This window comes from Necator americanus, chromosome III (assembly GCF_031761385.1).
Source record: "Necator americanus strain Aroian chromosome III, whole genome shotgun sequence".
Lineage (NCBI taxonomy): Eukaryota > Metazoa > Nematoda > Chromadorea > Rhabditida > Ancylostomatidae > Necator > Necator americanus.
In genome coordinates, this window is record NC_087373.1 from 8,170,375 (window position 1) to 8,311,854 (window position 141,480).

Sequence of the window (141,480 nt, forward strand, 5' to 3'; positions counted from 1 at the left end):
ACGAAACATGAAACCTTTTTTCTGAATCTACTTAGATGGAATTTGGAGGAAAATTGTTTTTTCAAACTTTTATCTAAACATTTTAACTTGTTTCTGGTTTCTACACCTTCAGAGAACAAAAAGAAACCTAGAAAATATTCTAAAATGGGAATCTCATCTCTAAGTCCCATGACTTTTCCGTGGTAAAATATCATCATTTTAATTATTTTAGCTTCTGCAATGTTCTTCTGTATGGACTGAATGAGTTAATTTCGGGATATTTCAGAGCTTCAAGAGTCCTGTAAGAAATAGTATATTACGAACTTATTCCAGAAATCGTGACTCTTAGAAAGAATGGATTTCAATAAATCAAATACTAGTCACACTTAAAATCTAAACCCATTACCTTGTCACCAATTAATGAGTCAATGGCAAACGACTGCATTGCGATCTGGATCTCGTTAGGATTGACGATGAAGAGAATAGAGTGTGGAGGCGGCAAGAATGACGAGTTCTTAGTAGCGCAGAGCGTGATACGGTAATAGCCACGCCCATTTTCGCATTAGACCAATCAGCACCGGACTCATTGCAGATAATTGGCGTGAAAAGCGTGACTGCGACCCGTGTGATCGACAACGCGACAAGGGCACGGACGTCGAGGACGTCATCTACTCGAATGATTCGCGCATATTTCGGAATGTGTTAGGCTAGCGCATAAGAAGAATTCACAAAAAAGGTTCCTACAACTACCATGAAAAGCTTTCCTACTCACTTGCTAAACGCTGATTTTCGTAATTTTGATGCGTGTTGGTAAAAGGGGAAAGGCTATGAGAAATAGACATTCTTCCATATTTTTAGGACGAATATGTGTTTTTAAGAATTCACACCAGAAAATGGTATGGAACTCTGCATTGATTTGCTTGCGAGTCCATATTTTCACAAAGAAGTCGAAACGGAAACAAATTCGTTTCCCGTATGTCTAAAGCATTAACGGATTTTTTTACAAGCTGCTTACATTGGTCAGGAATTAGTTGATTGGTTTGTTTATATGCTTATATCTTTTATAAATTATCTCAATGATAATAATGTTCAACACATTATCCGCTCCAAAGAGGACAGCTTTCTTTTCTGGTGCACCATTAGTGTATGTAAATAAATAAATAAAAGTAATCTCAGCTTTCTGGTATCTCATGTGAGAATCAAATATCAATCATCTACATTTATTACGCTATGTAAAGTTTCACAAACTCTTTTGATGAGTAATTTCATAAAAAAAAAGCTCTAAAACTTGGGACTTCTAATAATTAATACTCTTCAACGTTAGAGCTCACCCTTGGGAAAGAATTTTAGTTGAAAAGGCGCAGCTATAAATAAAGAATAGACCTTTGTTTTCTTATGACGTAACAAAATATGTAACAAAATTTCTTATCATGTGTGATATCTCAAACAAAACATCTTTGTTTTTTTTGAGTAGCATATTTTCAAATTTCTGGTAGGTTTCAGCTCTCAGAATGCTATCCATATTTCCTTCGATTAAGGAAACAGGGCGCAGATGCAGACTCTTCGTATGGATTTGTATAGTAGAAAAATGGACAATTATCTCTGATGCATGTCGTCCTTGCTCTACGCTTCATTATCACACGGATTCGTCGCCGTTTACGACTTTTGCATGTCTTTATTTGCAACAACCGCAGGTGCGGCACTTCCGTCGATTTACGACCACCAACTACAAACATTTGCTCATATCGATTCTTATCGAGTCGAGACAATACTGGAATGTATTTATCGATATCACAAGTTATTTGAACGGACGTGTTCATCCGAAAGATTGCATCCGGATGAAAAGGGGAAATGCACTTAGCAGATAATTGGAGAAGAAAGATGGAAACCTAGGGACCGCCCTTCATTTTACCTTTATACAAAATTTTTTCTAGATATGAGAAAAAAAGAATTGACAATAAAAGGATTGTTTTTGAGGAACGTACGTAGATGTTTCAGGAGTGTCTATGAGAATTAATTGCTCATCACGTCTATTAACTCATTCATTATCATATTATTAAAAATACCATTAAATCATTCACTACAATATTAAAAAGTACGATTAATTCATTCATTAAATTAAAAAAAATTTAAAAATCAAAAAATAAAACACAATTGTTGTTTTTCCTACTCTCTCTAGTACAAATATGAAAACAGAATCATTTCTGATGCAAACCCACCACACTGTTCAACGCTCTGTTCCTCTATACACAGTTTTTCTATTATAACTTATGAAAATAAATACGAATAGTTAGCAATAACGTTAGTAGTGTTAATAGTGATAATAATGGAAAATGTTCACGTAATATGACCATTCTTATTCACAGAACGACCCAAAAAAACAACATTTCTTGAAGTCGCTAAGAAAAAAATCGTCTCAGGCTCAGTTTCTCCGTCGACTTAGTGGTCGTGTGGCTTACACGGTAGTTAATCATTTCTTGAGTTGGTGAATAAACGATGGTATCCGTGACTAAGCGATCAAGTTCTTTCTTCTTCATGACCCCGTTGGACCGGCTCGTAAACCCTGATGCGTAATGAAATCGCTATCTTTGCAATGTTTTTACTCCAAGAATCACTCGTTGAATGTCTACGTATAGCATCCGAACCATGCCCCCGATCCTTAGGAAGTAATAATTCTACAAGATTTGACCGGACGCAAGCCAACTTCTCATTGCAGATAAAGGAGCACCGCAGAGAGAAGTAAAGAAGAGCAGCGAGTTGATTGAGGAGATGGAAAATATTGGAATACCCCTGTTTTAACCAGTTTTACTGTGACAACTTTGTTTTTGTTTTCTCTTAAACCAAATTTGAATTAAATCAAATTGAAACAATTACTTAATAATGACATAATTGAATTTAAAGATTTTCTAAAACAAGTATCGCTCAGGTACTTCACTTAATTTGACTTGTAATTTACTTTCTTCATTGATATCACATGCCGTTGTTTTCCATAGCGGTCTGAAATATTTTTTAAAATTTATTGTAGATATTCCTCCACTATATATTTGTTAGGACCCACGGATCTCCCTCACTAGAGGGATCACAGCCGGTTAGCCGCGAGGTTACGTGGTGTGTCCCCGGATGGCGGATAGGGGGCTAATCGCGGACCAACCGACTTTGTGCCCCTCGAGAGACGCGGGTGGACCAGGGAATGGACTCCTTGTTTCTGCTGAGCCAGGAGCAATCAAGTGACTGGGAGATGCAAGGGAGGCGGTTTGGAGTCGACTCCAACAAATAAGCTCCAAACGTCCACTCCGGGAGAACGAAAATTCTCCCAAAAGCTCATGGGACTAGAGGCTTGCAATCTATCCATGGGTTTGAAATTTTTTTGCCTGTCACAGTAATAGAAAAGTGTCTCCTGATTCCGGAGGAAAGCCTGGTACGGTAGCGCCAGGAAGGACGGGGTTGCGGGAGTCATATAGGCTACCGAAACGGAAAAGGACTAGGATGACTATCTATACTTATAACGCACGTACGCTTGCATCAGAAGCGGTCATCAAAGATCTGATACAAGCCAGAAAGATCAAGTACGACGTCATCAGACTGATCGAGACGAGACGACGACACCCTCTCAACGCCGTATATAAAACTGGAGAACACCTGTTTTTAGGAACATGCGACAGTAGAGATGCTGATGGAGTTGGCGTCCTCGTCAACACGAGTATGGCAAAGAACGTCGACTCTTTCGAACAACTTACGCCGGACGGACGTCTGCGTATGAGAAGATGTGGCCCAACACCAGCTTTGACTATCTTCGTCGCTTACGCTCCAACATCAAGCTACGAAGAAGAAGTCGAAGCTTTCTATACGGACTTGGAGAAGTTCTACCGAAGAGATCATGCCTTCTACAAGGTCATAATTGGCGATTTCAACGCCAAAGTTGGCCCAAGAAGAACGCCGGAGGAATTTCACATCGGGGCCCACGGCCTACAATGGAATGACCAGGGGGAGAGGCTCTCCGAGTTCATCATGACGACTAAGACCATCCATGGGAACTCGCAATTCCAGAAGCCCTCCTCTCTACGCTGGATGTGGAAGTCACCCGCTGAATTGTACCGTAATGAAATAGACCACATCATCGTGCACCTCTCTGCAAAGCTCGCAAGGCTTTGCAGAGAGGTGATAAAGGAAGACCTTAAAAAGAGAAGAGCAGAAGTGCTGGCTGAAGCTGCAGAGGCGGATAAAAGCATCCGCTATGTCCATCGAGACTTCTCCAATCGCAAGGCGAGGATGACTGCTCTCCATAATCCGAAGGGAACCACCATTGCATCGAGAAGGGCATGGAAAAAATCATCTTCGACATCTACTCTGATCTCTTCGACAGCCATGTCCACTTCCCTCCTCACCATCAGAAGGAAGACGGACATTTTATTCCAGAGGTCCTCCCCTCCGAAGTACGACAGGCTATCATTTGGGTAAGAAAGCGCACGGCATCCGGTTCCGACAGACCAGAACACCTGAACCTTCCGCCAGTACTCACCAACACCCTGACGAGGCTCTTTACAGGTTTCTTTTGGGAATGCAGTGGAAGACCACCAAAACCGTGTTGTTGTATAAAAACGGAGATCTACATGACATCGACAACTATCGCCCAATCTGCTTACTGTCCGTTATGTACAAGCTCTTTACAAGAGTGATCCTTAATGGGATTGAAAAAGTCTTGGATGAAGGACAGCCATGCGAGCAAGCAGGGTTTCGAAAAGGATTCAGCACGATTGACCACATTCACACTGTTTCGAAACTCATCGAGGTATCAGGAGAGTACAAGGTGCCGCTCTGTCTCACCTTCATCGACTTAAAGAAGGCCTTCGACTCAGTTGAGACGGAAGCGGTCGTGGAAGCCTTGGACAACCAAGGCGTCCCTACTCAGTACATAACGGTATTTGAGGTAAGAGAGTTGTACAGTAACTTCACAACCGGAATTTCACAATTCTACAAGAATATCATCATTGACGTGAAGAAAGGGATCCGACAGGGTTATACAATCTCACCCAAAATATTCACAGCCACCCTCGAGAACGCAATGCGAAAGTTGGAATGGGACGACATGGGAGTGAAAAACGACGGTCGGCAGCTAAACCATTTGTGCTTCGCTGATGACATCGTACTGATAACACCTAGCATCAGCCATGCGGAACCAATGCTTACCGAAGTCGACGAAACATGTGGATGCATCGGTCTTCAGCTGAATCTGCAAAAGACGATGTTCATGCGCAACGGATGGGTCTCGGATGCCCCAATCACGCTCACCGGAACGAACATATCCGAATGCACCAGCTACATTTATTTGGGTCGGGAATTGAACATGATGAACGACTTGACCCTCGAGCTGGGCAGGAGGAAACGAGCGGCTTGGGAAGCGTACAAGCGCATCGAAGATGTAGTGAAGACCAGGAACCCCAGACTCCGTGCTCACCTCTTCAACGCCACCGTACTTCCTGCCTTGACCTGTGCTTCGGAACCCTGAGCATTTCGCAAGCAGGAAGAAAAGGCGGTGAGCATCATTGAACGCGCATTTGAAAGAGTGATGCTAGGAGTATCCCGTTTTACGCAAGTGAAGGACGGGATTCGAAGTTCTCTCCTACGTCAGTTATCAAAGATTAGAGACGCTGCCACGTTTGCCAAGGAAAGTAAAATAAGGTGGTCCGGACACGTGATGAGCTTTAACGAGAACCGTTTTACCAGAGCCGTGAGTCTCCTCGCGATATTAAGCGCACTACGGGAAGACCGCCGAGTCGATGGCAGATTTCTTCACGAAGTCCTTCAAAGAAAAATATGATGCTCTTCGTGTCCCACGCGAAAGGAGGAACACTGGGCTACTCTGGCACAAGATTGGGACAAATGAAAGAATTACTGGCGTCCGCTCGACCACTTCGAAGATCAACGGGCGTCAAGGTGATCAAGGTGATATATTTGTTATGATCATTACTTGTATTATTGTAATTTATTGTACTTAATAAGGGCGGGTGTGGCGCAGTCGGTTAGTGGTCCATTGTAGCCGCATGGTCGAGGGTTCGAAAACCGTCCTAGTGCAAACCAAGCCTCTCATCCATCCGGGGTCGATAAATTGGTACCAGACTTGTCTGGGAGGATAAAAACACTGACTTGATCATTGGCTAGCCCCGGCTGGTCATTGTGTAGGCCAGCACACGTTCAAAAACCTCAACGATTACGAATTCTTTTAAATTGTGTTTGCGCATCCTAAGTGGATTGATGCGCCAGTGACTTTATCCTTTATCCTTTATTGTACTTATTTTTTACCTTTACGTTGAATCATACTATCCGCCTTTTACTTTATTAGTGAGGATCTGACAAGTATTATATTCCCTAAAGCCTTACGCTTGAATTTTTGGTCTGATATTGTTGGTATTTGCTTGTTACTCCTTCCTTATCAAGTCTAAAATAACATTTTTTTCATCTCCACGCACATCGGTTGAGTGCGGTGAGCAAATATACCTGCTTGGAGTACTGCCGGTGCTGTACCTGTAACTTGCATGAAGAAGACATTTTGCTGGCTGATGTGAATGGATGCCACTGATATCTATGACCTACCTGCATTTTGATAATTCCACAGGTAGTTTAAATATATCTAATAAAGTGATGGAAGATCCACATCAATTCAGAATCGTTGGGGTTTACGAACGTGTAACTGCCCCATAAAATGACTTGCGGGGGCTAGCCGATGTGTGACCTCAGTGTTTTTACCCTTCCAGACAAGTCTGGTACCAATTTATCGGCCACGGAAGGATGAAATGCTTGGTGAGCACTACGGCGGAATCGAACTTACGATCGATCGTGCAGACAGCGGAGCCTCTAACCGATACACTACTCCAACCTAAAATATAGCTAATATGTAATAGTAACAGTGAATTAATAATAGTATATTTATAATAATATACCCAATATCTAATACCTAACTTGCCTTAGTTTTGGTATTTTGGTTTTTTTTGTCTAGGATTTTTTACGTTTCTTTACTGAATCATCTTTGTGCAGGAATCGGGAACACGGGACTGTTCCCTGCTCATTCTAATCTTTTGTTACTTTTTTTACTCTGTGTTTTCTATGTGTTTTTTTTGTATTAATCTTTGCCACATCCTTTTCTTTCGCCCCATTCAACGTAATAAATAAATGAAAAGACAAATAAATTCAAATTGTTTTCTTGTTGCTGAAGTAATTGCTTGAAAATTTGTAATTCTGGAAGAGTGACGCACGATTGTGTGAGACATACCAAGCACATATAGTTATAGTCAAGAAATTATAATTATAGAAGTAAGGATTATAAAGAAATTACGCCTTAAATTCATAAAAATTAAAAATCAGTTAAACTACGTGCCTTTGAAATTATTTGCAATTTTTTGTTAAATCGTTGATGAATGCGAACATAAAAACGACTATATTATCCTACACCCGAGAGAGAACTTGCGGGAATTGAATGTGTTTCCGTTGAGGAACGAAAAATAGCAATTATTCCTTTTAATTATACAGGCATAGACAAAGATGTGCTGAAGTCTTTCGGCTTGCCTGTCAGCTACACCGAATTGAACACGTCTGCTTAACAAAACACATGAGAGGATAAATCTTTGGAAATTTGGTATTATTTTTTGTGATACCTTGGTAAAGCTCTGCTGTAATTATTCAAGTGCGAATTTTACTAATTTGGGTTTTAGAGAAATTCATTGAAGAAAATAATTTTGGAGAATTTCTCTAAAGAAATAGAGCAGTCAAGCAATCAAGCTCTGCCTCTTTCATATTTTACCGTGAATGCTATTCGTGTTCAGTAGCTTGGTCCTTGTCGGAAACCTGTTATGTTTTAATGGTAGTAATTTTAAGGGACCCAAGGTCCTTGTCGGAAACCTGTTGTGTTTTTTAAATTGTAGTAATTTATCAAAGTAAACATGTAGAAATTTGACGAAACGTTGTAGCCAGCAATTTCAAATATTATAACAGAGCTTCAGATTTCTCGAAGCCGAAAACATTGCTTATTTTCTGGATAGATTTTTGAGCACTGTTTGGGGTTGGTGATATTATTATCTAATGAGTGGAAAAACCAACATGCCCATCGGGGGAACGGTAAAGAGGATCCCCGCGGATTCTCCGTGAATGCCTCCGAGAAATAACGTGCCCAGTGGATATGCCGGCGGATACGCGAGCATACCTCAAAGAGGTCACGCTCCAGTCGTTCATGAAGATGCGGACAACCGTCTTAGATATTGTTCTAGCCACAAAGATGCAGAAAACTGCGGAGTTACAAGAAAATATGCAAAGAAGAGTGGTATGAGCTGTCGAAATTACCGAATAAGTCAAAGAATAATAGTGTTAGATAGAAGTACATGGGATTTTGAATGGTGTTCTAATAAAGAAAGGGAGTGAGTTTGTCTTTATATCATCTTCAGAAAGTCTAGAAATCTTACTAAATTTAAACTCTTTTTCTTCCTGTAAGTTCCAAGAAGTCAGAGATGCAGAAGATCCCTCTGTCAAAGAACAGAGGTATGAGAGAAATAAATTAGGCTACAAAAAAGCTTGAGAGTTACAGGATAACGATAATTCTCATTACCGCTACTTTTGAAACCTGGAATGTTCCGTTCTAACGAAAATATTTATGCACGTAAATTGAAGCTATTAGATACATCCTCATCTCATATTTCACGTGAGGATTTCTCTTGCTTCTGGTGCGATTATAAATTGATTGAGATCACCTCACGTGACAAAATTGCAGTGAATATGTCTAATTCTCCAAAACAATTTAGTGAAGAGTGAATTGTGTCCTAGCCGGTGATGCAGCGTATGATTAGCGGTAGGTAAGCAGAGTCAGCTATTTAGGTGCTAACGAAAGTGAATCTCTTTAGGACACGCACCTTCGCTAATTGCTCTGACGAGGCATGATCGGGGCATGCTCGAAATTCCGCTGGGACCCTCTTTACACGCACTATTCCTATCGCACATTCGCACGTCAATAATCGTATTCCATCAGCTGACGTCTTCTAATTTGCCTATCATCGTATGTGGATTGTTCAAAGACGATGCAAGAGGCGGCGGCGATGGCGGCGGTTCGCGATGGCTGCTGCCGTCGTTTAGAACGCTCGTTTGTCAGGATTTAGCGCAAATTATGCATTTTGGTTGAGCGTAACCAGGCATATCGCTACAAATGAGCAGCAAATCTTGAATCCAATTAAAACAGAGCCATTTATTTTAGTTTCGCATTTAAGTACTGTAGGTAATTGCCTTATTTTTCTCTTGCATTCGCATAGAATATTATCTGGGAGGGAAAAAAATCACATCACTATCTTTCCTTCTAAACTATCTACTACCATCTACGGAATGTATTGACCTAAAAGAGGAGAAACTGCCCGTTTTTTTAATTTTTAAACTTATTCCTTATTTATATGGGTTTTATTTATATGGGCTTTAGTTATAAAACGTAGGGTTTTTTAGGGTTGTTTCTCCTATGTCTAGTATTTTGTTTATTAAATTTGCAAACATAATACATTTAGAAAGTAAACAAATCTTGTGTAAAGCAGGTAAGAAATCGCAGAGGAAGAAGAATTTGTAATGTTTGATAACTTTCTTTATTCATACCGAAAATTCAAAAATTCACAAGATCATGTACAACAAATACAGAAAACCAGTCAAAACACTCTATAGAAATAAAATTTGTTCCATCCTTTTCGCATAAAACATAAAATTTTGTTTTAACATAATAACATTTAACATTTTAATATAAAAAAAATGTTTGATATCCCTGAGATATAACTTGAGATTTTTTAAGGCTTATTTTTCTGAGAAAACCACAACGGTAAATTTTTGCATATGTTCGAATTGTAATGTAAGACGATTTTACATTCGTGTAGCATCGGTAATAATAAGAATAAGAGTTTATTTTTTATAACTACTTTCAATAAATCTCCCTGGGAAGAGACACTTTTAGGCAGTCTTGCCCTTCTTCGCTAGACGATGGACGATTGTGCAGTTCGACATTCTGCACGTCAAAGCACCGTGGTTCAGGAGCTCATCTTCCTACAGGAACATTCCGGAATCAACGTTCATCACATTTCGCATCGCTCTCAGTATAAGCAAATCCATTCGTTGACGGGATCGTTGACGTTACCCACCGTTACCGCTGACGTTCAGAATCGCATGCATTTCTTCGTCCATGAACCACGTTTAGCAGTCCATAACGTGTCTGGCTTCTAACCAGAATACGCAAAGGCATCACCCCACGAATCTGAGGTGGTACGGATTTCAGGTGGAGTATTCGTATACAGGATGGGTGTGGCGCAGTCGGCTAGAGGTCCGTTGTAGCCACACGGTCGAGGGGTCGAAATCGCCCTAGTGCAAACTAAGCCTTTCATCCCTCCGGAGTCGATAAATTGCTGCAAGACTTGTCTGGGAGGATAAAAACACTGACTTGACCATCAGCTGGCCCCCGTAAGTCATTGTATAGGCCAACACGCGTTCCAAAACCTCAACGATTACGAATTCCAGTCAAACGCGTTGGCGCATTCCAAGTGAATTGATACGCGACTGATTTTATCCTTTTTATTCGTATACGGGATAGTAGATTATGGAGAGAAGGTGATTCCGTCCATTTCTTCCTAATTGCCATAAAAAACGGCCCGGAAGATGCGGAAGTCTGACGCGCTCCAGTCGAACTCGTCGTGGAAAATAGCGCGCCGGAACGCTCGAAGTCGTATCTTCCGGGCCGTTTTTTATGGCAATTAGGAAGAGATGACGGAATCACCCTTCGCTCTATGACTCCGTACAGTCATAAACTACTTGAAATCCGCATCACCCCAGATTCGTGGGGTGATGCCTTTAATCTACGATTCTTTTTACAGACATTTCAAAAACAACCAATACATTGTTGGGCTGAGAATCACAAAAGGCGAAGCGATTAAATTGTCTGAATATTTCATTTGTTCTATTTTTGTTTCAATAGAAATCTCAGTCTTTATTTCTTATTCATATCACCTTCCCCTGATCGATTGTTAATTTATCGAAAATGACGTGGAATGCTTTCAAGCGACGCACATGCTGCAAATTTGCTGCAAATGCGATGAACACAATGGATTCGTAAGTAAAACATTGGTGCTTATGGGAAACTCTCAATGCTAAACAGAAAAGTCCGGAACGAAAGACAAAGTTTATCCTCCTTGTTTTTTTTTCAACGGCTAAAAATTATGCTGCATTTGCAGTGACCGACCGATAAGAGAAGGTTTAGGGACCTCCATTATTTAAAATATGTCAAGCACTTCTTTCCCTTTTCTCTAACAAATATAGAATTGGAAAAAAGAAAAGAAGTCGGGCCATCCCTGTTTTTTGGCTTTTTTTTCGGCTTGAAATATGCTGTATGTATTTTCCAATGAGTGGCGATAACAAGAGGTTTATGCACCGCAATTCTAAAAAAATTATATCAATCACTTTTTTCGAACAATGATTTCGCCGCTAAAAATTGCATCCGCTTCTATTCTGACAGAGGCAACATTAATTTAAAAAAATAAATAATAAAGTAATATTAGGAACTGCAGATTTTTAACGCTAATTGACCGAAATGACTACATTTGAGAGTAATTCAATAGTGTTGCTTATTTTAGTTATTATTATGGGTATGGATTGGACAATACGGTCGAAGTTTTTACATAATTCTTATCAGTTTGAAATCTTTTAATAGCTAAGAGCATCCAATCAAAAAAAAAATGCACAATCCATTAATTTAAAATCTGATCGAAGCATGCAAATTAGGACAACAAGTCGATACGTTTTGCATACAGTATATAAATCATTGCAAAACACTCATCACATTCCACTGAACATGGCTCCCCTCTCAACTGCATCATTTTTAATTTGCTTGCTGCTCTTTTAAATTTATTTTCTTATAATAGTTTTTAAAGACGTTTCAATACTTTTAACGTTTACTCTTAGCTTCCGAGAACTCGGAATGTCGGATGTGTCGAACCTTTTCTCTGCCTGGGAAACCCTGCCGGAAACTCCACTGAGCAGTCGTGTGGAAGTTTTAAAATATATTTTCTTATAAAAGCCTTCAAAGATGTTCTAATACTTCTAACCTGTTTTTGACTTAAAGGAATGACCCCACGAATCTAGAGTGGTGCGGGTTTCGGGTGGGTTATGCCTATACGGGGTCGTAGATTATGGGAAGGGGGGGGATGATCTCCGTGCATCTCTTTCTAATCGCCGCAAAAAAAAAAAACGGATCAGAATATGCGGCTTCGAACATTCCGGGGTGCCATTTTCTATGACGAGTTCGATTGGAGCGGACCAGCCTTGCGCACGCGCCACATCTTCCGTGCCGTTTCTGGGCTACCGGACGGAATCACCCCTTCCCCCTCCTCCTAATCTACGACCCCCGCATAGGCATAACTCACCCCAGACTCGAGAGGTGATGCCTTTAATCGACGGTACGATGTTGTTGCCTAAGCTAGGGCGGGTGTAGCGCAGTCGCTAAGAGTTCCACTGCATGATCGACCGATGCTTTAAAACCGTTCTAGTGCCAAGCAAGCTTTTCGCCTCTCCGGGGCCGATAACCAGGCCAGACTTCTCTGGGAGGATAAAAACACTGACTTGACACATCGGCTAGCAACCGCAAGTCACTGTATAGGCCAGTTACACGTTAGTAAACCTCAAACCATTATGAATTGAAGTGAACGCGGGGGCGCATCCCAACCGGATTGCTCAAAGCCAGTCTCTTTATCCTTTAAGGGGATAGTATCCTTGAGGGAATGGCGCATGCTCCAAATCCTTATTTCAAAACTTTCAACTTTAAATAGGCAAAAGTCGATTATTTCATTTTCGAATCCTGTAACTCGAATAACGAACAGCTCCATTGACAGAACGGGTAGTTCTCGCCAGCAACTTGAGGCGGTGAATATTTCAGGTCTTGAAATTGTGATCATTGTGTTATTCCGTGAGATCATGTGTTTTCAAAATTGCCTGGACCAAAAGATAAGACTACTTCTTTTCACTGACAGAGGAAGAGAGGATAGTTTTTAAAGAGAAGGCAATGCCAAATGTAGAAGAAATAAGAAATGAAAGGTCAAATGTAGAAGAAATATAGTAAAAGTACAAAAAAAACTATACAGCTGATGAAAGGTCAAAAACCAATGAGATCCCAGACGTGAGGAAAGAAGAGAGCACGTTTTAGTTCCGTGTAAGGTTCTTTGTTTATGATTGATCGTTCATGTTTCCGTAAAAAATTCATTGATCCTGTTCCGAAGATTCACTTATTATACCACTAAATAATGTTTTTTTTTCTATTGGATGGATTTCATGAACAATTTTCTAATTAGCTGAAAAGGAGTGGCATGGTTTTGAAGGAGAACTGTTGTACGTCGAATTGAAATTGGAAGTGGAAATTCTCCATGAGGTTTCTATTGTGCATTTTATTTTCTGCATTTCTAATAACTACACTGAAATCTGCAATCGCCAAAGATGTCTACGGTAAGGAATTTTCGTTGATGACTTCGCTACAGTAACTGACGAACCACAATCCACTTCTTAAATTCAGATCCGACGACATGCGGTCTACCTGGACCTGGCTTCAAGCGTAATAAATTGAAAGCGTAAGTCAAGAAAACGATTTTAAAAGCAGAAAAAGGAGAGATTTTTAATGTTGACAATACATGTAGATAGGATTTAGGACATAAATTGTAAATCACACGGGAAATGAGGAATGACTTCTACTGTTACAATGGGGCTCAGTTCACCTGACGAGGCAACTCTTTACATCCATAGGGTTGACTTCTTCTACTCTTCCCTCGAAGACAAAACAAAGTGGAGTTAAGAAGTTTTTTCGAAAGAAATTACAAGATGTGTCTCTATATCGATACGAATAAGGACATCTACCTTATCTTTAAAGCTACTTTAGACAATTCCTTCCTATTTCCCACGTTCGACGGTCCTTGAATGTTAAATACGTAGCTCTCTTTTATTGATTTGCTTGAGCTGTGGCCAAGATTTGTACCGACATTTAACAGCAGCTAATCTTTCGGCGCTTTCGCCTTCGCCAGAACCTGGAAAAATCAAAGCCATTAGTGATTTGTTCTCTCAAGCACCTCATCACCTACAGAAAGCATCCAAGCGGTAGGCAAACTCAAACCGCAACGCACTGTCTTGTGCTTACCTCATTAGCTAGACATGGTTACGCAACACGCCACCACGTACCTCAACTACGAGTCACATGGATTTTATAGGGACCTGACGGAAGGGTTTCTTTACAGGGACCTAACGGAAGGGTTTTTCACAAGAACCTGACCGTGCCCTTGTGACTCATATTTGTGGCACGTGGTGGTCTGTTCCGTTACCAAGTCTAGCTAATGAGGTAAGCACCAGCCAATGTGTTGCTGTTTGAGTTTACCTTCCGTTTGAATGCTTTCTATAAGGTGATTGGTCGCTTGAGAAAATAAATCACTAATGGCTTTGATTTTTTCCAGGCTCTGACGAGGGCGATAACGCCGAAACGTCAGCTGTCAAAAAAAAATCCTCTTATTTTCCCCAAAACTTTTGGGTGGTCTTCAATTGGTCCAGCCTTCATATTCATACCAATACTAGGAAATCGAAGGAAGTTCATTTTAGAAAAGCAAGAAAATACGTTGGAAATGATGTAAAGAGGATTGTGAAGAGAGACATTGATAAAGACTATTCGGCGGACTATAATCCTACTGCTGGTGATGAGACCGAGGAGGACGAGAACGATCCGATGCGAACAAAGGTTCCCAACAGTTTTTATACCATTGGTTTTAGAATTTAGCGCGGAAATTTGTGAACAGCAGTGAATCACTACGAACCAGGCGTACGCGTGATGTTGTCCAGGAATATTTTTTTACAGGGAAATAAGTATTAGGCTTATGCATAAGTCTCCCGTTGCGAGTCCTTTGTGAATAATTTAAAAACGGAAAGGTCTGGAGATCGACCGTGTGCACCGTTCCCATCATTCGCTCGACTTCGATTCTCGGGCATCCTGTCCGGTCCCTCCTTCCAGGAAAAACTGGAATGAGACTTGAAATAATCTTCAAATGATCAAGCATAAAACTAAAACTAAAAAAAGCATATGCATAGGCATAAAATTTATGCATCAACCGAACCGGTAAAAATAAGGGCAACTGCGAGGGTGAATAGGTGCCCAATAAGAAAAGAAATTATGAAGTTCTACAAATGTAAACTATAAGCTTTTTTCCATGCATTACCGATCGGTTATCGACTTAAACTGAAAGTCCTGAAATGTTCAGGAAATACAGACATCAGTCGAGTCTTTTTCTTTCCCTTGGAAATACGGTAAAAACTCAACTATTTTTCGTAGCGGTTTTTCATAGATGCAGAAGATTTAATTCACTTAAAAATTAAAGCGCTCACAGTGTGCAGGTGAAATGAGTGAGAAAAGTGGAAAATAATGCTAAAAAATCTTGTGAAAATAAAAATGTTATAGTATAAAGAACGTGACAAATAAATTGGTTCCAGATAATGGGAGGTGAGAGAGCTGCGAAGGATGAACTGCCGTGGGCTGCGGTTGTTGTGCGTAAGACGACGAGAGGTAAGCGTGAACCAGCTGCTCATTTCGAATATTTAAAGTGTGATTTCCGTATTTTTCGTTACACGAATGTGTGGTGGGACGCTTATATCAAGGCGACACATAATCACAGCTGCTCATTGTTTCAGGATGTCTCCGAATGGCACTATAAGGCAAGTTGCTAAGGATGATCACAAAAATCCCCACTTACTAAGCTTGATTTTGTTTTGTTCTTATATTTGAGTGAAGGTTGTTTGACAGTCATCTTTTTTCTTTGAATTTTTTTTTTAAAAATAGATCTGGATTTGTAGCGTTGATAATATGATTCCTGAGGGAAAAGTTCCGACTGAGGTCTATGTTGCGATCGGTGGTACTTGTCAGAAAGTCGACAAAAAATACAACTGTGCTGAAGAAGATATTGTTTCCGGGTTCCACATTAAGAGGTAAGGAGAGTACTACTGGATTTAAAATACGGTATGAAAAAGTCTCCGACGGTTACTGTATACATATTGTTGTGTTCGCGGCGAATAACCAGAAAAAGTGCTTGATTATGAGGATGAATAATGCTATCTATCCTCCTTTTCCTGACTTTTCACATCTAGAAATACGGCGAAAATGGTTGCGTACGCTTAGGAAGCTAAGAGAAATATGATAATTCGAAATAACCTTCAAGAAATTTGGGTTGCTGGTTTCCTTTGAGTTGGAATCAGGCATCGTGAGTTGATCTTTTCTTGAACAGTAGTAAAAATTGCAAAGCTAAAATTACGAGGAGCATGATGAGTCCTAGAGGCAGCAGATTACTTAACGAATAGACAACTTGAACCCACGAATTGAGGATATGAAACCCGGGAAAGTGGACTAAAGGTGAAACGAGAGACGCATTGAAGCAACAACTTTTTTTTCTGGATTAACTCCGAGTAAGGGATTTCATCATAAAAGAAGGTGGGATTAATTGTTTGATGTTAATCAATCCTTTATAAATGCTCGAAGTCCTGATCACGCTGACTCTTTTCATCAAACATATGGGAGCAAAGAGTTTCCCTCTGAGTAACGTGAACTGAGTGCTCCTTTAGTGCTCCTAATACCTTTGATTTCTTTATTTGTTTGATGGGAGCGTTTTGAGTTCTAGCGGGAAAATTTGTAAATTGCGTCCAAAAATTCAGAAGTGGTGGAAAGAAATTAGCTTGAAGTTTTGTCCACCTCAAATCATATGAAATTTCATCACGTTATCCTCATTAATCTCACTTGACTCAGTTCCAATATTTTAATGGATCACAAGGTGATTTGTCTGCTAAACTTCATATATTAATAGTCTTAAATTCAGATAAGATACTCTGAGTCACTTTGACACCTTTTTTGGAATACATTCATTTTTCTTTTAGAGATTTTTTTTTCAGAAGGATGAGCTATTAAATATGAATTTGGAAGAAAATTTACTAATATAACATTGCAATGTAGTAATAATGTAGCTGCAAACTGTCATAACAGTAATATGATATACAACATAATAGTAAAACAATTAGTTTTCACAAATATGACACAAACCGACCATCAGTTACATTTTACCTATTGCTACACGTTTTTAAAAGTTTTCTTTCAAAAAGAAAGATTTTTGTAAGGATGGTGGTGCATATTAGTTCATTTTCAATAAAAGAAAGAATGTCCAGTATATTTCCTACTTCTAAAGTATTCGTAATCATCCTATAGGGTTCTTGGGAATTTTTTTTTTCAATTTCGGAAAAAAAATCAGTAGAAATTCTTCTGATCACGGGAATTGCTCTGCTTAAAAAAAATGCTCCCTTCGAACATATTTGCAGTACTTTGCTTCCTGTTATCGATGTTCCTTGCGGATATAAGCGGAAGTGATCCTTAAAAGATTTCATGCACAGAATACACCATTTAAAAGAAACAAATACGAGAACTTTTGAGAAACTTTTCAAATTTTTGAACTAGACACCATTTCCCCCCCCCCCCCCTAAAATGTAAAAAGATGGTAAGATTTAAAAGCATGAACCTTTTGTTTTTTCAGAGCATCTTATAGAAGTTTTTTCGAGTCTGGAAGTGACTTTGCACGCGACTTCGCGATTCTTGAGCTAACTGATGACGTTCCTAAACATATCCATCATATTTGTCTTCCTCACATGAACAAGAAGATCGATATAAGTGATTCATCGTTGAGAATGAGCTCATTTGGATGGGGCAGCGACCGTGAGTTTGGCTTACTTGTACTGTTCTTTTTTCCAAATGTATTACATTTATACACATATTTTAAGCAATAAAAAATCTCACAGTTGTACCATTTCTCCGGAAAGTGATGTTAGGTAAAATTTTGTGATTGATGGAGGCAGCATATCAGGAAATTGACGGTGTTGGAATCTTTTCTCGGCGCAAAAATGGCAGTAGTTGGCGGCTTATCACGGGATCACGCTCAATTCCGAGAAGTAAACAAAAAAAGGATGAAGCGTCTGGCTTCAATCAATCCGCCTGCGCGACCACGTTCACTTCAATTCAGAACTGTTTAAGGCTTACAAACGTGTAACTAGTCTATACAATGACTTTAGGGGCTACCCAATGTGTCAAGTTAATGTTTTTATCCTCCCAGACAACTCTGGTATCAATTCATCGATACGGGAGGGATAAAAGGTTTTGGTGGCACCTAAGCGGTTTCAAACCTTCGATCGATCATACACTCAGAGTCAGAACTCCTTATCGACTGCGCTACACCCTCTCTTTCTCTCTGATTTCTCCAAAAACGCCAGAAAAAAAGAGTGAGAAGTAGCCTTAGTGTGAAATGTCTCCCGACATTTCCGACTGAGGCTACTTCTCACTCTTTTTTTCCCGATGTAATCAGATGCGCTATAAAACGTGAGCTATTCCATCACCGCTCGAATTCGGCAATCCAATCAATGCAACCAAAGCAAGCACCAGAAGTTGCTTCACCAGCACTCGTCTTAGTACCCTTAATAATTTGTATCTTTGAGGAAACGGGATCTTAGAGCGCCAAAAATTCAACTTTTCCTTACAAGGTTTTAACGTTTAAGTAAGAGAATTGAGCATAGCACTATACTCGCAGTCGTGAACTAAGCGCACTCATGCAACTGTCTTTTCCCTCTGACATCAGAAAACCGTCATGATATGCTGCCTTCAGACAAAAACAATTTTGAGTTGTTTCAAGTTCTTATTGGTTCAAGGTGTGAAAATGACTGAAAAGGAATGCAAAAAATTCTACACCAAAAAGTTGGATGACACTTTCTGCACCTTTGAACGTCGCGACCGGAACGTTTGCGAAGTGGGTGTTTGCGTTTCTTTACAGATTTTTTTGAATTAAACTTTATAGATTTTACAAAATTAAGTTGTGCTTGGAAACGTAGAACGTAGTTAGTTGTTGTTCATTCGGAAATACGGTTTTTGAAAAGGTTCGCTCGGTACATGTTTTTTATCTAACGAAAAACAAGGTTATAGTTGAATCAAAACGACGTGGACATCGGTACAGTTGGGTAAGCTGGAGCGCTTAAAGAGGTGCGGTTGAGCGCAGCGAAAAAAAACAGGAAAAGGTAAGGAGTGGGATAGTAAATTATCGCGTGGGATGAGTAGTTAGCATAAAAGTAATGGAAATATTCAAGAAGTCCTACATAAAATCCTGAAAGGCCTTGTCGATTTAATTGTTCCCGCTAAAGAACCATTTGTTACATCCATTAGACTGTGGGCATTCTAATAAAGTCGCCTAAAAAAGTGCTTATTTGTTTGTAGCTCGCATTAATGGGACACCTTACATATAAAAAAGAAGAAAAGTTTATTTATTTATTTATTTATTTTTACTTGAAAACACATATAGGTGTGGCAGAAAGCAGAAAACAGAAACAGAAGAGAGCGGAACTTTCTAGAATTTAATCAAAGTCATAGTTTTATTCAGAAAAGTTGGCCCTTCATTGCTCACTGCATGATGGGTTTCTCACTTTCTGTTACAGAAAGTGAGAAATCCTAGAAATATTGTGTCCAAACCAAACATCACTTCGACAGTTAGATTTTTTTCGTAGAAAAGAGAAGGAAATTGAACTATGTCATACTTTTCGTAGCGGTAAGATCAGGCATTTCTCCACTTACCGTAGGTGAAAGGTTCTATTACGAGACTTCTTCCCCAGATCCATGACCAGAATGAATCGATATTAGGTGAGTCTTCTAGGAATGAATAGCTATTCTCAGTTTTCATTTTCAGGGCGATAGTGGTAGTGGAATTACAGCAGAAATAGACGGCAGAACATATCTTGCTGGAGTAGTGTCTTTTGGAGCATCATGCGGTGATCTACATAGCGGTCGTAGAAAACCAGAAGCTCAGGTACCTGATATAGTAGATGTTCTTATAAAAATTTAACTAATGTAAAAAGGATACCTTTTCTGTATTGTATGTAGACTAATCTCTTCTCGGGATACTCCACTTTTTTCGACATCAAATCAGATTATCTTCGAGTTTTTCCGAATACGTATCTAGCGTAAAAAAAAAACTCTTGAAGTGGGGAGCTAGAAGGAACGAGGTCAGTATTTTTTCTAAATCCATCCACGAGATAACCCTGGTTGTTTGTTTTTGAATTTGACCTTTTTCTGACAAGGTGGAAGTGAAGGACTCGGGTGGCTTAGAAAGATTTTCACTCATCGACCGGTGCAGCAGGGTGGAACCACCCGCGGCTACACTCGGCGCTTAAAAAAATTTCTGGAAAAAATCCCCCATGTTTGATTTATGAAAAACAAAAAAAAAATAATCAGTGAACAACAGATTTTATGTACTTTTGCAGTAGTTATATTATCCTATAGTTCAATTACATTCGAGGCCGCTTAGTTCCTTTTTTTGAGCAGACTGTGCTGCTGACATTGTTCTAATGCAGAAATCTTCTATGTCGTGTACTACTTTTCGGTGCAGAGCCAAATTTGTTAGTTCCAATTTTGTTAGTGATGTCAGTTGAACATCCCTAGTTAGAGTTGTGCCTCTAATATGCATAAAAGTAAAATAGGTAAGTAGATAATGATGGATAAAATAGCACACGATTTTAATCTACAGTGCGACGATACGAAAAAAAAAGTCGAATGTTGTGCTTTTTAGGAAGTGTCCTTTTGATATGAGGAGACGGTGGTAGTGCATTCCAAGCTTTTTCATCCTTCATTAATGTTTAGATTTTATACACATGAGAAATTGACAATAGTTTTACAAGGACAAAAAAATCGATTATATTTGCAATGTTTCTACTCTTTGCATATCGCTTCATCAGAATCAATTGGAAAATTCCATTACCTGTCAGCACTCAACCATTTCAACAAAATCGAAAGCTTCAATCATATTTTTATTTTTCTTTGATTAATTCAATGTTCTTTAAGCTCAACACGGACGTTACTAAGTATGCCGCTTTAATCGATAGTTACCTTGGAGCGAAAAAACCCAAATGATATGAAAACATTCTTCTCATAAAGGAGCTTTGTCTTCAAAGGTTTCTTACTATTAGATCTGTGAGCTGATGTTTTTCAATCTAAAGAAAATTGGCGTTTTATAGTGTGTGGGCGGCATGTCGCTGTCGACAAGCCGAATTCTCTTGAATATTTTTCATGCAATAAATTATTTCGCTCGATGAAAGTACAGCATAATGATTTTTGTGTTCTGTTCCCTATGAGAAAATGAGTACATTTCGAATAACCTTGAATAATTTCCATGATTGGGAAGAGGTTATTCTCTCACTCCCATTTTGTAGCTGTCTGGCCCCGGCGCACCAAACCGACGCCACAGTATTCATCTCCCTCTCTTTCTGTAATTGCTTGACTAAGACACACACATAAAGATGCGCACACGAGACAGATTAAGCCCGTTGTTATACACCATGATAGCTGGCAAATTTGGAAGTATACATTGAGATAAAGGTTTATTTACCTTCTCTAACATGTGAGAGAAACGAACTTGCTTTATCAAAGCCAGCCATACATACCTGCACAGTTTGGGGATATGGTGAAAAGGTAGAGTGCTCGTCTATCAGGTACATGGCAATGGTTCTGCAGGTGCAGAGTTCTAAATCACTATGGAGTATTTTCGTGACACACAGAAAAACACACACACACACGGACTAAGCGCTCTTATGTAGCATGATCATGATCATATATATAAATATATATATATATATATATATATATATATATATGGAGTATATAGTATACATATGGTATACATGAATACATGAATACATAAATGAGTGCTATACATTCATATCATCAAAAGATGAACCACAATTGTTGTTTTTCCGTTTCTCTGTCTAGTACAAATATGAAAACAGAATCATTTCTGTTGGAGACCCACCACACTGTTCAACGCTCAGTACCTCTATACACTGTTGTTTTGTGTTCTATTTTTATTTTTATTTAAATAAAAGAACCATAGGCGATCATTTCTGGTACATCTCAGGAGGGAATCAGTTGTTGAAAGATATAATTTTTGAAGATATTCACTTACGTACAGGTAACCTATTAAACTGTCAACCATATACAACTAAAATAACTTATAAAAATAAATACGAATAGTTGGTAAATAATCTCAATAGTGTTAATAGTGATAATAGTGGAAAATTTTCAAGGAGACATGACCATTCTTATTTACAGAACGACCCAAAAAACAACATTTCTTGAAGGAAAAATCTTCCCAGGCCCAGTTTCTCCGTCGACATAGTGGTCGACGCCTACACGGTAGTTAATCATTTCTTGGCTTGGTGAATAAACGATAGTATCCGAGACTAAGCGATCAAATTCCTTCTTCATCATGATTCCGTTTGACCGGCTCGTAAACCCTGATTCGTAATGAAATCGCCATCTTTTGAATGTCTACGCTTAGCATCCGAACCATTTCCTCGATCCTTAGGGAGTAATAATTCTACAAGATTTGACTGGACGCAAGCGAACTTCTCATTGCAGATAAATGAGCACCGCAGAGAGAGGTTGAGCAGAGCAGCGAGTTGATTCAGAAGATGGAAAATATTGGAATATCAATGCTTCAACCAGTTTTACTGCGACCACTTTGTTTTTTTTCTCTTTCAAATCAAACTAAAACAATTACTTAATAATGGTTCTATTAAATTTAAAGATTTTCTAAAACAAGTATCGCTCAGGTACTTCAATTAATTTGACTTGTAATTTGTCTTCTTCATTTCTATCACATGCCGTTCTTTTCCATAGGAGTCTGAAATATTTTTTAAAGTTATTGCAAATATTCCTCCACTATATATTTGATAGGACCCACGGATCTCCCTCACTAGAAGGATCACAGCCGGTTAGTCGCGAGGTTACGTGGCGTGTCCCCGGATGGCGGATAGGGGGATAATCGCGGACCAACCGACTTTGTGCCCCTCGAGAGACGCGGGTGGACCAGGGAATGGACTCCTTGTTTCTGCTGAGCCAGGAGCAATCAAGTGAATGGGAGATGCAAGGGAGGCGGTTTGGAGTCGACTCCAACAAATAAGCTCCATACGTCCACTCCGGGAGAACGAAAGTTCTTCCAAAAACTCATGGGACTAGAGGCTTGCAACCTGTCCATGGGTTTTAAAATTTTTTTGCATGTCACAGTAATAGAAAAGGGTCTCCCGATTCCGGAGGAAAACCTGGTACGGTAGCGCCAGGATGGACGGGGTTGCAGGAGTAATAAAGGGTGCCGAAACGGAAAAGGACATGACGATCTATACTTATAACGCACGTACGCTTGCATCAGAAGCTGTCATCAAAGATCTGATGCAAGCCAAAAAGATCAAGTACGACGTCATCGGACTGAGCGAGACGAGACGACGTCACCCTCTCAACGCCGTATATAAAACTGGAGACCACCTGTTTTTAGGAACATGCGACAGTAGAGATGCTGGTGGAGTTGGCGTCCTCGTCAACACGAGTATGGTAAAGAACATCGACTCTTTCGAACAACTTACGCCCCGAGTCGGACGTCTGCGTATGAGAAGATGTGGCCCAACACCAGCTTTGACTATCTTCGTCGCTTACGCTCCAACATCAAGCTACGAAGAAGAAGTCGAAGCTTTCTTTACGGACTTGGAGAAGCTTTACCGAAGAGATCATGCCTTCTACAAGGTCATAATTGGCGATTTCAACGCCAAAGTTGGCCCAATAAGAACGCCGGAGGAATTTCACATCGGTTCCCACGGCCTACAATGGAACGACCAGGGGGAGAGGCTCTCCGACTTCATCATGACGACTAAGACCATCCATGGGAACTCGCAATTTCAGAAGCCCTCCTCTCTACGCTGGACGTGGGAGTCACCCGGTGGAGGGTACCGTAATGAAATAGACCACATCATCGTCAATAAAAGGTTCTGCCTCACGGACCTTGCTGTTGTACCAAAGTTCTATACAGGATCGGACCATCGCCTCCATCGGAGGAAGATTTTCCTTCACAAGGAGAGCAGTGAAAGCCGCCAGTTCGAGAGAGAAATCCCAGCACTGTCATCAACTGGGACTCTTCTTACTCCGGCTTTTGGGAAGATTCCGCAATGGACAACATCGACGAGGAATATGACCGGCTCGTTGAACACCTTCACGACTGCAAGAAGAAGGCTGAGAGTTTTAAAACCACCAAGAGACGCCTGTCTCTTGAAACTCTTGAGCTGATACGCCAGCGTGGAGCAGCACGAGCCGCAGGGAACGAAGAACTCACCTCCTTTATCACCTCTCTGCAAAGCTCGCAGGGCTTTGCAGAGAGGTTATAAAATAGGAAAGAAAACCGCGGAAACGCAAGCACGATTGATTGGTTCAGGCGGGATATCCTATAGCCATAATTTGTAAATCTGAGATCAGAGACCTCAGCTTTGCTCACGGAGACGAACGAGAATGAAAGAAAAAATTGAAAAAAAAGGAAAAACGAAAAAAGTTGGAGGCACCCGGCTGCACGTAACTTCGGCGAAAAAAAAACGAAGACTACATAGAAATTTTGTGAAAATAAAAATAATATAATATAAAGAATGTGACAAATAAATTCGTTCCAGGTGATGGGAGGTCTGAGGGCTGCGAAGGATGAACTGCCGTGGGCTGCGGTTCTTGTGCTTAAGACGACGGGAAGTAAGCGTGAAAAAGCTGCTAATTTCAATCATTTCAAATGTGATTTCCAATTTTTTTTTTCGTTGCAGCATTATGTGGTGGGACGCTTATATCAAGGCGGCACATAATCACAGCTGCTCATTGTTTCATGAGGGACCTGAATGGCACTTGTAGGCAAGTTGCTAAATATGATCACAAAAATCTCCACTTACTAAGCTTGATTTTGTTTTGTTCTTATATTTGAATGAACGTTGTTTGACAGTCATCTTTTTTTTTGAATTTTTCTAAAAAAATAGTTCTGGATTTGTAGCATTGAGAATATGATTCCTGAAGAAGAGGTTCTGACTAATGCCAAGGTTGGGGTCGGTGGTACTTGTCTGCAACGAAAGGAAGAATACAACTGTGCTAAAGAAGATGTTATTTACGGGTTCCGCATTAAGAGGTAAGCTTAAACTAAGGAGAGTACTAGTGAATATAAAATACGATATGAAAAAGACTCCGACGGTTACTGTATACGTATTGTTGTGTTCGCGGCGAATAACCAGAAAAAGTGCTTGATTATGAGGATGAATGATGCTATAGATGCTGCCTCCTTTTCCTGACTTTTCACATCTAGAAATACGGCGAAAATGGTTGCGTACGCTTAGGAAGCTAAGAGAAATATGATAATTCGAAATAACCTTCAAGAAATTTGGGTTGCTGGTTTCCTTTGAGTTGGAATCAGGCATCGTGAGTTGATCTTTTCTTGAACAGTTGTAAAAATTGCAAAGCTAAAATTAAGAGGAGCATGATGAGTCCTAGAGGCAGCAGATTACTTAACGAATAGACAACTTGAACCCACGAATTGAGGATATCAAAACCCGGGAAAGTGGACTAAAGGTGAAACGGGAGACGCATTGAAGCAACAACTTTTTTTTCTGGATTAACTCCGAATAAGGGATTTCATCATAAAAGAAGGTGGGATTAATTGTTTGATGTTAATCAATCCTTTATAAATGCCCGAAGTCCTGATCACGCTGACTCTTTTCATCAAACATATGGGAGCAAAGAGTTTCCCTCTGAGTAACGTGAACTGAGTGCTCCTTTAGTGCTCCTAATACCCTTGATTTCTTTATTTGTTTGATGGGAGCGTTTTGAGTTCTAGCGGGAAAATTTGTAAATTGTGTCCAGAAATGCAGAAGTGGTGGAAAGAAATTAGCTTGAAGTTTTCTTCAGCTCAAATCATATGAAATTTCGTCACGTTATCGTCGTTAATCTCACTTGACTCAGTTCCAGTATTTTAATGGATCACAAAGTGATTTGTCTGCTAAACTTCATATGTTAAAAGTTTTAAATTCAGATAAGATACCTTGAGTCACTTCGACACCTTTTTTTGGAATGAATTCATTTTTCTTTTAGAGATTATTTTTTTTTCAGAAGGATGAGTTATTACATATGAGTTTGAAAGAAAATTTACCAATATAACATTGTAATGTAATAATGTAATAATGTAGCTGCAAACTGTCATTACAGTAATGTGATATACTACTTAATAGTAAAATAATTAGTTTTCAGAAATATGACACAAACCGACCATCAGTTACATTTTACCTATTGCTACAAGTTTTTGAAAGTTTTTTTTTAAAGAAAGATTTTTGTAAGGATGGTAGTGCATATTAGTTCATTTTCAATAAAAGAAAGAATGTCCAGTATATTTCCAACTTTTAAAGTATTCGTAATCATCCTATAGGGTTCTTGGGAATTTTTTTTCAGTTTCGGAAAAAAATCAGTAGAAATTCTACTGATCAGTGGAATTGCTCTGCTTCAAAAAAAATGCTCCCTTCAAACATGCTAACAGTTTTTTTTTCTTGTTTTGTGGAATAAACTGATCTTTAAATCAGTTGATTATAATATACATTTAAAAGAAAAAAGAAAGAAAAAAATTTTTAAAAAAAAAAAAAAAAAAAAAATTTGCAGTTTGGAGATTCGTAAATTGTTTCAGAAGGATGAGTTATTAAATATGAATTTGAAATGATGTATTATTATCCTAAACATTACAATACTTATAACATTGCAACGTAGTTTTTAAGAATGTATCATCTGTTTTTGTTTTAATAAAAGTGATTTGAAAGAAAATTTGTATATAATTAAACAGTAATATGATATACTACTTAATAGTAAAATAATTAGTTTTCAGAAATATGACACAAACCGACCATCAGTTACATTTTACCTATTGCTACAAGTTTTTGAAAGTTTTTTTTAAAGAAAGATTTTTTGTAAGGATGGTGGTGCATATGAGGTCATTTTCAAGTAATAAAAAAAGAATGTCCAATATAAATCTAGCTTTTCCAGTATTCGTAATGATAATATAGGGTTCTTGGGAATTTTTTTTTCAGTTTCGGAAAAAAATCAGTGGAAATTCTACTGATCAGTGGAATTGCTCTGCTTCAAAAAAAAAATGCTCCCTTCGAACATGCTAACAGCTTTTTTTCTTGTAATCCGTGATTTAAGCGGAAGTGATCTTTAAATCAGTTGATTCACATAATATACCATTTAAAAGAAACAAAGCCCAAACTGATGAGAAACTTATCAAATTTTTGAAAAAGACACCATTTTCCCCCCTAAAATGTAAAATGATTGTAAGATTTGCAAGCATGAACCTTTTGTTTTTTCAGAGCATCTTATAGAAGTTTTTTCGAGTCTGGAAGTTTCTATGCACATGACTTCGCTATTCTTGAGCTAACTGATAACGTTCCTAAACATATCCATCATATTTGTCTTCCTCACATGAACAAGAAGATCGATATAAGTGATTCATCGATTAGAATGAGCTCATTTGGATGGGGCAGCGACCGTGAGTTTGGCTTACTTGTACGGTTTTTTTCCGCATGTGTTACGCTTATACATATATTTTAAGCAAAAAAAAATCTCAGTATGGTACCGTTCCTCCAGAAAGTGATGTTAGGTAAAATTTTGTGATTGATGGAGGCAGCATATCAGGAAATTGACGGTGTTGGGTTCTTTTCTTGACGCAAAAATGGCGTAAGGGGCGGCTTATCTCGGGATCTCGCACAATTCTGAGAAGTAAACAAAAAAAAAGTATAAAGCGTTTTAACGTTTACGTAAGAGAACTGAGCATTGCACTATACTCGTAGTCGTGAACTATGTGCTCTCATGCAAATGACTTTTCCCTCAGAGCTGAGAACACCGTCATGATATGCTGCCTTTAGACAATAAAAATTTTGAGTTTTTTTGAGTTCTTATTGGTTTAAGGTGTGAAAATGACTAAAAAGGAATGCAAAAAATTCTACCCCAAACAGTTGGATGACACCTTCTGCACCTTTGAACGTGCCGACGAATGCATTTGCGAAGTGGGTGTTTGCATTTCTTTACAGATTTTTTTTTGAGTTAAAGTTTATAGATTTTTCAAAATTAAGTTGTGCTTGGAAACGCAGAACGTAGTTAGTTGTTGTTCATTCGGAAATACGGTTTTTAAAAAGGTTCGCTCGATACATGTCTTTTATCTAACGAAAAACAAGGTTATAGTTGAATCAAAACGACGTGGACATCGGTACAGTTGGGTAAGCGGGAGCGCTTAAAGAGGTGCGGTTGAGCGCAGCGAAAAAAAAACAGGAAAAGGTAAGGAGTGGGATAGTAAATGATCGCGTGGGATGAGTAGTTAGCATAAAAGTAATGGAAATATTCAAGAGGTCCTACATAAAATCCTAAAAAGCTATTAGTTTTTGTCGATTTAAATATTGCCGATAAAGAACCATTTCTTACCTCCATTAGATTGTGGGCGTTCTAATAAAGGCGCCTAAAAAAATGTTTATTTGTTTATAGCTCGCATTAATGTGACATCTTGAATCCAAAAAGGAGGAAAAGTTTATTTATTTATTCATTTATTTATTTTACTTGAAAACTCTCTAGAATGAATGTGATAGAATAGGAGCTCTCTAGAGTTTCATCAAAGTTTTAGTTTTATACAGAAACGTTGGCTCTTCATTGCACATTGCATGATGAGAATCCTAGAAATATTGTGTCCCGACCAAACTTCACTTCCACAGTTAGATTTTTTTCGGAGAAAAGAGAAGAAAATTGAACTACGTAATACTTTTCATTGCCGTAATATCAGGAATTTCTCCACTTACCCTTAAGTGAAAGGTTCAGTTACGAGATCTGTTCCCCAGATCCATGACCAGAATGAATCAATCTTAGGTGAATCTTCTAGGATTGAACAGCTATTCTCAGTCTTTAATTTCAGGGCGATAGTGGTGGTGGAGTTACGGCAAATATAGACGGCAGAACATATCTTGCTGGAGTATTGTTTCGTGGAACTCCATGCAAAGATTTGTATAGCGGTCGTAAAGAACCAACAGCTCAGGTACCTGATATAGTAGATATTCTTATAAAAATTAGCTAATGTAAAACGGATAACTTTTCTGTATGTAGACTAATCTCTTCTCGGGGTACTCCTCTTTTTTCGACTTCAAATCAGAATATCTTCGAGTTAATCTGAATACGTGTCCAGCGTTAAAAAAACGCTTGGGGTGGGGAGCTAAAAGGAACGAAGTCAGTATTTTTTCTAAATCCAACCAGAAGATAAGCCTAGTTGTTTGTTTTTAGAGTTTGACATTTTTCTGACCTGGTAGAAGTGAAAGACTCGGGTGGCTTAGAAAGGTTTTCCGTCATCGACCGGTGAACCAGAGTGTAACCACCCGCGGCTACACTCGGCGCTTGTGAAAATTTCCTGAAAAAATCCCCCATGTTTGATTTATGAAAAACAAAAAATTAATCATTGAACAACACATCTTATGTACTTCTGCAGTAGTTATACTATTCTATAGTTTAATTACATTCGAAGCCGTTTAATCCTGTTTTTCGAGCAGATTGTGCTGCTGACATTGTTCTAAAGCAGAAATCTTCTATGTTGTGTGCTACTTTTCTGTGCAGAACCAAATTTGTTAGCTTCGATTCTTATTCTGGCAAACGCTTCGGCGTCCTCACATTCTTCGGAGCATTGTAGGCGGTAAAATTGTGATGTTAGTTAAACATCTTTAATTAGAGTTGTGCCTCTAATATGTATAAAAATAATGTAGGTAAGTAGATAATAATGGATCAAATAGCGCACGATTTTAATCTACAATGCGACGATTCGAAAAAAAAGTCGAATTTTGTGTTTTTTAAGAAGTGTTCTTTTGATACGACGAGACGATGGTAGTGTATTGTAAGTGTACGTATTCCAAGATTTTCCAACCTTCATTAGTGTTTGGATTTTATAGACTTGAATAATCGACAATGGTTTTGCAAGTGATTGATATTTTTCAATAGAAAAAAAAACAAAAAAAGATCTATTATTTTGGCAATGTTTCTACTCTTTGCACATCGCTTCATCAGAATCAGTTGAAAAATTCCATTATCTGTCAGCACTCAACCATTTCAATAGAATTGAATGCTTCGATTATATTTTAATTTTTTTTATTAATTCATTGTTCTTTAAGCTCCACACGGACATCACTAAGTATACTTCTCTAATCGATAGTTGGCTTGGAGCAAAAAAACCCAAATGAGATGAAAACATTCTTTTCATAAAGGAGCTTTGTCTTCAAAGGTTTCTTACTATAAGATCTGTGAGCTGATATTTTTCAATCGAAAAAATCTGACGTTTTATAGTGTGTGTGCGATGTGTCGCTGTCGACAAGCCGAATTCTCTTGAATATTTTTCATGCAATAAATAATTTCGCTCGATGAAAGTACAGTATAATGATTTTTCTGTTCTGTTCCGTATGAGAAAATGAGTACATTTCGGTTAACCTTGAATAATTTGCATGGGTGGGAAGAGGTTATTCTCTCACTGCGAAGTTAGCAATACAGGGTAATCCACTCGCTCAAAGAAGCACTGCATCTCTGGATTTTCCAAAGCCCGTTACGCTTGATGTGGACCACCCATATACTCGCTGAGCGAAATTTTATCAGTCAAAACTGATTTATTGGACATTAAAGTGTATGAAATCACAAAGGAAGTGTCCTCGAGCCGATCTGACATTTTAATCAAAGAAGTACATGTGAACCAATCCAGACGTCACTAAAGTGATGCACGAGCTCGCCTCTCTGCTCCTTGGTCTCCTATGCTGCAAGGATCGCGCTGCTTTTCCGTCCCGGCCTATTAGCATGGTGAAGCTATAGAGGAAACAGGAAACAACAGAAACAGGAAGTTCGGCTACTTTTGGTCTAGAATATATCATAATGTAAACATTTACGCCATGTTCGATATGGTACCCCAACGGATGCCGCGTGAAAACGTTAACATCTTGCTGTGCCGTATAGTCCTCTGCTTAATCATGGATTTAGTAGAGTGGACAGGAGATACACTTCATTTTCTTCTTGTTACATTGAGATCTGGTCAATTTCCAGGAAAACGCAAAAAGCATAATACCGTTCACTGAAAGCGTTCATCAAGGGTGACCGGACTACAATGTCGATAGTCTTCTCGTCATTCATCTTATATTGCTTCCATTCTGATGGCTTATGGCCTATGCCTCCTTTTCAATGGCTGTAACAATCGTGTAACACAAGGGGTCCCATATCTATCTTACTTCTTTTCGATTGTCATATCTGTACGGTTAAAAAAACCACGGAAAATATGAGCGGATTATTTTTTGGGATGTAATCAATTTGTCAATTCCCTCCTATATATTTCACCATTTTACACCTTTAGCGTAGCAGAAAAGAAGCTATTTTTTCGCATAGTCTATGGTGGATCTCCTTCGCTATTAAATTAATCTCATTCTACATCTATGGGTCATGTAAATTCCACCAGTCACTGTCCGCGCAGAAACCACAGGTACACACTTTTTAGCATGGAAATATCCGAAACACTTCTACAGTCACCGCCACTGTAGCTGCTTCAACTGTATCTCCGCCTTAAATAAATGCAAAAGCAGCTGTCATTTCTATTAATATCATCTAGACAATCACTGTACTTCGCTGGTCTTGTTCTTCTCGCTTCCCTCCTATCTTCAGTCCTCCTCTTTTATCACATTGATTCATAAATAACATCCGCCCAGGTACATGTACCTATTGTTATTGTACACACATACAATTGCAAACTCTAGCAAGGGATTTTTGTTATCGCTACGAAGGCAGAACTTTGACTTGTCTTTAGAAAACAGTCTAGTGCCTGTACTTACGTTTAATTTTTCTTGTTCACTTCGAAAACACAGAATCGAAAAATACACTTACGCAATATGATGCTTTTGGGAATTTAAACGAGGTAATAGTGTTGCGGCCACGGCTCAAATAAAGCAGTTTGCATGGTAAAGGAGTGATGAACGAACAGGCAGTCAGAATTTGGCTTGTCAAATTCTGTTTCGAAGTCTGAACTTGATAAACAAACCAAGGAGAAGGAGAGAGAGAGAGAGGTGGAGGAGTGAAGGTGGAGACGCCCTCCATACTTTTACGTTTAGTTTTAGTTTTTTTTTAGTTTGAAGTCGTTATTGGTGCAAAATCCGCGCCAAACTATGAGAGAGCAAGAAGAGATGCTCAAAAGGTCAGGGGTGTGCAAAGAGAGTCCCGGCTGAATTTCGAGCATGCCCCGGTCACACCTCGTCAGAGCCATTAGCGATGGTGCGTGTTCTGAAGAGATTCACTTTGTTGGCACCTAAGAAGCTGACTCTGCTTACCTAGCGCTAATCATACGATGCATCGCCGGCTAGGATATAATTCACTGTTTACTAAATTGTTTTGGAGAATTAGACAAATTCACTACAATTTTGTCACGTGAAGCGATCTCAATTTTATAATCGTACCAGAACGAGAGAAATACTTACGTGAATTATGAGATAGGGATGTATCTGATAGATTCAAATTAAAATCAATCGTGCACAAAAATTTTCGTTAAAACGGAATATTCCAGCTTTCAAAAGTAAAAATGAGAATTATCGTTATGCTGTAACTTCAAAGCTTTTTTGTAGCCTAATTTATTTCTGGACAGAGGGATCTTCTGTATCTATGACTTCTTGGAACATACACGAAGAAAAAGTGTTCAAATTTGGTGAGATCTCTAGACTTTCTGAAGGTGATATAAAAACAAACTCACTCCCTTTCTTTATAAGAACACCATACAAAATCCCATGCACTTCTATCCAACACTTCATTCTTTTATTTATTCGCTAATTTCCACTCTTCTTCGCATATTTCATTGTGACTGCGCAGCCTTCTGCATCTCTGTGGCTAGAAGAACATCTAAGACGGTTGTCTGCGTCTTCATGAACGACTGGAGCGTCACATTTTGGAGGTATGTTCTCGTATACGCCGGCATATCCATTGGAAACGTTATGTCTTGGAGGCAATCGCGGAGAATCCGCCGGCACCCTCTTTACCGTTCCCCCAAAAAGGTCACAATCACAATGAATCATCATCAAAGTAAATGTCCATAAAAAACAAAAGGTAACTTATTTATGACTCAACCTAATACGATCTTCGTCGTATCATGCTTATGCGTGTATTTATATTCGATAGATACGATATCCCAATCAAAACATCTTGTTGCTTCTTTTGAATAGCAGATTTTTAATTTTCTGACAAGCTTCAGCTCACAATATGCTGTCCATACTAGCTATGCTTCCTTCGATTAAGGAAGAAGGCGCAGATGCAGACTCTTCGTATGGATTTGTATGCTGTAGTAGAAAAACTGGACAATTATCTCTGATGCATGTTGTCCTTGCTCTGCGCTCCGTTGTCAACGGATTCGTCCCTATTTACGACTTTTGCATTTCTTCATTTCCAACAACCGCAGGTGCGGCAATTCCGTCGATTAATGATCACCAACTACAAACATTTGCTCATACAGACTGTTATCAAGTCTAGGCAATACTGGAATGTATTCATCGGTATCACAAGTTATGCAAACGGACGTGTTCATCTGAATGATTGCATTCGGATGAAAAGGAGAAATGCACTTAGCAGATAAGTGGAGAAGAAAGATGGAAACATAGGTACCATTTTAGATGGAAACATAGGTACCATTGTACATTTTACCTTTATACAAAATTTTTTTGAGATATGAGAAAAAAAAGAATTGACAATAAAAAGATTGTTTTTGATGAACATACGTAGATATTTCAGGAGTGTCTATTAGAATTAATTTGCTCATCACGTTCATAAAATCAGATCATCAAATCATTCGTTATTCTTTCATTAAAAAATATCATGTATCATATAAATATGTAATATAACAGTGCAAAATAAATATCATATTGAAATATCATTGAACCGGTCTGAGCGTCCGGCTAAAGCCGGACTTCAGACTTTCTGTGGTATTTGCTTCGCACGCTTCACTGATCAACGAAGATCAATATTAGTGCCGTTTTCTATGAAATTGGACTCATGTATCTCCAACAATCTTTCTTTCTTTTTTATATTTTAACTAAAGGCGAAGGATTTCATAGTCTTCTTTCTAAGAGCGTCAGTTCTACATTTGGAAAACATTCGAACTTCAGCTTCAAACACTCCTTATCAATATATGAGAGACTAAATTTAAAAGTATCACTCGAGATATGGGTTTTCCTCCTATTTTTTCCCAACAGCTATGGAAGAATGATGTTTTGCCACGAAATGAAAGAGAGAAAAAGACATCTTTTTCCATCCCCTCTCTGATAAAGATAACGTTCCACGTCAGATCTTATAAACATCTTGCTACTATTCAAGCAGCCGTTGCATACGTGTTTCCACTTTCTGAGAACGGCATGCTACAAACTTGAGGCGAACGAAGAAGGAAATAGGCACGCGGAGGAGTGATAAAGGTGAAAAACGAAGCGCCCAGTGGCCATGGCTATGAAACGGCTACAACCATCCATCATTTGCGTCACCCACACGAAGTTATTACGCACCAATCCGACGCCAGTGGACCCGACTCACACCATTTTGTGTCTATCTGGTCCCGGCGGAGCAGTCCGACGCCGGCGGACCCGTCGCAGCCCATTTTGTAGCTATTTGGCCCCAGCGCACCAATCCGACGCCGGTTTCTTCGTCGCACCCTTCTTTTCGAATTTCGTGACTGACACACACACGTGACAGAATGAGTCCGTTATTATATACCAGTCTGAATGTCCGGCTAAAGCCGGACTCAAGACCTTCGGTGGTTTTAGCTTCACTCCCTTTCACTGATCAATGAAAGTTAATAGTAGTGGTGATTTCTGTAAAATTAGATTTGTGTTTTTTTTTAACAACGCTTTCCTTCTCTTCTTTATATTATAAATTAAGGCGAAAGATTACGGACTTTTCCTTCTAAACACGTCAATTCTACATTTGGAGAATATTCGACCATCAGCTGCAAACACTCTTTCGATGCCAGAATAATATAGATACAATTTGAAAGCATTACTCGACGTATGGGTATTCCTCTTGATTTCCCCCAATAGTTATCACAGAATGATGTTTTAACATTAAATGACGTGAAAGACATCATTCTAGTAATAATGATAACGTTCCACGTCAGACCACATAAACATCTTGCTACTATTTAAGCACCCGTTTGCATGCGTGTTTCCACTTTCTGAGAGCGGCATGCTACCAACTTGAGGCGAACGAAAAAGGAAATGAACACACGGAGGAGTCATATACGGTGTAAAGCAAAGCGCCCGTGGCCACGACTTTGAAACGGCTGCAACCATCTATCTTTTGCGTCATGCACACGAAGTTATTGCGCACTATTTCGACGCCGGTGGACCTGTCGCACCTCCTTCCATAGGTGTCTGGCGCCGGCGCGCCAGTGTAACCCCTGTGGACTGGACCCGCCGCACCCCCTTCTATAGGTATTTGGCGCCGGTGGACCCGTCGCACCCCCTTCTATAGGTATTTGGCGCCGGTGGACCCGTCGCACCCCCTTCCATAGGTATTTGGCGCCGGTGGACCCGTCGCACCCCCTTCTATAGGTGTCTGGCGCCGGTGGACCCGTCGCACCCCCTTCCATAGGTGTCTGGCACCGGTGGACCCGTCGCACCCCCTTCTATAGGTGTCTGGCGCCGGTGGACCCGTCGCAACCCCTTCTATAGGTATTTGGCGCCGGCGCGCCAATGCGACACCGCGGGACCCGTCGCAACCCTTTTTATAGCTATCTGACCCCAGCGCACCAATCCGACACCGGGTGGACCCGTCGCACCCCCTTCTAAGGCTATCTGGCGCCGATGGACCCGTCGCACCCCCTTCTATAGGTATCCGACGTCTTGGACCCGTCGCACCCCCTTCTAAGGCTATCTGGCGCCGATGGACCCGTCGCACCCCCTTCTAAGGCTATCTGGCGCCGATGGACCCGTCGCACCCCCTTCTAAGGCTATCTGGCGCCGATGGACCCGTCGCACCCCCTTCTATAGGTATCCGACGCCGTGGACCCGTCGCACCGCCTTCTAACGCTATCTGGCGCCGATAGACCCGTCGCATCCCCTTCTATAGGTATCCGACGCCGATGGACCCGTCGCACCCCCTTCTATAGGTATCCGACGCCGGTGGACCCCTTCACACCTCATTTTATAGCTTCCTAGCTTCGAGGCATTAACTCGACGCCGGTGGACCCGTCACACCCCTCATTTTGAATTTCGTGACTGACACACACACACACAGACACACAGACACACGTGATAGTAGATCACGATCATGATCATTCGTACCATCCAAAGATAAACCGCAATTGTTGTTTTTCCGTTACTCTGTCTAGTACAAATATGAAAACAGAATCATTTCTAATATATCCTCTCAAATGCCTCATCCAGAACAAGTCATCATCCCCTGGGATATTACACCCGGAAACAAAAACCAAAAAGCCCAAATCGTTGTGCCTACCTCAGTAGGCGCGTTGCCGTGATGTTAGCGGATATCCGCGTGACGCAATCGCTCCGCTGATACTAATTAGGATGCGACCCGCATATGATCCCGTAGATCAAAACCCGCAAAAGGTCTTGATCCAGAGCCAGCTCGTTGGTCACGGCTGAGCACTCTTCCTTTCCATTCATTTTTGGACCTTTTGCATTTATCAAAACGATTCTAAAATTCTGCGAGCTATAATTTCGGGTTCGTACTGTAGGATCGTGGCAGCTATGCAGAAAGGAACGTTTTCATGACATTGTCTGCAGTGAACTCCAAGAGGAGTTGCTGCATTCGACTGTTTCATCCCCCTTAGATGTTCTTTAATGCAATCACAAAGGGGGCGCCCTGTTTCGCCAATGTATTGGTCCCCACATGTTTTGCACGAAATTAGATAGACTACGCCAGAGACCATGCAGTCCCCTTCCTTCCCGAATGGGCATATTACACAGTCTGGAGTGAGACAGAAGCGGTCGTACATTCTGTTTCGAAATAGTTGTTTTTTGAGATTTGTTGAAGGTATTTCCACAACTCTCACTTGGTCCTCAAGACCGCAAGAATCATTTCTGTTGCAGACCCACCACGCGCTCAATACCTCTATACACAGTTGTTTTGTGTTCTATTTCTATTTTTATTTAAATAACAGCACCACACGCAGTCATCTCTGGTACATCTAAGTAAGGAATGAATTGTTGAAGGATATAATTTTTTAAGATATTCACGTATGTACAGGTAACCTATTAAACTGTCAACCATATACAACTAAAATAACTTATAAAAATAAATACGAATAGTTGTATAATGTTAATAATGATAATAGTGGAAAATTTCTCAGGTAACATGACCATTCTTATTCACAGAACGATCCAAAAAACAACATTTCTTTTCTAGATATGAGAAAAAAAAAAGAATTGACAATAAAAGGATTGTTTTTGATGAACGTACGTAGATGTTTCAGGAGTGTCTATTAGAATTAATTGCTCATCACGTCTATTAACTCATTCATTATCATATTATTAAAAATACCATTAAATCATTCACTACAATATTAAAAAGTACGATTAATTCATTCATTAAATTAAAAAAAATTAAAAATCAAAAAATAAAACACAATTGTTGTTTTTCCTACAGTTTTTCTATTATAACTTATGAAAATAAATACGAATAGTTAGCAATAACGTTAATAGTGTTAATAGTGATAATAATGGAAAATGTTCACGTAATATGACCATTCTTATTCACAGAACGATCCAAAAAAACAACATTTCTTCAAGTCGCCAAGGAAATATCTTCTCAGACTCAGTTTCTCCGTCGACTTAGTGGTCGACGCCAACACGGTAGTTAATCATTTCTTGACTTGGTGAATAAACGATAGTATCCGCGACTAAGCGATCAATTCTCTTCTTCTTCATGACTCCGTTTGACCGGCTCGTAAACCCTGATGTGTAATGAAATCGCTATCTTTGCAATGTTCTTACTCCAAGAATCACTCGTTGAATGTCTACGCTTAGCATGTCCCCGATCCTCAGGGAGTAATAATTCTTGAGGATTAGACTGGACGTAAGCGAACTTCTCATTGCAGATGCATGAGCACCGCAGAGAGAGAGAGAGAGATTAAGCAGAGCAGCGAGTTGATTCAGAAGAAGGAAAATATTGGAATACCCCTGTTTCAACAAGTTTAACTGTAACAACTTTGTTTTTCCCCTAACAAAATTTAAATTAAATTAAATCAGAACAATTAATCAACAATAATATTAGATAAATTCGAATGGTTTCTAAAATAACTGTCGCCTATGTACTTCGATTAATTTGACTTTTGATTTACTTTCTTCATATTATATATTTAAATACCAGTCTGAATGTCCGGCTAAAGCCGGACTTCAGACTTTCGGTGGTTTTAGCTTCGCTCCCCTTCACTGATCAATGAAAGTTAATAGTAGTAGTGTTTTCTGTAAAATTGGATTTTTTCAAACAACGCTTCCCTTATCTTCTTTATATTATAAATTAAGGCGAAAGATTACGGAGCTTTTATTCTAAACGCGTCAATTCTACATTTGGAGAATATTCAACCATCAGCGACAAACACTCCTTCGATGCCAGATTAATGTAGATACTATTTGAAAACATTACTCGAAGTATGGGTATTCCTCTTGATTTCCCCCAATAGTTATCACAGAATGATGTTTTAACATTAAATGACGTGAAAGACATCATTCTACTGATAATGATAACGTTCCACGTCAGATTACGTAAACATCTTGCTACTATTTAAGTAGCTGTTTGCATGAGTGTTTCCACTTTCTGAAAACGGCATGCTACGAACGTGAGGCAAACGAAGAAGGAAATAGATACGCGGAGGAGTCACGAAGGTGAAAAGCAGCGCGCTCAGTGGCCACTGCTATCAAACGGCTGCAACCATCTATCTTTTGCGTCATGCACACGAAGTTATTGCGCACCAATCCGACGCCGGTGGACCCGTCGCCTCCCAAATTATGGGTATCTGGCGCCGGTGGACCCGTCGCACCCCCTTCTACAGGTATCTGGCGCGGTGGACCCGTCGCACCCCATATTATGTCTATCTGGAGCCGGTGAACCCGTCGCACCCCTTCTATGGGTATCTGGCGCCGGTGGACCCGTCGCACCCCTTCTATGGGTATCTGGCGCCGGCACACCAATTCGACGCCGGTGGACCCGTCGCACCCCCTTCTACAGGTATCTGGCGCGGTGGACCCGTCGCACCCCCTTCCATAGGTATCTGGCGCCGGCACACCAATTCGACGCCGGTGGACCCGTCGCACCCCCTTCTACAGGTATCTGGCGCCGGTGGACCTGTCGCACCCCCTTCTATAGGCATCTGGCGCCGGCACACCAATTCGACGCTGGTGGACCCGTCGTACCCCCTTCCATAGGTATCTGCCGCCGGTGGACCCGTTGCACCCCATATTATAGCTATATAACCATAGCGCATCAAGCCGACGTCGGGTGGATCCGTCGCACCTCCTTTTTCGAATTTCGTGACACACAGACAAACACACACACACACACACACACACACACACACACACACACACACACACACACACACACACACACACACACACACACACACACACACACACACACACACACACACACACACACACGGACTAAGCTCGTTATTATGTATCATGATCATGATATTTATATTATATCTATATTTATACATCAGTACTTAAGGATGCTGCACAGTGCAGAGATCTCATTCGCCTTGGTGACAGTATTTAAGAACGCGGGGGTTTACCAACCCCGTTAGCCGGTGGGACTGCTCGGTTGTTTTCCTTTTGAAGGTCTTGCGTGGTGTACTTGGAACAATATCGAGGTATGGCGAGGAAAGAGGAGAAGTTTGATGGGATATGCATGGTGTCAAAGACCTCGAACCATTTTCAGGCCTTTGAAAAAGACGAGTTTGTCGAAACGGCAGGTATCGCCCAATCTGCCTACTGTCCGTCGTCTACAAGCTCTTTACAAGAGTGATCTTTAATAGGGTTGAAAGAGTCTTGGATGAAGGACAGCCATGCGAGCAAGCAGGGGTATCGAAAAGGATTCAGCAAGACTGACCACATTCACGCTGTTTCGAAACTCATCGAGGTATCACGAGAGTACAAGATGCCGCTCTGTCTCACCTTCATCGACTTAAAGACCTTCGACTCAGCTGAGACGGAAGCGGTCGTGGAAGCCTTGGACAACCAAGGCGTCCCTACTCGCACATAAAGGTACTTCGAGAGTTGTACAGTAACTTCACGACCGGAATTCACCATTCTACAAGAATATCATCATTGACGTGAAGAGGGGGGTCCGACAGGGTGAAACAATCTCACCCAAAATATTCACAGCCACCCTCGAGAACGCAATGCAAAAGTTGGAATGGGACGACTTGGGAGTGAAGTTTGATGGTCGGCAGCTGCACCATTTGCACTTCGCTGATGACATCGTACTGATAACACCTAGCATCAGCCATGCGGAACCAATGCTTACCGAAGTCGACGAAACATGTGGATGTATCGGTCTTCAGCTGAATCTGCAAAAGACGATGTTCATGCGCAACGGATGGGTCTCGGATGCCCCAATCACGCTCAACGGAACGAACATATCCGAATGCACCAGCTACATTTATTTGGGTCGGGAATTGAACATGATGAACGACTTGACCCTCGAGCTGGGCAGGAGGAAACGAGCGTACAAGAGCATCGAGGATGTAGTGAAGAAGACCAGGAACACGCGGCTCCGTGCTCATCTCTTCAACACCAACACTCTTCCTGCTTTGACTTATGCTTCGGAAACCTGGGCATTTCGCAAGCAGAAAGAAAACGCGGTGAGCGTCATTGAACGCGCAATTGAGAAAGTGATGCTAGGAGTATCCCGTTTCACGCAATTGAGGGACGGGATTCGAAGTTCTCTCCTACGTCAGCTATCAAAGATTAGAGACGCTGTTACGTTTGCCAAGGAAACTTAAATAAGGTGGTCCGGACACGTGATGGGCTTTGACTACAACCGTTGGACCAGGGCCGTGAGCCTCCTCGCGATATTACTACGTACCACCTTATTTTACTTTCCTTGGCAAACGTAACAGCGTCTCTAATCTTTGATAGCTGACGTAGGAGAGAAGACTACCGAGTCGATGGCCAGATTTCTTCAAGAAGTCCTTCAAAGAAAATTATGGTGCTCTTCGTGTCCCATACGAAAAGAGGAATCACTGGGCTACTCTGGCACGCGACCGGGACAAATGGAAGAAACTGGCGCCCGCTCGACCAGTTCGAAGATCAACGGGAGTCAAAGTGATCAAGGTGATGAATAAGTAATCTCCGGGAGTGAAGCGAAGGATCAATGAATTTTTTACGGAAACATGAACGGTCAATCACAAAGAAAGAATCCAACACGGAAATAAAACGTGCTCTCTTATTTCCTCACGTCTGGGATCTCACTGACTTTTTTTTCTTTTTCTTTCTTTTTGACCTTTAATCAGCTGTATAGTTTTTTTGTACTTTTACTATATTTCTTCTAACTTGGCATTGCCTTCTCTTTTAAAACTACCCTCTCTTCCTCCGCCAGTGAAAAGAAGTAGTCTTATCTTTTAGTCCAAACAATTTTGAAAACACATGATCTCACGGAATAACACAATTATCACAATTTCAGAACCTGAGAGTCAAGTTGATCAAAGTGATATATTTGTTATGATCATTACTTGTATTATTTCAATTTATTGTACTTATTTTTTACCTATTCGCCGTTCAAATTATTAGTAAAGAACAGACAAGTGCTCTATTCCCTAAAGTCTTACGCTTAAACTTTTGTCTGATATGGTTGGTATTTACTTGTCACTCTTTCCTTATCAAGCCTAAAATAGCAGTTCCTTCATTTCTACGAACGTCGGCTGAGCGCGGTGAGCCTGTATACCTGCTTGGGGAACTGAGCGTGCTGTACCTGTAACTTGCATGAAGAGGAAATTTTGCTGGCTGATGTGAATGGATGCCTCTGACCTGCCTGCACTTATTTCTAATAATAATTTCACATGCAGTATAAACATCATGATCATGATTATAATAACGGGCTTATTCTGTCACCTGTGTCTGTGTTTGTGTCAGTCACGAAATTCAAAGAGGGTGGTGCGATGGGTCCACCAGCGTCGATTTGGTGCCTCGACGCTAGAAAGCTATTAAATGGGGTGCGACGGGTCCACTGGCGCCAGATACCTATAGAGGAGGGTGTGATGGGTCCACTGGCGCCAGATACCTATAGAAAAGGGTGCGAAGGATCCAGCGGCGCCAGATACCTATAGAAGGGGGTGTGACGGGTCCACCGGCGTCGGATTGGCGCGCCTGCACCAGATACCTCTAGAAGGGGGTGCGACGGGTCCCATGGTGTCGAAATGGTGCGTAATAACTTCGCGTGCATGTCGCAAAAGATAAATGGTTGGAGCCGTTTTATAGCAGTGGCCACTGAGCGCGCTGCTTTTCACCTTCGTGACTCCTCCGCGTATCTATTTCCTTCTCCGTTCGCCTCACGTTCGTAGCATGCCGTTTTCAGAAAGTGGAAACACTCATGCAAACAGCTACTTAAATAGTAGCAAGATGTTTACGTAATCTGACGTGGAACGTTATCATTATCAGTAGAATGATGTCTTTCACGTCATTTAATGTTAAAACATCATTCTGTGATAACTATTGGGGGAAATCAAGAGGAATACCCATACTTCGAGTAATGTTTTCAAATAGTATCTACATTAATCTGGCATCGAAGGAGTGTTTGTCGCTGATGGTTGAATATTCTCCAAATGTAGAATTGACGCGTTTAGAATAAAAGCTCCGTAATCTTTCGCCTTAATTTATAATATAAAGAAGATAAGGGAAGCGTTGTTTGAAAAAATCCAATTTTACAGAAAACACTACTACTATTAACTTTCATTGATCAGTGAAGGGGAGCGAAGCTAAAACCACCGAAAGTCTGAAGTCCGGCTTTAGCCGGACATTCAGACTGGTATTTAAATATATAATATGAAGAAAGTAAATCAAAAGTCAAATTAATCGAAGTACATAGGCGACAGTTATTTTAGAAACCATTCGAATTTATCTAATATTATTGTTGATTAATTGTTCTGATTTAATTTAATTTAAATTTTGTTAGGGGAAAAACAAAGTTGTTACAGTTAAACTTGTTGAAACAGGGGTATTCCAATATTTTCCTTCTTCTGAATCAACTCGCTGCTCTGCTTAATCTCTCTCTCTCTCTCTGCGGTGCTCATGCATCTGCAATGAGAAGTTCGCTTACGTCCAGTCTAATCCTCAAGAATTATTACTCCCTGAGGATCGGGGACATGCTAAGCGTAGACATTCAACGAGTGATTCTTGGAGTAAGAACATTGCAAAGATAGCGATTTCATTACACATCAGGGTTTACGAGCCGGTCAAACGGAGTCATGAAGAAGAAGAGAATTGATCGCTTAGTCGCGGATACTATCGTTTATTCACCAAGTCAAGAAATGATTAACTACCGTGTTAGCGTCGACGTCATTGGTAGCATGACGTTCTCAGAAAGTGGAAACGCGCATGAAAAACGAAAACGGGTACTTAAAAAGTAGCAGAATGTTAATGCGATCTGACGTAGAACGTTATCCTTAGACTGGTATATAATAACGGGCTTATTCTGTCACGTGTGTGTGTGTGTGTGTGTGTGTGTGTGTGTGTGTGTGTGTGTGTGTGTGTGTGTGTGTGTGTGTGTGTGTGTGTGTGTGTGTGTGTGTGTGTGTGTGTGTGTGTGTGTGTGTGACGAAATTCATAAAGGGGGGTACGACGGGTCCACAGGCGTCGACTTGGTGCTTCGACGCTAGATAACTATAATATAGGGTGCGACTGGTCCACCGGTGTCGGATTGATGCGCCGGCGTCAGATAGCTATAAACTGGGGTACGACGGGTTCTGCGGCGTCGAACTCCTGTGACGTGGTACAGACGTATCGCGCAGTAAATTCGTGTGCATGTCGCAAAAGGTAATGAGACCTTGCGAACGTTTCATAGTCGCATCCACTTTCTGCGCTCTTTTTCATATCTACGATTCCTCCGTTCTTCAAGAAGTGGAAACACGAATGCGAAAAATAATACCGTCACCTCATTTTATGTGAAACATCATTCTGTGATAACTGTTGAGGGAAACAAGATTGAAACTTATACTTTGAATAATGATTCCAAGAGGTGTCTATATCACATTGTATTGGTATCGAAAGAGTGCTTAAAGGTGAAGTTTGAATGTTCTCCATATGTAGAACTGACGCATTTACAAAGAAAACTATGAAATCTTCAGCCTTAATTCCCTCTCAGAAAAAGAGGAAGACGTTGTTAGAAAAACACAATTCTAAATTCACAGGAACTGTGACTATTATTAACATATTTTTATTAATCAGTGAAGGCGAGCGGAGCGAACACCACAGCGGAGCGAACACAGAAAGTCAGGGATCCGGCTTTAGCCGGACGCTCAGACTGGTATCTAATAAAATGATGTAGGAAAAAATGTCTGGTGTTAATCAATCCACTTGAGATGCGCCCCCACCTTCGCTTCAATTCAGAATCAGGGATGAAAGGCTTGATGAGCACTAGGGCGGATTCGGACCTATGATCGATCGTGCAGACAGCGGAGCCTCTAAGCGCAACACTACATGAACCCCAAAAATAATTAATATGTAATAGCAGTAGTGAATTAATAATAGTATATATATTATAATATACCCAATATCTAGTACCTAACTTGCCTAAGTTTTGGTTTTTTGGTTTATTTTGTTTAGGATTTTTCACGTTTCGTCGTTATTGAATCATCTCTGTGCCGGAATCGGGAACGCGGGACTATTCCCTGCTCATTCTACTCTTTTTGCTGCTTTTTTACTCCGTTTTTTCTGTGTTTTTTTTGTACTCATCCTTGCCACATCCTTTTTTCCCCTTTCAACGTAATAAATAAATGAAAAACAAATAAATTCAAATTGTTGTCTTGTTGCTGAAGTAATTGCTTGAAAATGTGTAATTTTGGAAGATTGACGGACGATTGTGTGAAACATACCAAGCACATACATTTATGGACAAGAAATTATAATTATATAGAAGGAAGGATTTTAAAGAAATTACGTCTTAAAGTCAACAGAACAAAAAATCAGTAACACTACCTGCTTTTGAAATTATTTGCATTTTTTTGTTAAAACGTTGATGTTGACATAAAAACGATTATATTATCCTACACCCGAGAGAAAAGTTGCAGGAATTGAATGTGTTTCCGTTGAGGAACGAAAAATAACAATTATTCCTTTCAATTATACAGGCATAGACAAAGATGTGCTAAAGTCTTTCAGCTTGCCTGTCAGCTACACTGAATTGAACACGTTTGCTTAACAAAACACATTAGAGGATAAATCTTTCGAAATTTGGTATTATTTTTTGTGATACCTTGGTAAAGCTCTGCTGTAATTCCTCAAGTGCGAATTTTACTAATTTGGGTTTTAGAGAGCTTCATTGATGAAAATAATTTTGGAGAATTTCTCCAAAGAAATAGAGCCGTCAATCAATCAAGCTCTGCCTCCTTCATGTTTTATCGTGAATGCTATTCGTGTTCAGTTGCTTGGGACCCGAGGTCCTGGTCCTAAACCTCTCGTCTTTTTTAAATTGTAGTAATTTATCAAAGTAAACAAGTAGGAATTTGGCGAAACGTTTTATTTTCTGGATAGATTTCTGAGCACTGCCTCTGGTTGGTGATATTATTATCTAATGAGTGGAAAAACCAGCATGCCCATCGTACATTCGTACGTCAATAATCGTCTTCCATTAGCTGAGGTCTTCTAATTTGCCTATCATCGTATGTGGATTGTTCGAAGACGTCGCGGGAGGAGGCGGCGATGGCGGCGGTTCGCGATGGCTGCTGCCGTCGTTTAAAATTCTCGTTTGTCAGGATATTCGCAAATTATGCATTTTGGTTGAGCGTAAGCAGAGTATCATCGGTAAGAATAAGAATAAGAGTTTATTTTTCATAACTAACTTCGATAAATCTTCCTGGAAAGAGACACTTTTTTGCAGTTTTGCCCTTCTTCGCTAGACTCGTTGGTTAATAACGCGAAATGAATTCGCTGTTGATGGACGATTGTGCAGTTCGACAGCTGCATGTCGAAGCACCGTTGTTCAGGAGCTCATATTCCTACAGTAACCTTCCGGAATCAACGTTCATCACATTTCCCATCGCTGTCAGTAGAAGGAAATCCATTATTGTCAGGATCGTTGTCGTTACCCACCATTACCGCTGCCGTTCAGAATCGCATGTATTTCTTTGTCCCTGAAGCAAGTTTAGCAGTCCATAAATGTCTGGCTCCTAACCGGAACACTCAAAGGCATCACTCCACGAATCTGAGGTGGTACGGATTTCAGGTAGAGTATTCGTACACAGGACGGGTGTGGCGTAGTCGGTTAGAGGTCCGTTGTAGCCACACGGTCGAGGGGTGGAAACCTCGACCGTGTGGCTACAACGGACTAGTCGTCCCTAGTGCAAACTAAGCCTTTCATCCCTCCGGAGTCGATAAATTGCTGCAAGACTTGTCTGGGAGGATAAAAACACTGACTTGACCATCAGCTGGCCCCCGTAAGTCATTGTATAGGCCAACACGCGTTCCAAAACCTCAACGATTACGAATTCCAGTCAAACGCGTTGGCGCATTCCAAGTGAATTGATACGCGACTGATTTTATCCTTTTTATTCGTATACGGGATAGTAGATTATGGAGAGAAGGTGATTCCGTCCATTTCTTCCTAATTGGCGTAAAACACGGCCCGGAAGATGCGACTTATGCACAAGGCTGGCGCCCTCCAGTCGAACTCGTCGTGGAAAATAGCGCACCGGAACGCTCGAAGTCGTATCTTCTGGGCCGTTTTTTATGGCAATTAGGAAGAGATGACGGAATCACCCTTCGCTCTATGACTCCGTACAGTCATAAACTACTTGAAATCCGCATCACCCCAGATTCGTGGGGTGATGCCTTTAATCTACGATTCTTTTTACAGACATTTCAAAAACAACCAATACATTGTTGGGCTGAGAATCACAAAAGGCGAAGCGATTAAATTGTCTGAATATTTCATTTGTTCTATTTTTGTTTCAATAGAAATCTCAAAGTCTTTATTTCTTATTCATATCACCTTCCCCTGATCGATTGTTAATTTATCGAAAATGACGTGGAATGCTTTCAAGCGACGCACATGCTGCAAATTTGCTGCAAATGCGATGAACACAATGGATTCGTAAGTAAAACATTGGTGCTTATGGGAAACTCTCAATGCTAAACAGAAAAGTCCGGAACGAAAGACAAAGTTTATCCTCTTTGTTTTTTTTTTCAACGGCTAAAAATTATGCTGCATTTGCAGTGACCGACCGATAAGAGAAGGTTTAGGGACCTCCATTATTTAAAATATGTCAAGCACTTCTTTCCCTTTTCTCTAACAAATATAGAATTGGAAAAAAGAAAAGAAGTCGGGCCATCCCTGTTTTTTGGCTTTTTTTCGGCTTGAAATATGCTGTATGTATATTCCAATGAGTGGCGATAACAAGAGGTTTATGCACCGCCATTCTAGAAAATTATATCAATCACTTTTCTTGAACAAATAATTTTGCTACTAAAAATTGCATCCGTTTCTCCTCTGACAGAGGTAAAATTAATTTCAAAAAAAATAAATACGTAATATTTGGAACTGCAGATTTTTAACGCTAATTGACCGAAATGACTACATTTGGGAATAATTCAAATGTGTTGCTTATTTTAGTTTATATTCAATATACCATAGAAACTAATGCTATTATCAGGTTATGGATTGGACAATACCCTCAAAGTTTTTACATAATTGATATCAGTTTGAAACCTTTTAATAGCTAAGAGCATCCAATCAAAAAAAGGCACAATCCATTAATTTAAAATCTGATCGAAGCTTGCAAATTAGGACAACAAGGCAAGATACGTTTTGCATATAGTATATAAATCATTGCAAAACACACATCACATTCCACTGAACATGTCTCCCCTCTCAACTGCATCCTTTTTAATTTGCTTGCCGCTCTTTTAAACTTATTTTCTTATAATAGCTTTTAAAGACGTCTCAATATTTTTAACGTGTTTTCAACCTAAAGGCATCTTCCAACCAATATGCGGTTTCAAGTATGTTGCGCCTATACGGGGTCGTAGATTATGGTGAGGAGGGTGATTCCGTGCATTTCTTTCTAATTGCCGGAAAAAACGGTCCGGAAGATGCGGCTCCGAGCGTTCCGGGCCGCTGTTTTCTACAACGAGTTCGACTGGAGCGCACCAGCCTTGTGCACGCGCTGCATCTTCCGTGCCGTTTCTGGGCTACCGGATGGAGTCACCCCCCACCCCCATAATCTACGACCCCGCATAGGCATAACCCACCCCAGACTCGTGGGGTGATGCCTTTAATTGACGGTGCGATGATGTTGCCTAAGGCGGGAGTAGCGCAGTCGCTAAAAGCTCTACTGCATGATCGACTGATGGTTCAAAACCGTTCTAGTGCAGCAGTTCTTTTCGCCCTTCCGGGGCCGATAACCAGATCAGCAAGTCATTGCATAAGCCAGTTATACGTTCGTAGACCCCAAACCATTCTGAATTGAACTGAACGTGGTGGCGCATCCCAACCGGATTGCTCAAAGTTAGTCTCCTTCAAAGGGATAGTATCCTTGAGGGAATGGTGCATCCTCCAAATCCTTATTTCAAAACTTTCGACTTTGAATGGGCAAAATTCGAACATTTCATTTTCGAATCCTGTAACTCGAATCACGAACAGCTCCAGTTGAAAAAACGGAACAAAACGGATAGTCCTTGCCAGCGGCTTGAGGCGGTGAATATTTCTGATTCTGAAATTTTGATCATTGTGTTATTCCGTGAGATCATGTGTTTTCAAAATTGCCTGGACTAAAAGATAAGACTACTTTTTTTCACTGACGGAGGAAGAGAGGGTAGTTTTTAAAAAGAAGACAATGCCAAATGTAGAAGAAATACAGTAAAAGTACAAAAAAACTATACACCTGATGAAAGGTTAACAATCAATGAGATCCCAGGCGAGAGAAAAGAAGAGAGCACGTTTTAGTTCCGTGTAAGATTCTTTGTTTATGATTGATCGTTCATGTTTCTGTAAAAAATTCATTGATCCTGTTCCGAAGATTCACTTATTATATCAAGCTTTTGAAGGAAAACTGTTGTAGGTTGAATTGAAATTGGAAGTGGAAATTCTCCATGAGGTTTCTATTGTGCATTTTATTTTCTGCGTTTCTATTTACTGCAGTGAAATCTTTAATCGCCACAAATGTTTACAGTAAGTAATTTTTGTTGGTGACTTCGCTACAGTAACTGACGAACCACACTCCACTTCTTAAATTCAGATCCGACTACATGCGGTCTACCTGGACCTGGCTTCAAGGGTAACAAATTGAGAGCGTGAGTCACGAGAACGATTTTAAAAGCAGAAAACGGAGAGATTTGCAATCTTGACATTACATGTACATAGGATTTAGGACATAAATTGTAAATCACACGGGAAATGAGGAATGACTCCTACTGTTATAATAGGGTTCAGTTCAAAGTGGAGTTAAGAAGTTTTTTCGAAAGAAATTACGAGATGTGTCTTTATATCAATACGAATAAGGACATCTACCTTACCTTTAAAGCTACATTAGACAATTCCTTCCTATTTCCCACGTTCGACGGTCCTTGAATGTTAAATACGTAGCTCTCTTTTATTGATTTGCTTGAGCTATGGCCAACATTTGTAGTGGTATTTATCAGCAGCTAATCTTTCGTCGCTTTCGCCTTCGTCAGAGCCTGGAAAAATCAAAGCAATTAGTGATTTGTTCTCTCACGCACCTTATCACCTACAGAAAGCATCCAAACGGTAGGCAAACTCAAACCGCAAGGCACTTTCTAGTGCTTACCTCATTAGCATGGTTACGCAACACGCCACCACGTACCTCAACTACGAGTCACATGGATCTTATAGGGACCTGACGGAAGGGTTTCTTAACAGGGACCTAACGGAACGGTTTTTCACAAGAACCTGACCGTGCCCTTGTGACTCATAGTTGTGGCACGTGGTGGTCTGTTCCGTTACCAAGTCTAGCTAATGAGGTAAGCACCAGCCATTGTGTTGCTGTTTGAGTTTACCTTCCGTTTGAATGCTTTCTATAAGGTGATTGGTCGCTTGAGAAAATAAATCACTAATGGCTTTGATTTTTTCCAGGCTCTGACGAGGGCGATAACGCCGAAACGTCAGCTGTCAAAAAAAATCCTCTTATTTTCCCCAAAACTTTTGGGTGATCTTCAATTAGTCCAGCCTTCATATTCATACCAATACTAGGAAATCGAAGGAAGTTCATTTTAGAAAAGCAAGAAGATACGTTGGAAATGATGTAAAGAGGATTGTGAAGAGAGACATTGATAAAGACTATTCGGTGGACTATAATCCTACTGCTGGTGATGAGACCGAGGAGGACGAGAACGATCCGATGCAAACAAAGGTTCCCAACAGTTTTTATACCATTGGTTTTAGAATTTAGCGCGGAAATTTGTGAACAGCTGTGAATCACTACGAACCAGGCGTACGCGTGATGTTGTCTAGGATTTTTTTAATGAAATAAGTATTAGGCTTATGCATAGGTCTCCCGTTGCGAGTCCTTTGTGAATAATTTAAAAACGGAAAGGTCTGGAGATCGACCGTGTGCACCGTTCCCATCATTCGCTCGACTTCAATTCTCGGGCATCCTGTCCGATCCCTCCTACCAGGAAAAGCTGGAATGAGACTTGAAATAGTCTTCAAATGGTCGAGCATGAAACTAAAACTAAAAAAAGCATATGCATAGGCATAAAATTTATGCATCAACCAAACCGGTAAAAAAAGGGCAACCGCGAGGGTGAATAGGTGCCCAATAAGAGTAACAACACCACAAAAAGAAATTATGAAGTTCTACAAATGTAAACTATAAGCAATACTTTTTCCATGCGCAAAAAAAGGGTAGTTTTTGCTCCTCAACATTTCATATGTCAGGATCTTATGGGTTATCGACTTAAATTGAAAGTCATGAAATATTCAGGAAATACAGACATCAGTCGAGTCTTTTTTCCTTGGAAATACGGTAAATACTCAACTATTTTTCGTAGCGGTTTTTCATAGATGCGGAAGATTTAATTCACTTAAACATTAGAGCGCTTAAAGTGAGGTGTTGAAATGAGTGAGAAAGGTGAAAAATTATGTAAGATTTTCTCGTTATTGTTGTTAAAACAACAACCGGGTCGAATTTCAATGGAATTTCCACCTACCACGTCGGAGCAAATATTCATTTTCAACGGGATGCGATAGATTTCTTTTTTTATAATAGTTACTCCTATATTCTTCTCTCCTGTTTTTCGGTAAGGGCCTTCAATATGTACGTTATAGAATAGAAAAGAAAACCGCGGAAACGCAAGCACGATTGATTGATTCAGGCGGGATCTCCCATAGCCATAATTTGTGAATCTAAATACAAAGAAAAGACCTACGACAGAGACTTCAGCTTTGCTCACGGAGACGAAAAATGAAAAAAAAAATTGGAAGAAATAAAAAAATTGGAATAAAAGGAAAAACGAAAAAATTTGGAGGCACCCGGCTGCACGTAACATTGGCGAAAAAAACGAAGATTACATAGAAATGTTGTGAAAATAAAAATAATATAATATAAAGAATGTGACAAACAAATTCGTTCCAGATGATGGGAGGTCAGAGAGCTGCGAAGGATGAAGTGCCGTGGGCTGCGGTTCTTCTGATTAGGAAGACGGGAGGTAAGCGTGAACCAGCTGCTAATTTCGAATATTTCAAATGTGATTTCCACTTTTTTTCGTTGCAGTATTATGTGGTGGGACGCTTATATCAAGGCGGCACATAATCACAGCTGCTCATTGTTTCATGAGGGACCTGAATGGCACTTGTAGGCAAGTTGCTAAATATGATCACAAAAATCTCCACTTACTAAGCTTGATTTTGTTTTGTTCTTATATTTGAGTGGAGGTTGTTTGACAGTCATCTTTTTTTTGAATTTTTTAAAATGAATCTGGATTTGTAGCGTTGAGAATATGCTTCCTGAGGAAGACCTTCTGACTGGAACCGTTGTTGCTATTGGTGGTACTTGTCTTGATCGCAAGGAAGAATTCAACTGTTCAAAAGAAGATAAACCTTCCGCGTTCCACATTAAGAGGTAAGCTTAAACTAAGCAGAGTACTACTGGATTTGAAATACGGTATGAAGAAGACTCTGACGGATACTGTATACATATTGTTGTGTTCGCGGCGAATAACCAGAAATGTGCTTGATAATGAGGATGAGTTATGTTATCTATCCTCCTCTTCCTGACTTTTTACATCAAGTATTACAGCAAAAATGGTTGTGTACGGTTAGGAAACTAGAGAAATTCGATAGTTTAAAATTGCATTCAACAAATCTTGTTTGGGTTGCTAGTTTCTTTTGAGTTGGAATCAAGCATCGTGGGCTCATCTTTCTCTGAGCAGTAGTAAAAATGGCAAAGCAAAAATATCCAGGAGCAAAACGAGTTCAAGAAGCTGCAGATTACTTAACGAATAGACAATTTGAACCCACGAATTGAGGACATGAAACCTGGGAAAGTGGAATGAAAGTGAATTGTAGAGACCCATTGAAGCAACCAGTATTTTTCTGGATTCCCTCCAAGTAAGGGATTTCATTATAAAAGAAGGAGGAATAAGCTGTTTGATGTTAATCAATCCTTTATAAATGCTCGAAGTCCTGATCACGCTGATTCTTTTCGTCAAACATGTGGGAGCAAAGAGTTTCCCTCTGAGTAACGTGAACTGAGAGCCTAAGTGCTCCTGATTCCTTTGATTTCTGGATTTGTTTGATGGGAGCGTTTTGAGTTTCAGCGGGAAAATTTGTAAATTGTGTCCAGAAATGCAGAAGTGGTGGAAAGAAATTAGCTTGAAGTTTTCTTCAGCTCAAATCATATGAAATTTCGTCACGTTATCGTCGTTAATCTCACTTGACTCAGTTCCAAGATTTCAATGGATCAAATGTGATTTGTCTGCTAAACTTCATACGTTAATAGTTCTAAATTCAGATAGATAAGATACTCTGAGCCACTTTGACCTCTTTTTTTATGGAATGAACTCATTTTTCTTTCAGAGATTTGGTTCAGAAGGATGAGTTATTACATAAGAATGTTTAGGAGAATTTACTACTATAACATTGCAATGTAGTAATAATGTAATAATTTATCATCTGTAATAACGGTAATATGATATGCTGCATAAAAGTATAATAATTAGTTTTCACAAATAAGACACATACCGACCATCAGTTACATTTTACCTATTGCTACAAGTTTTGTAAGGATGGTGGTACTTATTAGTTCATTTCCAATAAAAAAAAAGAGTGTCCAGTATAATTCCGACTTTTCCAATATTCGTAATGATCCTATAGGGTTCTTGGGATTTTTTTTTTCAGTTTCAGAAACAAACTCAGTAGAAATTCTACTGATCACGAGAATAGCTCTGCTTAAAAAAAATGCTCCCTTCGAACATACTTGCAGTATTTTGTTTTTTGTAATGAATGCTCCATGGGGATTTAAGCGGAACTGATCCTTAAAAGAGTTGATGCACGTAATATAAAATTTAAAAGAAACAAATCCCAAAACTTTTGAGAAACATTTCAAAATTTTGAACTAGGCACCATGTCACAAACGTGACCAAAGATCATAAAAATGAAGAAGTAAAGAAAATCTGTTTACTCTCGGTGGGAATGCTCAAACAAAGAGCTTTTGAATAACAGGCAAGCAATGGGAGTTGTACTCTCGCGCAGCTGGCGCATCTGGTGGGCAAAAACTACTCGAGCACAATCAGATTGCGAGGCATCAGTGCGAGGCAACTCTGGCCGACAGCAGACAAAGAACTTGGACCGTATATAAACGGTCCAAGAGTGTTTATTGCTCAGAGCATAGTCGAGCATTGACCCAAGGCCTCTCCTAATTTCTTGCCTTCTTCCCATTTATGTGTGTGCATATTTTTGCCTCATTTTTCTGTTCTTAATGCATTGTGCACTTCTGTTCGCGCATTTCTCGTTTGTTATTAAAAGTGCTTTTTGTAACGTGCCTTGTTTGATAATTCGCTGTGCATTATATAATTCGCTGTACATTATGTCGTACGTCAATATCAATAAGTTTAATTACCCAAGTTTGAGGCTAAAACACGTGGCATATTACGAAGAACTGAACCACCGCCATCTCACGTCATTTCCCCCCACCCCTAAAATGTAAAAAGTTTTTTGTTTCTTGTAATGAATGCGGATTTAAGCGGAACTGATCCTTAAAAGAGTTGATGCACATAATATAAAATTTAAAAGAAACAAATCCCAAAGGTTTTGAGAAACTTTTCAAAATTTTGAACTAGACACCATTTTCCCCACTAAAATGTAAAAAGATGGTAAGATTTAAAAGCATGAATCTTTCGTTTTTTCAGAGCATCTTATAGAAGTTTTTTCGAGTCTGGAAGTGACTATACACGTGACTTCGCTATTCTTGAGCTAACTGATGACGTTCCTAAACATATCCATCATATTTGTCTTCCTCACATGAACAAGAATATCGGTATAGGTGATTCATCGTTAAGAATGAGCTCATTTGGATGGGGCAGCGACCGTGAGTTTGGCTTACTGGTAGTGATTTTTTTTCCAGATGTATTACATTTATACATATATTTTAAGCAACAAAAAATCTCACTGTGGTACCATTCCTCCGGAAAGTGATGTTAGGTACAATTTTGTGATTGATGGAGGCAGTATATCAGGAAATTGACGGTGTTGGGATCTTTTGCGACGATTTTTTAAAATTAAACTTTATAGATTTTTCTAAATTAAGTTTTGCTAGGAAAAGAAGAACAATATAGTTAGTCGCTGTTCGTTCGGAAATCGGGTTTTTGAAAAGGTTCGCTCGGTACATGTCTTTTATCTAACGAAAAACAAGGTTATAGTCGAATCAAAACGACGTGGACAACGGTGCAGTTGCGTAAGCGGGAGCGCTCAATGCGGTGCGGTTGAGCGTAGCGGTTAGGATTTAGTGGGGATCCTTGCTGCCACTCATCGTTGTAGTTTACGATGGTCGCACTCGATCCTAACAGTTAGCCTAACCACACCGATTCGAGCGCAGCTGCCTACGCAACTGCAGCGAACATCATCTCGTTTTGATCTGACCATAGCAGAACAGGAATAGGTACGCGTGGAATGAATAGTTAGCATAAAAGTAATGGAAATATTCAAGAAGTAATACATAAAATCCTGAAAGGCTATTAGTTTTTGTCGATTTAATTGTTGCCGATAAAGAACCATTTCTTACATCCATTAAATTGTGGGCATTCTAATAAAGTCGCCAAGAAAGTGTTTATTTGTTTATTGTTCGCATTGGTTAGGATTTAGTGGGTCTTCTGCCACTTGGTCTCCTAAGTAATTGTAAGTACTTTATTTAATTGTTTTTTTTTTAATCTTCTAGGATTGAACAGCTATACTCACTCTTCAATTTCAGGGCGATAGTGGTGGTGGAGTTACAGCAAAAATAGGCTACAGAACATACCTTGTTGGAGTATTGTCTCGTGGAACTCCATGCAAAGATTTGTATAGCGGTCGTCAAGAACCAAAAGCTCAGGTACCTGATATAGCAGATATTCTTATAAAAATTTAACTAATCTAAAAAGGATAACTTTTTTGTCTTGCATGGAAATTAATTTCTTCTCGGGGTACTCCTCTTTTTTCGACTTCAAATCAGAATATCTTCGAGTTAATCTGAATACGTGTCCAGCGTTAAAAAAACACTTGGGGTGGGGAGCTAAAAGGAACGAAGTCAGTATTTTTTCTAAATCCAACCAGAAGATAAGCCTAGTTGTTTGTTTTTAGAGTTTGACATTTTTCTGACCTGGTAGAAGTGAAAGACTCGGGTGGCTTAGAAAGGTTTTCCGTCATCGACCGGTGAACCAGAGTGTAACCACCCGCGGCTACACTCGGCGCTTGTGAAAATTTCCTGAAAAAATCCCCCATGTTTGATTTATGAAAAACAAAAAATTAATCATTGAACAACACATCTTATGTACTTCTGCAGTAGTTATACTATTCTATAGTTTAATTACATTCGAAGCCGTTTAATCCTGTTTTTCGAGCAGATTGTGCTGCTGACATTGTTCTAAAGCAGAAATCTTCTATGTTGTGTGCTACTTTTCTGTGCAGAACCAAATTTGTTAGTTTCGATTCTTATTCTGGCAAACGCTTCGGCGTCCTCACTTTCTTCGGAGCATTGTAGGCGGTAAAATTGTGATGTTAGTTAAACATCCTTCGTTAGAGTTGTACCTCTAATATGCATAAAAATAAAATAGGTAAGCAGATAAGAATGGATAAAGTAGCACAGTATTTTAATCTACAATGCGACGATTCGAAAAAAAAGTCGAATTTTATGCTTTTTAAGAAGTGTTCTTTTAATATGACGGGATAGTGGTAGTGCATTTGAACCTTTTTACCCTTCATTAATATATAGAATGTATACATCTGAATAATCGACAATAGTTTTGCAAGTGATTGATATTTTTCAATAAAAAAAAACAAAAAAAATTCGATTATGTTTGCAATGTATCTACTCTTTGCATGTCGCTTCATCAGAATCAGTTGAAAAATTCCATTATATGTCAGCACTCAACCATTTCCACAAAACTGAAAACTTTGATTATATTTTGATTTTTTGGTTAATTCATTGTTCTTTAAGCTCCACACGGACATCACTAAGTATACTGCTCTGATCGATAGTTGGCTTGGAGCGAAAAAACCCAAATGATATGAAAACATTCTTCTTATAAAGGAGCTTTGTCTTGAAATGTTTCTTACTATTAGATCTGTGAGCTGATATTTTTCAATCGAAAAAAAAACTGGCGTTTTATAGTGTGTGCAGTGTGTCGCTGTCGACAAGCCGAATTCTCTTGAATATTTTTCATGCAATAAATAATTTCGCTCGATTAAAGTACAACATAATGATTTTTGCGTTCTGTTCCCTTTGAGAAAATAAGTAGACTTCGAATAACCTTGAATAATTTGCATGAGTGGGAAGAGGTTATTCTCTCACTGCGAAGTTAGCAATACAGGGTGATCCACTCGCTCAAGGAAGCACCGGATCTCTGGATTTTCCAAAGCCCGTCACACTTGAGGTGTACCACCCATATACTCGCCGAGCGAAATTTGATCAATCAAAACTGATTTATTGGACATTAAAGGGTAAGAAATCACAACGGAAGTGTTATCGAGCCGATCCGACGTTTTAATCCTTAAAGAAGTACATGTGAGCAAATCCAGACGTCATGCACGACCTCGTCTCTCTGCTCTTTGACCTCTTACGCTGCACGGAACGCGCGGCATTCCCATCTCGGAATATTAGGATGGTGAAGCTATAGAATAAACCGGATAACTGGAAGTTCGGCTACTTTTTGTGTTGAATATATCATAATGGAAACACTTACGCCCAATCCGAAATGGTACCCCAACGGATGCCGCGTGAAAACGTTAACATCTTGCTGTGCCGTATAGTCCTCTGCTTAATCATGGATTTAGTAGAGTGGACAGGAGATACACTTCATTTTCTTCTTGTTACATTGAGATCTGGTCAATTTCCAGGAGAACGCAAAAAGCATAATACCGTTCACTGAAAGCGTTCATCAAGGGTGACCGGACTACAATGTCGATAGTCTTCTCGTCATTCATCTTATATTGCTTCCATTCTGATGGCTTATGGCCTATGCCTCCTTTTCAATGGCTGTAACAATCGTGTAACACAAGGGGTCCCATATTTATCTTACTTCTTTTCGATTGTCATATCTGTACGGTTAAAAAAAACCATGGAAAATATGAGCGGATTATTTTTTGGGATGTAATCAATTTGTCAATTCCCTCCTATATATTTCACCATTTTACACCTTTAGCGTAGCAGAAAAGAAGCTATTTTTCGCATAGTCTATGGTGGATCTCCTTCGCTATTAAATTAATCTCATCCTATATCTATGGGTCATTTGGATATCTTCAGTCCACCTCTTTTATCACATTGATTCATAAATAACTTCCGCCCAGGTACGTGTACCTATTATTGTTGTATACGCATACAGTTGGTAACTCTAACAAGTGATTTCTGCTATCCTTACGTAGGTAGAACTTCGACTTGTCTTTGGAAAGCGGTCTAGTGTCGCGTACGTTACGTTTAATTTTTTTTGTTCACTTCGAAAACAGAGAATCAAAAATTTTACTTACGCCATGCGATGCTTTTTAAACGAGTAATAGTGTTGCGGCCACTGCTCAAAAAAATGCAGTCTGCATTATAAAGGAGTGATGACCGATCAGGCTGTTAGAATTTAGATCTGAACTTGATAAACGAACCAAGTGGAAGGAGAGAGAGATGGAGGAGTGAAGGTGGAGACACCCTCCATTCTTCGACGTTCAGTTTTAGTTTTTTTTTTAGTTTGAAGTCATTATTGGTGCAAAATCCGCGTCAAGCTACGAGAGAGTAAGAAGAGATACTCAAAAGGTCAGGTGCGTGTAAAGAGGATCTCGGCAGAATTACGAGCATGGCCTGGTCATGTCTCGTCAGAGCCATTAGCGATGGGGCCTGTCCTGAAGAGATTCGCTTTGTTGGCACCTAAGTAGCTGACTCTGCTTACCTACCGCTAATCATACGATGCATCACCGGCTAGGATATAATTCACTCTTCACTAAATTGTTATGGAGAATTAGACACATTCACTGCAATTTTGTCACATGAGGTGATCTCAATCAATTTACAATCGTACCAGAAGCAAGACAAATCCTCACGTGAAAAATGAGATAGGGATGTATCTAATAGCTTCAAATTACGTGCACAAAAATGTTCGATAAAACGGAACATTCCAGCTTTCAAAAGTAACGGTAATGAGAATTATCGTTATGCTAACTTCCAAGCTTTTTTGGAGATTAATTTATTTCTGGACACAGGGACCTTCTGTATCTCTGACTTCTTGGAAAATACAGGACGAAAAGGAGTTTGGTCGGTATTCTAGACTTTCTGAAGGTGATATAAAAAAAACTCACTCCCTTTCTTAATAAGAACAAGATACAAAACCCCATGCACTTCTATCTAACACTTCATTCTTTGACTTATTCGCTAATTTCCACTCTTCTTTGCATATTTCCTTGTGACTGCGCAGCTTTCTGCGTCTCTGTGGTTAGAAGAACATCTAAGACGAATTCTGCGTCTTCATGAACGACTAGAGCGTGACCTCTTCGAGGTATGTTCGCGTATCCGTCGGCATACCCACTGAGCACGTTATGTCCTGGAGTTATTCGCGGAGAATCCGCTGGCACCCCCTTTACCGTTCCCGCTAAAGGTCACAATCACAATAAATCATCATCAAGGTTAATATGTATGAAAAACAAAAGGGAATATATTTGTGACTCAATCTAATACTATGTTCTTCGTATCACGCTTATACGTGTATTTATATGCAATAGATACGATATTCCAAACAGAACATCATTGTTTCTTTTGAATAGTAGATTTTCAAATTTCTGACAAGCTTCAGCTCACAGTATGCTATCCACATTAGCTATACTTCCCTCGCTTGAGGAAACAGGGCGCAGATGCAGACTCTTCGTATGGATTTGTATGGCGTAGTAGAAATGGACAATTATCTCTGATGCATGTCGTCCTTGCTCTACGCTTCGTTATCACACGGATTCGTCGCCGTGTATGACCTTTGCATGTCTCTAACCGCAGGTGCGGCACTTCCGTCGACGTGGACGTGTTCATCCGAATGATTGCATTCGGATGAAAAGGGGAAATGCAGATAATTGGAGAAGAAAGATGGAAACCTAGGGACCGTCCTTCCTTTTACCATTACACAAAATTTTTTTGAGTTATGGGGAAAAAGATTTGACAATAAAAGGATTGTTTTTGATGAGCATACGTAGATACTTCAGGAGCGTCTATGAGAATTAATTTGCTCATCACGTTCACAAAAACGTATAATCAAATCATTCGTTATTCTTTCATTAAAAATTATCATATTAATATGTAATATAACAGCACAAAATAAATATCATATTGAAATATCATTGAACCAGTATAAGCCTCCGGCTAAAGCAGGACTTCAGACTTTCTGTGGTCTTTACTTCGCACCCTTCACAGATCAACGAAAATTAATATTAGTGCCGTTTTTGTGAAATTAGACTCGTGTATCTCCAACAATCTTTCCTCCTTTTTTATATTATAACTGAAGGCGAGGGATTCCATAGTCTTCTTTTTAAAAGCTTCAGTTTTACGTTTGGAAAACATTCGAACTTCAGCTTCAAACACTCCTTATCAATATGTTACAGACAAACGTTGACCGTTGGACCCGTCGCACCCGCTTCTATAGGTGTCTAGCGCCGGTGAAAACGTCGCACCCCCTTGTATAAGCATCTATCGCCCGTCGAAGCCCATCTTGCGGTTATCTGGTCCCGGCCCACCAAACTGACGCCATAGTATATTCATCTCCTCTTTTTGTGATTGCTTGACTAAAACACACACATAAAGATGCACACACGAGACAGATTAAGCCCGTTGTTATACAGCATGATAGCTGGCAAATTTGGAAGTATACATTAAGATAAAAGTTTATTAACCTTCTCTAACATATGAGAGAAACTTTATCAAAGCCAGCCATACATACCTGCACAGTTTGGGGCAATGGTGAAAAAGTGCTCGTCTATCAGGTACATGGCGATGGTTCTGTACCTCACCGGTGCAGAGTTCTAAATCACTATGGAGTACTTTTGTGACACACAGACAAACACACACACGGACTAAGCGCGCTTATATAGCATGATCATGCTATATACGAAGTATATAATAGTATATATATATATATATATATATGCTATACATGAATGATCATGATCACGATCATGATCATTAATATCATCAAAAGACAAACCACAATTGTTGTTTTTCCGTTACTCTGTCTAGTACAAATATGAAAACAGAATCATTTCTGTTGCATACCCACCACGCGCTCAATACCTCTATACACAGTTGTTTTGTGTTCTATTTTTATTTTTATTTAAATAACAGTACCACAGGCGGTCATCTCTGCTACACCTCAGGAGGGAATGAGCTGTTGAAAGATAGAATTTTTAAGATATTCACTTACGTACGGGTAACCTATTAAACTTTCAAACATATACAACTAAAATAACTTATAAAAATAAATATGAATAGTTGGTAATAACGTTAATAGTGTTAATAGTAATAATAGTGGAAAATTCTCAAGGTAACGTGACCATCCTTTTTCGCAGAACGATCCAAAAAACAAAAAAAAACAACATTTCTTCAGGTGGCCAAGAAAAAAGTTTTCACAGGCTTAGTTTCTCCGTCGACCAAAAGCGACCTTTTGCCTCTCGAGAGACGTGGGTGAACCAAGGAATGGACTTCTTGTTTCTGCTGAGCCAGGAGTGACTTATGACACCCTTGTGTCCCGCAGGTCTGTCCAGCCAAAAGCCTGCAATCAAGTGACTGAGAGGTGCAAGGGAGGCGGTTTGGAGTGCCCTCCAACCAATAAGCTCCACACGTCCACTCCGGGAGAACGAAAGTTCTCCCAAAAACTCATGGGACTAGAGGCTTGCAACCTGTCCATGGGTTTTAAAAGTTTTTTGCATGTCACAGTAATAGAGAAGGGTCTCCTGATTCCGGAGGAAGACCTGGAACGGTAGCGCGAGGAATTACGGGGTTGCAGGAGGCATATAGACTATAGAACTGGAAAAGGGCTCAGTTGAGATGGAAGCAGTCGTGGAAGCCTTGGAAAACCACAGTGGCATCCCTACTCAGTACATAAAGGTACTTCAAGAGTTGTACAGTAACTTCACGACCGAAATTTCGCCATTCTACAAGAAAGTCATCATTGACGTGAAGAGGGGGGTCCGACAGGGTGATACAATTTCACCCAAAATATTCACAGGCACCCTCGAGAACGCAGTTCGAAAGTTGGAATGGGACGACACGGGAGTGAAGAACGACGGTCGGCAGCTACACCGTTTGTGCTTTGCTGATGACATCGTACTGGTGACACCTAGCATCAGCCAAGCGGAACGAATACTGACAGAATTCGACGAAACATGTTGATGCATCGGTCTTCAGCTGAATCTGGTCAAGACGATGTTCATGCTGAACGGATGGGTCTCGGATGCCCCATTCACGCTTAACCGAACGAACATATCCGAATGCACCAGTTACATTTATTTGGGTCGGGAATTGAACATGATGAACGACTTGACCCTCGAGCTGGGCAGGAGGAAACGAGCGGCTTGGGAAGCGTACAAGCGCATCGAAGATGTAGTGAAGACCAGGAATCCCAGACTCCGTGCTCACCTCTTCAACGCCACCGCACTTCCTGCCTTGACCTGTGCTTCGGAATCCTGAGCATTTCGCAAGCAGGAAGGCAGTGAGCATCATTGAACGCGCAATTGAGAGAGTGATGCAGGGAGTATCCCGTTTCACGCAATTGAGGGACGGATTCGAAGTTCTCTCCTACGTCAGCTATCAAAGATTAGAGACGCTGCAGCGTTTGCCAAGGAAAGTAAAATAAGGTGGTCCGGACACGCGATGCGCTTTAACGGCAACCGTTGGACCAGAGCCGTGACTGACTGGGTTCCCCGCGATATTAAGCGCACTACAGGAAGACCGCCGACCCGATGGTCAGATTTCTTCACGATTTCGTTCAAAGAAAACTATGATGCTCTTCGTGTCCCAAGCAGAAAGAGGTACCACTGGACGACTCTGGCACGCGATCGGGACAAATGGAAGAATTACTGGTGCCCGCTCGACCAATTCGAAGATCTTCGGGAGTCAAGGTGATCAAGGTGATATATTTATTATGATCATTACTTGTATTATTGTAATTTATTGTACTTATTTTTTACCTACACGTTGAATCATACTATCCCCCTTTTACTTTATTAGTAAAGATCTGACAAGTACCATATTCCCTAAAGCCTTACGCTTAAATTTTTGGTCTGATATTGTTGGTATTTGCTTGTTACTATTTCCTTATCAAGCCTAAAATAACAGTCCCTTCATCTTGTTTTTTTTTGTTATGCCAACAAGGTTTAGGTGAAACTTCTTTATTGGCCTGACGTTTCGACAAACTCGTCTTTTTCAAAGGCCTGAAAATGGTTCGAGGTCTCTGATACCATGCATATCCCACCAAACTCCTCCTCTCTCCTCGCCATCCCCCGATATTGTTCCAAGTACACCACGCAAGACCTTAAAAGGAAAACAGCTGACCAGTATCACCGACTAGAGGGGTTGGTACACCACCGCGTTCTTAAAGATTGTCACCAAGGCGAATGAGATCTACGCACTGTGCAGTATCCTTAAGTACTGTTGTCTGGATAACGTTAAGGAGCTGCATGTGGGGCAATCTTATAGCTCACAGAGTGTTACGAACGGTAAGAAGTCATTGGTAATTGATAAGCACTCATTTTTGTTATTCATGGACGGATTCCTGGCGGAAATCCAGAACGCTGTCAAAGCCTTCCTAGCAGATATTTCTTTCTCGTGCGCTAATATCGTACATTTTATTTCAAACTCGTTTCCATCATGCTTATCATTTTTGTGGCGCCCTAATGGTGTCATCGAACTCCCTCGCCTTTTACCAGCCAAATGTTCCTTGATACGCACGTTCAGCATCCTTCCAGTTTCTCCAACATAAATGGCGTTGCACGTTAGGCATTCTATTTGGTAAATAACTCCGATTCTCGTGCAATCACCGGCCTTACCGAATGGACAAACAACGCAACATTCTGACCCGCATTGCCTATCGTAGAATCTATTGCGAACTAACTGTCGCTTGATGCTGTCGTTCGGTATGTTCACCAACACAACATCATCTTGCAGCTGTGCTCGCAAAAGAGTCCGCTGTGTAGCAGCAGTTAAGGAGTCAGAGACGAAGGGGATGCACAAAGGAATTCTACCTTCACGTGGGATCCTCAATATGTTGTTCGTACGTCGAGATTGGGTGTTAGATTTCAATCTCGAGTACCCGTTTGAACTAGCTATGCTTGTGGCTAGTTTTAGTGATTCCTCCCGTTCTCTATCCCCTGTGCACATTGCTGTTGCTGTTCTAACCATATTTCGGATAATTGCCTTTTTCATGCCATTAGGATGGGCTGACTTTGCGTTTATCGTGAAGTTTTTCGAGCTTTCCTTGCGATACCATTTCACACTTGCAATGCCATTGTATAGTCTTATTTGAGCATTCAAATAAGGCAGCCAACCATCTTTTGGTTGTTCTCGAGTGAGTTCTATGTACTGCGATCGCTCATTCAGAATTCTAAAGCATTCGTCCATTTCGGATTGCGTTGATGTTATAATGAAGCAATCGTCGATATAACGGCAGTGCATCTGTAGAAGACGTTCTATCACTGGTTGTTCTATTCTGCTCATAAAGCAAACGGCAAGAACTGGAGCAAGCCTTTGGCCCATAGCAAGTCCTCTTATTTGAAAGAAATATTTTCCTGACCATTTAAAAATATTGCACTGGAGGCATTCGTTGATCGGGATCATTCTGCATCGTAACGATCATCATAACGACCTACGCTCAATGTCAGCGGAGACATATAAAATAAGGCCAATAATAAGTTGTGTAGGAGGACCAACAGACCGTATCTCTTGGTTTCCAAATAGAATTGTGAGTCAACTACTACCAAAAGTGTCTTCTCATCTATCAAGCAGTTCACAATTCCTTGAACGTCTCAAAAATGCCAGATTCAAACAAAATTGTGTCATGGAGTCATTTGACGTGACGTCTTTGTACACAAACGTTCAAAACAAACAGGCGTTACAAGCGTTATCTGAAATGCTAGATAGACACGGCAGTAGTATAGAAACCTTTGGTCTAAGCAAGCAACGCATAATGATCCTGATCAACGAATGCCCCCAGTGCAATATTTTTAAATGGTCAGGAAAATATTTCTCTCAAATAAGAGGACTTGCTATGGGCCAAAGGCTTGCTCCAGTTCTTGCCGTTTGCTTTATGAGCAGAATAGAACAACCAGTGATAGAACGTCTTCTACAGATGCACTGCCGTTATATCGACGATTGCTTCATTATAACATCAACGCAATCCGAAATGGACGAATGCTTTAGAATTCTGAATGAGCGATCGCAGTACATAGAACTCACTCGAGAACAACCAAAAGATGGTTGGCTGCCTTATTTGAATGCTCAAATAAGACTATACAATGGCATTGCAAGTGTGAAATGGTATCGCAAGGAAAGCTCGAAAAACTTCACGATAAACGCAAAGTCAGCCCATCCTAATGGCATGAAAAAGGCAATTATCCGAAATATGGTTAGAACAGCAACAGCAATGTGCACAGGGGATAGAGAACGGGAGGAATCACTAAAACTAGCCACAAGCATAGCTAGTTCAAACGGGTACTCGAGATTGAAATCTAACACCCAATCTCGACGTACGAACAACATATTGAGGATCCCACGTGAAGGTAGAATTCCTTTGTGCATCCCCTTCGTCTCTGACTCCTTAACTGCTGCTACACAGCGGACTCTTTTGCGAGCACAGCTGCAAGATGATGTTGTGTTGGTGAACATACCGAACGACAGCATCAAGCGACAGTTAGTTCGCAATAGATTCTACGATAGGCAATGCGGGTCAGAATGTTGCGTTGTTTGTCCATTCGGTAAGGCCGGTGATTGCACGAGAATCGGAGTTATTTACCAAATAGAATGCCTAACGTGCAACGCCATTTATGTTGGAGAAACTGGAAGGATGCTGAACGTGCGTATCAAGGAACATTTGGCTGGTAAAAGGCGAGGGAGTTCGATGACACCATTAGGGCGCCACAAAAATGATAAGCATGATGGAAACGAGTTTGAAATAAAATGTACGATATTAGCGCACGAGAAAGAAATATCTGCTAGGAAGGCTTTGACAGCGTTCTGGATTTCCGCCAGGAATCCGTCCATGAATAACAAAAATGAGTGCTTATCAATTACCAATGACTTCTTACCGTTCGTAACACTCTGTGAGCTATAAGATTGCCCCACATGCAGCTCCTTAACGTTATCCAGACAACAGTACTTAAGGATACTGCACAGTGCGTAGATCTCATTCGCCTTGGTGACAATCTTTAAGAACGCGGTGGTGTACCAACCCCTCTAGTCGGTGATACTGGTCAGCTGTTTTCCTTTTAAGGTCTTGCGTGGTGTACTTGGAACAATATCGGGGGATGGCGAGGAGAGAGGAGGAGTTTGGTGGGATATGAATGGTATCAGAGACCTCGAACCATTTTCAGGCCTTTGAAAAAGACGAGTTTGTCGAAACGTCAGGCCAATAAAGAAGTTTCACCTAAACCTTGTTGGCATAACAAAAAAAAAAACATAAATACGCTATCAAATGCCTAGGTTTCAAGAAGAGAGGAGTTGGAGATTAGTTCCTTCATCTCCACGCACATCGGTTGAGCGCGGTGAGGCAGTACATCTGCTTGGGGAACTCCGCGAGTTGTAAATGTAACTTGCATGAAGAATACATTTTACTGGCTGATGTGAATGGATGCCTCTGACATCTATGACCTACCTGCGCTTTAATAACTCTACAGGTAGTATAAATGTATCTAATAAAATGATGAAGGATAAAGTGTCTGACGTTAATCAATCTACTTGGGATGCGCCCCCACGTTCACTTCATTTCAGAATCAGGGATGAAAGGCTTGATGAGCACGAGGGCGGTTTCGAACCTACGATCGATCGGGCAGACAGCGGAGACAGCGCCTCTAGCGCTACACTACACGATCCCCAAATATAATTAATATGTAATAGCAATAGTGAATTAATAATAGTATATTTATAATAATATACCCAATATCTAATACCTAACTTGCCTAAGTTTTGGTTTTTTGGTTTTTTTTTTGTTTTGCATTTTTTACGTTTCGTCGTTATTGAATCATCTCTGTGCCGGAATCGGGAACACGGGTCTATTCCCTGCTCATTCTACTCTTTTTGCTGTTTTTTTACTCCGTTTTTTCTGTGTTTTTTTGTACCCATCCTTGCCACATCCTTTTTTCCCCCATTCAACGTAATAAATAAATGAAAAACAAACAAATTCAAATTGTTTTCTTGATGCTAAAGTATTTGCTTGAAAAATTGTAATTCTGGAAGAGTGACGCACATACGATTGTTCGAAGACGATGCAGGAGATAGCGGCGATGGAGGCGGTTCGCGATGGCTGCTGCCGTTGTTTAGAACGCTCGTTTGTCAGGATCTAAGGCAAATTATGCATTTTGGTTGAGCGTAAGGAGACATATCGCAACAAATCAGCTGCAAATCTCGAATCCAATTAGACCAGAGTCATTTATTTTAGTTTTCGCATTTAAGTACTGTATGTAATTGCCTACTTTTGTCTTGCATTCGCATAGAATATTATCTAGGAGGAAAAAAATCACATCACTATCTTTCTTTTAAACCATCTACATTGGAATGGATCGTCTAGGAAGAGCCAAAACTAGCCCTGTTTTTTTTTTTATTTTTAACTTTAACACTTCTTTTATATTGGTTCTATGTATCTTAGCCATAGAACAGAATTTTTGAGGAGTATGAGGAATTTTTGCTAGCGTTGTTTCTCCTATTTCCAGTATTCTGTTAATTAAATTCACAAACACATCAAATTTAGAAAGCCAACAAAACTTGTGTAGAAGACGTAAGAAATCACAACGGAAGAAAGATTCGTAGTGTTTAATTACCTTAATTTTTTCGTATCGAAAATTCAAAAATCCACAAGATCGTGAACAACAAATGCAGATAATCAGTCAACACAATCTATGAAAATAAAATATGTTTCATCCATTAATAACACATAAAATATGTTTGATATCCGTGAGATATGACTTGAGATGAATATCAGATTTTTCATGGCTGATTTTTCTGAGAAAACCATCACAGTCAGTATTTGCGCGAGTACGAATTGTAATGTAAGACGATTTTACATTCCTGTACCATCGATAATAAGCGAGTGTTTGCATTTTTGTAACTACTTTCAATAAATCTCAGAGACACTTCTTGTAGTTTTGCACTTCTTCGCTAGATCCGTTCGTTAAGAATGCGAAATAAATTCGCTGTTGGTGGACGATTGTACAGTTCGCCAGGCTGCATGTCGAAGCACCGTTGTTAAGGAGCCTATCTTTATACAGAAATCTTCTGGAAACACCGTTCATCACATTTCGCATCGCTGCCAGTAGAAGCAAAACCTTTATTGTCGGGATCGTTGACGTTACGAACCGTTACCGCTGACGTTGAGATTCGCATGTATATCTTCGTCCATGAATCACTTCATTCAAAAATTCAGTCCACAACGTGTCTGGCCCCTAACCAGAACACTTAAAGGCATCCACGAATCTAAAGTGGTGCCGATTTCAGGTGGAGTATTCTCATACGGGAGAGTAGATTAAGGAGAGGGGATGATTCCGTCCATTTCTTCCTAATTGGCGTAAAAAACGGCCTGAAGGATGCGGCGCATGCACAAGACTGCTGCGCTCCAGTCGAACTCGTCGTGGAAAATAGCGCGCAGAAACGCTCGAAGTCGTATCTTCTGGGCCGTTTTTTGTGGCAATTAGGAAGAGATGACGGAATCACCCTTCTCTCTACGACACCGTACAGGCATAAACCACTTGAAATCCGCATCACCCCAGATTCGTGGGGTGATGCCTTTAATCTACGATTCTTTTTCCAAACATTTCGAAAACAACCAGTACAGGGCTGACAATTACAAAAGGCGAAGCGATTCCATTGTCTGAATATTTGATTCGTTCTATTTTTATTTCAATAAAAATCTCAAAGTCTTTATTTCCTATTCATATCACCTTCCCCTGATCGATTGTTAATTTATCAAAAATGATGTGGAATGCTTTCAAGCGACGCATATGCTGTAAATTTGCTGCAAATGCGGTCGACACAATGGATTAGTAAGTAAAACATTGGTGCTCATTGGAAACTCTCAATGCTAAACAGAAAAATCCGGAACGGAAGACCAAGTCTGTCTCCTTGTTTTTTTCTACGGCTAATAATTATGCTGCATTTGCAGTGACCGGCCGATAAGGAGATATTTAGGGATCACTCTTCCTAAGAATATCTCAAGAACTTTTTTAACTCTTCTCTAACAACTATAGAATTGGAAAAAAGAAAAAAAATCGGACCATTGGCTTTTTTTTCGCCTTGAAATATGCTGTATGTATTTTCCAATGAGTGGCGATAACAAGAGGTTTATGAACCGCCATTCTAAAAAAATTGTATCAATCACTTTTTTTGAACAATAATTTTGTCACTAAAAATTGTAACCTCTTCTCCTCTGAGAGGGGTAAAATTAATTTTAAAAAAATAAATATGTAACAGATTTGCAATTTGCAATAGGTTTTTTGGAACTGCAGATTTTTAGTGCTAATTGACCGAAATGACTACATTTGAGAATAATTCAATAGTGTTGCTTATCTCAGTTTATATTCAATATACCATAGAAACTAATCCTATTATCAGGTCATGGATTGGACAATATGGTCGAAGTTTTTACATAATTCATATCAGTTTGAAAGCTTTTAATAGCTAAGAGCATCCAATCAAAAAAAAAGGCACAATCCATTAATTTAAAATCTGATCGAAGCATGCAAATTAGGACAACAAGGCAAGATACGTTTTGCATATTGTATATAAATCATTGCAAAACACTCATCACATTCCACTGAACATGTCTCCCCTCTCAACTCCATCCTTTTTAAATTGCTTGCTGTTCTTTTAAATTTATTTTCTTATAATAGCTTTTAAAGACGTCTCAATAATTTTAACGTGTTTTTAACTTAAAGGCATCACCCAACGAATATGGGGTTTCAAGTGGGTTGCGCCTATACGGGGTCGTAGATTATGGTGAGGATGGTGATTCCGTGCATTTCTTCCTAACTGCCGAAAAAAACGGCCCGGAAGATGCGGCTTCGAGCGTTACGGGCCGCTGTTTCCTACAACGAGTTCGATTGGAGCGTGCCAGCCATGCGCGAGCGTTGCATCTTCCGGGTCGTTTCCGGACTTCCGTACGGAATCATCCTCCTCCTCCGGAAGTCATTGTATAGGCCACTTACACGTTCGCAGACATCAAACCATTCTGAATTGAAATGAACGTTGTTGCGCATCCCAACCGGATTGCTCAAAGCCAGTCTCTTTACCCTTTAAGGGAATAGTATCCTTGAGGGAATGGTGCATCCTCCAAATCCATATTTCAAAACTTTCGAATTTAAATGAGCAAAATTCAAACATTTCATTTTCGAATCCTGCTACTCGAACAGCTCCACTGACAAAACGGAAAGTCCTCGCCAGCAACTTGAGGGGGTGAATACTTCAGGTTCCGAAATTGTGATGCATTGTGTTATTCCGTGAGATCATGTGCTTTCAAAACTACCTGGACTAAAAGATAAGACTACTTCTTTACACTGACGGAGGAAGAGAGGATAGTTTTTAAAGAGAAGGCAATGCCAAATGTAGAAGAAATAAGAAATGAAATGTCAAATGTAGAAGAAATATACAAAAAATATACAAAATATACAAATAAAAGTACAAAAAAAAACTATACAGCTGATGAAAGGTCAAAAACCAATGAGATCCCAGACGTGAGGAAAGAAGAGAGCATGTTTTATTTCCGTGTAGGATTCTTTCTTTATGATTGTCCGTTCATGTTTCCGAAAAAATTAATTGATCCTGTGCTTCACTTCCGAAGATTACTTATTATACGAATAAATAATGGTTTTTTTTCTATTGGATGGATTTCATGAACAATTTTCTAATTAGCTGAAAAGGAGTGGCATGGTTTTGAAGGAGAACTGTTGTAGGTTGAATTGAAATTGGAAGTGGAAATTCTCCATGAGGTTTCTATTGTGCATTTTATTTTCTGCATTTCTAATAACTGCACTGAAATCTGCAATCGCCAAAGATGTCTACGGTAAGGAATTTTCGTTGATGACTTCGCTACAGTAACTGACGAACCACAATCCACTTCTTAAATTCAGATCCAACTACATGCGGTCTACCTGGACCTGGCTTCAAGGGTAATGAATTGAAAGCGTAAGTCACGAAAACGATTTTAAAAGCAGAAAAAGGAGAGATTTTTAATGTTGACAATACATGTAGATAGGATTTAGGACATAAGTTGTAAATCACACGGGAAATGAGAAATTACTCCTACCGTTAAAATAGGGCTCAGTTCACCTGACAAGGCAATTCTTTACATCCATAAGGTTGACTACTTCTACTCTTTCCTCTAAGACAAGTCAAGGTGGAGTTATGAAGTTTTTCCGAATGAAATTACGAGTTAAGTCTTTATATCGATACGAATGAGGACATCTACCTTACTCCTCCTATTTCTTCTCTAGTATGAGTGTAAAGAGTTATCTCTTTGGGGGATGATAAGGACTCTTTTCAATGGAATTGTAGTTGGTGTTTTGCATTTCCCTGCTTTTCTTTGCTTTCAAATTTTACCTATTAGATTGGGGAATCCGGAAAATGTCCTCTAGACGATGTCTTTAAAGCTACTTTAGACTATTCCTTCCTATTTCCCACGTTCGACTGTCCTTGAATGTTAAATACGTAGCCCTCTTTTATTGATTTGCTTGAGCTATGGCCAAGATTTGTATTGGTATTTATCAGCAGCTAATCTTTCGGCGCTTTCGCCTTCGTCAGAGCCTGAAAAAATCAACTCCATTAGTGATTTGTTCTCTCAAGCACTTTATCACCTACAGAAAGCATCCAAATGGTGGGCAAACTCAAACAACAACAACACACCAACACATTGACATGTGCTTACCTTATTAGCGAGACTTGGTAACGCAACAGAACACCACGTGGCACAACTATGATTCGCAAGGGTCCCATCAATTTCTTATGAAAAACCCTTTCTTCGAGTCCTTCTAAAAAAAACTCCCCTGAGCCACAACTACGAGTCACAAGGATTTTAGAGGGACCTGTCGGAAGGGCTTCTTTACAGGGACCTAACGGAAGGGTTTTTCATTGGAACCTGACGGGACCGTTGTGACTCATAGTTGTGGCACATGGTGGTCTGTTGCGTTACCAGGTCTAGCTAATCAGGTAAGCACTAGCGAATGTGTTGCTGTTTGAGTTTACCTACCGTTTGAATGCTCTCTATAAGGTGATAAGGCACTTGAGAAAATAAGTCACTAATGGTTTTGATACAAAAGGACTTCTGCTATCGGCAACGAAGGGGAAAAGAAGTGATCTACGACGATTGTGTACTCAAGGACTCTTTGTCCTTAGTTTCCTGGCACATCGAGGAGGGCCCAAAGGTGGAATACGAGAAGCTGCTCAGAGGATTACGAGACTGTGCTGACCGTGCCTCGAAGCCGGGCACGACAAAATTTGATCGAATTTCGAAGACCACCAAGGAGTTGTTCGAAAGAAGAAGGGCTTTGAGGAGGTTTGATCCGAATGCACCGCACATCGAGCGGTTATTAGCAAACACTAGGAGCAGAAAAGTCGTTGCAGGAGGATCTTTTGAAATACATGCAAAAGAATATTCTGGAACCAGCACAAAGAAGAACGAGTCTAAAGAGGTGCCGCAGGGATCTCCGCGGATAAAATATTCCGCTAGCAGCCTTGCTGAGCGAAGACAGGACTCGCACCTCTTCTCGTGGTAAGATGGAAATCATTACGGAGAGGTTTTACTCGAACCTTTTCCGTTCATCAACTTCTGTGACAAGCCGGATCATCTCCACTGGTGAAGCTCCACCACGTATTCTCCCTTCGGAAATACGAGTCGCTATCAAGAGCATGAAACCTGGCACAGCCCCCGGACCTGATTTTATATCAGCAGACTTTCTTCGAGCTGGTGGCCATCCACTTCATGTGATCTTTGCAGCGCACATGACATCCTACCCTCAGAAACTAAGGATCCCAGACCAGTGGAAGACCTCGCGAACCGTTCTTATCCATAAGAAAGGTGACCTTCGGAACTACCGTCCGATATGCTTGCTGAGCGTGTTATACAAAGTGTTCACCAAGATCATCCTCACGCGCATTTCCAGGACGATGGATGAAGCCCAGCCTCAAGAACAAGCTGGATTCCGTCAGGGGTTCAGCTGCTTAGACCACAACCAGACCGTGTCGAGGGTCATAGAGATTTGCCGGGAATACCGCCTGCCCATTGTTCTAACCTTCGTCGAACATGAGAAAGAATTTGACAGCGTAGAAGCGAATGCAATACTGTCAGCGCTGCTCGATCAAAGTGTAGACGCTTTGCATGTGAGGACATTAGCCAATTGCTACAATCGATGACCACTAAAATACAGCTTTTCCACCGTCCTCTCACTATACCCATTGGAAAGGGGTACGACAAGGCGATACTATATCGCCAAAGCTGTTTACGGCTGCATTGCAATGGATAATGAAATCACTTTCCTGGGAAGAAAGGGGCATACGTGTTTATGGAAGATTTCTCTCGAACCTACGTTTCGCGGACGACATCGTTCTCTTTTCGAGCAGTACCAAAGAAGCAGAAACGATGCTCAACGAATTGAACGAAGCACGGAAGAGAATAGGACTCCGAATAAACAAAAAAAAAAGACACAGTTCATGAAGAACGCCTACTGCGAGGACGGAGGAGTACAACTTGAAGGCATCCAAATCGTGGAAACTTCGTCATACGTATACCACGGACGTTCTATGAACATGGAAAACGACTTAAAGGAAGAACTGAATAGAAGAATGAGAGCAGCATGGGCAGCATTCGCAGCTGTGAAGCTACGGAGCAAAATCTTCGTGCCCATCTGTTTGACTCGACAGTTCTTCTAGCGCTCTGTTACGCAGCGGAGACGTGGTCAGACACCGCTGCCACGTCTAAGAAGCTACTTACTACCCACAGAGCCCTTGAGAGATGCCTTCTGAAGTTTCACCGGCGCACACAACACCTGGCCGGTCTTCGCAGCTCCGACTTAAGAGGAATGTCCCGTCTTCGCGAGCCAGCAGAATATGTTTCGAAAGCAAAACATAGATGGGCAGGTCACATCGTGAGAAGAATCGACGTTAGATGGACTGAAAAAACGCTAGAGTGGATCCCAAGAGATGCTAAACGCCCTCGAGGGTGACCGCCAACGATATGGAGTGACGTGTTCGCTATACGGATATACCAGCTGAAAGATCAGCTGAATACGGCTCAAGGACCTCGTCAACGTCAACAACGAAACTTGAGAACATCTTGGACACTGACAATTACGAGGGGTCCAGTGAAGACGTGCCATCTAAGTATCTAAGTATCTAAGCAGTGGCTTTGATTTTTTCCAGGCTCTGACGAGGGCGATAACGCCGAAACAATAGCTGTCTAAAAAATCCCCCTAATTTCTCTAAAACTTTTGGGTGATCTTCATTTGGTCCAGCCCTCATATTCATACCAATACTAGAAAATCAAAGAGAGTTCATTTTAGAGAAGAAAGAAAAAACGTTGGAAATGATGTAAAGAGGATTGTGAAGAGAGACATTGATAAAGACTATTCGGTGGACTATAATCCTACTGCTGGTGATGAGACCGAAGAGGACGAGAACGATCCGATGCGAACAAAGGTTCCCAACATTTTTCATACCATTGGTTTTAGAATTTAGCGCGGAAATTTGTGAACAGCAGTGAATCACTACGAACCAGGCGTACGCGTGATGTTGTCTAGGATTTTTTGAATGAAATAAGTATTAGGCTTATGCATAAGTCTCCCGTTGCGACTCCTTTGTGAATATTTTAAAAACGGATAGGTCTGGAGATCGACCGTGTGCACCGTTCCCATCATTCGCTCGCCTTCATTTCTCGGGCATCTTGTCCGGTCGCTCCCAGGAAAAACTGGAATGAGACTAGAAATAATCTTCGAATGATTGAGCATAAAACTAAAACTAAAAAAAGCATATGCATAGGCATAAAACTTATGCATCAACCTAACCGGTAAAAAAGGGCAACGATGAAGGTAAATTGGTGTCCAATAGGAGTAACAACACAACGCAAAGAAATTATGAAGTTCTACAAATATAAACTTTAAGCTCTACTTTTTCCATGCGCAAAAAAGGATAGTTTTTGTTCCTTAACATTTCATATGTCAAGATCTTATGGGTTCACCTTGATCACCTTGATTTCCGTTGATCTTCGAACTGGTCGAGCGGGCTCCAGTAATTCTTCCATTTGTCCCGATCGGGTGCCAGAGTAGCCCAGTGGTTCCTCCTTTCGCGTGGGACACGAAGAACATCATATTTTTCTTTGAAGGACTTCGTGAAGAAATCTGACCATCGGGTCGGCGGTCTTTCCGTAGTGCGCTTAATATCGCGGGTAACCCTGTCGCTCACGGCTCTGGTGTAACGGTTGTCATTAAAGCGCATCACGTATCCGGCCCACCTTATTTTACTTTTCTTGGCAAACGCGGCGGCGTCTCTAATCTTCGATCGCTGACGTAGGAAAGAACTTCGAATCCCGTCCCTCACTTGCGCGAAACAGGATACTCCTAGCATCATCTCTCAAATGCGCGTTCAATGATGCTCACCGCCTTTTCTTCCTGCTTGGAAAATGCTCAGGTTTCCGAAGCACAGACCAAAGCAGGAAGCACGGTGGTGTTGAAGAGGTGCCCACGGAGCCGGATGTTCCTGGTCTTCTTCACTACATCCTCGATGCTCTTGTGCACTCCCCAAGCCGCTCGCTTCCTCCTGCCCAGCTCGAGGGTCAAGTCGTTCATAATGTTCAGTTCCCGACCCAGATAAACGTAGCTGGTGCATTCAGATATGTTCGTTCCGTTGAGCGTAATTGGGGCATCCGAGACCCATCCGTTGCGCATGAACATCGTCTTTTGCAGATTCAGCTGAAGACCGATGCATCCACATGTTTCGTCGAATTCGGTCAGCAGTCGTTCCGCGTGGCTGATGCTAGGTGTTATCAGTACGATGTCATCAGCAAAGCACAAACGGTGTAGCTACCGACCGTCGTTCTTCACTCCCGTGTCGTCCCATTCCAACTTTCGCATTGCGTTCTCGAGGGTGGCTGTGAATATTTTGGGTGAAATTGTATCACCATGTCGGACTCCCCTCTTCACGTCAATGATGATATTCTTGTAGAATTGTGAAATGCCGGTCGTGAAGTTACTGCACAACATTCGAAGTACCGTAATGTGGTCAATCGTGCTGAATCCTTTCCGAAACCCTGCTTGTTCGCATGGTTGTCCTTCATCCAAGACTTTTTCAATCCTATTAAGGATCTTGTAAAGAGCTTGTACATAACGGACAGTAAGCAGATTGGGCGATAGTTGTCGATGTCATGTAGATCTCCGTTTTTATACAACAACACGGTTTTGCTGGTCTTCCACTGTTACCACCTTGCATTCCCAAAGGAAACCTGCAAAGAGCCTCGCCAAAGTGTCGCTGAGTGCTGGCGGAGGTTCAGGTGTTCTGGTCTGTCGGAACCGGGTGACGTTCGCTTTCTTACACAAATGATAGCATGTCGTATTTCGGAGGAGAGAACCTCTGGAATAAAATGTCCGTCTTCCTTCTGATGGTGAGGAGGCAAGTGGACATGGCTGTCGAAGAGATCAGAGAAAATGTCGTAGATGATTTTCTCCATCCCCCTTCTTGATGCAGTGGCTGTTCCCTCTGGGTTCCGGAGAGCAGTCATCCTCGTCTTGCGACGGGTGCCTCTCCCCGCCTCTGCAGCTTCAGCCAGTACTTCTGCTTTTCTCTCTCTAAGGTCTTTCTTTGTCACCTCTCTGCAAAGCCTTGCGAGCTCGGACGTGAGCTCTTGGTTCCTTGCGGCTCGTGCTGCTCCGCACTGTCGTATCAGCTCAAGAGTTTGAAGAGACAGGAGTCTCTTGGTCGTTTTAAAACTCTTAGCCTTCTTCGCACAGTCGTGAAGGTGTTCAATGAGCCGGTCATATTCCTCGTCGATGTTGTCCATTGCGGAATCTTCCCAAAAGCCGGCTAGCGTAGCGAAGAGATCCCGGTTGATGACAGTGCTGGGATTTCTCTCTCTGAACTTGGCGGCTTTCACTGCTCTCCTTGTGAAGGAAAATCTTCCTCGATGGAGGCGATGGTCCGATCCGATAGAACTTTGGTACAAAAGCAAGGTCCGTGAGGCAGAACCTTTTATTGACGATGATGTGGTCTATTTCATTACGGTACCCTCCACCGGGTGACTCCCACGTCCAGCGTAGAGAGGAGGGCTTCTGGAATTGCGAGTTCCCATGGATGGTCTTAGTCGTCATGATGAACTCGGAGAGCCTCTCTCCCTGGTCATTCCATTGTAGGCCGTGGGTCCTGATGTGAAGTTCCTCCGGCGTTCTTCTTGCGCCAACTTTTGCGTTGAAATCGCCAATTATGACCTTGTAGAAGGCAGCTTGATGTTGGAGCGTAAGCGACGAAGATAGTCAAAGCTGGTGTTGGACCACATCTTCTCATCCGCAGACGTCCGATTCGGGTCGTAAGTTGTTCGAAAGAGTAGATGTTCTTTGCCATACTCGTGTTGACGAGGACGCCAACTCCACCAACACTTCTACTGTCGCATGTTCCTAAAAACAGCTCTTCTCCAGTTTCATATGCGGCGTTGAGAGGGTGACGTCGTCTCTACGCCTTTGGGCAAGCACAAGGTCGCTTTTGGTTCCTGATTAGCCCCCTATCCGCCAACCGGGGACGCGCCACGTAGCCTCGCGACTAACCGGCTGTGATGCCTCTAGTAAGGGAGATCCGTGGATCTTATGGGTTATCGACTTAAATTGAAAGTCATGAAATGTTCAGAAAATACAGACATCGGTCGAGTCTTTTTCTTTTCCTCGGAAATACAGTAAAAACTCCACTATTTTTCGTAGTGGTTTTTTATAGGTGCAGAAGGTTTAATTCACTTAAAAATTAATGCGCTTACAGTGTGGGGTTGAAATGAGTGAGAAAAGCGAAAAATTATGTAAGATTTTCTCGTTATTTTTGTTAAAACAACAGCGAAGTCGAATTCCTAATTCCGGCTACCACGTCGGGGCAAATATTCATTTTCTAATGGAATGCCTTAGATTTCTTTTATTTATAATAGTTACTCTTATATTCTTCTCTTCTGTTGCTCGGTAAGGGCCCTCAATGTGTACGTTGTAGAAAAAAAAAGAAACCCGTTGAAACGCAAGCACGACTGACCGATCCAGGCGGGATCTCTCGTAGCCATAGTTTGCAAATTTGAATACGAAGAAAAGACGTACGACAGAGATCTCAGCTTTGCTCACGGAGAATGAAAAAATGAAACGAAAGAAAAGAGCAAAGTGAAAAAAGTTCTAGGCACCCGACTGCACGTAACACTGGCGAAAAAATAAAGATAACATAGAAATGTTGTAAAAATGAAAATAATATAACAAAAAGAATGTGATAAACATATCCGTTCCAGATAATGGGAGGTGAGAGAGCTGCGAAGGATGAACTGCCGTGGGCTGCTCTTCTTGTGCTTCTTGCGGAGAAAAGTAAGCGTGAACCAGCTGCTAATTTCGAATATTTCAAGTGTTATTTCTATATTTTTTCGTTGTAGGAATATGTGGTGGGACGCTTATATCAAGACGGCACATAATCACAGCTGCTCATTGTTTCTGGAAGTCTGGTTCTCCGGAAGACTCTTGTAGGCAAGTTGCTAAGGATGATCACAAAAATCTCCACTTACTAAGCTTGATTTTGTTTTCTTCCTATATTTGAGTGAAGAACGTTTGACTGTCATCTTTTTTCTTTGAATTTTTTTCCAAAAAATAGATCTGATTTGTAGCGTTGAGAATATGCTTCCTGAGGGAGACATTCCGACTGGGGCCTTGGTTAGGATCGGTGGTACTTGTCTGTTACCTGACAAAAAACACAACTGTACTGAAGAAGATCTCGGTTACCTGTTCGGCATTAAGAGGTAAGCTTCAACTAACGAGAGTACTTCTGGATTGGAAATACGTTATGAAAAATTCTCTGAAGGTTACTGTATACACACTGTTGTGTTCGCGGCGAATAAGCAGAAAACATGCTTGATAATGAGGATGAATAATGCTATCTATCCTCCTTTTCCTGACTTTTTACTTTCAGAAATTCAGCGCAAATTGTTGCGTACCCTTAGGAAAGTGAAGAAACGTGATGGTTTAAAACAGCATTCAAGAAATTTTGTTTGGGTTGCTGGTTTCTTTTGAGTTGGAATCAGGCATCGTGGGTTGATCTTTTTCTGAACACTAGTAAAAATGGCTAAAAATGGCAAGAAAAAATATCCAGTAGCATAATGAGTTCTAGAGGCAGCAGATTACTTAACGAATAGACAATTTGAACCCACGAATTGAGGACATGAAACCCGGGAAAGTGGACTAAAGGCGAGATGTAGAGACACAGTGAAGCAACAGCTTTTTTTCTAGATTTACTCCGAGTATGATATTTCATCATAAAGAGGAACGGATAAGTTGTTTGATGTTAAAGGCATCACCCCACGAATTTGAGGTGGTACGGATTTCAGGTGGAGTATTCATATACGGGATGGGAGACTATGGAGAAGGGAGTGATTCCGTCCATTTCTTGCAAATCGGCGTGAAAAAAGGGTCCGGAAGATGCGCTCTGTGCACACGGCTGGCGCGCTCCAATCGAACTCGTTGTAGAAAGTAGCGCGCAGGAACTCTCGAAGCCGTATCTTATATCTATATCACAAATATGAGACATACCGACCATCAGTTACATTTTACCGGGTGCTTCAAGTTTTTTAAAGGTTCTTTATTGCGATCAGATCTTTTTTTGAGGTCGGACGTTTTGACTTATTTCTCTAAACTATTCTCTCCGCTCTATTATTCTGTATAAGATAAACACTTAACCTGAAGGGTTTTTTACAAATTGTGTAGATAAAAGAAGTAGAAAAGAATAAATAGAAAGATTTTCGTAAGGATGGTGGTGCATATTAGTTCATTTTCAATAAAAAAAAGAATGTCCAGGATAATTCTAACTTTTCCAGTATCCGTAAAGGTCCTATAGGGTTCGTGGAAAAATTTTTGCAGTTTCGGAGAAAACTCAGTAGAAATTCTACTGGTCACAGGAATTGCTCTGCTTCAAAAAAATCCTCCCTTCGAACATACTAACAGTTTTTTGTTTCTTGTTATCCGAATCGGATTTAAGTGGAACTTATCCTTGAAAAATAGTTGATGCACATAACATACCATTTAAAAGGAACAAATCCCAAACTGATGAGAAACTTATCAACTTTTTGAAAAAGGCACCATTTTCCCCTCTAAAATGAAAAGATTTAAAAGCATGAAACTTTTATTTTTTTCAGAGCATCTTATAGAAGTTTTTTCGAATATCGATGTAGCGGTACACGTGACATCGCTATTCTTGAGCTAACTGCTGACGTTCCTGAACATATCCATCATATTTGTCTTCCTCACATGAACAAGAAGATCGATATAAGTGATTCATCGTTAAGAATGAGCTCATTTGGATGGGGCGGTGACCGTGAGTTTTTCATACCTGTACGTTTTTTTCCAATTGTATTACATTTACACATATATTTTAAGCAATAAAAAATCTCAGTTCGGTACCATTCCTCCAGAAAGTTATGATCGGTAAAATTTTGATTTGATTGATGAAGGCAGTATATCAGGAAATTGACGGTGTTGGGATCTTTTCTCGACGCGAAGATGGCGGTAGGGGGTGGCTTATCACGGGATCACGCTCAATTCCGAGAAGTAAACAAAAAAAGATGAAACGTCTGGCTTCAATCACCCTGCCTGCGTCACTACGTTCACTTCAATTTAGAATTGTTTGAAGTTTACAAACGTGTAACTAGTCATTACAATGACTTTAGGGACTACCCAACGTGTCAAGTTAATGTTTTGTTGTTTTTATCCTCCCAGACAACTCTTGTATCAATTTATTGATACTGGAGGGATAAAAGGCTTTGCTGGCACCGTGGCGGTTTCGAACTTCTGGTCGATCGTGCCGTCACAGCCGGAACTTCTTCTGCGCTATACTCTTCCTTTGAGTTCTTCAAGCACGTCAGAAAAAAAAACGTGAGAAGTAGCCTCAGTGTGAAATGTCTCCCGACGATGTAATCAGATGTGCGATAAAACTTGAGCTATTCCATCGCCGCTCGAATTCGGCAATCCAACCAATGCAACCAAAGTAAGCACCAAAATTTGTTTCAGCAGCACAATTGGCGGCACACGCTGCGGATTCCCCCTTCGTCTTACTACCCGTAATAAGTTGCATCGTTCAGGAAACGGGGTCTTAGAACGCCCAAAACTCAACTTTTCCTTACAAAGTTTTAAAGTTTAAGTAAGAGAATTGAGCATAGCACTATACTTGCAGTCGTGAACTATGCGCACTCATGCAACTGTCTTTTTCCTCTGAGATCGGAACACTGTCATGGTATGCTGCCTTCAGACAGAAACAATTTTGAGTTGTTTCGAGTTCTTACTGGTTTAAGGTGTGAAAATGACTGAAAAGGAATGCAAAAGTTCCTTCCCCGAAAAGTTGGACGACACTTTCTGCACCTTTGAACGTCCCGACCGAAACGTTTGCCATGTGGGTGTTTGCGTTTTTTTACAGATTTTTTTTTGAATTAAACTTAGATATATATAGATTTTTCTAAATAAGGTTGTGCTTGGAAAAGTAGTAGTAGGATCACTCGGTAGATGTCTTTCAACTAACGAAAAACAAGGTTATAGTCGAATCAAAACCACGTGGACGACGGTGCAGTTGCGTAAGCGGGAGCGCTCAATGCGGTGCGGTTGAGCGTAGCGGTTAGGATTTAGTGGGGATCTTTGCTGCCACTCATCGTTGTAGTTTACGATGGTCGCACTCGATCCTAACAGTTAACCTAACCGCACCGATTCGAGCGCAGTCGCCTACGCAACTGCGGTGAGCTTCATCTCGTTTTGATCTGACCAAAGTAGAACAGGAATAGGTAGGCGTGGAATGAACAGTTAGCATAAAAGTAATGGAAATATTCAAGAAGTCCTACATAAAATCCTGAAAAGCTATTAGTTTTTGTCGATTTGATTGTTGCCGATGAAGAACCATTTCTTACATCCATTAGATTGTGGGCATTCTAATAAAGACCTAAAAAAGTTTATGGCTCGCATTAATGGGACATTTTTCATCTAAAAAAAGAGGAAAAGTCTATTTATTTTCTTATTTTTTTATTTTTTTTACTTGAAAACTCCCATACGTGTGCCAGAAAACAGAAACAAGAGACAGCGGAGCTCACTAGAATTTCATCAAAGTTTTAGCAGTTTAGTTTTAGCTTTATACAGAAACGTCGGCCCTTCATTGCACATTGCATGATGGGTTTCTCACTTTCTGTTACAGAAAGTAAGAAATCCTAGAAATATTGTGTCCGAACCAAACATCACTTCGACAGTTAGATTTTTTTCGTAGAAAAGAGAAGGAAATTGAACTATGTAATACTTTTCCTTGCGGTAAGATCAGGCATTTCTCCACTTACCGTAAGTGAAAGGTTCTATTACGAGATTTCTTCCCCAGATCCATGACCAGAATGAATCGATATTAGGTGAGTCTTCAAGGGCTGAATAGCTATGCTCAGTTTTCAATTTTAGGGCGATAGTGGTGGAGGAATTACAGCAAGAATAGATGGCAGAACATATCTTGCTGGAGTAGTGTCTTTTGGATCATCATGCGATGATTTGCAAAGCGGCCGTGCAAAACCAGAAGCTCAGGTAGCTGATATAGTAGATGTTTTTATAAAAATTTAACTAATGTAAAAAGGATAACCTTTTTGTATTGTATGTAGACTAATCTGTTCTCGGGGTACTCCTCTTTTTTCGACTTCAAACCAGAATATCTTCGAGTTTTTCTGAACACGTGTCTAAAGCGAAAGCGTTTAAAAAAATACTTGGGGTGGGTGCTAGAAGGAGCGAAGTCAGTGTTTTTTTTTTAAATCCAACCAGAAGATAAGGCTGGTTGTTTGTTTTTTGAGTTTGACATTTTGCTGTGACATGAAGTGAACGACTCGGGCGGCTTAGAAAGGTTTTCAGTCATCGACCGGTGAAGCAGTGTGGAATCATCCGTGTATACACTCTTGTAAAAACTCCCTGAAAAAATCCCCCATGTTTGATCTATGAAAAACAAAAAAAAAACAACCATTGAACAGCAGATCTTAAGCACTTCTGCAGCACTTATACTATCCTATAGTATAATTACATTCTAAGCCACTTAGTTTGTTTTTTGAGCATATTGTGCTGCTGACATTGTTCTAAAGCAGGAACCTTCTACATCGTGTACTACTTTTCTGCGCAGAACCAAATTTGTTAGCTTCGATTTTTATTCTGGCTAACGTTTTGGCGTCCTCGTTTTCTTCGGAGCATTGGAGGCGGTAAAATTGTGGTGTGAGTTGAACATCGTTAGTTAGAGTTGTGCCTCTAATATGCATAAAAATAAAATAGGTAAGTAGATAATAATGGATAAAATAGCACACGATTTTAATCTACAATGCGACGATACGAAAAAAAAGTCGAATGTTGTGCTTTTTGAGAAGTGTCCTTTTGATATGAGGAGACGGTGGTCTCGCATTCGAAGCTTTTTCACCCTTCATTAATATTTAGCTTTTATACATTTGAATAATCGACTGTGGTTTTGCAGGGACAAAAAAAATCAATTATGTTTGCTAAATTTCTAATCTTTGCATATCGCTTCATCAGAATCAACTGAAAAAATCCATTATCTGTCAACACTCAACCATTTCAACAGAATCGAAAGCTTTGATCATATTTTTATTTTCTTTTGATTAATTCATTGTTGTTTAAGGTCAACACGGACGTTACTAAGTATGCTGCTCTAATCGATAGTTGGCTTGGAACGAAAAAATCCAAGTGAGATGAAAACATTCTTCTCATAAAGGAGCATTGTCTTCAAAGGTTTCTTACTAGTAGATCTGTGAGCTGATGTTTTTCAATCTAAAGAAAATTGGCGTTTTATAGTGTGTGGCCGGTATGTCGCTGTCGACAAGCCGAATTCTCTTGAATATTTTTCATGCAATAAATAATTTCGCTCGATTAAAGTACAACATAATGATTTTTGCGTTCTGTTCCCTTTGAGAAAATAAGTAGACTTCGAATAACCTTGAATAAAGGGAAGAGGTTATTCTTTTACTGCGAAGTGAGCAATACAGGGTGATCCACTGGCTCAAGGAAGCACCAGATCTCTGGGATTTCCATAGCCCATCACACTTGATGTGGACCACCCATACACTCGCTGAGCGAAATTTCATCAATCAAAACTGATTTATTGGACATTAAAGTGTATGAAATCACAAAGGAAGTGTCCTCGAGCCGATATGACGTTTTAATCCTCAAAGAAGTACATGTAAACAAATCCAGACGTCATGTACGAGCTCGCCTCTCTGCTCTTTGACCTTTTATGATGCACGGACGGCATTCCTATCCCGGGATGCCTACTAGGATGGTGAAGCTATAGAATAAACCGGATAACTGGAAGTTCGGCTACTTTTTGTGTTGAATATATCATAATGGAAACACTTACGCCCAATCCGAAATGGTACCCCAACGGATGCCGCGTGAAAACGTTAACATCTTGCTGTGCCGTATTGTCCTCTGCTTAATCATGGATTTAATAGACTGGACAGGAGATACACTTCATTTTCTTCTTGTTACATTGAGATCTGGTCAATTTCCGGGAAGATGCGAGAAGCATAATACCGTTCACTGAAAGCGTTCATCAAGGGTGACTGGATTACAATGTCGATAGTCTTTTCGTCATTCACTTTATACCAGTCTGAATTTCCGGCTAAAGCCGGACTTCAAACTTTCGGCGGTGTTAGCTTCGCTCCCCATTCACTGATCAATGAAAGTTAATAGTAGTGGTGTTTTCTGTAAAATTAGATTTGTGTTTTTTAACAACTCTTTCCTTCTCCTCTTTGTATTATAAATTAAGGCGAAAGTTTTCCTCCTAAACGCGTCAATTCTACATTTGGAGAATATTGGACCATCAGCTACAAACACTCCTTCGATGCCACATTAATGTAGATGGCAAAATAATATAGATACAATTTGAAAGCTTTACTTGAACTATGGGTGTTCTTGATTTCCCCCAATAGTTATCATAGAATGATGTTTTAAAAATAAAATATAAAATGACGTGAAAGACATCTTCCTACCGATAAAGATAACGTTCCACGTCAGACCACAAAAACATCTTGCTACTATTTAAGCAGTCGTTTGGTTTTCATTTTCTGAGAACGGCATGCTACCAACTTGAGGCGAACAAAAAAGGAAATAGACAGGCGGAGGAGCCGTAAAGGTGAAAAGTAAAGCGGCCAGTCGCCACGGCTATGAAACGGCTGCGACCATCTATCTTTTGCATCTTGCACACGAAGTTATCACGCACCATTTCGACACTGGTGGACCCCTAACACCCTCTTCTATAGGCTATCTGGCACCAGCACACCAACCCAACCCCGGTGGACCGGTCGCGCCCGCGTCTATAGGTATTTGGCGCCGGTGGACCCGTCACCCCCCTTTCTATAGGTATCTGGCACCGGCGCACCAATCTGACGACGGTGGACCCGTCGCACCCCCTTCTGTAGGTATCTGGCGCCGATGGACCCGTCGCACTCAATTTTATATCTTTCTAGCGTCGAGGCACCAACTCGACGCCGGTGGACCCGTCGTACCCCCTTTTTGAATTTCGTGACTGACACACACGCACAGACAGACACACGTGACAGAATAAGCCCGTTATTATATATCATGATCATGATTTGTATTTAAATAACAGCACCACACGCGGTCATCTCTGGTACATCTCAGGAAGGAATGAATTGTTGAAGGATATAATTTTTGAAGATATTCACTTACGTACAGGTGACCTATTAAACGTTCAACCGTGTACAACTAAAATAACTTACGAAAATAAATACGAATAGTTGTTAATAACGTTAATAGTGTTAATAGTGATAATAGTGGGAAATTTTCAAGTAACATGACCACTCTTATTCACAGAACGATCCAAAAAACAATATTTCTTCAAGTCGCCAAGAAAAAAATCTCCTTAGGCTCAGTTTCTCCGTCGACATAGTGGTCGGCGCCTATACGGTAGTTAATCATTTCTTGACTTGGTAAATAAACGATAGTATCTGAGACTGAGCGATCAAGTTCCTTCCTCATCATGACTCCGTTTGACCGGCTCGTAAACCCTGATGCGTAATGAAATCGCTATCTTTGCGATGTTTTTACTTCAGAATCACTCGTTGAATGTCTACGCTTAGCATCCGAACCATGTCCCCGATTCTTAGGGAGTAATAGTTCTGGAGAATTAGACTGGACGCAAGCGAACTTCTCATTGCAGATGCATGAGCACCGCAGAGAGAGATTAAGCAGAGCAGCGAGTTGATACAGAAGCGGGAAAATGTTAAAATACGCCCGCTTCAACCAGTTTAACTGTAACAAACTTGTTTTTTTTTCCCTTAACCAAATTTGAATTAAATTAAATCAGAACAATTACTCTATAATGATACAATTAAATTTAAAGAATTTCTAAGCAAGTATCGCTCAGGTACTTCAATTATTTTGACCTGTAATGTAACTTTTCATTACTATCACATGCCATTCTCTTCTTCCATTCTTCCATAGCCATCTGATATATTTTTATTTGATTATATAAATTTTTGTTATCATTAATTGTATTGTTGTAATTTATTGTACTTATTTTTACCTATAAAAGATCATAAGAAAAAAACCATACTATCCGCCTTTTGCATTATTAATAAGGATCTGACAAGTACTATATTCTCTAAAGCTTTACGCTTAAATTGTTGGTCTGACATAGTTGCTATTTACTTGTTACTCCTACCTTATCAAGTCTAAAATAGCAGTTCTTTCATCTCCATCTCTCATCTCCATCTCACATCAGTTGAGCGGGGTGAGCCAGTATACCTGCTTGGGGAACTGCCGGTGCTGTAGGTGTAACTTGCATGAAGAGGACATTTTGTTAGCTGATGTGAATGAATGCCACTGATATATATGAACTACCTGCACTTTGATAACTCCACAAGTAGTATAAATATATCTAATAAAATGATGGAGGTTAGAGCGTTTGGCGTTAATCAATCCATTGGGATGCGCCCACACGTTCACTTCAATTCAGAATCAGGGATGAAAGGCTTGATGAGCACGAGGGCGGTTTCGAACCTACGATCGATCGTGCAGACAGCGGAGCCTCTAACCGCTACACTACACCAACCCCAAATATACCTAATATGTCATAGCAATAGTGAATTAATAATAGTATATCTATAATAATATACCCAATCATGATCATCATGATATATAATAACGAGCTTAGTCCGTGTGTGTGTGTGTGTGTGTGTGTGTGTGTGTGTGTGTGTGTGTGTGTGTGTGTGTGTGTGTGTGTGTGTTGTTTGTCTGTGTGTCACGAAATTCGAAAAAGGGGGTGCGACGGGTCCACCCGGCGTCGGATTGGTGCGCTGGGGTCAGATAGCTATAAAAAGAGTTGCGACGGGTCCCGCGGTGTTGCATTGGCGCGCCGGCGCCAGATACCTATGAAAAGGGGTGCGACGGGACCACCGGCGTCGGATTGGTGTGCCGGCGCCAGATAGCTATAATATGAGGTGCGACGGGTCCACCGGCGCCAGATACCTGTAGAAGAGGGTGCGACCGGTCCAACGGCGCCAGATTGCTATAATATGGGGTGCGACGGATCCACCGGCGTTGGTGGACCCGGTCATTGGAGCGCAATAAATTAGTGTGCATGACGCAAAAGGTAAATGGTTGCAGCCGTTTCATAGCCGTAACCACTTGGCGCTTTGCTCTTCACCTTTATTATTACTCCGTGTGCCTATTTCCTTCTTCTTTCGCCTCAAGTTTGTAGCATGCCGTTCTCAGAAAGTGGAAACGCGCATGCAAATGGCTGCTTAAATAGTAGCAAGATGTTTATGTGATCTGACGTGGAACGTTATCTTTATCAGTAGGATAATGTCTTTCACGTCATTTAATGTTAAACATCAACTATTGGGAGAAATCAGGAGGAATACCCATACTTCGAGTAATGCTTTCAAATTGTATCTATATTATTCTGGCATCGAAGGAGTGTTTGTAGCTGATCGTCGAATATTCTCCAAATGTAGAATTGACGCGTTTAGAAGGAAAACTCTGTAATCTTTCGCCTTAATTTATAATATAAAGAAGAGAAGGAAAGCGTTGTTAAAAAAACACAAATCTAATTTTCCAGAAAACACCACTACTATTAACTTTCATTGGTCAGTCAAGGGGAGCGAAGCTAAAACCACCGAAAGTCTGAAGTCCGGCTTTAGCCGGACTTTTATACTGGTATATAATAACGGACTTATTCTGTCACGTGTGTGTGTCAGTCACGAAATTCAAAAAGGGGGGTGCGACGGGTCCACCGGCGTCGAGTTGGTGCCTCGACGCTAGAAAGCTATAAAATGGGGTGCGACGGGTCCACCGGCGCCAGATACCTATAGAAGGGGTAGCGACGGGTCCACCGGCGTTGGATTGGTGTGCCGGCGCCAGAAAGCTATAAAATGGGGTGTGGCGGATCCACCAGCGTCGGATAACTATAAAAGGACGTGCGACGGGTCCACGGGCGTCGAGTTGGTGCGCCGACGCCAATTAGCTATAAAATGCGCTGAGGCGGGTCCCACGGTGTCGAGTTGGTGTAGAAGTATCGCGCAGTAACTTCGTGCGCATGTCGCAAAATGTAAACGCGACTTTGCAAATTTTCCACATCCACTTTCCACTTTCCCATTGGTTTTCTCCTCAACTCATCCGTTCTTCAGAAAGTGGAAACTTGAATGCTAACTGCTGCTTATATAGTAGCCAACTGTTTACATGATTTGATGTGGAACGCTATCTTTATCAGTACGATGATGTCATTCACTTCATTTCATGTGAACCATCATTCTGTGATAACCGTTGAGAGAAACAAGGTGGAAACCTATACTTTGAGTAATGATTCCAAGTTGTGTCTATATTACATTGGTATCGAAAGAGTGCTTAAAGGTGAAGAATGAATGATCTCCAATTGTAGAACTGACCCGTTTACAGAAAAATCTATGAATCTTTAGCCTAAACTTGCTTTAAGAAAAAGAAGAAAACGTTGTTAGAAAATCACAATTCTAATTGCAGAGAAAATGCCACTACTGTTAATTTTCATTGATTAATGGAGGGGATCGAAGCCACGGAACCACAGAAAGTCTGAAGTCTGGCTTTAGCCGGACGTTCAGACTGGTATCTAATATCTAACTTTCCTGAGTTTGGGTTTTTTTCGGTCTTTTCGTTTAGGATTTTTCACATTTCGTCGTTACTGAATCATCTTTGTGCCGCAATCGGGAACATGGGACTGTTCCCTGCTCATTCTACTCTTTTTTCTGTTTTTTTACTCTGTTTTTTCTATGTGTTTTTTTTTTGTACTCACCCTTGCACCATCCTTTTTCCTCCTTGAACGTAATAAATAAATGAAAAAACAAATAAATTCAAATTGTTTTCTTGTTGCTGAAGTAATTGCTTGAAAAATCTGGAAGAGTGACGGACGATTGTATGAAACATACCAAGCACATATATTTAGGGACAAGAAATTATAATTATATAGAAGGAAGGGTTTTAAAAAAATTAAGTCTCAAAGTCAACAGAACTAAAAATCAGTAAAATTACCTGCCTTTGAAATTATTTGCATTTTTTTGTTAAAACGTTGATGAATGTTGACATAAAAACGATTATATTATCCTACACCCGAGAGAAAACATGCAGAAATTGAATGTGTTCCCGTTGAGAAACGAAAAATAACAATTATTCCTTTCAATTATACAGGCATAGATAAAGATGTGCTAACGTTTTTCAGCTTGCCGGTCAGCTACACTGAGTTGAACATGTCTGCTTAACAAAACACATTACAGTATAAATCTTTGGAAATTTGATATTATTTTTTGTGAAACCCTGGTAAAGCTCTGCTGTAATTATTCAAGTGCGAATTTTACTAATTTGGGTTTTAGGGAACTTCATTGAAGAAAATAATTTTGGAGAATTTCTCTAAAGAAATAGAGCAGTCAAGCAATCAAGCTCTGCCTCTTTCATATTTCACCGTGAATGCTATTCGTGTTCAGTAGCTTGGGACCCAAGGTCCTTGTCGGAAACCTGTTGTGTTTTTTAAATTGTAGTAATTTATCAAAATAAACATGTAGAAATTTGACGAAACGTCGTATCCAGCATTTTCAAATATTATAACAGAACTTCAGACTTCTGGAAGAAGAAAATATTGTTTACTTTCTGGATTGATTTCTGAGCACTGTTTCTGATTGGTGATATTATTATCTAATGAATAAAAAAAGCAGCATGCCCATCGCACATTCGCACGTCAATAATCTTCTTCCATCCGCTGACGACCCTGATCCCAACCCCTTTCCTAGTGGCTATAATATGGTGCGAGTGGTTATGTGCAAATGGTTTATCCTAATAACGATACTATACGGCAATGCAAAAATACACGACATTAACGGCGGAAGAATATAGGGGCCTTTCACAGGCTTAGTGGTTGTCGTATTCGGCGATAGATGGATAGTGTTTGCGGTTCGGGCCCAGGGACAGCCAGCCAGGGTAGATGGTAGAATGCGAGCATGCGGTTGTGGTGCGGCAATCGATCGAGAAAGCGCGAACACGAACACGAAATCACGACACCACAATAGAGGCGAAAGAGGAACTGGAGCCCCGAGTGCTCGGAGCCAACCCTTATTAACTGCGGCGGTGTGGGACCGCTACCGTAATACATTGCCATTGGCAATGTTTCCCGCGCGCAGCGTGAGAAAAGGTGCCGGCTGACCGGGAAAGTCGTGCCGGGCACGACATTCACTAGAAACGCGAAATGAATTCGCTGTTGGTGGACGATTGTGAAGTTCGCCAGACTGTATGTCAAAGCACCGTTGTTCAGGAGCTCATCTTCCTACAGAAACCTTCCGGAAACAACGTTCATCACATTTCGCATCGCTGTCAATAGAAGCAAAACCATTATTGTCAGGATCGTTGACGTTACCAACCGTTACCGCTGACGTTCAGAATCGTATGTATTTCTTCGTCCATGAACCACCTTTAGCAGTCCATAGCCTGTCCGGCCTCCAACCAGAACATTCAAAAGCATCACCCCACTAATCTACGATTCTTTTTCCAAACATTTCGAAAACAACCATTACATTGATGGGCTGAGATTCATAAAGGCGAAGCGATTCCATTTTCTGAATATTTGATTCGTTCTATTTTTATTTCAGTAGAAATCTCAAAGTCTTTATTTGTTATTCATATCACCTTCTTCTGATCGATTGTTAATTTATCGAAAATGACGTGGAATGCTTTCAAGCGATGCACATGCTGTAAATTAGCTGCAAATGCGATCAACACAATAGATTCGTAAATAAAACATTGCCAGAACAGAAAAATCCGGAACGAAAGACTAAGTATGTCCTCCTTGTATTTTTTTCAACGGCTAAGAATTATGCTGCATTTGCAGTGACCGACCGATAAGAGAAGGTTTAGGGACCACTATTCCTATATTTTGAATGTTCCTATATGATCCTACATGAATGTTCCTATATGAGTATGTTAAGAGCTTTTTTCCCTCTTCTCTAACAAATATAGAATTGGAAAAAGGAAAAAAATTGCGCCATCCCTGTTTTTTTGGCTTTTTTTTCGGCTTGAAATATGTTGTATGTATTTTTCAATGAGTGGCGATAACAAGAGGTTTATGCACCGCCATTCTAAAAAAATTATATCAATCCTTTTTTCTGAACTAATAATTTTACCACTAAAAATTTCATCCTCTTCTCCTCTGAAAAGGGTAAAATTATTTTAAAAAAATAAATACGTAACAGATTTGCAATTTGTAATAGATTTTTTTGGAACTGCAGATTTTTAGCGCTAATTGACCGAAATGACTACATTTGAGAATAATTCAATAGTGTTGCTTATCTTAGTTTATATTCAATATACCATAGAAACTAATCCTATTATCAGGTTATGGATTGGACAATATGGTCGAAGTTTTTACATAATTCATATCAGCTTGAAAGCTTTTAATAGCTAAGAGCACCATATAGTATATAAATCATTGCAAAACATTCATCACATTCCACTGTACATGTCTCCCCTCTCGACTGCATCCTTTTTAATTTGCTTGCTGCTCTTTTAAATTTATTTTCTTATAATAGCTTTTAAAGACGTCTCAATATTTTTAACGTGTCTTTAACTTAAAGGCATCATCTAACGAATCTGAGGTTTCAAGTGGGTTGCACCTATACGGGGTCGTGGATTATGGTGAGTAGGGTGATTCCTAATTGCATTTCTTCCTAATTGCCGAAAAAAACGGTCCGAAAGATGCGGCTTCGAGCATTCCGGGGTTCTATTTTCTACAACGAGTTCGATTGTAGCGTGCCAGCCTTGTGCACGCGTCGTATCTTCCGAACCGTTTCCGGGCTTCTGGACGGAATCACCCTCCTCCTCTCCATTATCTATGACCTCGTATAGGTTTAACCCACCTGGAACCCGCACCACCCCAGATTCGTGGGGTGATGCCTTTGCCTCGACGGTGCAATCCTATTGCCTAAGCCTCTAGTATGCGGGTGTAGCGCGGTCGGTAAGAAATCCGCTGCACGATCGACCGATAGTTCAAAACCGTTCTAACGTCAAGCAAGCCATTGGCCCATCCAGGGCCGTACCAAATTGGTACCAAAACCAAACCAAAACATACTAAATTGGAACCAGACTCATCTCGTAGGACAAAACACTGACTTCACACATTGGCCAGCTACTTTCAGTCACTGTATAGGCCAGTTACACGTTAGTAAACCTCAGACCATTCTGAATTGAAGTGAACTTGGGGGCGCATCCCTACTGGATTGCTCAAAGCCAGCCTCTTTATCCTTTAAGGAAATAGTATCCTTGAGGGAATGGTGCATGCTCCAAATCCTTATTTCAAAACCTTCAACTTTCAATAGGCAAAAGTCGATTATTTCATTTTCGAATCCTGTAACTCGAATAACGAACAGCTCCATTGACAGAACGGGTAGTTCTCGCCAGCAACTTGAGGCGGTGCATATTTCAGGTCTTGAAATTGTGATCATTGTGTTATTCCGTGAGATCATGTGTTTTCAAAATTGCCTGGACCAAAAGATAAGACTACTTCTTTTCACAGACAGAGGAAGAGAGGATAGTTTTTTAAAGAGAAGGCAATGCCAAATGTAGAAGAAATAAGAAATGAAAGGTCAAATGTAGAAGAAATATAGTAAAAGTACAAAAAAAAACTATACAGCTGATGAAAGGTCAAAAACCAATGAGATCCCAGACGTGAGGAAAGAAGAGAGCACGTTTTAGTTCCGTGTAAGGTTCTTTGTTTATATTGATCGTTCATGTTTCCGTAAAAAATTCATTGATCCTGTTCCGAAGATTCACTTATTATACCACTAAATAATGTTTTTTTTCTATTGGATGGATTTCATGAACAATTTTCTAATTAGCTGAAAAGGAGTGGCATGGTTTTGAAGGAGAACTGTTGTAGGTTGAATTGAAATTGGAAGTGGAAATTCTCCATGAGGTTTCTATTGTGCATTTTATTTTCTGCATTTCTAATAACTACACTGAAATCTGCAATCGCCAAAGATGTCTACGGTAAGGAATTTTCGTTGATGACTTCGCTACAGTAACTGACGAACCACAATCCACTTCTTAAATTCAGATCCGACGACATGCGGTCTACCTGGACCTGGCTTCAAGCCTAATAAATTGAAAGCGTAAGTCACGAAAACGATTTTAAAAGCAGGAAAAGGAGAGATTTTTAATGTTGACAATACATGTAGATAGGATTTAGGACATAAATTGTAAATCACACGGGAAATGAGGAATGACTTCTACTGTTACAATGGGGCTCAGTTCACCTGACGAGGCGACTCTTTACATCCATAAGGTTGACTACTTCTACTCTTTCCTCTAAGACAAAACAAAGTGGAGTTATGAAGTTTTTCCGAATGAAATTACGAGATGAGTATTTATATCGATGCGAATGAGGACATCTACCTTACTTCTCTTATTTCTTCACTAGTATGAGTTTAAAGAGTTATCTCTTTAGGGAATGATAAGGACTTTCTTCAGTGGAAATGTAGTTGGTGTTTTGCATTTCCCTGCTTTTCTTTGCTTTCAAATTTTACCTATTAATGGAGAATGGGGAATCCGGGATAGAAAATGTCCTCCGGACGATGTCTTTAAAGCTACTTTAGACTATTCCTTCCTATTTCCCACGTACGACTGTCCTTGAATGTTAAATACGTAGCCCTCTTTTATTGATTTGCTTGAGCAGTGGCCAAGATTTGTATTGACATTTATCAGCAGCTAATCTTTCGCTGCTTTCGCCTTCGCCAGAACCTGGAAAAATTAAAGCAATTAGTGATTTGTTCTTTCAAGCACCTCATCACCTACAGAAAGCATCCAAGCGGTAGGCAAACTCAAACCGCAACGCACTGTCTTGTGCTTACCTCATTAGCTAGACTTGGTAACGGAACATACCACCACGTACCTCAACTACGAGTCACAAGGATTTTGTAAGGACCTGACTGAAGGGTTTCTTTACAGGGACGTAACGGAAGGGTTTTTCATAAGAACCTGACCGTGCCCTTGTGACTCATAGTTGTGGCACGTGGTGGTCTGTTCCGTTACCAAGTCTAGCTAATGAGGTAAGCACCAGCCAATGTGTTGCTGTTTGAGTTTACCTGCCGTTTGAATGCTTTCTATAAGGTGATTGGTCGCTTGAGAAAATAAATCACTAATGGCTTTGATTTTTTCCATGCTCTGACGAAGGCGATAACGCCGAAACGTCAGCTGTCAAAAAAAATCCTCATATTTTCCCCAAAACTTTTGGGTGATCTTCAATTGGTCCAGCCTTCATATTCATACCAATATTAGGAAATCAAAGGAAGTTCATTTTAGAAAAGCAAGAAACAAGAGAGACATTGATAACTACTATTCGGCGGACTATAATCCTACTGCTGGTGATGAGACCGAGGAGGACGAGAACGATCCGATGCGAACAAAAGTTTCCAACAGTTTTCATACCATTAGTTTTAAAATTTAGCGCGGAAATTTGTGAGCAGCAGTGAATCACTACCAACCAGGCGTACGCGTGTCTAATATTATTTTTTTTAAAAGGGCAATAAGTATTAGGCTTATGCATAAGTCACCCGTTAATCTTCAAATGATAGAGCATAAAACTAAAACTAAAAAAAAGCATATGCATAGGCATGAAACTTATGCATCAACCTAACCGGTAAAAAAGGACAACGATGAGCGTAAATTGGTGTCCAATAGGAATAACAACACACCACAAAGAAATTATGAAGTTCTACAAACGTAAACTATAAGCACTACTTTTTCCATGCGTTATCGATCGGTTATCGACTTAAACTGAAAGTCATGAAATGTTCAGGAAATACAGACATCAGTCGAGTCTTTTTCTTTCCCTTGGAAATACGGTAAAAACTCAACTATTTTTCGTAGCTGTTTTTCATAGATGCGGAAGATTTAATTCACTTGAAAATTAAAGCGCTCACAGTGTGAAGTTGAAATGAGCACGTAACACTGGCGAAAAATAAAAATAACATAGAAATGTTGTGAAAATGAAAATAATATAATATAAAGAATGTGATAAATATATCCGTTCCAGATAATGGGAGGTGAGAGAGCTGTGAAAGATGAACTGCCGTGGGCTGCTGCGGTTAAGAAGACTCTTAAGAAGAAAAGTAAGCTTGAACCAGCTGCTAATTTCGAATGTTTCCAAATGTGATTTCCATATGGTGCACGAATGCGTGTGAAGTGTGGTGGGACGCTTATATCAAGCCGGCACATAATCACAGCTGCTCATTGTTTCATGGAGGACCTGAATGGCACTGTAAGGCAAGTTGCTAAGGATGATCACAAAAATCTCCACTTACTAAGCTTGATTTTGTTTTGTTCTTATATTTGAACGAAGGTTGTTTGACAGTCATCTTTTTTCTTTGGAACTTTTTTTAAATAGATCTGGATTTGTAGCGTTGATAATATGATTCCTGAGGGAGATGTTCGGAATAGGGCCTCGGTTGTGATCGGTGGTACTTGTCAGAAAGTCGACAAAAAATACAACTGTGCTGAAGAAGATGTTGTTTCCGTGTTCCAAATTAAGAGGTAAGCTTAAAGTAAGGAGAGTACTACTGGATTTAAAATACGGTATGAAAAAGTCTCCGACGGTTACTGCATACATATTGTTGTGTTCGCGGCGAATAGCCAGAAAAAGTGCTTGATAATGAGGATGAATAATGTTATCTATCCTCCTTTTCCTGACTATTTACATTCAGAAATTTAGCGCAAATTGTTGAGTGCCTTAAGGAACCCCGAGAAGTTTGATATTTTAAAATTGCTTTCAAGAAATTTTGTTTGGGTTGCTAGTTTCTTTTGAGTTGAAATCAGGCATCGTGGGCTGATATTTATCTGAGCAGTAGTAAAAATAGCAAAGAAAAATATCCAGGAGTATAATGAGTCCTAGAGGCAGCAGATTACTTAACGGATAGACAATTTGAACCCACGAATTGAGGATATGAAACCTGGTAAAGTGGACTAAAGGTGAAGTGTAGAGACCCATTGAAGCAACAACTATTTTTCTGGATTCCCTCCGAGTAAGGGATTTCATCATAAAAGAAGGAGGAATAAAGTTGTTTGATGTTAATCAATCCGTTATAAATGCTCGAAGTCCTGATCACGCTGATTTTTTTCGTGAAACAAATTTGAGCAAAGAGTTTCCCTCTGAGTAACGTGAACTAACGGCCTTAGTGCTCCTGATGCCTTTATTTCTGCATTTGTTTGATGGGAGCGTTTTGAGTTTCAGCGGGAAAATTTGTAAATTGTGTCCAGAAATTCAGAAGTGGTGGAAAGAAATTAGCTTGAAGTTTTCTTCACCTCAAATCATATGAAATTTCATCACGTAATCCTCATTAAACTCACTTGACTCAGTTCCAATATTTTAATGGATCACAAGGTGATTTGTCTGCTAAACTTCATATGTTAAAAGTCTTAAATTCAGATAAGATACCTTGAGTCACTTTGACCTTTTTTTTGGAATGAATTCATTTTTCTTTTAGAGATTTGTTCTAGAAGGATGAGCTATTAAATATGAATTTGAAAGAAAATTTACTACTATAACATTGCAACGTAGTAATAATGTATCATCTGTAATAACAGTAATATGATATACTACTTAATAGTAAAATAATTAATTTTTTACAAATATGACAAAAACCGACCATCAGTTACATTTTACCTATTCCTACAAGTTTTTGAAAGTTTTTTTCAAAAAGAAAGATTTTTGTAAGGATGGTGGTGCATATTAGTTCATTTTCAATAAAAAAAAAGAATGTCCAGTATAATTCTAACTTTTCAAGTATTCGTAATGATCCCATTGAGTTCTTGGGAATTTTTTTTTTCAGTTTCGGAGACAAATCAGTAGAAATTCTACTGATCACGGGAATTGCTCTGCTTCAGAAAAAATGCTCCCTTCGAACACACTAACAGTTTTTTGTTTCTTGTAATAAATGCTCCATGCGGATTTAAGCGGAACTGATCCTTAAAAGAGTTGATGCACATAATATAAAATTTAAAAGAAACAAATCCCAAAACTTTTGAGAAACATTTCAAAATTTTGAACTAGACACCTTTTTCCCCACTTAAATGTAAAAAGAATGTAAGATTTAAAAACAAGAAACTTCTGTTTTTTCAGAGCATCTTATAGAAGTTTTTTCGAATATGGAAGTGAGTTTACACATGACTTCGCGATTCTTGAGCTAACTGCTGACGTTCCTAAACATATCCATCATATTTGTCTTCCTCACATGAACAAGAAGATCGATATAAGTGATTCATCGTTGAGAATGAGCTCATTTGGATGGGGCAGCGACCGTGAGTTTGTCCTACTTGTACGGTTTTTTTCCGCATGTATTATGCTTATACATATATTTTAAGCAAAAAAAAATCTCAGTTCGGTGCCGTTCCTCCAGAAAGTGATGTTAGGTAAAATTTTGTGATTGATGGAGGCAGCATACCAGAAATTGACGGTGTTGGGATCTTTTCTCGGCGCAAAAATGGCAGTAGAGGGCGGCTTATCACGGGATCATGCACAATTTCGAGAAGTAAACAAAAAAAAGGATAAATCGTTTTAACGTTTGGGTGAGAGAACTGAGCATAGCACTATACTCGTAGTTGTGAACTATGTGCACTCGTGCAACTGTCTTTTCCCTTTTAGATCAGAACACAGTCATGGTATGCTGCCTTTAGACATTAACAATTTTGAGTTGTTTCGAGTTCTTATTGGTTTAAGGTGTGAAAATGACTGAAAAGGAATGCAAAAAATTCTACCCCAAAAAGTTGGATGACACATTCTGCACCTTTGAACATCCCGACCGAAACGTTTGCCGTGTGGGTGTTTGCGCCTTTTTTTACAGATTTTTTTGAATTAAACTTTATAGATTTTTCCAAATTAAGTTGTGCTTGGAAAAGTAGAGCAATATAGTTAGTCGTTGTTCGTTCGGAAATAGGGTTTTTGAAAAGAATCACTCGATGGATTTTCTTTATCTAATGAAAAATAAAGTTATAGTCGAATCAAAACGACGTGGACGACGGTGCAGTTGCGTAAGCGGGAGCGCTCAAAGCGGTGCGGTTGAGCGTAGCGGTTAGGATTTAGTGGGGATCCTTTCTGGCACTCATCGTTGTAGTTTACGATGGTTGCACTCGATCCCAACCGTTAGCCCAACCGCACCGATTCGAGCGCAGTCGCCTACGCAACTGCAGCGAGCATCATCTCGTTTTGATCTGACCATAGCAGAACAGGAATAGGTAAGGAGTGGGATCGTAAATGATCGCGTGGAATGAACAGTTAGCATAAAAGTAATGGAAATGTTCAAGAAGTCCTACATAAAATCCTGAAAAGCTATTAGTTTTTGTCGATTTAATTGTTGCCGCTAAAGAACCATTTCTTACATCTATTAGATTGCGGTCATTCTAATAAGGTCGCCTAAAAAAGTGTATTTGTTTGTAGCTCGCATTAATGGGACATCTTACATCTAAAAAAGAAGATAAGTTTATTTATTTATTTATTTATTTTACTTGAAAACACATATAGGTGTGCCAGAAAACAGAAACAAGAGACAGCAGAGCTCTCTAGAATTTCAACAAAGTTTTAATTTTATACAGAAACGTTGGCCCTTCATTGCACATTGCATGATGGGTTTCTCACTTTCTGCTACAGAAAGCAAGAAATCCTAGAAATATTGTGTCCAAACCAAACATCACTTCGACAGTTAGATTTTTTTCGTAGAAAAGAGAAGGAAATTGAACTATGTAATACTTTTCCTTGCGGTAAGATCAGGCATTTCTCCACTTACCGTAAGTGAAAGGTTCTATTACGAGATTTCTTCCCCAGATCCATGACCAGAATGAATCGATATTAGGTGAGTCTTCTAGGGCTGAATAGCTATGCTCAGTCTTCAATTTTAGGGCGATAGTGGTAGTGGAATTACAGCAAATATAGGCGGCAGAACATATCTTGCTGGAGTAGTGTCTGGTGGAAATCAATGCGATGATTTGCTAAGCGGCAGTGAAAAACCAGAAGCTCAGGTACCTGATATAGCAGATATTCTTATAAAAATTTAACTAATGTAAAAAGGATGACTTTTTCTGTATTGTATGTAGATTAATCTCTTCTCGGGATGCTCCTCTTTTTTCGACTTCAAACCAGAATATCTTCGAGTTTTTCTGAATACTTGTCTACCGTTTGAAAAAATACTTAGGAATGGGAGCTACAAGGAACGAAGTCATTATTTTTTCTAAATCCAACCAGAAGATAAGCCTGGTTGTTTGTTTTTAGAGTTTGACATTTTTCTGACCTGGTAGAAGTGAAAGACTCGGGTGCCTTAGAAAGGTTTTCCGTCATCGACCGCTGAAGCAGAGTGTATCCACCCGCGGCTACATTCCGCGCTTGTGAAAATTCCCTGGAAAAATCCCCCATGTTTGATTTATGAAAAACAAAAAAAAATAATCATTGAACAACACATCTTATGTACTTCTGCAGTAGTTATACTATCCTATAATTTAATTATATTCGAAGCCGCTTAGTTTCATTTTTTGTGCATATTGTGCTGCTGACATTGTTCTAAAGCAGGAACCTTCTACATCGTGTACTACGTTTCTGTGCAGAACGAAATTTGTTAGGTTCGACTTTTAATCTGGCAAACGTTTTGGCGTCCTCGTTTTCTTCGGAGCATTAGAGGCGGTAAAATTGTGGTGTGAGTTGAACATCGTTAGTTAGAGTTGTGCCTCTAATATGCATAAAAATAAAATAGGTAAGTAGATAATAATGGATAAAATAGCACACGATTTTAATCTACAATGCGACGATACGAAAAAAAAGTCGAATGTTGTGCTTTTTGAGAAGTGTCCTTTTGATATGAGGAGACGGTGGTAGTGCATTCCAAGCTTTTTCATCTTTCATTAATGTTTAGATTTTAAACATTTGAATAATCGTCAGTGGTTCTAAAGGGAGAAAAATATCGATTGTGTTTGCAAAGTTTCTAATCTTTGCACATCGTTTCATCAGAATCAACTGAAAAAATCCATTATCTGTGAGCACTCAACCATTTTAACAGAATCGAAAGCTCCGATCACATTTTTATTTTCTTTTGACTAATTCATTGTTGTTTAAGGTCAGCACGGACGTTACTAAGTATGCTGCTCTAATCGATACTGCTTGGCTTGGAACGAAAAAATCCAAGTGATATGAAAACGTTCTTCTCATAAAGTAGCTTTGTCTTCAAAGGTTTCTTACTATTAGATCTGTGGGCTGATATTTTTCAATCGAAAGAAAATAGGCGTTTTATAGTGTGTGTGCAGTGTGTCGCTGTCTACAAGCCGAATTCTCTTGAATATTTTTCATGCAATAAATAATTTCGCTCGATTAAAGTACGGCATAATGATTTTTGTGTTCTGTTCCCTATGAGAAAATGAGTACATTTCTAATAACCTTGAATAATTTGCATGATTGGGAAGAGGTTATTCTCACACTGCGAGGTTAGCAATACAGGGCGATCCACTCGCTCAAAGACGCACCGCTCTCTCGATTTTTCAAAGTCCGTCACACTTGATGTGGATCACCCATATACTCGCTAAGCAAAATTCCATCAATCAAAGTGATTTATTGGACACAAAAGGGTAAGAAACCACAACGGAAGTGTTTTCGAGCCAAAAAAGGCTTTTTTATCCTCAAAGAATTACGTGAGAACAAATCCAGTCGTCAATAAAGTGGTGGAAGAGCTCGTCTCTCTGATCTTTGACCTCTTATGCTGCATGGACAGCGTGGCATTCCCATCCCTTGGGAGCAGGGTCAAGCGTGTGTTGAGAATTTCTCAACAAGGGGTCGTAAGAGGGGTGTTCTTTCGGGGGGGGGGGGGGGGGGGGGGGGGTCCTAAGAGGGGGTCGGAAAATTAAGAAAAAATTTAAGTAGAGGTTGGAAAATCAGAAAAAAATGGAAGGAGCAAAGAGAAAAGGAAGACGGGGTTGTGGTTTTCAAACAAACACATATTAAAGTGTACAAAATGAAGTGTAATTTAGGTATGCGACATTCAGCAGAAAAACAGGAGTGAAAACTGCTTCTTTTCAGACGTAGTGCTGAAACTTGAAGGATGATGAGCAGTGAATGGCATGTTTTTATCGCATGTCAGAAGATATTCACAACTGAAACGTATTCTAAAGCTTTTTTTCAGGTCCCGATATCTGCGACTAAAAAATGGAAGAATTGTCTCAAAGAAGAAAATACGTCAATGATGCATATTCAGTACTTGAGTTCTGTTTAATATAAAAATAAATGATATAGAATAAATAAATTTTTTTAATATTCGAATAAACGATTGAAGAAGACTCGCTGTTGCAGTTGAGGAAGACTATTGTAGCATAAAAAGTTAGGAGAAAAAGAGGGTACACAAACCAAAAAATGATTTCTAAAAATTTATTCTTCATAATTCTGGTAATAAAACTACTGATTTTTGCTTCTACAACTTTTTGAGCCAATCTTGAAGATGGACGATTAGCATTTTTTGCTGCTCTAACTGATGCTTGATGACGTCGGAGTCGCTTCGGTGGCACAAACCAAAACAATTGAAATCTTGAATAAATTTGATGCATAATAAATAAAGTGATAATGTTGTGATGTGATAAAATAAGAAACCAAATATTTTAAATGCAATTAACTACCTGAAAGTTTTTGTTCTTTCAAAAATCGACTTTTTGTTAAACCCATCAAGTCCAAGCACTACAAAATTACAGTTCTACAAAACAAAATTACAAAATTACAGTCTGCACAACAAAATTGTGTGTTACTAATTTATATGAAAGAAATGAAACTAACCAGAGGTGACTTCGTTTTGAGTACCATAAAAGGCAATCTTCATAGCTTGCACAGTGCTTTGGCCCTCTTCGTCACAGCCAATTCAATATCAGAAGCTAACAGAAGTGTAAGAGCACTAAGTGAAAGTAGAAAGATAGCTGCAATGAAAAGCAAGTACGGTGGCTCGAATTGGTAAGTGTAGTGCAGACTTATTTATGCGTGATTACAAAGACTTCGATAAGGACATCTGTTAATTGGCCTTTACACGCTCTGTTGAAATAGGGCTGGTGCTGGTAATTTATCAAGGTTGGATCGAGGCATCTCAACGAGATGCCGCGCTGTTTTCATTGAGGCGGTCAGGAATCAATCCCTGCCAACATGTTTTTTTTTGCACTTGGCGTAAAAGAATTTAAAGAGCACATTTCTATTCCTACAGTGAAGAACTTCTTACCTTCAGTCGAAAAAGCAATTCTGATGCTGCTACTGAGCGAAAAAAAGACATCTACAGGCGTAATTAGGGTTAAAATTAGTACAAAGTGGGCTCCACGAGTTTCTGAATATCTACGCTCAAAGTGAATTTTATGCAATAACGCTGGCTGCGATCTGTAGAGAGAGATTTCTCCTATATTTCTACAAAGTTTGGTGCCTCTAGTTTGTTTTGAAACCTGTGGAACATTGTATTTTTTTTTAATAGTTTGGGAAACAACACTTAAGAAAATTTTTAAGGTTTTTCCTTGATGCTCTATCCAAATATGGAGTCGAATTTTTCAACGGCGCTACCGTATCCTCGCAACGGGGAAAAAAGCGAAATCTCGGATTTTCGGCAACGCGTCAAAATCTGTGTGACTTCAAACAAATTTCCATAACTCAGCTCATAGTCTATAAAAACGAGTTCGGTTTGAAGTATGTTGTAGAGGAAAACTTTTGCTATCTTTTTGCAGGTAGTTTTCATCTTTAAAAAAGCTAATTGAGAAGAATTTGAGAAAAATGCCAAATTTCTCAACTTTTTCTCAACTAGGTTTCAAAAAAAACGAGAGGGTCCCTGCAAAAGATTTTCTGACCATTTTGTAGCGCAAATCCTCCTCTACACAGCGCAACTAGCGTTATCTTTTTATGTCTCTTCGTTAGTGAGTTATTCATGTTTATTTCAAGGTAACAAAATCCGACCTGTCCTGCAGTAATTTCCAATTAAGACCTGGTTTTAATCGCTAAAATAACCTCTATATAACACTTGTATGTTACCAACAGTGCTCTAAACACAATTTCAAGAAATTGCCGGTGAAATTTTCTCCTCAGTGACATTTTTTTCGGTTTTGCAAACATCTAGATTCCGGCGGGGAACTCTCATCCGTTCATTTCCATTGTCGATGAGTAAAATTGTTTATTAATAGTTGGAAATAGTGTGAAAATTGTTTTAAAAGGTGTTCTCCTTCTTTTCCAGCTGTTTTTTCGTTTTGCAAAAATAATGGTTACGGCGGGGATCGAACTTTTGTTTATTGTTTAAAGCTTTTATTTTTCTTGATCTTCTTCCATCTGGCACACGTCACGCGGCATCTTGAACATATAATTAATTTCTAGTTATTATTTATTCCATTAATATCGCTGCATTACAATATGTATTTTGTTTTACTTGTAGCAATACTATTTTTTAAAATAATTTATTATTTGTTTATTACATCGTATTATTTTAATTTATTTATTAGGCGCTTATTTGTTTTTTAAATTTTTTTATTATACCCAAATTTTGATTGCGTTGTGGGCAGCTATACTGGTAGGAACGAGATGAGGGGGTCGTTTTTGGGAGGGTCTGCGAGGGGGGGTCGTTTTTAGGACGGATTTTTCCCAACTATACGTTTGATTCTGCTTGGGAGGGTGAAGCTATAGAAGAAACCGGATAACTGGAAGTTCGGCTACTTTTGGTCTTGAATATATCATAATGGAAACACTTACGCCCAATTCGAAATGGTACCCCAACGGATGCCGCGTGAAAACGTTAACATCTTGCTTTGCCGTGTTGTCCTGTGTTTAGTCATGGATTTAGTAGAGCGGGCAGGAGAACACTTCATTTTCTGCTAGTTACATGAAGAGCTGGTCAATTTCCGGGAAAGCGCAAAAAGCATAATCCCGTTACCATAATACTGAAAGCGTTCATCGAAGATGACCGGACCACAATGTCGATGGTCTTCCTGTCATTCATCTCAAATTGCGTCCATTCTGATGGCTTATGGCTTATGCCTTCTTTTCAATGGCTGTAACAATTGTATAAGCCAAAGGGTCTCATATCTATCTTACCTATTTTCGATTGTCATATCTGTACGCTTAGAAAAATCAAGGTGAAATATGAGTGGATTATTTTTTGAGATGTAATCAATTTGTCAGTTTCCTCCTATATATTTCACCATTTTACACTTCTTGCGTAGCACAAAAGAAGCTATTTTTCGCATAGTCTATGGTGGATCTCCTTCGCTATTAAATTAATATCATTCCATATCTATTGGTCATGTGAATATCTTAAGTCCTCCACTTTTATCACGTTGATTCATAAATAACTTCCGCCCAGGTACATGTACCTATTATTATTGTAACGCATACAATTGGTAACTCTAACAAAGAATTTTTGCTATCCTTACGTAGGCAGAACTTCGATTTGTCTTTAGAAAGCGGTGTAGTGTTGAGTACGTTACGTTTAATTTTTCTTGGTCACTTCGAAGACAGAGAATCAAAAAATAAACTTTCGCAAAATGATGCTTTTGGGCATTTAAAAGAGGTAATAGCGTTGCGGCCACAGCTCAAAAAAAAGCAGTCTGCATGGTAAAGGAGTGATGACCGATCAGGCGGCTAGAATTTGGCTTGTCAAATTCTGTTCCGAAATTTGAACTTGATAAACGAACCAAGGGGAAGGAGAGAGAGAGGTGGAGTAGTGAAGGTGGAGACGCCCTCCATATTTTGACGTTTAGTCTTAGATTTTTTTAGTTTTAAGTCGTTATTGATGCAAAATCCGCGTCAAACTACGAGAGAGTAAGAAGAGATGCTCAAAAGGTTAGGAGCGTGTGAAAAGGATCTCGGCAGAATTATACGATGCTAATGCTAATCATACGCTGCATCGCTGCACCATCATAATTCACTCTTTACTAAATTGTTTTGGAGAGTTAGACACATTAACTTCAATTTTGTCACGTGAAGAAATCTCAATTTTATAATCGTACCAGAAGCAAGAGAAATCCTTACGTGAAATATGAGATAGGGATGTATCTGATAGATTCAAATTGCGTGCACAAAATTTTTGTTAAAATGGAACATTCCAGCTTTCAAAAGTAACGGTAATGAGAATTATCGTTGTGCTGTAACTTCAAAGCTGTTTTGTAGCCTAATTTATTTCTTTCTTAATTTATTTCTTCTATATCTATGACTTCTTGGAACATACACGAAGAAAAAGAGTTCAAATTTAGTAAGATCTCTAGACTTTCTGAAGGTAATATAGAGACAAACTCACTCCTTTTTTTATTAGAACACCATACAAAATCCCATGCACTTCTATTTAACACTATTATTCTTTGATTTATTCGCAAATTTCCACACTTCTTCGCATATTTCCTTGTGACAGCGCTGCTTTCTGCGTCTCTGTGGCTAGAGGAACATCCTGGACGGTTGTCTGCGTCTTCATGAACGACTGGAGCGTGACATCTTGGAGGTATGTTCGCGTATCCGTTGGCATATCCACTGGGCACGTCATGTCCTAAAGGCATTCGCGGAGAATCCGCCGGGACCATCTTTACCGTTCCCCCAAAAGGTCACAATCACAATAAATCATCATCAAGGTTAATGTCCATGAGAAACAAAAGGGAACTTATTTGTGACTCAACCTAATACGATGTTCTTCGTATCATGCTCATACGTGTATTTGTATGCGATAGATACGATATCCCAAACAAAACATCATTGTTTCTTTGGAATAGCAGGTTTTTAAATTTCTGACAAGTTTCAGCTCACAGTATGCTATCCATACTAGCTATACTTCATTCGGTTAAGGGAACGGCGCAGAAGCTGACTCTTCGTATGGATTTGTATGGTGTAGTAGAAAAATGGACAATTATATCTTATGCATGTTCTCCTTGCTCTACACTTCATTGTCACACGGATTCTTCCCTGTTTACGACCTTTGCATTTCTTGCAGGGGAAATGAACATAGCAGAATTAACTGGAGAAGAAAGGTTGAAAACTTCGAACAGTCCTTCATTTTACCTGCATGCAAAATTTTTTTGAGATATGAAAAAAAGAATTGGCAATAAAAGGATTGTTTTTGATGAGCATACGTAGATATTACAGGATTGTCTATGAGAATTAATTTGCTCATCTCGTTCAAAAAATCGTATAATCAAATCATTCGTTATTATTTCATTAAACATTATCATATAAATATGTAATATAACAATACAAAATAAGTGTCATATTGAAATATCATTGAACCAGTATGAGCGTCCGGCTAAAGCTGGACTTCAGACTTTCACTGAACTTTCACTGATCAACGAAAATTAATATTAGTGCCGTTTTCTGTGAAATTGGACTCGTGTATCTCCTACAATATTTCTTCCCTTTTTATATTATAACTAAAGGCGAAAGGTTTCATAGTCTTCTTTCTAAAAGCGACAGTTCTACATATGGAAAACATTCGAACTTCGGCTTCAAACACTCCTTATCAATATATTACAGACAAAACTTAAAAGTATCACTCGAAATATGGATTTTCTTCCTGTTTTCCCCAAACACTTCTGGTGTCGGTGCATCAATTCGACGTTATTGGACCCGCTTCTAAAGGTGTCTGGCGCCAGTGGAACCATCACACCCCCTTCAATAGGTATCTGGCGCCGGTGGACCCGTCGTACTCCCCTCCTCCCACCACACGCGGTCATCTCTGGTACATCTCAAGAAGGAAATGAATTGTTGAAGGTATATTTTTGAAGATATCCACTTACGTACAGGTAACTTATTAAACTGTCAACCATATACAACTAAAATAACTTACAAAAATAAATAGGAATAGTTGGTAATAACGGTAATAGTGTTTATAGTGATAGAAATGGAACATTTTCAAGGTAGCATGACCATTCTTTTTCGTAGGACGATCCAAAAAACAACATTTCTTCAAGTCGCCAAGAAGAAAATCTTCTCAGGCTCAGTTTCTCCGTCGACTCAGCGGCTGATGCCTACACGATAGTTAACCATTTTTTGACTGGGTGAATAAACGATAGTATCCGTGACTAAACGATCAAGTTCCTTCTTCTTCATGACTTCTTCATGACTCACTGACCGGCTCGTAAACCCTGATGCGTAATGAAATCGCTATCTTTGCAATGTGCTTACTCCAAGAATCACTCGTTGAATGTCTACGCTTAGCATCCGAACCATGTCCCCGATCCTTAGGGAGTAATAGTTCTAGAGGATTAGACTGGACGCAAGCGAACTTCTCATTGCAGATGCATGAGCACCGCAGAGAGAGATTAAGCAGAGCAGCGAGTTGATTCAGAAGAGGGAAAATTTTGGAATACCCCTGTTTCAACCAGTTTAACTGTAACAACCTTGTTTTTTCCCCTAACAAAATTTAAAATAAATTAAACCGAAAGAATTACTTTATAATGATATAATTGAATTTAAAGAATTTCTAAACGCTACTTTCTAAAGAAGTATCGCTCAGGTACTTCAATTATTTTGACCTGTAATGTAACTTTTCATTACTATCACATGCCATTCTCTTCTTCCATTCTTCCATAGCCATCTGATATATTTTTATTTGATTATATAAATTTTTGTTATCATTAATTGTATTGTTGTAATTTATTGTACTTATTTTTACCTATAAAAGATCATAAGAAAAAAACCATACTATCCGCCTTTTGCATTATTAATAAGGATCTGACAAGTACTATATTCTCTAAAGCTTTACACTTAAATTTTTGGTCTGACATAGTTGCTATTTACTTGTTACTCCTACCTTATCAAGTCTAAAATAGCAGTTCTTTCATCTCCATCTCTCATCTCCATCTCACATCGGTTGAGCGCGGTGAGCCAGTATACCTGCTTGGGGAACTGCCGGTGCTGTAGCTGTAACTTGCATGGAGAGGACATTTTGCTGGATGATGTGAATGGATGCCACTGATATGTATGAACTACCTGCACTTTGATAACTCCACAAGTAGTATAAATATATCTAATAAAATGATGGAGGTTAGAGTGTCTGGCGTTAATCAATCCATTGTGATGCGCCCACACGTTCACTTCAATTCAGAATCGGGGATGAAGGGCTTGATGAGCACTAGGGCGTATTCGAACCTACGATCGATCGTGCAGACAGCGGAGCCTCTAACCGCTACACTACACCAACCCCAAATATACCTAATATGTCGTAGCAGTAGTAAATTAATAATAGTACATTTATAATAATACACCCAATATCTAATACCTAACTTTCCTGAGTTTTGGTTTTTTGGTTTTTTGTTTAGGATTTTCCACATTTCGTCGTTACTGAATCATCTTTTTGCCGCAATCGGGAACACGGGACTGTTCCCTGCTCATTCTACTCTTTTTGCTGCTTTTTTACTCTGTTTTTTCTATGTGTTTTTTTTGTACTCATCCTTGCACCATCCTTTTTCCTCCTTGAACGTAATAAATAAATGAAAAAACAAATAAATTCAAATTATTGTCTTGTTGCTGAAGTAATTGCTTGAAAATGTGTAATTTTGGAAGATTGACGGACGATTGTGTGAAACATACCAAGCACATACGTTTATGGACAAGAAATTATAATTATATAGAAGGAAGGATTTTAAAGAAATTACGTCTTAAAGTCAACAGAACAAAAAATCAGTAACACTACCTGCCTTTGAAATTATTTGCATTTTTTTGTTAAAACGTTGATGTTGACATAAAAACGATTATATTATCCTACATCCGAAAGAAAACATGCAGGAATTGAATGTGTTCCCGTTGAGAAACGAAAAATAACAATTATTTCTTTTAATTATACAGGCATAGATAAAGATGTGCTAACGTTTTTCAGCTTGCCGGTCAGCTACACTAAGTTGAACATGTTTGCTTAACAAAACACATTACAGTATAAATCTTTGGAAATTTGATATTATTTTTTGTGAAACCCTGGTAAAGCTCTGCTGTAATTATTCAAGTGCGAATTTTACTAATTTGGGTTTTAGGGAACTTCATTGAAGAAAATAATTTTGGAGAATTTCTCTAAAGAAATAGAGCAGTCAAGCAATCAACCTCTGAATCCTTCATGTTTTATCGTGAATGCTATTCGTGTTCAGCAGCTTGGGACCCGAGGTCCTTGTCCTAAACTTCTCGTGTTTTTTAAATTGTAGTAATTTATCAAAGTAAACAAGTAGGAATTTGGCGAAACGTTGTAGCCAGCATTTTCAAATATTATAACAGAGCTTTAGATTTCTGGAAGCTGAAAATATTGCTTATTTTCTGCATAGATTTCTGAGCACTGTTTGTGCTTGGTGATATTATTATCTAATGAATGGAAAAAGCAGCATGCCCATCGCACATTCGCGCGTCAATAATCGTCTTCCATCAGCTGACGTCTTCTAATTTGCATATCATCGTATGTGGATTGTTCGAAGACGATGCATTAGGCTTCGGCTATGGCTGCTGCCGTCGTTTAGAACGCTCGTTTATCAGGATATTTCGTAAATTATGCATATTGGTTAAGCGTAAGGAGACTTATCGCCACAAATCAGCGGCAAATCTTGAATACAATTAGAACAGAGCCGTTTATTTTAGTTTTCGCATTTAAGTAGTGTAAGTTATTCTTGATTTTTTCTCTTGCATTCGCATAGAATATTATCTAGGAGGAAAAAAATCACTATCTGCAATAGTAATATACTTGAAAAAAAATATCACTGTCTTTCTTCTAAACCATCTACTACTATCTACGGAATGGATTGATTAGATTGACTAAGAAGTGGAGAAACTGTCCGTCTTTTTAATTTTTAAACTTTTTCCTTATTCATATAGGTTCTACTTTAGTTATGAAACGTAGTGTTTTTTTAGGGTTGATTCTCCTATGCCCAGTATTTTGTTCATTTAATTTGCCAACATAATTGACATTCTAAATGTACATTTAGAAAGTAACCAAATCTTGTGTAAAGTAGGTGAGAAATCGCTGAGGAGGAAGAATTTGTAATGTTTAATAACTTTCTTTTTTCATACTGTAAATTCAAATATTCACAGGACCGTGTACAACAAATACAGAAAATCAGTCAACACACTCTATAAAAATAAAATTTCTTCCATCCTTTTCACATAAAACATGAAATTTTGTTTTAACATAATAACATTTAACATTTTAACATTAAAAAATGTCTGATATCCCTGTGATATAACTTGAGATTTTTTAAGGCTGATTTTTCTGATAAAACTACTGCGGTAAATTTTTGCATATCTTCGAATTGTAATGTAAGACGACTTTACATTCGTATAGCATCGGTAATAATAAGAATAAGAGTTTATTTTTTATAACTACTTTCAATAAATCTCCCTGGGAAGAGACACTTTTAGGCAGTTTTGCCTTTCTTCGTTAGACGATGGACGATTGTGCAGTTCGACATTCTGCATGTCAAAGCACCGTTGTTCAGGAGCTCATCTTCCTACAGGAACCTTCCGGAACCAACGTTCATCACATTTTGCATTGCTGTCAGTAGAAGCAAAACCAGTATTGTCAGGATCGTTGCCGTTACCCACCGTTACCGCTGACCTTCAGAATCGTATGTATTTCTTCGTCAATGAAGCACGCTTAGCAGCCCACAAGTGTCTGGCTCCTAACCGAAACACTCAAAAACATCACCCCACAAATCTGAGGTGGCGCGGATTTTAGGTCGAGTATTCGTATACGGGATAGTACCATTTCTTAATAATTGGCGTAAAAAACGGCCCCGAAGATGCGGCGCATGCACAAGGCTGGCGCGCTTCAGACGAGCTCGTCGTGGAAAATAGCGCGCCGGAACGCTCGAAGTCGCATCATCCGGGCGGCCGATTTTTATGGCAACTAGGAAGAAATGGACGAAATCTTTCTTCTCTCTATAATCTACGACTCCGTATAGGCATAATCCACTCCATCGTAGATTAAAGGCATCATCCCAGATTGTGGGGTGATATTTGAGCTATGGCCTAGATTTGTATTGATATTTATCAGCAGCTAATCTTTTGGTGCTTTCGCCTTCGTCAGAGCCTGGAAAAATCAAATTCATTAGTGATTTGTTCTCTCAAGCACCTTATCACCTACAGAAACTATACCACCAACCACAGAAAGCATCGAAATGGTAGGCAAACTCAAGCAGCAACACATTGCCTAGTGCTTTCCTCATTAGCTAGATTTGGTAACGCAACAGACCACCACGCGCCACAATTATGAGTCAGAAGGGTATGATCAGGTTCTTATGAAAAACGCTTCCGTCAGGTCCCTGTAAAAAAAAAACTTCCCTGTATCACAACTACGAGTCACAAGGATTTTATAGGGACCTGACGGAAGGGTTTCTTTACAGGGGCCTAACGAAATGCTTTGCTGCTGCTGAACTGCTTTGAATGCTTTCTATAAGGCGCCTGAGAAAATAAATCGCTAATGGCTTTGATACAAAAGAACATCTGCTGTCGGCAACGAACGAGAAAAGAAGTCGTCTACGATGATTGTGAACTCGAGGACTCCTTGTCCCAAGGTGACTGGCACATCGAGGAGGACCCCACTGGACTACGATATGCTGCTCAGAGGATTACGAACCTTTGCCGACTGTGACTGGAAGCCGCGCACGACAAACTTGGATCGAATTTCGAAGACCACCAAAGAGTTGTTGGAAAGAAGAAGGGTTTTGAGGAGGTTCGATCCCAATGCACCGCACACTGAGCGGTTAGAAGCAAACACTAGCTGCAGAAAGCGCTGCAGGAGGATCTTTTGAAATATAGGCACAATAAAATACTCCGCGAATAAAATATTCCGCTAGCAACCTTGCTGAGCGAAGAAGGGACTCGCACGTCTTCTCGTGGTGAGATGGAAATCATTGCGGAGAGGTTTTACTCGAACCTTTTCCGTTCATCAACTTCTGTGTCAAGCTGGATCGTTCCCCACATAGGTTGTATCAAGAGATCTGCACACCACCTGATTTATTCTCCTTTCGGAAATACGAGTCGCTATCATGATTTAAGAGCATGAAACCTGGTTCACCATAAGAAAGGTGACCTTCGGAACTACCGTCCGATATGCTTGCTGAGCGTTTTATACAAAGTGTTCACCACGATCATCCTCACGCGCATTTTCAGGACGCTGAATGAAGCCCAGCCTCAAGAACAAGCTGGATTCCGTCAGGGGTTCAGCTGCTTGGACCACAACCAGACCGTGTTAAGGGTCGTAGAGGTTTGCCGGGAATACCGCCTGCCCCTTCTTCTAACTTTTGTCGACCATGAGAAAGCCTTCGACAGCGTAGAAACGAATGCAATACTGTCAGCGCTGGTCGATCATGTTGTGGACGCGACGTATGTGAGGATATTTGCCAATTGCTACGATGCGCGACTAGGATACAGCTTATCCACCGCCCTCTCAAAATACAAATTAGAAGGAGGGTACGACAAGACGATACTATATCGCCGAAGCTGTTCACGGCAACATTACAGTGGATAATGGGATCACTCTCCTGGGAAGAAAGGGTCATACGTGTTTATGGAAGATTTCTCTCGAACCTATGTTTCGCGGACGACACCGTCCTCTTTTCGAGCAGTACCAAAGAAGCAGAAACGATGCTCAACGAATTGAACGAAGCAGGGAAGAGAGTAGGACTGGAAATAAACAGAAAGAAGACACAGTTTATAAAGAACGCCTACTGCGAGGACGGAGGAATACAACTTGAAGGCCACCAAATCGTGAAAACTTCTTCATACGCATACCACGGACGTTCTATGGAAATGGAAAATGACTTGAAGGAAGAACTGAATATTAGAATGAGAGCAGCATGGGCAGCATTCGCAGAAGAATGGACGTTAGAAGGACTAAAAAAACGCTAGAGTGGATCCCAAGGGATGCTAAACCCCCTCGAGGGAGACAACCAACGGGATGGAATGACGTGTTCGCTATACGGATATACCAGCTGAAATCTCAGCTGCATTCAGCTCAAGGAACTCGTCTACGTCACCAACGAAACTTGAGAACATCTTGGATGACAATGGCGAGGGAACGAAATGAGTGGAAGAGATGCTGGGACCCGCACGTCCAGTGAAGACGTGCCATCTAAGTATCTAAATATCTAAGTAATGGCTTTGCTTTTTCCAGGCTCTGACGAGGTCGATAACGCCGAAACGTAGCTGTCTAAAAAACCCCCTAATTTTTTCTAAACTTTTGGGTGATCTTCATTTGATTCAGCCTCCATATTAATACCAATACTAGAAAATCAAAGAGAGTTCATTTTAGAGAAGAAAGAAAAGACGTTGGAAATGATGTGAAGCAGATTGTGAAGAGAGACATTGATAAAGACTATTCGGTGGACCATAATCCTACTGCTGGTGATAAGACCGAAGAGGACGAGGACGATCCGATGCGAACAAAGGTTCCCAACAGTTTTCATACCATTCTTTTTAGAATTTAGCGCGGAAATTTGTGAACAGCAGTGAATCACTACGAACCGTACGTACCCATGATGTTGTCTAATAATATTTTTCTAGAAGGAGAAATAAGTGTTAGGCTCATGCATAAGTCTCCCAATGCGACTCCTTTGAAAATATTTTAAAAACGGATAGGTCTGGAGATCGACCGTGTGCACCGTTCCCACCATTCGCTCGGCTTCAATTCTCGGGCATCTTATCCGGTTCCTCCTCGCAGGGAAAACTGGAGTGAGACTTGAAACAATCTTTGAATGATCGAGTATAAAACTAAAACTAAAAAAAGTTTATGCATAGGCATAAAACTTATGCATCAACCAAACCGGTAAAAAGGGCAACGATGATGATAATATGATTCCTGAGGGAGATGTTCGGACTAGGGCCTCGGTTGTGGTCGGTGGTACTTGTCAGAAAGTCGACAAAAAATACAACTGTGCTGAAGAAGATGTTGTTCCCGTGTTCCAAATTAACAGGTAAGCTTAAAGTAAGGAGAGTACTACTGGATTTAAAATACGATATGAAAAAGTCTCCGACGGTTACTGTATACACACTGTTGTGTTTGCGGCGAATAAGCAGAAAACATGCCTGATAATGAGGATGAATAATGTTATCTATCCTCCTTTTCCTGACTTTTTACTTTCAGAAATTCAGCGCAAATTGTTGCGTACCCCTAGGAAAGTGGAGAAACGTGATAGTTTAAAACAGCATTCAAGAAATTTTGTTTGGGTTGCTGGTTTCTTTTGAGTTGGAATCAGGCATCGTGGGTAGATCTTTCTCTGAACAGTAGTAAAAAAGCTAAAAATGGCAAGGAAAAATATTCAGTAGCATAATGGGTTCCAGAGGCAGCAGATTACTTAACGAATAGACAATTTGAACCCACGAATTGAGGATATGAAATCCGGGAAAGTGGACTAAAGGTGAGATGTAGAGGCCCAGTGAAGCAATAACTTTTTTGTTTGTGGATTTAGTCCGAGTAAGACATTTCATCATAAAAAAGGATAAGTTGTTTGATGTTAAAGGCATCACCCACGATCTTGAGGTGGTACGGATTTCAGGTGGAGTATTCGTATACGCGATGGGAGACAGACAGACAGACAGACAGACAGACAGACAGACAGACAGACAGACAGACAGACAGACAGACAGACAGACAGACAGACAGACAGACAGACAGACAGACAGACAGACAGACAGACAGACAGACAGACAGACAGACAGACAGACAGACAGACAGACAGACAGACAGACAGACAGACAGACAGACAGACAGACAGACAGACAGACAGACAGACAGACAGACAGACAGAGAGACAGACAGACAGACAGACAGACAGACAGACAGACAGACAGACAGACAGACAGACAGACAGACAGACAGACAGACAGACAGACAGACAGACAGACAGACAGACAGACAGACAGACAGATCAGATAGACAGAACAGATGCAGACAGATCAGACAGACAGACAGACAGTTAGACAGACAGACAGACAGACAGACAGACAGACAGGATCAGATAAGATCATAGACTAGACAGTCAGACAGACAGATAGTTGATATTAGGACAGATGACAGACAGATAGATAGTTTACAGACAGATCAAGACATTGACAGACAGACAGACAGATAGACAGACAGATCAGACAGACAGACAGACTAGACAGAGTAAAAAAGCCAAAGATGGCAGATAGACAGATAGACAGTAGCATAAAGACTAGACAGACAGATTACTTAGACAGACAGACAGATAGACAGATCAGGATAGACAGACAGACAGATAGACAGAAGGTCAGACAGATAGGGTTCAGATAGACAGACAGATAGTTTGATAGACAGACAGATAGACCGAGACAGACATCACATACAAAAGGACAAGTTGACAGACAGACAGACAGACAGACAGACAGACAGACAGACAGACAGACAGACAGACAGACGGACAGACAGACAGACAGACAGACAGACAGACAGGCAGACAGGCAGGCAGGCAGGCAGGCAGGCAGACAGACAGACAGACAGGCAGACAGGCAGGCAGGCAGGCAGGCAGGCAGACAGACACACACACACACGTGACAGGCTAAGCTCGTTATTATATAACATATCCATGATTAATTTCGTAAATCACAAGAGAGAACACTACGATAGAAGAGAACTTGAACACTGATCGATTGTAGCATTGCATGTCACTGATTATTGATTGTTGGGTCAAAGACAGCATTAAACTTTATTCACTGCATTAAAGGAGCTGTAATCAAAGCCGAACTAAAAACTGATGAATCTGCGGCGGAAGCAGCTAGCTACAGCTCAAGAAATCAACAGGCACCAGACGAACTAACAGGGGTTCTCAGGAAAGAACAATATTCAAGGATAAAACACAGAACAAACATGGATCCGAAGAGGAACTACTATGGAAACAGAGAGAGAGAGAGAGAAACTGTGTGAGAGAAAGAAGGAACTAGATAATAGATATGAAACGAGGAGAAACTAGGAGAAAATAGATGAAAAACGCACATTGAGTGAATCAAAACTTTGCTTGCCTGATTTTGCAACTATGTTACTGTATATTGCATCATAATTCTCGAACATTTCTTCCGAAAAACATAAAATAACTGTCACATACGTTTTCATAAACACACTAGTGTCTGTGGTGCACATCGCCTATGTCGATCTAAATCAAAAACTGGATTGTAGGAAATATATTTTGCTTTGTACTGATTAAACTACTACAGTACTACTACCCTTCAAACAAAGACCGTCACAAATACTATTGGTATACTTGTAGACTGTATGTACACCTACTGCGGTATTCTTTGAATGCTTTCTTGCTCCAATCCAGGTATCAATTAGATCTGTATAATGCATAACATCAGTGTTTACCTGAATAGAAAACTTAAGTAATACATCATATGATTTGTAATGAGTTTGGTAAATTTTAATTTGGTGTTAGGCAAACTAGTTCTACATCTCTTATGGTGCTATATTTATGCAGTATCAGAAAAAATCTCAAATGGGCAAGTAATATGGTAAGAAAAAAAAAGACCAATGAACTGTCCGTTTCTTATCAAAGTTCCCAACGAGATCTTTTTCGGGAGGATGACAACTAAAAATCTGACAAACATATTCGCGGCGTACATATTGTGCTCCAGATATTGTTTAATGTTCTGAGGTGGTGTGCCGTGTTCGCTGACTCCTCTCATGAACAGTACAAGGATAAAAACACTGACTAGCCACCGCAAGCATTGTATAGGCCAGTTACACGTTCGTAAACCTCAAAAGGTTCTGAATTGAAGTGAACGTGGGGACGCTTCCCAACCGGATTGATTAACGCCAGAAACATTACCCTTCATCGTTTATTCGAAGCCTCCACACTTAGCTTTTCTGAACATCAAAGCCGCTATCGATTTTCTTCTTTGAGGCCGTCCTCTCAACGCACTTCACGCCGATGGTGTTCCAAAATTTTGTACGCCTAATTAATGACGTGAATAGAAGAAACACTAGCTACTTCATCGCTCAAAGTGGAAACTAATGTGAGACAAGGGGTTGTGGTGGGACTCATCCTGTTCAACTTTCCCGTCGATGACATCATGCGAAGATCCCTGTTGAGTTGAGCAGTGCCCCTTTGATATCACTTAGCACTGTCTCTCCGTCCCTTGGTGGAGTGACGAGTATGTCGATGATGTAGTATGGCCCATAGCAGCGCAAAGTTACAACATGTTGTTAACCTTGTATTGAAGTTAGCTGCAGTCTACGGGCTGGAACTCCACCCTGATAAAAGCAAGAGGGTGTGGGTCTCCTTGAGACGCTCAGCAGGAATCAGAATGAACGGACAATCAATTCAACTTGTAGACGAGCTTTGTCATTGCATGATGAAAAGCGATGGCAGCTACGAGAGATATTTGGCAAAGCCAGCTCAGCATTCCACTCATTGACCAAGTATTTGTGGTCGACCCCTAACGCCAACAAAGACAAACTGCGAGCCTACCTACCCGCAATTCGCCCACTCATGATGGACAGAATTCCGCTGCACCGTCGAAGATGATGAAGAAGCTTCGCTGAATGAAGAGAAAGCTATTTAGACGGTTAAAGCTGCTAGGCCACTTTTTGACGAAGGGTACTACAAGGAAAAACCTTACTCGGGAGTAGATGTGATAGATCAGATGACCCGTAGAAAAAGGCCTTCTGAAGAAGACAAAGACAACCGTCTTCGCTTCTTTGATCACGCTATGAGAGGATCGTCTAATGTTCTAGTCCAACTTGTCCAGAGGATGCTTTCAGACCCGGACTTGAATGGGCCTCTTGGTCGTAAAAGAAACGGAAGGATATGGCAAATCTGAGGATACTTGACGTTGACAGGTAGTTCAGTCGAGGCGTAAAATTGCGCCACTTGTGGAATGGCGGCGAATGGTTAGATTCTATGCGAACTCTAGCTGAAGATCAAACAGGAAACAAACTGGGAATCGAACTGGGAACAGGATCGGTTATCTTTAAGGACGTCATACACTGGCGAACATGTGGGTAACTGCGTTAGGCCATAACATCCTCCCGCCGATAAGATCAAGTAATTCATATACTTCTTGACTTATGCAGGTGGTTTGTTCGTCATGTCATGTACAGTACAATTCAGACCATTCTTAATGACGACTCTTTCTCTTCGCTCCTTTTTCAGACAGAAGCCTTCGACACAAAGTAAAGAAACCATGACCAACATCACCGATGCGTGTGTTCCTTGAACACAGCTCTGCGTAACCTCGATCTACAGCTGGATCTCGCAAAGAATCCACCCATTTTTCACTGATTCATATCATGCGAGACTTGGTGTCTCCCTTGAACCGTTTATCAAAACCGATTGACCAGAGTACTTCAAGTCGACAATGTTCGGAAGCTCAGTGTAGCAAAATGGATAGTTGTTCCCGACGTTTCCACGCTCCCTCTAGGCATTTGAGCTATTTGGGCTGGGGTTTGGCGGTATGCTGGACGTGGACAACAGCACGTTTTTGCAACCTCTCAGTGATTTCCAACACATGAGTGTGCACGTTATGTAGCTCACACGTCCTTGTACCGTATCTTCAGTTGCTTGATTGCATTTAGTGCAAGCATGCAACTGATGATACGTGCAGGAAGCAATCAGACTTGTTTATGAGGTCCCACATTTCCATAAACACAAATAAGAAAGAAATACTAAAAACTCAAGATGAAACTTTATTTCATCCTGAACGCTTACTTGCGAGCCTGGAGGCATCCCATTGAGCAGATCAGTGCACGATGATCCGTAAGAAACTAAACCCATCAGGAATGCCCTACCATTTAGCGATGCAACGATTCCACCACCGCTGTCACCCTGAATTGCAAACTACATAAACAGAATTGCATTGTATCGTTTTGTATTGAAAAGATACTGGATGCATCGATATTTTACCACTATGCTTTTATCAATAACATGCACGTAAAACATCCTTTATATTAGAGGTGTAATTACTAAAATATCACTTTATGTGAATTTTCAGTAAGCAAAAAGTAGTTGAAAAAAATGCAAAAAAAGCAATTATTTTTTGTAGCACTAAAATATTTCTCATATTTGTGATTGAATTCTAAGGATATCTGCATGTTTGTGTGAGGAAAGCTTTATTTAAATAAACTACTGAATTAAACTAATTAGATTTTAAGCAACTTAAAAACGATTAGTGCACAAAGCGAAAGTTCTAGATATAGACTGTTTGATGGCATTTCTCAACCGAAACTGTGCTCGCTCAAACACGAACAAGAAACTATTTGTTTTTTTTGTTTTTGTTGCGAAAATTTCTTTCCGGTTGCGGTCTGCGGAAAGTATTTGCGGACAGTTCTATTTTCTGAGTTTTTTTTCCACTCCATCAATTTAACGTTGTCAAAAACCCACATGACAAACATTCCTATCTGGTAGTTCGCGCGTGCAGAACGTGTCGCTCTGTTTTGAAGGAACTTCCTTCTTGCACTCTTTATCCGTCATTTTCGAACCTTAAAATCGGCCACAAGTTTCTACTGTTATAAAAATCAAAAAACAAAATATAAAAAACTACCCAGGTTTATTTTCTGCAGAAAAGGAGTGGCTACATCAATGAAATTATTTGCCGCTGAAAATATGGATAATTTCGTTAATAGAGGAGGATCGTTGTCAGTTTATTCTTACGATCCGCTCCCCATCCGAATGAGCTTAGCCTCAACAGAGGATCACTTAGTTCATCTGCATCATGTAAATGAGGGAGACAAATGTGATGGATGTTTTTAGGCACATCTTCTGTGAGTTCGAGAATGGCTATATCATGTGTGCCCCTGCAGCCAGTGTTGAAGAAGATGTCGTAAAAAGCTCTGAAAAAGAATTAAATTTCTTATCTGTGACGTTATATTCTAAATTCTACAAAAACCATAGTTTTCTAGGACAAGGGTTAGGTTTATCCATTTCAGGTCAAAAAATATCCCTCACAATAAAAACAGACACAATACATGAACTATCGAAAATAAGGCAACTCTCGTCACCACATACTAAAGTCCCTTGCATTTACAGAGCGTCTTTTTAAGGAAGCATATCCTGTACTTCCATTTGAAGGCATAATCCCACGAATCTGAGGTGGTGTGTTCGTGTACGGGATCGTAGATTATGGAGAGGTGGGTGATTCTGTCCATTTCTTGTTAATTGCCGTAAAAAACGGCCCGGAAGATGCGGCCTGTGCACACGGCTGGCGCGCTCCAATCGAACTCCTTGTAGAAAATAGAGCGCCGGAACGCTCCAAGCCGCATCTTCCGGCCCATTTTTTACGGCAATTACGAAGAAATGGACGGAATCACGTTCCTCTCCATAATCTACGATCCCGTATATGAATAGTCCACCTGAAATCCGTACCACCTCAGATTCGTGGGGTGATGCCTTTAACAACGGTACAACATATATCACTTCTATCTGAACTGAAGACAGCTTTGGGTTGGAAAATTTTAAATTTTTCATCCCAAAGTAGTCTTCAGTGTTGGGAAATTTTCAATTTTCAAAGCAATAGCCTATATCGACTAACCGTTTAAGAAACATTCGCATTCCGAGATCATGCTTGGTGCAGTTATGCTTTGTATTAACTTTCAAACATGTCCTACCAACATATACTCTGAGGTCATCTTTCAGCTCTTCTAGAGGAACTTTTCTGTAAGAGGAGAATAATTACAGAAATAAATATGAGGGAGTAAAAATAAAAATGGAGTAGTGGAAATAAAAAGATAAAATCCTACGTTCAACTCTGGAATCAAAACAAAATAGTTCAGAGTTCTTCTCGTTTTACAATGCTGAAATAATTGACCTGCAATGATTTCCATTTACATCAGTGGGTCGTGTGAAGCAGTGAGCAGCTGTAATAACGTGTTTCTTTGATATTAACGTTCCACCGCACAGTTCTACAATGTCGTTAGAGATTGATTTTTACAACAACATGAACAAGTAAATAAGTGAATAATTTATGATTTGTTTACATCTCATCGGATTTGTCACATATCCAGCCTATCTTGTTTTATTCTCATTGGGAGTTGAAACGAAATCAAAAACATTGTTTTTTTGACTCGTCCGACCTCTTCTGATCTTGAAACAGGAAGATGCGACGAGAGCTGTTTCCGACAACGGCTACCTCCAGTGTGTAGATAAAACATCGACAATGGGTTTCCAAAAATTAAAACATCAATGACAGGAAAACCTTCAAATCCTGTTGTATTTCTTTTCTTTCAGGTGAAATAAGTTGGCGCACCACACAGAAACGAGAAACATCGCTCTTTGTTGTTTGTTCTGGCAAAGAAATCGACTCTTAAGATCGGCAGTGCCCTTATTATGCGTTTTTTTTTCAATCTCATAAACCCTACGTCTCCCTATTGTTTAACGGTCGTCATTCAAATGCGTCACATGTCCAGCCTATCTTGTTTTATTCTCATTGGGAGCATTCATTACACCTAGATAGTTATCTTGAAGACGAGCGATGAACCCTACTGTTGCGTGATGAGAGATATTTCTAATTGTCAACCTTTCAACAGGAACCGTCGATAAGGATGCGCACAGATTAGTTTCCTCCACTACATCCTCAATGCTCTTCCATGCTCCAGAAACTGCTAGTTACGTCCAGTTCTCTGAAGTTACTTTTTTCGATTACTGTAACCACTTTCATTTCTTGATGGCGTACTTGACTTTTAATGGGATATTATATTTTCAACTGTTTCTGAAATAGAGAAACTCAGAGACCGCTAGATTTGACGATTGGGCAAGGATATTGATGAGAGGAGGCGGTGAATTCCTCGCATGATGGAATTAGTTCTGATCTTACGATTCTTTGCGAAAACAAGGACGTGAAGACCTTCGAACTACCATATGCACTGTGTCTCATATACGAATATGTAGTTGTCGAAGAGATCAGAGCAGAAGTTGTGAATGACTTTTTCCATCTCCTCTCTTTTTACAGTTTTCGATCCGTCGTCACATCTTCGATGGTCGCTTTCGATTCGAGCATACATTTACTATTTGTACAAATTGCTTTCTTTCTTCTTTGACAGCTGCAGTGATTCCTTTAACCACTTTTTCATTGCACCTGATGATGCAGGACCTTTCTAAACAGTCGCGAGATTATCTGTTAGACTTTCCCACGGATGGAACTACTATTTGCTGTCACGCAAGAACATCAACATGCGTGCTTGACCATGGCAACGCCCATGTGGAATGAGGAAGTCTGTTCTGGCACAGCAGAAACCCACTGCTTATACAATCTGCGTCTCAGAGCAGAAGCAAAATCGCACAGCATTGGAAGTTAACAAAAAAATCAGTAATTCGACCAATTGCCAATTTTGAAGCCAAACGAATTTTTTCTGGCATCTTTTCAGAGGTAGTAGAATTTTATGCGACGTCTAGATGAAATATTTACAGGACCTTACTTTTTGTCTTCAGAAAATCGAGAAGCACAGCCCACGGTAGTTCATCCTCTGCTGCTTTGATACCTCCCATCACCTAGAAGGAGTCTGAAGGTTCTTCTCAGTTGCAGTTGACTTGACAGTTGAGTCAGTTAGTTATAGTTGACTTCACAAGCATGGTAGTCATTTTGATCTTCGTCTGACTCAAAATTCTTGCTCTTCAAACTCTTAAGAAAAATACCAAAAACTAATCTTTAGGGCGGAATTTTCAAAAATATTCAAACAATCAACATTCAGGTTTTCTAGATTATTTCTTATCACTACAAAGATAGTTTTCGTTACATAGCCTATCGTACTATAAAAATGTGCAGTAAATTCATTTGTAATCTCCATGCATTATTTTCTCATATAGGTATATTGTTTGGAAGCCAGCAATCCGTTTCTGTTTTTAGAGGGAAAAGGAGTGCCATACATGGATGTTTGTGCTAGATTTTTCAATTTTTTTTTAACTGTTGAAAAAGAGCCCGAATCGTTTGTGTCATCTAATATTAAAAGGAGTATAGAAAACTGGTTTGTATGTTTCTTTATTTGTGTTTTTTATGAAATTCCAATTCCTACTAGATCTCAAGAATTGACGCGCCGCAGTTGTGCAAAGGCTGAGAGTGTTAATGTTTGGAGCCTCCATGACGGTATACCGCCTCAAAGCGGCGCGAAGTTAGCTCAGGAAGGTACGTTTTGTTGTACAGGAGATGTATACAGGAGGTACGTCCTGTGGTAAGGTCTCCCAAGCCGAGAATTAGTTCGACACATCCGACATTCCGGCATCTCGGAATCGGAAGCCTAGCTAAGAGTAAGCCACTACTAAGATTCGCAAGTTTCTTAGCAAACCGTCGCAAGGAGGCTCCCTGATCCGTATAGGTTGGGCAAAGACCTGCATTTGCGCATGAAATCTAAGCTTATTATGGGAAGGCTGCTTAGTTTGGGGAAAAGCCTTCTTGACACTTTTCAGTACCCTGCGCACTGGGCCCTCCCGCCATAGATCCGCCGTCGGTGAATATGACAACCGATGAGGCGATCAAATCTCAGGTTGCTCAAAACGTGTTTGACTCCGGTCCAAATCGACATATAATCGACGGTCCCAGACTGTGTACTCATAGCGCAAGAACAGTGCCCACGGATGCAGACCTATATGCCCTTCGCGGAGCTGCAGAGCGCATCAAATTCCACGTGATTGCTCTGCAAGAGACCAAGAGCAGAAAGAGCGACGTACGATATATGATTGTGCACTCGTCATTAATCGAATCTGCGTTGAGTTTCTTGTGCCCATCTGCCGTCCAATTTGCCGATTCTCACAAGACCCTGCGACCTCATCTGCAAATACAAACTCTTGACGGATTTTTCAAGGTAAAACTAGAAAAGGCTACAGAAGGGGTATACAATATCGGAAATTCTGGAGAGTTTCGAACCTTTTCCATTCTTCACCTCCTGTGGGAAGCCCAACCGTCAACACTGGTGGAGCTCCACCACGGATTCTCTCTTCGGAAGTGCGGGTCGATCAAAAGCGTGAAACCTGTTAAAGCTCCAGGACCTAATTTTATATCGGCAAACTTTCTTCGGCCTGGTGGCCATCCGATTCATGTAACTCTAGCAGCGCACATGACGTCCTATCTTCAGAAAGAAAGGATTGCAGACCAGTGGAAGACCTCGCGAACCGTTCTTATCCATAGGAAAGGTGACTGAAGGAACCTTCGAAACAACCGTCTAATATGCTTGCTAAGCGTATGTAAAGCCGTCCATGTCGAAGGTCTTTGAGGTTTGCCGGGAATACTGGCTGCCTTTGTTCTAATCTCCGTCAACAATGAGAAAGCCTTGGTGACAATCTTTAAGAACGCGGTGGTTTATCAACCCCGCTAGTCGGTGAAACTGGTCAGTTGTTTTCCTTTTAAGGTCTTGCGTGGTGTACTTGGAACAATATCGAGGTTTGGCGAGGAGAAAAGAGGAGTTCGATGAGATATGCATGGTGTCAAAGACCTCAAACCATTTTCAGGCCTTTGAAAAAGACGAGTTTGTCGAAACGCCAGGCCAATAAAAAGTTCCACCCAAACCTCGTTGGCATAAAAAGGAAACATAAATGAGAAAGTCTTCGACAGCGTAGAAACGAATGCAGCATGTCAGCGCTGATCGATGAAGGTTTGAATGAGTCATATGTGAGGGCATTAGCCAATTTCTATTTCTAGAGGAATTTCTATGATGCACGATGTATCACTACGATACAGCTTTCCCACCTTCCAAACACCATGCCTAGTGGAGAGGGGGTACGTTAAGACGAAACGGTGTTGCCAAGGTTGTCCACTGCTTTTTTACAATGGGTACTGAAATCGCTTGCTAGGGACGAAAAGGGCATAAGCGTTAACGAAGACTCTTCTTCAGTCTTCGTCTTGCGAACAACATCGTTCTCTTTCCGAGAAGTACCAATGAAGCAGAGACGATGCTTGAGGAATTAAACAAAGCAGGGAAGAGGGTAGAACTTTGGAAAAACTGAAAAAAGAGAGAGTTCATGACGTACATCTTCCGTGAGGACGGCGGAGTGCAACTTGAAGGGTAACAAATTGTGAAAACCTCGTCGTACAACTACACTGGACGTTCTATGAATGCGGAGAACGACATGGAGGAGGAACCGAATAGAAGAATGAGAGCAGCATTTGAACCCGTCGGAGAAGACCAATTGACAGACCGAGAGTTCCCTGTCCATCTGTTCGACTTGACAGTTCTTCCATCGCTCTGTTATGCAGCAGAGACGTGGGCAGACACCGCTGCCACATCTAGCAAACTATTCACTACCCATAGAAGCATTGACAGATGTCTTCAAGGGTTCAACAGACGCACTTAACCGGTCTTCGCAGCCCCGACTTAAAAGAAGTGTTCCGTCTTCATGACGCAACAGAGTATATATCGAAAGCAAAGCATAGATGTGCTGAATGATGAGAAGGATCGACGAAAGTGGGCCAAAAGAATGCTCCCAAGAGTGAATCCCAAGAGATGCTAGACGCCCTCGAGGCAATCCCACAACAAGCACTTACTCTTCGCTACATGGGTGGACCAGCGGATCCAGTTCAAAGACCTCGTCAACGTCACTCACTGAACTTGAGAACATCTTGGATGACGACGACAAGCGAACGGATTGCTTAGAAAACATGTTGTGGCCTGCACGTCCAGTGAAGACTGGCCACGTAAACGATCTAAACTAGTCCAAGCGAATGTTTGAGGAGTGAGATAGTTTACAAATCTTACTTGAATGTTCAAAAATCCTAAGAGTTGCTACTAACAAACGTTATTTCCTAAAAACATGCTCTCGCCTTGGCTTCAAAATAGTTTTGCATCCACATAAAAAAGTCTACTTCATTCAGAGGCTTCCTCAAGAGGGAACCTTTCTTCCTTTAGAATGTGCAAATTTACTACTGATACACTTCTCCATATGCTATTATGTTCAGTTTGAGTAAAGCATGTTGCGTACTAGTAATTGTGCATCTAGATAAAATTTTACATCAATTTTATTCCTACAGATTTTCCATGCTTCGAAAAATCTCTCACCTTATGCCGCATCGGATCGTTATCATCTTCCTCTAGAAGCTCACTGTCGCTGAGTTTATAATCATCTTGGTAGTCATCATCCTTCTTCGCTTTAACGTGGTGATCCTCATGCAATATATGATGCCGAAAATGGAAAACCATGTAATCTGCGTTGCCTTATAAAGCTCTTGTAGCAATATTTTTGTTGTTTTGTTGTTGTTCTCATTTAAAACGTGAATATCTCAACAAGCTTACTTATCATTCTCATTCTTCACATAGTTCGGTCCCGGAAGGCCACAAGTTTCGCGATCTAGACTATTAATTTAATATTGTAGACGGTCAAATAAGAGCTACAAAACAATTTTTGTTCGTACCATAAAGAGCTTTGCTCCACGTGGATGATTCTGATGTTGGTTCTTTTGATTCTATAGCCGGTGACATTTTTGACGTTAAAAAAATTGAGAACATAAGACACAAAAGGCCAATCATTTCACTTGCGTCCTTTGTTACCGCTGGTTAATCTGTGCTTCGGAATTATGATTTTAAAAAATATGAATTAAAAGCGTAGATTACTATTATTACCATGGTAGATTATCAACCGTTGATTGGCAAACAAAACACCATTTTATTAGATTTATTTAGGCAAAAGACAATAGTACCTTATATTCCCCCAGATTATCAAACCGCAGATTTAAAAAGAAGAGTTTCAGATTTTGTATCGTAATGAACATACTACAGCTACTAGCGATCATTGATCAATGTTTGCAAAATCCCGTCCATATTAATTTTCGATGTCAACTGATTTTCTAACTAACCTCCGAAATATTTTTGCCCGTATTGGGAAGTTTTCTGTATCCTTTGACTTTTAATAATAGCATTAATACCTACTTGGTTTGTTGCTGTTTATCTTATTCAAAATAATTTATGCAATTGTTCATGAAATTAAACTGTAAAGAAATTGGAGCGGAAACAAAAACAAAATCATCTTGGAGTATTTATTTGATTGCTCAAGCAAGAGCAGTGAACATATTTAAACAGCCAGCGTTTGGAAACCAAAAAGTATATCATGCTATATAACAACAGGCTTTGTTCGCCTTGTGTATATATGTGTACGTGAGCCTGAAAAACGAATTTCTAGAGAAAGAGTAAAGAGACGGGTGGGTGGATGTGGCTGAGTATGTTGTAGCCACGCGACCGAGAGTTCGAAACCGCCCTAGTGCAAACTTTTCATCCCTCCGGGGTCGATAAATTGGTACCGGACTTGTCCGGGAGGATAAAAACACTGACTTGATCACCAACTGGCCCCTGCAAGTCAATAAGCCAATACGCGTCCCAAAAACTTCAACGATTATGAATTACAGTAAAACGTGTTGCCTTATCCCGAGTGGATTGATACGCCAGTGGCTTTATCCTTTTTTCCTTTTTAAAGTGACGGGTCGCACGACGTCGAATTGGTGCTGAGCGCCAGAAACGGATAAATTGGAGTCAGAGGGGTCCTACGACAGTGAATCGGCAGAAAGCACTGAGAACTGCATAGGTGGGCCGACCATGCAGAAATTGAAGTCAGCGTGACTATTGGTGCAGCATTACCGCGCTCCGGGCGCATATGACAACAAGTTGACGAGATGTTTTGGCCCGTTTCATAGCCATGATAGTTACATGTGTTGCACTTTTCTTCTAAATGATCCCTCCAGATGTCTTTCATCAACACGTTTCCTCATCAGATTGGTCAAACCATTCCTTTAGAAATTCCAAACACTCATACAAATGGCTGCTTAAATTGTGGCTAACAGTTCACATGATGTGACGTAGAATCTTATCTTTATCAGTACAATGATGTCGTTTGTCTTCATGTTAGCAGATTTTCAGCAGGAAAACGAGGAGGAAAAAACATACTTTGAGTAATTTGTTCAAACTGTAGCGAGAGTAGGTGTGTAAAAAGGGGAGGAAAAAAAAAAAAAAAAAAAAAAAAAAAAAAAAAAATGAATCTCCCCCAAAGAGACTATTGATCTTTCATCAGTACTTAAGTTTCCTCGAAAAAGAGAGGAAAAGAAAAGAAAATTTTGGTTGGGAAAAAAATTGTAAAAAATTCTGTCAGCAATACTTCATAGAGACTAAAAAGGGGTTAATTCTGTAAAAATTTGAGACCCTATCAAAAATACGTTTTGCGTCTGTGAGGAAAATTTGTCAGCAACTTCTATTACTACACAAATGCAACGAACTAATAGGAAAACGTAGCTCTTCACGGCAATCCTACCATTTTCAGAATCTGGTTTGTGGTTTCCTATCAAAGAAAAGAAAAAATGTTGGGCTTTCTACACTTTAAATACTTGCAATAATTACTTAATATCTTAGACAGTAGGTTGAAGAAGTTACAGCTTTTTGTAACCACCAGAACCTTTTCCAATTCTTGAAACTTAATAGTAGCAGATAAAGAAATTAGAAAGGGTTAGGAAGGAATTTTGACAGGTATTACCCAAAAAACAAGAGTTTAGGAAGATGAAAAGATGAAATTCTTTAGCCTTTATGCCCCAAATCATTTTCATAGATCATGTACGGTCTTCTGCTTTTTTTTGCAAGAGCAAGCGTTGTATGCAGACTCTGTGTGAGGAAGAGTCTAAATGTGCCACTCAGAGTAGCTGCGGGTGGATCGTGGAGAAACACAGTCCGTAAGAACTTCCGCTGTGGTTGTACGATCGATCGGAAGTCCGAATCCACCTTGATAGGAACCAAGTCCTTCATCTCTTCGGAGTTGATAAATTGGTTAAACGATGATTTCATACATTGGCTTGCCTCTCAAGTCATTGTTGGGCTGCACTTGCGTTCGTAAACCTCAAACAGTTCTCAAATGAAGTCGAACGCTTACGCGCATTCCTATACGGATTCATCAACGCCACGCAGTTTATACTTTGTTTCTATTTCTCGTCTCGCACCAGCAAAGTTCTTGTGAGAGCGGGAGGAGAACATGTCGGGTGAAGAAGACAAAATCACGTTAAAGCCAGCATACTACGAGTCTGATGCGGTGAGCGAGTCCTCGGCAAAAGCTAGAATTGGATCTGTAGATCGCGATATCAGGGTTGGTTCCGCTCACCTCCCCCTAATCGTCCTAAAAAAACGGCATGGGAACCGCTCCAGTTCCTACGAGTAACGTTAAAACGCTCCTCCATGTATACGTTCTGGTCCCCTCAGCAACCTATTCGTAGGTTTCACTTGAATAGGCATTCGAGGAGAACTCACTGGCTTTCGACCACGGAGCAGCAGGATGCGGCACGTGTACGAATGTGGAGCGTTACAACAGAAACGTCGTAAAAAACCGAGTCTTTCACGCCGTTTTTTTTTACTATGATTAGGGAGAGATGAGTGGAACCACCTCTGATCTCGCAATCTACGACCCCGTATAGAGTTTGTCCATAGAAATCCACACCTCGTCAGATTGAATTAGAATAAAAACTTTAATTCATTGGAGAAAATCTTAAAGTTTCGTAGCTTTTTTAAAGAAACTACAAAATGAAACATCCAGCATCAGTTTGAATTTGAATTTGAAGTTTATTAAAATAATTTCGCAGTTAAGATATAACTGAAATAGTCAATATACTATTATAAAAAATAGCGGAATAACACGAATGAACCGAACATGAGATTGGCTGAACAACCATCACATACGGGAAACATTTCTGCTTTAAACGTTAAGGCAAAGTTTTTTCTCATTAGGAAAAAGTGAATTCTGACAATTCGTATTTGCGAAAAACCCCGTATTTATATAAATAATTATGCTTGATGAATTCACTACAGTGCTATCCATATATTATTGGCGATAAGGTTAAAGGATAAAGTGTCTGGCGTTAATCAATACACTTGGGATGCGCCCCTACACTTCAATAAAGAATCGTTTAAGGTTTACGAACGTGTAACTGGCCTATACAATGATATTTGCGGTGGCTAGCCGATGAGCCAAGTCAGTGTTTTCATCCTCCCAGACACGTCAGGTACCAATTTATCGACCCGGAAGGATGAAACGCTTAGTGAGCACTACAGCGGATTCGAACCTCTGATCGATCGTGCAGGAAGCGGAGCCGCTAACCGCTCCACTACACCCGCACTTTTTTTAACGACGATAAGACATTGTAATTACACTATCGGCAAAAACTAATTATTTTTATAATATTATTAGAATACCAAATGTATAGTACCGACTCATTAACTAATGCATAACAAAAAGAGCAAATAAGCTTAGCTGAGGTTTTTCACGACACAACAATGTAAACGCATATCGAAATTCAATCCTTAAGAAAGAATCGTCTGATCGAGGCGATTATTCGTACGTCAATGAATTTTCCCGCATAGTTTAACAGTTTTTTTTTAATTCTTAACGATGTTATAAACGTTATGACGTCGTTTGTAAAAGTACGTCGCCATCTAAATCAAGAATGACAGCTCTATTCTTTCAAAAATTGTTAGCAGTGTTAGCAACTACATAGAAAAAGACGCATTCACTACAAAAACCTATTACTCATTCAATATATGGTGTATTTTTGTTTCACAATTAATCCGCTGCAGCAAAATCCTTAAAGTTTATGGGTAAGCATGCGTGGTACGGTGGCAAGATCATCCAGAACGTCTATACGGTCGATGGTTTGAAATCGCCGCATGAATACTAAACTTTTTGTCTGTCTGGAATCGATAGGTACCAGATTTCTTTGGGCGGGGTGAGATCACGAAATTGACTGATCTGCATGACCAGACTTTTCCCGGCATGGTATGATAGTGGTAGATGGTTAGCTTTTTGAATGCGTACACGGTGGACTCTCACGCGTCCGCTGCACAAATAAGTTTTCAAATAGAAAATTACAGATACTATAGACGGGTCAAAACGACACGGATCACAAGTGTAGTTGCGGTGCATTTGCGTACGCGCTCGAAACGACGCGGTGGAGGCAGCAGTTGGGACCGAGTTGGGGCCGTCGCAAACTGTAGCGATGCGTGGTGCCAGCAAGGATTTCAAAACGCTCCTAGCCGCTACGCTCCACCGAAGCGTCTCGAGAGAAGCTGCGTACGCAGTTGCGTACGTGCTTCATGTCGTTTTGACCCTACTACAGGCACATTATTAGCAAAACCAAAGTACAGTACACAACTTTATCTCAATGATAAAAGAAAACATTTTCGCGGAAATGACTTTAGCAAATGGACGGTTGATATGATATCAATAGTATAGATATCATGTGTTCAGTATTTCTCACTTGCCTCATTCTCGTCCCATGTACTCACCGCTGACCTCTCAACATCTGATGAAGGATGTCCTACGTTTTTTAATAATCAGCTTACTAACATCTACAGTAACAATGAGCGAAGATGACTACGGTACGACGAACACATATGTCAATTTTTACCTGTCGCCGAATGTCTAATATTCTTGCTTAGATCCCAAGAGCTGTGGACTTCCTACAGATGAGTATATGCCACCTACGGTCATGTCGTAAGTTAATTGAACAATTATAAGGCGAAAAAATTGAGAAAAAATAGTGTGATCAAGGAGTATCTAGCTACGGGACAACTTCGCAGAGTAGAGGCAGACATTGGTGTTTAGAATCCAATCTCGGATCACGTAGGCTGGCTCTGAATAAAGCTGCCATGTAGCGTTCACCTCCGGACCCAAATGGGTATGGGTCCGGAGGTGAACGCCGGTCCGGAGGTGGTGGCCTTGCTTCATCTAAACGCAAGCAGGCGTTCGAGTGTACGCATTTGGAACGTACGAGCTATATAACCTGCACTGTTATACGGCGAAAGCTTCCATACATTGCAAAAAGGTGCTGTCGTCCAGCACACAGCCAAAGCCCATAACCTGAAAGGTCAACTGCCTGAAGGAAGCATGGAATCTTTGGCACCAACAATTCGTTTCGTCACGCTGAACTGCCGAACACTATCGAGTGAACTCCAACGAGCCGCTCTATCCAGACTTCTGCGATATCTCTGTGTGCCTTTTGCTGCACTGCAGGAAACACGCATGAGGGATCGGCCCGTCATCAGCATCGAAAATTACACCATATACTGCGGCGATGCTGATGAGAACAAAGGTGGCTGCGCGATAGCTGTGAGGAACGATTACAAGAACCTGGTGGAGGAATTTGGCTCAACGTCGTCTAGATGCGCCTTTCTACGACTGCGGGATCGCAGAGGACGTAAACTCTGGATCGTAAGTGCTCACGCAGCTACGGAAACAGCTGAAGACAACAGTAAGGACGCCTTCTAAGATGAACTCAATGCGTTGATGTCTAAAATACCAAGCGAGCAGGTGGTCATTGTCGAAATCGACGCAAATGCGAAGATGGGACTCGAACAGCAATCCGTTGTGCTAGGAAAATGGTACTATGCAGCGAAGCGCACGTCGGACAACGGTGACCGTCTGGTCGACTTGTGCGAACAGACGGGCCTCATCATCGCTTCCACGTTTAATAGGAATCATCGACGCCATCAGCTCACGTGGCAGGGGTCAACCCTTTTAACGCCTGAAGAGCAGCGCAGGCGGAAGATGAGGACTCTTAAGCTTAAGCTCGACTACGTTTTGGCGAGGAACATTCCTCAGTCAGATATCCGAAAATCTAGAGCTGTTTTGGACGTCGCGTTCGACTCTAACCACCGTCCAGTTCTTCTCAGCTTCAAGATACGGTTCCACAAGAGAAATGGAGGAGTTCCTCTCCAACCGAAAGTCGACATGGCAAGTCTGAAAGACGATGAATTCAGAACAAAATTCCGCCAACGTGTGTCTATTCATGTTGGAGTACGGACCAGGAAGAAGTATAGCGACGCGGATTCCTTCACAAAGTACACCCAGGACGCTGCAAAGGAAACGCTCCCGGTTCTATTGCCGCGGAAGAAGTTTGCCTTTGCATCTGCTGAAACAAAATCCACATACAATTCTGTATGTGTCGCGCGCAGCGCTGGTGACTTCAACCAGGAAATGCGTCTTAGAAGGAAGCTGCGTCGTCAACTGCAACAAGACCTCGATAACGAGTGAACGTCAAGAGCGATGGGAGTTTGAGAAGGCGTGGGAGGACAAGAACTAACGGAAAGCCTAGTCTACTAAATAAAGTAGTAGCAACGAAATGAAAAGATGTTCCCATGTCCTCAACACTGCTAATGGGGTAGCTGTCGGTGAAGCAACCCTACCAATTTGGAAAGAACACTTCAAGACCTTGCTGAACCAGCTAGCACCGTCAGCTCCTGAACTCGAACACGTTCATAGACCGACATATGCTGTTAACGAGGAGCCACCCTTCCGAGTCGGAGGTCCTAATCTGTATTCAAAAAATGAAGAATGGAAAATCTGGTGGAGACGACGGGATTAGCGCAGAAATGCTAAAATATCTCCCTCCGTCTGGGATTCGTGAGATGACAAAGATCATCCGTTTAATATGGATAGACGAAAGGATACCTGATTCGTGGAGACACGATATCATAATTTTCCTTCACAAGAAGTTATTCGTCAGGACCCAAGGAATTATCGAGGAATCTCTTTGCTGCGTGTTATGTACAAGGTATTGGAGCGCATTATCCTGGACCGACTCATTAAACATCGCGAAGAAACAACGCACGACGAGCAAGCTGGCTTTCGTCCTGGCCGATCTACGATTGACCAGGTGTTCATCGTCAGGAGAGTGATCGAAATCTGGCAGCGGTATTCGAAGCCAATGCAACTAGCGTTTCTGGACTTTGAAGCCGCGTTCGACTCTCCTCACCGAAGCCGTCTTCTCAACGCGCTTCGCGCCGATGGAGTACCTGGAAAGTTCGTTCGCTTGCTTGATGACATGAATCAACGAACAACTGCTGCAGTTCGAACACCAGCCGGATGTACAACACCGTTTGAAGTGATAACTAGAGTAAGACAAGGGGCGGTGGCAGAACCCTACCTGTTCAATTTCGCCATCGACGACATTATGCGAAGAACAGTCGACCAGTGTCCTGCCGACATTGTCTTAGCACCATCAGGGTGCCCCTTGACTGACCTCGAGTATGCCGACGATGTTGTTATATTCGCGGAAAGCAGTACGAAACTTCAACATGTTGTCAACCTTGTATCGAAGCTGGCTGCAGCCTATGGACTACGGCTACGCCCTGATAAATGCAAGCAGATGTGGATCTCTTCGAGACCACGAACGGGAATCAGGGTGGACGGACAACCAGGTAATAGAACTCGTCGATGAGTTCTGTTACCTAGGCTGTACGCTTAAGAACAATGGCAGCTACGAGAGAGATGTTCAGCAAAGATGCGCTAAGGCCACTTCTGCATTTAACTCTTTAACGAAATTCCTGTGGTCGACCCTCATCACCAACGAAGTCAAGCTGCGAGTCTACCTATCCGCAATTCGCCCCATCATGATGTACGGATCGGAGACTTGGGCAGCACCATCAACGGTTATGGAGAGGCTTGACTGCACGGAACGAAAGCTGCTTAGACGGCTACTTGGCTACTTTTGGCCTAGGGTATGCCACAATGAAGATCTTTACGCAGAAATTGATGTGGTTTACCAGCGGATGACACGTGGAAGATATCAACATCTTGCACCGCCATCGAAAGCGGCTAAAGTAAATCGTCTTTGCTTCTTTGGTCATGAATTAAGGAGACCGGCAGATCGCCTTGTCCAACGAGTTCTGAGGAGTTCGTTGGGTTCTGTAAGAAGCCACCTGGCCGAAAACGGTAGTTCTGGACTGAGGTGGTAAAAGAGGTCCTGAGGACACTCGGCGTGGATAGACAGTTTCACGCGAGAGGTAAGGTTTCGCAGAATATGGAATAGCGACGAATGGATTGATTCTGTGCAAGCTCTCGAGAAGGTTGGGCAGAGCTGTGTTCAAAGACAGCACACCACGGCGAAGATGCGGGTAATCGCGTCAGGCCATGATATCAGCCCGCCGATTAAGTCAAGTAAGTAAGTTTTCTTCTTTCTTTTTTTCACTATAAACAAAGACAAAAGATTTCATAGGTTTCTTTCTAAACGCGTCAGTTCTACATTTGGAGAGTATTTAAACTTCAGCTTCAAACACTCCGTCGATACCAATATAATGTAGATACAATTCGAAAGCATTAGTCGAAATTTGGGTTTTCCTCCTGTTTCCCTCGAACAGTTATCAAAGAATGATGTTTTGGCATAAAATGACGTGAAAGACATCGTCCTGCTGATAAAGATAACGTTCCACGTCAGATCACATAAACATCCTGCTACTATTTAAGCAGCCGTTTTCATGCTTGTTTCCACTTTCTGAGAACGGCATGATACCAACTTGAGGCGAACGAAGAAGGAAATAGATACGCAGAGGAGTCATGAAGGTGAAAAGCAACGCTCCTAGTGGCCACGACTATGAAACGGCTTTAACCATTTATCTTTTGCGACATGCACACGAAGTCATTCCGCACCATTTCGACACCGCGGGACCCGTTGCAACCCATTTTATGGCGTTCTGGCGTCGGTGCAGGATCCGACGCCGGTGGACCCGTCACACCCTCTACTGAAGGTATCTGGCGCCGGTGGACCCGTCGCACCTGCTTCTGTAGGTATATGGCGTCGCTGGACCCGTCGCACCCGCCTCTGTAGGTATCTGGCGCCGGTGGACCCGTCGCACCCCATTTTGTAGCTTTCCAGCGTCGAGAAACCAATTCGACGCCGGTGGACCCGTCGCACCCCCCTTTTTGAATTTCGTGACACACACACACACACACACACACACACACACACACACACACACACACACACACACACACACACACACACACACACACACACACACACACACACACACACACACACACACACGTGACAGAATAAGCCCGTTATTATATATCATGATATGTAATGGAGTGCTGTTTTTGTATAGGTGTACTCCACTCACAAGGCTAGAGATGTTAAGGACCAGGTTCTTTAGCCGACATCGTGTTAGACTATTTTGTTGACCCTCGTCTATGTATTGCAAGACTCGCCTATGTATTGCACTTAAAGGCATCACCTCACGAATCTGAGGTGGTACGGATTTCGGGTGGAGTATTCGTATACAGGATCGTATATTATGAAGAGAAGGGTGATTTCGTTCATTTCTCCCAAATTGCCGTAAAAAAAACGGCGCGGACGACACAGCTTCAAGCGTTCCGGCGCTCTATTTCCACCAACGAGTTCGACTGGAGCGCGTCAGCCTTGTGCACGCGCCGCATCTTCCGAGCCGTTTTTACAGCGACAGGAAGAAATGGATGGAATCACTCCCCTTTCCATAATCTACTATCCCGTATACGAATACTCCACCTCAAATTCGCACCACCTCAGATTCAGGGGGTGATGCCTTTAACCATATCCTGTATATATGTACTGTGATACCATCTGCAACTGTTTATAGTATTGTCGTTGTGTTTGCAGCATTCAGTCGTATTTAGTGGTAGTAATCCGTCGTACTGTCAGTGGTGTTTCAGCATAATTAGTCGTCTAATTTTGTAGTGTTGTGATAGAGATAGAGACTGTCAATCCATACTTTCTGCATAGCGTGCTCGGTCTGCAGCACATAAGAGGGGCCGACACAAGGCACAAGGTACAAGAGTACTGATGGATTGTAATGCATTGATTGGCTTAGATAATTGCAAGCCCCTCCGGATCCAGGCAATGATGACCGAGCTCTTAATAAATAATGCTGATGCTGCTGTTTTGGGAACAGACCCGCGGCACGACAGGCGGCGAAAATGAGAAGTGGCACACATACACAGCTATCGAAACAAGACGGACCTCATTAATTCATAAGATCATGATATATGATAGCGAGCTTAGTCCGTGTGTGCGTGTGTGCGTGTGTGTGTGTTTGTCTGTGTGTCAAAAAATTCGAAAAAGAGGGTGCGACGGGTCCACCGGCGTTGGATTGGTGCGCCGGCTCCAGATAGCTATAGAAGGGGGTGGGACGGATCTCGCGGTGTCGAAATGGTGCGGAATGACTTCGTGTGCATGTCGCAAAAGATAAATGGTTAAAGCCGTTTCATAGTCGTGGCCACTGGGAGCGTTGCTTTTCACCTTCATGACTTCTCTGCGTATCTATTTCCTTCTTCGTTCGCCTCAAGTTGGTATCATGCCGTTCTCAGAAAGTGGAAACGCGCATGAAAACGGCTGCTTAAATAGTAGCAGGATGTTTATGTGATCTGACGTGGAACGTTATCTTTATCAGCAGGACGATGTCTTTCACGTCATTTTATGCCAAAACACCATTCTTTGATAATAGAAATAGAAAACAGGAGAAAAACCCATATTTCACGTGATACTTTTAAATATTGTCTATAATATATTGATAAGGAGTGTTTGAAGCTAAAGCTCGAATGTTTTGCAAATGTAGAACTGACGCGTTTAAAGAAGACTATGAAATCTTCAGTTGTAATGTAAAAAAAGAAGGATTGCTGGAGATACACAAGTCCAATTTCATACAACTAATAACACTAATATTAATTTTCGTTGATCAGTGAAGGCGAGCGAAGCAAACACCACAGAAAGTCTGAAGTCCGGCTTTAGCCGGACGCTCAGACTGGTAACGTGATAAGCGCTAAAAGGGTTAAAGATGGTAGCGACAGAATTGCTCTTTCATATGATTTACGGGCCGTTCAAATCGATTACATTCAAAGAACTGCAAAATCGCAAAGGGAAGATGACGAGACCCGAGCACGAACACGTGTGCTGTAAACAAACTGACTGGCAATGGGAAGTACAGTAGAAAGAGGGATACCTCGTCGACGTGACGACTACATCTAGCCCCCTAATTGGCTACACGTCCCTAAGACTCCCTGTCCATCTCATTGACAAAAACAAACTATTATATTTGCACTTATCGAATGATGCTTTTTTTTCATTGGGCCATTGGCTATTCGATTAAGAAGAAATCAGTAGTCTATTCTATGGCATAATAACCATTGTTCTCATTAAATTTCCTTTTCATGCAAGCGATGGCTCTCCTAAAATAACAAATTGTTTCGCTACGACTCAAAGTAGTGAACTTCTTTCTCTTTTTCTTTTTTTCTGAGCGGTTTTTAAAATACAAATTTTAGTTTTAGTTTAGTTGGTAGTTTAGTTTTAGTAAATAATTAATAATAAGTGGTTAGTTTACTTCCAGTAAATTTTAGTTTAGTTTTAGTAAATAGTTAGTTATTTTTTAGTTTTAAAGTTTGAGTTTTAAACAAAGTGGATTACTTCCTCGAGTCATTCCAAAATGATGACATTCTCGTCGCGATTTTCCGCATCTTTCCGCATCGAGGTGTACATCATAAATAACTTCGTCCAACCTATTACGTCACGACATTTTCAGAAGAATAATCGCAGGGTAAAATTTGTTTTTTTTAAAGAAGATCTATCGTTCCTGAAGAAGACGAACTTTTTTTGGCGGAAGAAGAAGTCAATAGGAGAGGAGATAAACGAGAGGTGAAGTACACTGAGAGAAACCAGAGTGTTAACAGTGACTATGAAGAAGAATATGTTGGTGACAAGAGCAATAATAGTGAAGGATTACCGCAAGATCAAAACGATCCAATGCGACAAAAGGTGGGTCGAGTTGAAATCCTTACAAATACCTCGTTTCAACTCAGAGAAGACTCTATGGCTACAAATTCTATCCGATAGCTGTTCTTTCTTATTAAGTATTTCTTCGCTACTTCTTTGTAGCTATTCTCCTAGACTTAATGGATCGCTTTTCTTGGTATATATTAGAATTTTGATGTTGCAGATTATACATTGATATGTGAACTTGTCCCAAAACTGAGTAGTTCCAGGTGATGGGCGGTGTCAAAGCTCTCAAAGGCGAGCTGCCATGGGCAGTTTATATTAACTTGCCGTTCGAAAGTAAGAAAATCAGCATTATATATATAATGTATATATAAATAAATTATATATATATATATATCCCCTCGTTTAACTGACTATGATTCTACTATTTCTTGCAAAATAATTGAAAGGGAGAAAAACTAAGCTTTTTTTAGCGTATGCATTTAATCTATGATTCTTCTTTTTTTTGGTGTCTGCGGTGGAACTCTGGTATCGAAACGGCACGTGCTTACAGCAGCGCACTGTTTTTGGAAAATGGAAGGTTCAGAGGACCCATGCAGGTAAATTTCGAAGATTTTCAAAGGCAAACCCTTATACAGTGATGTTTTTGTTGCATTTGTGTACTTTGTCGTTTCCTCATACTTTATTTTTGTCATCAGTACGAAGAATATGTATCCAGTCGAAAAAGTGATTAGCAAAGGGACAGTCGTGGTTGGTGGGATTTGCTCAAGAGTGGATGCAAAACAGAACTGCACTGAGAAAGATGTCGGCACAGAAATAAAAATTAAAAAGTAAGTTACTCATACCCATATTCATGTTGACGAGGACACCAACTCCACCAGCACTTTTACTGTCGCACGTTCCTAAGAACAGATCCTCTCGAATTTCATATACGGCGTTGAGAGGGTGGTGTCATCTCCTCTCGGTCAGTCTGATGACGTCGTACTTAATCTTCTTACTTTGCGTCATCAGATTTTCTATGGCCGCTTCCGTTTCAAGCGTACGTGCGTTTAAGTGCAGGTCGTCATCCTGATCCCTTTCCTTTTCGGTAGCCTATATGACTCCTGCAACCCCGTCTTTCCTGGCTCTACCGTAAGACCGGCTCCTCGCTTTCGGAATTAGGAGACTCTTTTCTATTGCTGTGACATGCGTAAAACTTTAAAAAGAAGTGGAACTCATAAAAGAACAATGAAAAGGAAAAATAAATAAACACAAGCAAGCACTCCTAAACAGTCCTTTAAAAAACTGCACTGTAAATAAAATCGGGACCGTCTAAAGGTTTAGCTAAACAACTGGTTGAAGAGAAATAGGGCTTGATTCTAACATAGTTATGTTTTCTGTAAAAAAACGAGCAACACCCGCAGTCTTACGATGAGACTCAAGTGTAGCCATTCAACAGTCGCTAGTCGCCTCCAGGCCCTACAGAAAAACCGACTTGATAGATCTCTCACACCTTGACGGACGGAACCAGATTTACCCGGGTAACTATCTATCAATCTCTCCTTCTTCGGCCACACCGAAAAGAGTTTTTCGAAGAGCTTATTACTGGAGATGAGAGTTGGGTCTTCTACGACTCTACCACGCACCAGGCCATCTTCCCTCGGCGAGAAGACCCGCCGACCGCATGCCAAATCGGACTTCCACCTTAAGAAGTGTCCGCTTTATTGCTTCTGGGATTCGAGTAGAATGCTGTTTTATGAGCTGCTCCTTCAAGGTCATACCATCACCGGTTCCATATCCGCTAGTCAGCTCCAGAAGCTCGCATCGGCCGTTCGAGAAAAACGGCAGAGACGAGCTTCGGTGTATCTTCTCCACGATAACCCATGTAGCTAACGAGACCCATGAAAAACTGGAGGAGTTAGGCTGGGACACGGTGTCCTAGCCCCCTATTCTCTCGACCTTGCTCCTCAGTCTACTACTTATTCAGGCTTCCCAAGGCTTTTCTAGCTAAGAAAACCTTCACCAAATATAAGGAAGTCGAACGGGCGGCCAGCAGCTTTTTCGACTCTCAGTTTCCCCAGTTCTGGCAGGAAATGATCGCTGACCTGCCCATTAGGTGCGAAACTGTTGTAACTAATGATGGTGATTATATTATTGATTGATTTCTATTGTAAGCTGACTAAAAATAAAGCAGTAAAAAATGACAAATGGTGACAAGACTCTCCGTCCAGCCTCCTAATACATTCTAATCTCTAACTTTTGGACGTTGTAATACTGTAGAAGCGGTGTTTTCCAAAATCGTTTCTCCCAAGAACATCCC

At 40.5% G+C, this 141,480-nt stretch overlaps 28 protein-coding genes across 37 annotated transcripts in view; 22 read left to right on the forward strand and 6 right to left on the reverse strand.

Moving 5' to 3' along the window:
* Window positions 1–3,099: 3,099 nt before the first annotated feature.
* Window positions 3,100–5,485, forward strand: RB195_008934 (uncharacterized protein; the record flags this gene model as incomplete). 2 transcript variants are annotated; one of them, XM_064195692.1, is made up of 3 exons in its annotated part: window positions 3,100–3,206; window positions 3,360–4,433; window positions 4,525–5,485. In XM_064195692.1, 3 exons carry the CDS (start codon window positions 3,100–3,102, stop codon window positions 5,483–5,485), a joined length of 2,142 nt encoding a protein of 713 aa, XP_064046836.1. The 2 variants fall into 2 exon arrangements, with proteins under 2 accessions (XP_064046836.1, XP_064046837.1); XM_064195691.1 differs by lacking the exons at window positions 3,100–3,206; window positions 4,525–5,485 and having other exon boundaries at window positions 3,466–4,437.
* RB195_008935 (uncharacterized protein) lies at window positions 4,538–5,485 on the forward strand (the record flags this gene model as incomplete). The annotated part of the gene is made up of 1 exon (XM_064195693.1): window positions 4,538–5,485. The coding sequence occupies one exon, from the start codon at window positions 4,538–4,540 to the stop codon at window positions 5,483–5,485; it is 948 nt and encodes a 315-aa protein (XP_064046838.1).
* A 7,906-nt stretch (window positions 5,486–13,391) lies between these two features.
* RB195_008936 (uncharacterized protein) lies at window positions 13,392–20,971 on the forward strand (the record flags this gene model as incomplete). Of its 2 annotated transcripts, XM_064195694.1 has the most annotated exons (11): window positions 13,392–13,470; window positions 13,538–13,592; window positions 14,605–14,740; window positions 15,487–15,559; window positions 15,669–15,708; window positions 15,847–15,978; window positions 17,565–17,743; window positions 17,809–17,856; window positions 18,727–18,824; window positions 19,752–19,871; window positions 20,903–20,971. In XM_064195694.1, 11 exons carry the CDS (start codon window positions 13,392–13,394, stop codon window positions 20,969–20,971), a joined length of 1,029 nt encoding a protein of 342 aa, XP_064046839.1. The 2 variants fall into 2 exon arrangements, with proteins under 2 accessions (XP_064046839.1, XP_064046840.1); XM_064195695.1 differs by lacking the exons at window positions 15,669–15,708; window positions 17,809–17,856; window positions 20,903–20,971 and having other exon boundaries at window positions 15,487–15,596; window positions 19,752–19,907.
* Window positions 20,972–23,176: 2,205 nt separating this feature from the next.
* Window positions 23,177–24,169, forward strand: RB195_008937 (uncharacterized protein; the record flags this gene model as incomplete). The annotated part of the gene is made up of 1 exon (XM_064195696.1): window positions 23,177–24,169. The coding sequence occupies one exon, from the start codon at window positions 23,177–23,179 to the stop codon at window positions 24,167–24,169; it is 993 nt and encodes a 330-aa protein (XP_064046841.1).
* A 746-nt stretch (window positions 24,170–24,915) lies between these two features.
* On the forward strand, window positions 24,916–32,198 carry RB195_008938 (uncharacterized protein; the record flags this gene model as incomplete). The annotated part of the gene is made up of 5 exons (XM_064195697.1): window positions 24,916–25,037; window positions 27,253–27,431; window positions 27,851–27,948; window positions 28,842–28,961; window positions 32,061–32,198. 5 exons carry the CDS (start codon window positions 24,916–24,918, stop codon window positions 32,196–32,198), a joined length of 657 nt encoding a protein of 218 aa, XP_064046842.1.
* Window positions 32,199–39,796: 7,598 nt separating this feature from the next.
* RB195_008939 (uncharacterized protein) lies at window positions 39,797–40,186 on the forward strand (the record flags this gene model as incomplete). Its single annotated transcript, XM_064195698.1, has 2 exons — window positions 39,797–39,896; window positions 39,960–40,186. The coding sequence occupies 2 exons, from the start codon at window positions 39,797–39,799 to the stop codon at window positions 40,184–40,186; spliced, it is 327 nt and encodes a 108-aa protein (XP_064046843.1).
* Window positions 40,187–40,325: 139 nt separating this feature from the next.
* On the forward strand, window positions 40,326–40,928 carry RB195_008940 (uncharacterized protein; the record flags this gene model as incomplete). Its single annotated transcript, XM_064195699.1, has 1 exon — window positions 40,326–40,928. The coding sequence occupies one exon, from the start codon at window positions 40,326–40,328 to the stop codon at window positions 40,926–40,928; it is 603 nt and encodes a 200-aa protein (XP_064046844.1).
* An 8,299-nt stretch (window positions 40,929–49,227) lies between these two features.
* Window positions 49,228–56,852, forward strand: RB195_008941 (uncharacterized protein; the record flags this gene model as incomplete). Of its 2 annotated transcripts, XM_064195700.1 has the most annotated exons (11): window positions 49,228–49,306; window positions 49,374–49,428; window positions 50,369–50,504; window positions 51,729–51,801; window positions 51,867–51,951; window positions 52,083–52,214; window positions 54,502–54,680; window positions 54,746–54,793; window positions 54,928–54,965; window positions 55,560–55,679; window positions 56,784–56,852. In XM_064195700.1, 11 exons carry the CDS (start codon window positions 49,228–49,230, stop codon window positions 56,850–56,852), a joined length of 1,014 nt encoding a protein of 337 aa, XP_064046846.1. The 2 variants fall into 2 exon arrangements, with proteins under 2 accessions (XP_064046846.1, XP_064046845.1); XM_064195701.1 differs by lacking the exons at window positions 51,867–51,951; window positions 54,746–54,793; window positions 54,928–54,965 and having other exon boundaries at window positions 51,729–51,865; window positions 54,502–54,697.
* Window positions 56,853–62,093: 5,241 nt separating this feature from the next.
* RB195_008942 (uncharacterized protein) lies at window positions 62,094–62,519 on the reverse strand (the record flags this gene model as incomplete). The annotated part of the gene is made up of 1 exon (XM_064195702.1): window positions 62,094–62,519. One exon carries the CDS (start codon window positions 62,517–62,519, stop codon window positions 62,094–62,096), a length of 426 nt encoding a protein of 141 aa, XP_064046847.1.
* Window positions 62,520–63,488: 969 nt separating this feature from the next.
* On the reverse strand, window positions 63,489–64,550 carry RB195_008943 (uncharacterized protein; the record flags this gene model as incomplete). Its single annotated transcript, XM_064195703.1, has 1 exon — window positions 63,489–64,550. One exon carries the CDS (start codon window positions 64,548–64,550, stop codon window positions 63,489–63,491), a length of 1,062 nt encoding a protein of 353 aa, XP_064046848.1.
* A 118-nt stretch (window positions 64,551–64,668) lies between these two features.
* Window positions 64,669–66,123, forward strand: RB195_008944 (uncharacterized protein; the record flags this gene model as incomplete). Of its 2 annotated transcripts, none has more annotated exons than XM_064195704.1 (1): window positions 64,669–66,123. In XM_064195704.1, the coding sequence occupies one exon, from the start codon at window positions 64,669–64,671 to the stop codon at window positions 66,121–66,123; it is 1,455 nt and encodes a 484-aa protein (XP_064046849.1). The 2 variants fall into 2 exon arrangements, with proteins under 2 accessions (XP_064046849.1, XP_064046850.1); XM_064195705.1 differs by having other exon boundaries at window positions 64,852–66,123.
* A 4,856-nt stretch (window positions 66,124–70,979) lies between these two features.
* Window positions 70,980–83,948, forward strand: RB195_008945 (uncharacterized protein; the record flags this gene model as incomplete). Of its 2 annotated transcripts, XM_064195706.1 has the most annotated exons (11): window positions 70,980–71,058; window positions 71,126–71,180; window positions 74,549–74,684; window positions 78,502–78,574; window positions 78,640–78,730; window positions 78,868–78,999; window positions 80,389–80,567; window positions 80,630–80,677; window positions 81,541–81,638; window positions 82,673–82,792; window positions 83,880–83,948. In XM_064195706.1, 11 exons carry the CDS (start codon window positions 70,980–70,982, stop codon window positions 83,946–83,948), a joined length of 1,080 nt encoding a protein of 359 aa, XP_064046851.1. The 2 variants fall into 2 exon arrangements, with proteins under 2 accessions (XP_064046851.1, XP_064046857.1); XM_064195707.1 differs by lacking the exons at window positions 70,980–71,058; window positions 71,126–71,180; window positions 74,549–74,684 and having other exon boundaries at window positions 78,505–78,574.
* RB195_008946 (uncharacterized protein) lies at window positions 72,293–72,766 on the forward strand (the record flags this gene model as incomplete). Its single annotated transcript, XM_064195708.1, has 1 exon — window positions 72,293–72,766. One exon carries the CDS (start codon window positions 72,293–72,295, stop codon window positions 72,764–72,766), a length of 474 nt encoding a protein of 157 aa, XP_064046852.1.
* On the forward strand, window positions 72,900–73,403 carry RB195_008947 (uncharacterized protein; the record flags this gene model as incomplete). The annotated part of the gene is made up of 1 exon (XM_064195709.1): window positions 72,900–73,403. One exon carries the CDS (start codon window positions 72,900–72,902, stop codon window positions 73,401–73,403), a length of 504 nt encoding a protein of 167 aa, XP_064046853.1.
* RB195_008948 (uncharacterized protein) lies at window positions 73,844–74,212 on the forward strand (the record flags this gene model as incomplete). The annotated part of the gene is made up of 1 exon (XM_064195710.1): window positions 73,844–74,212. The coding sequence occupies one exon, from the start codon at window positions 73,844–73,846 to the stop codon at window positions 74,210–74,212; it is 369 nt and encodes a 122-aa protein (XP_064046854.1).
* Window positions 75,228–75,611, reverse strand: RB195_008949 (uncharacterized protein; the record flags this gene model as incomplete). Its single annotated transcript, XM_064195711.1, has 1 exon — window positions 75,228–75,611. One exon carries the CDS (start codon window positions 75,609–75,611, stop codon window positions 75,228–75,230), a length of 384 nt encoding a protein of 127 aa, XP_064046855.1.
* Window positions 75,668–77,344, reverse strand: RB195_008950 (uncharacterized protein; the record flags this gene model as incomplete). The annotated part of the gene is made up of 4 exons (XM_064195712.1): window positions 75,668–76,010; window positions 76,068–76,334; window positions 76,460–77,110; window positions 77,223–77,344. 4 exons carry the CDS (start codon window positions 77,342–77,344, stop codon window positions 75,668–75,670), a joined length of 1,383 nt encoding a protein of 460 aa, XP_064046856.1.
* A 7,082-nt stretch (window positions 83,949–91,030) lies between the features above and the next one.
* RB195_008951 (uncharacterized protein) lies at window positions 91,031–100,953 on the forward strand (the record flags this gene model as incomplete). 2 transcript variants are annotated; one of them, XM_064195713.1, is made up of 9 exons in its annotated part: window positions 91,031–91,181; window positions 93,846–93,900; window positions 95,090–95,195; window positions 95,823–95,938; window positions 96,188–96,319; window positions 97,905–98,083; window positions 98,502–98,599; window positions 99,677–99,796; window positions 100,882–100,953. In XM_064195713.1, 9 exons carry the CDS (start codon window positions 91,031–91,033, stop codon window positions 100,951–100,953), a joined length of 1,029 nt encoding a protein of 342 aa, XP_064046858.1. The 2 variants fall into 2 exon arrangements, with proteins under 2 accessions (XP_064046858.1, XP_064046859.1); XM_064195714.1 differs by lacking the exons at window positions 91,031–91,181; window positions 93,846–93,900; window positions 95,090–95,195 and adding an exon at window positions 95,996–96,052 and having other exon boundaries at window positions 95,826–95,938.
* Window positions 100,954–112,188: 11,235 nt separating this feature from the next.
* Window positions 112,189–118,249, forward strand: RB195_008952 (uncharacterized protein; the record flags this gene model as incomplete). Its single annotated transcript, XM_064195715.1, has 5 exons — window positions 112,189–112,355; window positions 112,881–113,093; window positions 114,022–114,157; window positions 114,543–114,682; window positions 118,057–118,249. 5 exons carry the CDS (start codon window positions 112,189–112,191, stop codon window positions 118,247–118,249), a joined length of 849 nt encoding a protein of 282 aa, XP_064046860.1.
* RB195_008953 (uncharacterized protein) lies at window positions 113,238–113,618 on the forward strand (the record flags this gene model as incomplete). Its single annotated transcript, XM_064195716.1, has 1 exon — window positions 113,238–113,618. One exon carries the CDS (start codon window positions 113,238–113,240, stop codon window positions 113,616–113,618), a length of 381 nt encoding a protein of 126 aa, XP_064046861.1.
* Window positions 116,835–126,711, reverse strand: RB195_008954 (uncharacterized protein; the record flags this gene model as incomplete). The annotated part of the gene is made up of 10 exons (XM_064195717.1): window positions 116,835–116,878; window positions 117,006–117,087; window positions 119,432–119,548; window positions 120,104–120,201; window positions 120,264–120,317; window positions 120,374–120,552; window positions 121,251–121,373; window positions 121,527–121,620; window positions 123,133–123,205; window positions 126,700–126,711. 10 exons carry the CDS (start codon window positions 126,709–126,711, stop codon window positions 116,835–116,837), a joined length of 876 nt encoding a protein of 291 aa, XP_064046862.1.
* On the forward strand, window positions 124,165–124,848 carry RB195_008955 (uncharacterized protein; the record flags this gene model as incomplete). The annotated part of the gene is made up of 1 exon (XM_064195718.1): window positions 124,165–124,848. One exon carries the CDS (start codon window positions 124,165–124,167, stop codon window positions 124,846–124,848), a length of 684 nt encoding a protein of 227 aa, XP_064046863.1.
* RB195_008956 (uncharacterized protein) lies at window positions 125,756–125,998 on the forward strand (the record flags this gene model as incomplete). Its single annotated transcript, XM_064195719.1, has 1 exon — window positions 125,756–125,998. The coding sequence occupies one exon, from the start codon at window positions 125,756–125,758 to the stop codon at window positions 125,996–125,998; it is 243 nt and encodes an 80-aa protein (XP_064046864.1).
* Window positions 126,712–126,805: 94 nt separating the features above from the next.
* On the reverse strand, window positions 126,806–127,167 carry RB195_008957 (uncharacterized protein; the record flags this gene model as incomplete). The annotated part of the gene is made up of 3 exons (XM_064195720.1): window positions 126,806–126,845; window positions 126,934–126,988; window positions 127,053–127,167. The coding sequence occupies 3 exons, from the start codon at window positions 127,165–127,167 to the stop codon at window positions 126,806–126,808; spliced, it is 210 nt and encodes a 69-aa protein (XP_064046865.1).
* Window positions 127,168–129,643: 2,476 nt separating this feature from the next.
* Window positions 129,644–132,925, forward strand: RB195_008958 (uncharacterized protein; the record flags this gene model as incomplete). The annotated part of the gene is made up of 2 exons (XM_064195721.1): window positions 129,644–129,754; window positions 132,497–132,925. The coding sequence occupies 2 exons, from the start codon at window positions 129,644–129,646 to the stop codon at window positions 132,923–132,925; spliced, it is 540 nt and encodes a 179-aa protein (XP_064046866.1).
* Window positions 131,934–132,312, forward strand: RB195_008959 (uncharacterized protein; the record flags this gene model as incomplete). Its single annotated transcript, XM_064195722.1, has 3 exons — window positions 131,934–132,036; window positions 132,097–132,151; window positions 132,219–132,312. 3 exons carry the CDS (start codon window positions 131,934–131,936, stop codon window positions 132,310–132,312), a joined length of 252 nt encoding a protein of 83 aa, XP_064046867.1.
* Window positions 132,926–132,943: 18 nt separating the features above from the next.
* Window positions 132,944–133,690, forward strand: RB195_008960 (uncharacterized protein; the record flags this gene model as incomplete). The annotated part of the gene is made up of 1 exon (XM_064195723.1): window positions 132,944–133,690. The coding sequence occupies one exon, from the start codon at window positions 132,944–132,946 to the stop codon at window positions 133,688–133,690; it is 747 nt and encodes a 248-aa protein (XP_064046868.1).
* A 511-nt stretch (window positions 133,691–134,201) lies between these two features.
* RB195_008961 (uncharacterized protein) overlaps window positions 134,202–141,480 on the forward strand; it is a gene marked incomplete at both ends in the record, with an annotated part of 13,726 nt that continues 6,447 nt past the window's right edge. The window contains 6 exons of one of the 4 annotated variants that reach the window (XM_064195727.1): window positions 134,202–134,840; window positions 134,905–135,386; window positions 135,456–135,599; window positions 139,025–139,220; window positions 139,448–139,517; window positions 139,900–140,011. In XM_064195727.1, coding sequence (XP_064046869.1) covers window positions 134,202–134,840; window positions 134,905–135,386; window positions 135,456–135,599; window positions 139,025–139,220; window positions 139,448–139,517; window positions 139,900–140,011 — 1,643 coding nt within the window. Of the gene's footprint in view, window positions 134,877–134,904; window positions 135,387–135,455; window positions 135,600–139,024; window positions 139,221–139,447; window positions 139,518–139,654; window positions 139,675–139,754; window positions 139,781–139,879; window positions 140,012–141,480 lie in introns of those variants that run through there. The other 3 variants (XM_064195725.1, XM_064195726.1, XM_064195724.1) reach the window with 3 other exon arrangements.